The 121,896-nt window shown below is 44.3% G+C and overlaps 1 protein-coding gene across 19 annotated transcripts; it reads right to left on the bottom strand.

The window, feature by feature from the left end:
- Window positions 1–1,070: 1,070 nt before the first annotated feature.
- Window positions 1,071–75,885, bottom strand: INF2 (inverted formin 2). Of its 19 annotated transcripts, none has more exons than XM_050954092.1 (26): window positions 75,665–75,880; window positions 37,333–37,741; window positions 35,611–35,726; window positions 34,806–34,965; window positions 32,659–32,692; window positions 30,158–30,299; window positions 29,880–30,021; window positions 28,511–29,041; window positions 28,394–28,432; window positions 28,238–28,354; window positions 28,034–28,198; window positions 25,713–25,858; window positions 25,563–25,624; window positions 24,094–24,196; window positions 23,919–24,004; window positions 22,643–22,743; window positions 20,098–20,168; window positions 19,833–19,940; window positions 17,371–17,441; window positions 15,963–16,083; window positions 15,418–15,582; window positions 14,140–14,242; window positions 13,166–13,327; window positions 11,240–12,049; window positions 9,844–9,900; window positions 1,071–5,404 (listed from the first exon to the last, which is right to left on the bottom strand). In XM_050954092.1, exons 2-25 carry the CDS (start codon window positions 37,727–37,729, stop codon window positions 9,845–9,847), a joined length of 4,008 nt encoding a protein of 1,335 aa, XP_050810049.1. In that variant the 5' UTR covers window positions 37,730–37,741; window positions 75,665–75,880; the 3' UTR covers window positions 1,071–5,404; window position 9,844. The 19 variants fall into 19 exon arrangements, with proteins under 19 accessions (XP_050810049.1, XP_050810052.1, XP_050810057.1 ...); XM_050954095.1 differs by having other exon boundaries at window positions 28,277–28,354; XM_050954100.1 differs by having other exon boundaries at window positions 28,316–28,354.
- Between the last annotated feature and the right edge of the window lie 46,011 nt (window positions 75,886–121,896).

The raw sequence follows: 121,896 nt of genomic DNA, 5'->3' as shown, positions 1-121,896 counted from the left end.
TTGGGGTTACCGCTTCCCCCCTCAGAGAGATGGTAATTTCTTGGCTCGCTGTGAAGTTTTTCTTTCTTGTGGTTTCAGAGTAGCAGCTGTGTTAGATTGTATCTGCAAAAGGAACAGGAGTACTTGTGGCATCTTCCCCTGAGCATGTTAGTCTCTAAGGTGCCACAAGTACTCCTGTTCTTCTCTCTTGTGGGTTCAGCAAGGCAGCACTAGCCAAACGTTCAGTAGAATCCTGACATGTGGTGCAAAGAAGTTTTATCACTATCACAGCATTATTACATATTTTCTACTGGTTTTAAGCCCTGAGTGTCGGAGGTCATCTCTTTGCAGGCTTTGGGCAGTAAGTTGTCTAGGCCAGTTGAATTTGAAAGACGATGAGCTTTTTGCCCGGTTTGGTCCTAAGGCAGTGGCATCGTTAGAGAGTTTTGCTCTATTCTGTCTGGCTCTGAATGATGCAGTTTTACCCAAGTTTTTACACAAGATTTTCATGGCAAATACTGTAAAGATTTAAGAGACTATTGTGAGTTAGTTTGTGTACTAGTACTGATCAAGGTGTGTGTGCGTGTCATATATATGTAGTGTGTATGTTTATATACACACCCACACACATATATTCACTCTCTATAGATAGCTGTAACATGCACTATTATATACATTGTGTGTGCATATAATTCTTTCATGTGCTGATCTGCTTGCAGAATGTTACAAGTGCTCTGTTTTGTTGGTATTTAAACTCTCGTACCTTGTCTACACCAGGAAAATTAGTACCCACTTTTCAGCAATAGGACAGCTGCACTGTTGCTACTGAAAGTGTAATAGCATACCATGGCAGGCTGTCACCACACACTAGTAAAAACACCAGAGCCCTACCTGTACTGCAGCTTCCATTTTTACAGCGCCTCATGGAAATTACAGGTCCCAGTGTTCCCCATTGTAGCCAAGACTCTAGACAGGACCAAACCATTTTTCACACCATTACACAAAAAGTGACTGAGAGCCGGTGGAACACAGAAGACTCCATGACTGAGTTTGGTTTTTGATGGATTATTACCCAATAAAGAAAGGCAGGATTTCATATAGTGCTGATTTATTATTGGTAAGCTCTATATTTTACTCCAAATAGAGTACCGTGTACAGAAAACCAATCCTTTACACACACAGAAAGCCAGAAACATTAAGCTGTAGAACTAAGCTTTACATTTAGAGGGGATGAAAATTGGTTAACTTTTACATTTATCTGTAAATTTCCTTGACAGACAGTTTGGTGCTTCTCTAATCTTCTCTCCCAAATAGCACATAACAACAAGTAATCAAATAATGAAGAGACCATGACAGACAGGGATTTGCATAACTTTTGTACACAAAAGCCATTCTAGCCCATTCTAAACACAACTCCCACTGACGTACTGAATGTGGAAATTGTTAGCACCATGTGAAGGTCAAAAACTATTGTAAATTCATAGACAAGGTCAGTATGAGAGAAAATAACTCTATGAGAATTATTACTAAGTGTATGCCACCAACAGCGTGCTTAATAGCCAAGTAGGAGACAAAGTCCAAGGAGCTTGCAGTGTAAGGCTCTCATCCTGCAAAGATTGCCACACGTGCTTAACTTGATGTGTGAGTACTCCTACTGACTTCTGTGGCGTCTACTTAAGTGCATAAAGTTAAGCATGTGCATAGCCTTTGCAGGATGAAGCTTTAGGCACTGTACAGATGTTGGAGGGGGTAGAAAAGAAAGGAATGTAACTGAAAAGTGAAATGTACTATTAGTTTCACAATTTGATTTATTTTCTGTTTCTTTTCACTGTGGGAAGGACTGAGATTCTTTGGGATAAGATTGTGTTAAATTAGTGATTCTAGTAGGAATATTTATTTAGGCTACAATGTAATATGTTAATGTTATACTTATAATCGCCATAACAATATCTGTAACCATACAAAATAGAGTGGAATCCTCCCCACCCCCCAACAAACAGGAAAGTTGTGAATTCATCTTCTCCATTTTTTTTTAATTCTAAATTTTTTAAAATTCCTTCAAAATGTTGAAACAAAGAAGAAAAAAACCCCTACCTCTAATGCAAGGAACTTGAAAAAAAGGTGTCTGAATTTATTTATACCATAGATTAATCATGCAGATGATGCTCAATGCTAAAACTCTTGAAGAAAAAGTGAGTTTCTTTCTGAGGGCCAAATTCACTGCTCTGCTGGCATAAATGGATGCAACTCCATTGAAACAAATTAGAAAGGCTTGTTTACACCTGCACTGAATTTGGCCCTGAGGTGACTAGTAAGAAATCATGAGGCATACTTAGTTCTTTTGGGAGAAAGCGAGTGGGTGCTTCTTGCAAAGATCACAGGTAAAATACAGCCCCAAATTAGACATCCCACTCAGACAGCCTTCCTCTTCTCACCCTGTCTCTGTCACTTGTACTCTTGCTAAATTATTCCTGTGACAAAATTGGAACTGCTCTGTCATGATTTATGAACAGTGAGTGTTGACCTGGCTTTTGGGACGTTTACTGTGTGAATATATTGGTTTAGTTTAGTAGGTGGCTATAAAGAAAACAAGCAGGAAGGGAAGAAGATTGGCTCAGGATAAGCCACATCTCAGCAAACACTTGAGTGTTGTTCAGTGAGCAATGCCCATACTCTTACAGCATCAATATTTTACCTCCTCCCAAGCCAACCTGCAAAACTAGTTTTGTCCAAAGGGACATAGGCCAAGAATGCAAGAACAAAGGAACTCTGACAGTTTAGGAAGGGGTGTTCTCTGCAGAGAGACAAATTATCGTTTGGGGGGAACCAGACTAAGATGCAGGCATTGGCTGGATTGTCTGAAGAAATTAGGCCTGACTAGGTGACCCTGAGGGGATGTCAAGTATCAGAGGGGTAGCCGTGTTAGTCTGGATCTGTAAAAGCAGCAAAGAATCCCGTGGCACCTTATAGACTAACAGACGTTTTGGAGCATGAGCTTTTGTGGGTGAATACCCACTTCGTCAGATGCATCTTCGTCACATCTGACGAAGTGGGTATTCACCCACGAAAGCTCATGCTCCAAAACCTCTGTTAGTCTATAAGGTGCCACAGGATTCTTTCCTGAGGGGATGGTAAGCCTTTGGGTAAGATGGACAAGTGTGGACTGTCTGTTGTCCTAAAATGCTTTTTCTCTACATGCTTTGTTACTATAAGTAAAACGATCAGTACTCTGGTTTCAGTAAGACAGTTTTGTCACTAAACACCACTGGCTGCAGGCTCCTGAAGGGAAGAATCATAAATGCGGAACCCAGTCAGACCTGCTGGGTAAGCATGGTTGAATCCCAGGGTACTGAAGCCCAGGTCCCAGTCTGAATGGGAGAACTGTAGAATTCCACCCTGGGATAGGTAAAGGTCTGACACTTGAGGGGGTGTATCCAGAGAGACCAAAAAGGGAACTGGGTGCAGCTAGCCCTCCAGCCATGACCATTACAACAGTGATTGACCCCTAAGCACTTTTGTGTGTGTGTGTGTTTTCTCATGATGAAGGGCCACATTCACTGCTGATAGCGTAGCTCCACTGAATGTAATGAACCTCTACATGTTTACACCAGTGGTGAACTTGATTTCAAATGCAGCTTTGCTACACTGCTACAGAGGATTTCCGCAGCTGAATCTGATAATGACAGCGCTCCATTCTAAACTGGTAATTGCTGTAGTTAACCAATTTTCACCACACTCCAAGCAAAGTTTTTAGTTAAAGGTAGACCCTGTTTTAATTCTGAACTTCATCCAGTACAGATGTTAGTAAATGACCCTTGATCAAGTCTTAATAAGCAATGCAAAATAGCTTAGCCTGAACACTATTATATATGCTCAGCAAGTTACTGTATATAGGCATGATTGCTAAAAGTAATGATTTTCTACACAGTTCCCACTGCAATCTAATATTGCAATACAGATTGAACAAACATACAGAATTTTAAATTGACAGCTATGTACAAAATTATATGGTACAAGGTTATTATAAAACATAATTCAGAAATAAAACTCTGATTTCTTAACATAAAATACTGCAGGTTCCTGGTTTTAAAGCACAAATTGCATAACTTTTTTTTTTAAACTGAAACAGCCTCTAAACATTCTGCAGTTTGATTCCAAGTGCCTTTGAGTGCATGCAGCAGGCAATAAATATTCAGAACCAGAGATTTGCCAAATAATATTAGTTTTAAATATTATGAATGGATCACCCTAGAAAAATCTCTTCCTGTTTCTTTAACAAAATAGATACTCTAGGCACCAAACCTGCAAAGACTTATGCATGTGTCTAACTTTATGCATGTCAGAAGTTCCACTGAACTCCAGAGGACTATTCACATGCTTAAAGCTAATGTGTGTTTAAGTCTTTACAGGATCCAGGCCTTAGGACTTGTGTATATGGAGAGTTAGCGTATAGAAAGCTGGAGTGCAATGCCTCAGCCTGTCACGCACACTAACAGGCAGTGTGGACCCTCCGAATGCCCACTAGAAGTTCTGTAGTGCACTTTGATCTATTCCCATTTGAAATAAGTAGAATACGGCCCCAAACTGAAACTAGAGTAGATCAAAGTGCACTGTAAAACTTCTAGTGTGTGGTACCAGGGTCCACATAACCAGTTAGTGTGCAGAAGGCCAGCGCACAGTACATTTGAACTCCAACTTGACACAAACTAACTCTCCATATAGACAAGTCCTTAGTGTTCAAACAGCCAGCTGTTCACTACAACACATTTTCCTTTAATAGATATCCCCTGTCTAAAACGATAGCAAGGGAAAGTATATTCATCTGAATTGGGTCTTTTATTTGGTCCAACATCAGTTCCAATTGTTGGTAGGACACTAGAATGGGAAGTAACAGATTTCCAATCAGATGCTGATGACAGTGCTTAATTCAGTTTTGGAGGCACTGCTGTCTTTAAAATGATTCATGGGATAAAATGCTGCAGTCATTTCCCGGGCCATGGCCTCATTGTCTTCAGTAAGAGTTTGGCCTAGGAAGGGACTGCAGGATTTGACCCCAAATGAAGTTTATCAGAGGCCTATTCCTATCAGCCCTCGACACGTGGAACTCCCATCAGCTTCCACAGAAGTTCTGGGCATGAAGCGTTTTCAGCATCAGACCCTGGCAGCATTCACATAAGGCACATTCTGAAGGTGCTTAAGTCTCTTGCATCTGGCGGTTATTTGCTGGCTACATAGAATCCCCAAGGAAGGATTAGTGAAAGACCATTTTAGAAGAAACTTTACATCCCAAGATATTACTACAAACATGATCAGTAATGGAATTTCAACACTGTGGAACGTGCTTCCTAGAGATCGGCAGCATTATATGGATTTGTCAGCATTTCACTGACTCCTTGTTATTTATTCTTCTGCTTTGTTGTAACACCTGCGGGAGAAAATATAAAACAATTACAACAACAAAAAAGTTGTGGTCAGGGGTGTGTGTGTATCCCGTACATGATGTACTAGTTGGGAAAACTGGTTTTAAATCCATCAAATAACCAGGTGCCCCAATGCACTTAAAAAGAAAAAAAAGGAGTGAGAAGAAGAAACAACAACAAAAAAAGTAAAACTATTAATGTATGTACTCTATGAAAACTCTATTTCATTCATGCACTGAGATTCTAACTTTGTTTGAAGAGTTTAACCAACCATCTTCTTCATTTTGGAGCTGGTCACTGCTAATAATTCAGTACAGTACTTTAAACAATAAATGTCATGTTCTCCATGCTGAATGTTGGAATATACTAGGTTTTCAGCTGTTTGCTAGTTAGAAACACCAAGCTTAGGGACTAATATTGCTTCCTCTGCAGGAATTGACAGTTTTGCCATTGACTTGGACACTGATCCCACAAGTAAATCTGAGGAGACAGACGTCCTGCTGCCTTTACACAGAGCTGCATGCAGGCATGGGGTTCTTCTAGCACAGAATAACTTGCATAAATGGGATTGTGAATGGAGCACAGTGGGGCCTTTAGTTTTAGCATAGTGGTGGTGAAAGACATTTAGCATGGACTTAACTAAATCGTCCCAGTGGGTCATTTTCCAGAAAGAAAACACCAAAATGCCAGTGTCGAGGAATTTTACTTTTGCACAGTCTTATTCAGGTGACTAGTACCATTGAAGACAATGAAGTTACTCAGGTGAGTTAGGCACTTCAGGAAGTGTTTGCAGGATTGGAGCCTTAATCTGTAAATGTTAAGGTGCTGTCTAGCTCATTGACCAAACAAAACCTCCTCCAGATCTCATGCATATTTTACAAATATGGACACCATGACTAAAGATGTACACATCCACGAGAGTGAATAATTAGATTCTAGTGGCAGATGAGAACATTTAAGATCATAAGAAGCACTGAATCTGTTGTAGAAGACAAGATGGGTTGTTAGCCCCCTAAAAATAGAAAACAAAATGACTCAACATAAGTTATCCTAAAGTGTTTTTTTTTAAACTGAAGAAATACAGTTCTTATGGAAAAAAGAGCAGGTCGAGGTGTATATGAAGCAGATAATATATAGTGTATAAAACTTCTTTTTTTACTTGTAACCCTTGATAAATTGAAATCTACTTCCTCCCTGATTTATTTTCTTTTTCCCTCCTCCCTTTTGTGACCACACTGCTTTGTTCAAACAGAAACAAGTGCCAAGCACAGGCACTCACTTTCTACTCTTTGAAGAACAAAACTGTACTTTTGGGGGTGAGAGAAAAACAAAAGAAGCATCAGTTTGCCTTTACAAACAGCTATTTCAATAAAATTGGGGTTAATGCAGGAATCAGGTTCTGTGGCTGGTAATATGCAGGTGGACAACCTAGATAATCATAATAGTCCCTTTTGGCCTTAAAATCTATGGTTCTCTGAAACAACGTAAATTTGAACACATCAAAGCCTGTCTTTATTCTACTGCTGTTGAAGATGCACAGCGTGCTAAAAACTGGGAGCGGTTCAGCTCTGATTTTCCAGCTGGATTTTGGCAGGGGGGAGCTTGTGCCCACACTGAGCTGCTTCTAAAAAATGACCATGTCTCAAATCAAAATCAGTTCCCCTGATTCCACGCAAATTGTGCTTCCTTGCCTTACAAAATCAAAGGCTGTATTTCGGTAGAACGGAAGGGGGGATGGAAATCCAACTACTTTTTCTCGAGAAGGTGACGATGACTAATAGCACAACTCATCTCCTAGTTTTACTGGGTTTCTTCCCACTCTCTTTTACAGGGAACGTTCATTGCCTAGTGAAGTAACAGTGCTGCTGCTTGTTCTGAAAGGTGGGAAGCATGAATCGGATTTACAGACAGACTGGTGAGGAAAAAGCTGCGGCTCTAGGCTGTAGGGCAACAGAAGTAAAGGGCTTTTCTCATCTACTCCTCTTTAATTCACACAAGCAAATAACCGTTAAGACACCAGATAAAGAAGGAAAGGAAAAAGAACAGGAGTACTTGTGGCACCTTAGAAACTAACAAATGTATTTGAGCAAGAATTTCGGAGTAGGGGTTCACTGTAGCATATTCTTCCAATACGTGACCACCAGAGAGCACTAACAGACAGACATGAAGGTGGGACCCTATCATAGGTAGAATTTTGGAACACCCTCAGCTGTGAATTGTCTTTACTTTTACTGCTTTCAGGACCTTTACAGCTCTTACAGGGCTTGATCCAAAGACCACTAAAGTCAGTGGAAAGACCCACTGATTTTCAACCAATTTTGGATCCGACCCTTAATGTAAATTCTTGTGTGTGGCTTTCTTGTGTATTCCAAGGCCAGTCCCCAAAACTTGGATGTGCCTCAGGTCTTATCTGAGAAGATATGTCATAAACACACGTACGGTCATCTCCCTCTAAACATCGCTAATGTTCTTGACGCTACTCTTCTGACGTAAGGGGGCTCAGTCCCTGGTACTCTGACCTGTGTCTCAAATGTGAATTATTGCTGCTCTTTGCTGCTGCTCCTGTCAACCTTTGGCGACTGGATTCTTAAAGGCAGCACAGCAGCTTCCCACCTCTTTCAGGTGTGAAGCTGTAGAGAAAGGGTGTGATTGGTGCAGGAGGAGCCAGGAGTCAGAATACTAGGATGGTCACTTGCACATGCCTAGAATACTGGACATTCCAGCACTTCCAGGAACATCGCATGACCTTGTCCCATCGGCATGGCTTTGTGTGCACTGCATGGGAGGGATCATTCTGAAGAGCACGTTGCCCAGCTCTCACTGGTGTGACCTTTCACTCATGCTGGTGGTGGAGGCAGAGAAGCACACTCTTCACTATGGCATCCTCAGTGTGATACTGGAGACAATCACATCTGGTTTTGTCTCAGTACTACACGGGGGACAAACAAACCCAAAAGAGGATGAAATGACCTTCTTACAGAAGACATAGTGCTCTGGCTAATCCTTGGCTACCAAAATGGCTGAGAGAAATTGGTTCCTGTCATGATAAATTAGAGCAGCCTTCAGGCTACTGATGCAGAAAGTACAAAAAAAAAAAGTTTTAGCAGAGGTTCCCATGGCTTCTATTTCACCACCAATAGATGACTGGCTAAGAGGAATATTAGTTCCCGGGGATCACTAGGGAGGGATACTCAATATTCTTACATAGCAAGAAACTGCAGACTCTGTAGAATAAATACATTTTGTTCATGAAATCAGACATTCAGAGAGTTCAGATCATTGGTTCATTTCATTATGGCTGCTTATGATTAGAATGCAAAGGAAAACATGTAATTATGCAATTTCAGTACATGTAAGTATGCAATTTCCCTCCTGTCCCCTTAATATAAATAAAGGCAAACCTTGGAAAATGGTTTTGGGGGACTTGACAGAGAGTTTCAGAAAAACTGGGTTTACCCATAGCTGCTTTGGTGTCTCAAACAAAGCAAAATTAGGCCCCAATCTCAGGCTATGTTTACACTAGTACTTTTGTTGGTAAAACTTATGTTACTTGGGGTGTGAAAAAATACCTGCCCCCTCCCGAATGACATAACTTACACTGACAGAAGCGCCAGTGTGCACAGTGTTATGTCAGCGAGAAATGCTCTCCTGCAGACATAGCTACCACCGGGTGGCTTAATTATATAGACAGGAGAGCTCTCTCTGGTACAGTGGCACAGCTGTATCGGTACAGCTGTGTCGCTGTAAGCTCTCTAGTGAAGACATGGTCCTGGAAAGATGTATACATGTGCTTAACTGTAAGGAGCTGCATGCTCCATTCACTTCCATGGATTACTCATGAGTCTAATTTTAAGTACATGCACATGTTTTGCAACGCCAAGACCTTAGTGCTGACTAGCACATAAAATTTGGATTTCATTTGGGCTGGTAGTCCTGTATGAGCAGAATTTCTCCCCTCGTCCACTATTCTGCTTTAATAATTCCAATTAAGCGGTTAAAACAACTCCGTAATGGATAAGCCCCATCCACAACTGTGAGCCTAGGAGAGGAGCAGTCGCCTCTTTCACAGGATGAATGTACTGAAGTTACATTTTTACAAAAAATAATAATCAGACAAAAGCAAGGCCTCCAGTTATTCTAGCAAACTGGGTTTGCTCGGTTTAAGTAATCAACACCAGACTTTATGGTCTCTGCTGGGAAAGGTAGATTGGCTGTTGCTGACGTAAAAGACAGACATGTGGGACCCGATCCTGCAGTACTGGAAGTACTGCCACTGACTCCAGAGGGGCAGGATCAGGCCCTAGGACAGCAAAAATCACAAACACATAATCAGATATTAAGGCAAAAAGCTTAGTTGCTGTAATGATTACTGATGGCATCATAAAGTGTAAAGTCCCAGTGCTGGGGTTAGTTCACATAAAAGCAACGTTGCGTGTTTACATACCTCACTGTATCACACAACGACTTTTGGTTTTATTATCTCCAGTATCAATGTCAACCTCTGCTTTTAAATAAAAGAGAGACACTAAATATATCTGCCCGCTGTGACATAAAGGTAACAACATGGAATGTCATAGGACAGAGACTATCCTCTAGGAAACATGATTAGTTTATATTTCTTGGGACTAAAAGCTATTAGTTTAGTCAATAGCTAAAAACAGTCTGAAAACTTAAAACGTTTAAATTGTGCTTGGGGCCGATGGTGGCCACCCAAGGAGTAAAGTGGAGTAAAAGCTCTCGCCCCATCCCGCTGCATGGGAAACACACCATTGGATCATGTCTCCAGCCATGGAGGTGAGAAGAGCAGGAATTGCATGCCCAATATTCTCTCCCCTTTACTCATGAGGCAGGAGAAGGGGTGGAGAGTTGGGAGAGGCATAGGCCTACCACTGTCCTTCCTGTCTGCTGATGTGGCACATGTGGGGTTTGGGGCAGCAATGGGAATACACTGTGTCAGTTCTCTAGAAGATACAGCAGATTTCCCCATGAATCCCAAGTGAGAAGGAGGGCTCTGGAGCAACAGTGCCAGAGAGACCCCCAGTCCTTCCTGGGGCGGCACAGTTACACATACTCAGGGCTATATCTAAAAGCTGTCTCTAGATGTGATCTTTTGCACAAGCAACAGTGTGATTCCCTCCCCCCCCAAGCTGTGTGCTTGCATATTTAAGACTAAGGAAAGGTCACACTGAAATACACCTGAACTTTACACTTCGGTGACACTAATTCTCATGCAGAATACTCTTGTAACTGATGTCTTGGGGAAAACCTCATAAAAATTGGGTGATGGAAGTGCGGGGAATAGTTTTAATCACACTTATATTAAAGATACATTTATAAATAGTTTATATGGGGTTAACAAATGATTAATAGCTGTTATAATGAATGGTTAGGCTCTATTATAGTAAATGGTTAATCACTGCTTATAGAGTCCAATGGATCAGTTAGTTGTATCTAACTAACTTACAACTATCTGTAGCACCTTTGACAGATGTGCTTATCACCATCTGCCCTGCACTCCATTCATGTATGCAACATGCTTTTCATTGATCCGTTAATCATTAACCCTTCATAAACTATTTATACATGCCCCTAATGGCTAGTGAGACCAATGTTTTTGCATTGTTTAACCAGTCTCCGATGTTAAAGGACATCTGCATTAAACAGTGTTTTTCCTGAGGATGGTAAAACTCCTATTGACTTCACTGGTGCAGGACTGGGCCCTAAAAGAGGAAGGAATACTTGTAATTAAAAAATCCCAGAGAGCTGAAGATGAGAACTCCAGTCTCCTGTATTTAGATAAAGGGTTGTTAATCTCCATATGCTGCACTGAAATGTGTTACCTGACTGGCTTTTGCTGTGTCGTCTCTTCTTTCTCCGTTTCTCAGACCCTCTTTGCCTTTCCTTGTCAGTAAGTGCTTTCGCCGGAGGGACTGTTGCTGAGCAAGAAGAATCAGTCACTGGCTCTTCTGAGAAGGATTTCTCCTGAGAGGTGTCCAGCAATGAGTCCACAGCAGGGTCATTTTCTTTCTCTGTCTCCCTTACCTCTGTATGCTGAGAACTCGACTCTTTGGTTGGAGTCATTTCAGCACCGTCAGCTTCTACTTCAACTCTGGTTTTAGCTTCATTCCCAACTGCATCACTTGGTTGTGACGTTTGTTCATTAGACACAGGGCCTCTTTCTAACTGATGGGGTCCGAACGCACTGTTTTTGTCTCCTGAGATGGAGCCATTCAGTTCCTCTCCTAAACCAATGCAGTTGCCTGAAGAGCTGCTTGCAAACTTTATAGTTGTTTCTGGGTTCAATGGTGCAAACACAATGGGGTTGTATTCCACGTTCTCTGGAAAGCTACATGAGCCATTGATCTGCTGAATACTCACTCCATTGTTGGGCTGATGGGTTCCCTCAACTTCAGCTGAAGGCTGGAAGCTCCTGTCAGTACAGGGCTGCTGTAGCGAATTTCCTCCAGCTCCGTCTTTAGAAAGCACTTCATTGGAAGCTGGTGCCTCTTTGACAACTTTACCGGTAGCCCTTGCAATGGCAGCAGCTTCTGAGGCAGGAGCGTTTTCTGTGTGCTGACTGCTATCCTTTTGCTTGGTCTCATAGGCACTTTCTTTCGCTGCTGCTGCTTCTGAAGCATCAACGCTCTTTCCTTTAAACGGACAACACAAGGTCAGGCACAGTTGTTCAGTCTAGCGTGTGGCCATCAACCAACAACAATGGGTTGTCTGAGTGTAATCTGACCACCTGCAATGTGCCCAGGGCTAACGGCTCAGGGCAAAGGGGCCAATGAATTTATAATGGCCACATGCGGTCAGGAGCTTTTTATGTCTTATCCAAAAAACTACCCACTCCCAAAGCTTAGTGACCCCTAACATCACATGGGGGCATTTGGTTCGGAACCCAGACTCCCACACAGCAAAGCACTTCAGCACGTACTTAATTTCGAGTATTTGCTTAGCTCCCAGTGACGTTAATCAGTTTCATTCCTACTGAAGTCAATGGAACTTAAACATGCTACACAGAAGCCAAGCTGAGGGGACCTAAGGGTCAAAGAATTCCCAGCCAGCATCATGTGCCTGATCCTGCTGTCCAAGCCTCATTGCAGTAAATAGCTCTGCCTGAGACAGGCCTTCAGAACTGCCCCCCTTCTGGGTTTCTCCCGTCCAAGTACCAACCCAGCCTGACCCTGCTTTTTAAAGGGATTGCAGGAAGGCTGCAATTTGCAAGTTATCTCCTGTGGCAGGCCAGGCGATGCCCTGCAACAAGATCGTTGGCTGGTTTGCATCTGGGAATGGAGGCTACCGCCTCAAAAGCTGAAAGGAAGCTCACGCTGCAAATTTAGAAAATAAGCATCTCTGGGTAACATTTCCAGAAGTGCCCAAGTCCCTTGGAAAATGGGACTTAGTCACTCGCACGCTTTTTTGAAAATGATCCCCCTTGTCTATTGATCAAATGCAACAATTCAAAGAAGAGAAGTTCCTGTATGTGTAACGCCGACAGACCCCGATTGTCGGCAGATGGGACTGAACCTGGGGCATCTGGAGCTAAGTGCATGAGCCTCTACTGCATGAGCTAAAAGCCGGCTGACTGTTAGCTAAGGAGCAGAGCAGACTCATTTTATCTCTCTAAGTGGTCTTGGTGCCACTAGACGGGACATAACACTATACCCAGAAGGTGTGTGGGTTACTTATGTATTTGTTTTGCTACAATATTTGCAGCAGGCTGGAGGTTAATGGTTGCAGGTATGGTTGGTCTTTAGTCTTACCAGGCTCTCTCTCCTTCAGCGTTTCGGCAGGTGAGGCTTTAGGAGCAGTGTTCGGCTCATTCTTGTTCTTAGCCGTTTTCCGCAACTGGAAACCTTTCCTTATGTCGGCCAGCAGGGCATCAATAACACACACCTCCTCCTGCTTCACGGCCCCTTTCTTAACTAGTGGTTAAACAAAAATGGGGAAATGGCTAACGCTGCACTCCTGGGGCATGGACAGTGATAGTTGAAAGTGGTGGGATTACCACCCAGGGTATGGACTGGGGAGAGAGGGCCTAATTTTCCATTGCCCTGCCCCTTGTGTAATCACCTGTTCCAGTGCAAAGTGGGTGTCAAACTCTGTCACTCTGATCTGGTACCATTGTACACCCACTGAACCAGTGTAAATGACTATGGATGGTGAAGGGCAGCGAAGAACCTGGCCCAGAGCCCTGGCCAACCAGGGTCGGCACCTCTAGTATTCTCTCCCCTTTGCCCTATGCCAAAGTACACCTGTGGCACCCTGCAGGCCAAGGCCTTTACATGGCTCCTATTCTGTATCCTGAATTTTATTGAAGGTGAGGGAGGGATAATCTTGTTTCTCCCCTTTGCTGCTGTCTGCTGCATGGTGGTAAGGGGCCTCTTTATGGCACCCAAAAGCCTTCAGCCATAGAACACTCAGAAATCTACGCTGAATGATTATTATTGGAACATTAAGGCAGGAAGAGTTGGGAGCTTCTATCAGTCCTCACATAGCTGACTATGGATTGTATGCAGTGTTGTTGTAGCCATGGATATTAACTGACTATGGATTGTATGCAGTGTTAAGCCAGGATATTAGCGAGACAGACCTCAAGAAGAGGTCTGTGTAAGCTCAAAAGCTCATCTCTCTCCCCAACAGAAGTTGGTCCAATAAAAGATATTACAATCCACAGAGAGACAAGGTGGGTGAGGTATGTACATCTCCTTGTAAAGAAACCCTTTCGAATACTCACTGATCTTCCCATTGTCTCCCTTTTGTCTCTTAGCCTCTTCCACTTCCAACTGTTTCTTCCTTTTTTCTGCCTTTGCAGCTTGTTCCTTCCGGTCCTTGTTCTCCTGGAGCCAGAGAAGAGTCACAGGGGATGTTTGGTTAAATATCTGGTAGCAAAGCCACCTAAAGGGAAGATGGTTCAGTCTATTCACAGCTTGTTGCAAAACAAGGGGGAAATCCTGGCTCCTCCCTCCCAGAGAGATCCAACAGGCAGCTGGGAGCCGTGTGCTCCCCCACTGAGGGGTGAAAAGAAGTGAGTGTGCTTGGCTGGGGCTCCATCCCCATCCCACAGTGTGGCATGGGAATGGGCAGCAACTGGGTCCATTGTCCAGACTCCCCATATACTGGGGATGGACAGCAGGATGAGGAATCTCCCCGCACTGGCTGCAATGGACCCTGAAACCCTTCCCCAGCTGCTACAAAACCCTCTTTGAGCCAAACCTGGTTGCTTGGGCTGGACTCAGCCATCGGTTTCTGACCCACTATAAATCCACAACTTTTCTACAAACTTATCCTGGAAGAGAAAGTGTCCTGGGTCTATCACTCAAACTCTGGGTTAATGTCAGCTTCTGGCCTAGCAGCTCCCAGTTGCTAGTGCAAAGCTCACTGAGCTCCATCCTCACTTGGCAAAGGGGTTCCTTCATTAGTGCACATTGCAATCTGAAAGCTCCTGCAGATCTCAGTCAAATCCCCAAGCTAGCTGTTTCAGTATCACACTCAGAACCCAGTAATGTCAGTGGCAAAAATCCCATGGACTTTAGCAGAGGAAGGCCCTAGCTCAGGAATCTGACCCTCAGGTTCATATCCTTCAGTGTGATCAGATGGTGCAAAGTGGATAGATTCCAGCTAGAGATGGCCAGTGATGAACACTTCTTGCAGTCCTGCCCACCTGGCTTGGGGACATGCTAAGAGATGGATGGAATACGGCAAGGGGCATGGTGGGGTTGGATGAGGGTATGGCGGAGCAGAGCTTTGTTACGCCAATTCTCCATTGGCATATGGTCCATCATGGACCTTATGCCTTTGGAGAAGTTAGAGCAGCCACTTGGTTGCTCTAATTAAAGTCAGGGCTGGGCCAATGCTGAATCAGAGGGTCATAATGAGCTCCTTGATGGCCCTGCCCTCACCCTCTGCACCAAATGGAGCTCAGAAAAGGGAAAACCAGGTCCTATATACTGTCTGAACTGATGCATGTGTTCTATCACCTGGATCCTACTACATAATATTCACAAATGCAAACCTTTAGTGCCCTAATGAAGAGATCCCTGAAGATTTTCATGGTGCTAAATATATCTTCTAATGATAACTTGTTTGCATCTTCACAGAGGTAATTTGCAAGTTCCCCCTTCTTCCTTTCAATGATTTCAAACTCCTCCTCCAACTTCTTTGATGCATTTATGCTGTCCTGAAATGCATTTAGGCCAAGTTACAAAGCACTGTGCAAGACATTGCAAGGAAAGATTAATGGAAAAATAGTTAGAATGACAATGTAACAAGAGTTCCAAGGCCCAGATCCTTGGGGTGGCCCAGGAACTCCTGGAGCAGTTAGGAGAAGAAGTGCAAAGATGGCTTGGGTTCTCCCTTATCCCTGCTCTCTGCCTTTTTGGTCAGTACCTGCTGGTCATGGCAAATGAACACAAAAAGTTGTGTGGCATCCACATTCATTTTCAAATAGGAGAGGCGATGACGGGACAAATGTTTCCACTCTTCACTCCCCCCTGAACATGCTGCCTTTGCAGAGTCTTGGCTCTCCTCTCCTCAAGTGAGGGCACTCCTTTCACTGACCTGGATGGGCGTCTCATACTGGGATTTCACGTCATCTTTCGAGGACAAAACCTTTCGTTCAAGTTCCAGCAGCTTCTTTAAATTGGAACTGGATTCCGCGCGTATGATGTCAAGATTAATTCTGAAAATGAACACAAAGCCGCAGGAGATTAAAAACAGTTCTCTTCTTGGAGGGCTGGGCTAGCTAGAAGAGAGGAAAAACTGCAATGATTTCCCACTCCACTCCCCCTTTTCTGTTTCCCAGTGACTCTATGGTATTAAGCACAGAACTATGCCTGTGTAATCTGAGGTAGCACCGCAAGGCAACACGGCCTAGTGGCTAGGGCACTGGACTGCATTGGGAGATATGAGTTCCATTCCTAGCTCTGCCACTGATCTGCTGTGCCTGGGACAAATCACTTCACTTATCTCATTGCCTCTGTCTGACTGGCCCATCAATCACCTAGCATGATGGGGCCCTGCTCTTAGTTGAGGCCCTTAGGTACTACTGTAATGCAAATAATTCATGAATTTAGAATGGGCTTTTCAAAGTGCCTCAGTGACTTAGGAGCACAACTCCATTCACTTTCAATGGTGTTTGTGTTTCAATGGGGCTGTGCTCCTAAGTCACTTAAACACTTTAGGGTGGGCTTTTCAAATTCCCCGATAGTACAGAGCATCACCAGCTAGAATGGATCATGCTCATATTTGCTCAAAATTATCTGGATGTGCAAATTCTCAGGAGACATTTGTCCACATGTATCTTGTTGTGCTTAATGTTTTGTTCTCAAGAAAAAAATGGTCACTAGTGTAAGAGAGATGAAAAATCCAAACAGTCCTCCCAAAACCTTCAAGCAACACAAACACCTGTGTTAACAAGCCAGCTCTTTGCCAGCCCCATGAGGAGAACATCCCCCAGCAGCACTTATGAAGAGAAGGCCAGGTCTAACTGGAATCTTGTGTATTATATATTTGGAAATGGATATATACCGACTTTAATTGTTTGGCTTCACTAACACATTAGAGAGACTAATCTACAGATTCAGGGCTCTTCTGAAGCTGCTAGGCTATTGTCCCTGAATACAGCAGTGACAGGTACTTCAGCACTGCTTATAGGTAGCTAGGATTAAAAAGATAGAGCCTCCTTGAACTCCATACCATTTCTGTGAATGCCTGCAAAGCAGAATTAATTGAATGCAGCACAATTTCCGACCCTACTTACTGGCTTACTTATTGCTGAACCATGCATATAGCCAATTTGCATTTTAAAACAGCTCCAGAATTTGCAAAAGGAAATCCTTTGGTTAAAACTAGTTGAGTCTCTATCCGGTTAATGAATGGATTATGAGAACAGCCACTTATGTCTTAATTTCTTGAATCTGGGTGGTTCTCCTTTTTTGAATTTAAAGTAACAGGTTCTCAATCCTACCCGGCTGCCTTTGAGACACATTCAAGGTCCTTGGGAAGCTGTAGGAGGTCTGTGTGACTTTTCTCTACTTCCTGAAACAGAAACGTTTGTTATTTTTGTATTTATTTTTCGCACGCAGTGGGTGCATAGTGGGGGGAGGGGAGGCGGAGGGGAAGGGTTACAAACAGAGGGAATGACTGGCGTACGCAATGTTTAATTCCCACCCCTCTCCCCACTGTTTGTTTAGCAGGATTCAGAAGGGGACTGGCTTTCTCTATGGTTGCAAAGACTATCCAGAATTATAAGAGTACGGATTAAGAAAAAATATACAAGCGTATTGAAAGGGCTATGAACCTTCATGCCTCAGGGTGGAGAGCGATCTCTAACTGATGGGTGGTTATAAAGGAACTTTCCCAGTAGATAGATTATCCCAGAATCTCCTGCTGTGCGGTTTCTTTGACCTTCCTCTGAAGTGCAGGATCCAGGCTGCTGCTGGAGGCAGGATATTGGACTAAAAGGACCGTTAGTCTGATCCAGTCTGGCAATTCTTATGGGCCTGTGTATGCATTAAGAACATCTGTGTCCTAGTTTATCTGCCTGCTTGCCTATCTATCTACTTACTTATACAATGTGATGGGGCAAGGCCAGATGGCTACAATAAAGTAGTAAGGAACAAGTATGTTAGCCCCAGGCTAACCGAATCCCTAGTACCGTGGTAACCAAATGGCAGTTGCTCCAGGTTAATCAAGACACTTGGGGCCAATTAAGATCTTTCTAGAAGGCAGTGGAGATAGCTACATTGATTGGGCCACCTGAAGCCAACCAAGGGCTGGCTGGAACTAGTTAAAAGCCTCCAAGTTAGTCAGTGAGATTCGGGTGTGAGGAGCTGGGAGCAAGAGGTGCAAGGAGCTGAGAGTGAGTGAGAGCGTACTGCTGGAAGATTGAGGAATACAAGCGATATCAGACACCAGGAGGAAGGTCCTGTGGTGAGGATAAAGAAGGTGTTTGGAGGAGGCCATGGGGAAGTGGCCCAGGGAGTTGTAGCTGTCATGCAGCTGTTACAGGAGGCACTATAGACAGCTGCGATCCACAGGGCCCTGGGCTGGAACCCGGAGTAGAGGGTGGGCCTGGGTTCCCCCCAAACCTCCCAACTGCTGATCAGACACAGGAGGAGTTGACCCAGACTGTGGGTTCCACAAGAGGGGAAGATCACTGAGGTGAGCAAATCCGCCAATAAGCACAGGACCCACCAAGGTAGAGGAGGAACTTTGTCACAACAACCATCTTTGCCACAGTGTCTGAGCACCTCAGCTTAGCAATCTGGAGTCGGCTAATTTTTTTTAAGGTGTCACGGTAAAAGTGAGACCCCCCAAAAAGGTTTGAATGCACAGGATTGGCGAGGGAAGAGCTAATGAACAGGACAATAAGACTGGCATCACTGGCAGAGGAGAGGGAGAAATGGTAAGCTCTGGGTGGCAGGGACTGTTTTTTTGGTTCTTTGTTTGTACAGCACCTAGCACGATGGATCCATGACTAGGCATCCTAGCCACTTTGGTAATACAAAAAATAAATATAAGGGTAGCTAAGCAGAAGTGAGAAAGCTATGAAAGATCTTGAAGCTTGGGCAAGAAGCTTGAATGTGATCTGGTAGAGAAGAGAGAGCCAGTGGAGCACGCTAACATTGGAGGTGACTTCAGTGGAGCTACAGGCCAGGAATATGTTTCTGGCAGCTGCATTTTGTATGAGTTGGAGTGGGGTAAGATGCGCGTCAAAGAAGCAAGAGAGGAGGAACTTACAGAAATCCAGGTGGAAGATGACTAGGACTTGGATGAGATTCTTTGCTTTCTCAACTCGTTGTTTAGATTTCTTTTAAAGCTAGGTAGCACCTGCAGCCCAAGTACTATGAGCCCAAGCAAATCAAGCTATCTCTCCAGTACTATGCAAATATAACACCGACAGACCTCGGATGTCAGTGGGCGGGATCAAAACTGGGATCTCTGGAGGTAAACGCATGAGCCTCTACTGCATGAGCTAAAAGCCATATGGCTCTTAGCTAAGGCTGTAGAACAGCCTTATTAACCTCTCTCTAAGTCAGGGGTTCTCAAACTGGGGGTCGGGTCCCCTCAGGGAGTCACGAGGTTATTACATGGGGGCTAGTAAGCTGTCAACCTCCACCCCAAGCCCTGCTTTGCCTCCAGCATTTATAATTGTGTTACATATATAAAAAAGTGTTTTTAATTTATAAGGGGAGTCGCACTCAGAGGCTTGCTGTGTGAAAGGGGTCACCAATACAAAAGTTTGAGAACCACTACTCTAAGTGGTCTCGGTGCCAATAGATGGGACAGAGCACCACACCAGGGGGTGTGTGGGTTACACAAACAAGTGAGGAGCATATGAACATAAGCACATAACATCAACCAATGGTATGGCTGGAAAAATAGTTCATGTCCAACCAAAATTCCCAAAGGAAATTGCAGTAGTACCTCCAGAATATGGTGGAGCAGAGTAATACGGGTTTGGTTTGCTTTGGTTTCAGTTAGTTTGAGTAAAGTGCTAATTTTAAAGCCATCGGCATCTCCAGTGTGACTTCCCTGAAAGACAGAAAGAAGAGGCAAGAATAACTCATGTCAAACTCAAATACTTATTCTGTATTTATAACCTATACATGCAAAAGAGAGGAAAAAAAGTTCTTTCGATCCATAAAATGTAATTATCTCTTAAAAACAATAACAAAAAAAGATTTCTTACATAGTTAAGAAAGTTTCCAACTTTGAGAATCAGTTGACAAAAAACTGGCAGGCGATGGGTCGTTAGAAGATCTGAAAAATAAAGGTATCCTTTACATAAGGGTCAGCTTCAAAACTGAATGTTTCCCAAACTGGATCAGAATTTCCATTGTACCAAGGCAGGATTTCCATACACTAGAACCTCAAAGAACCTCAAACACCAGAGTTACGGACTACAAGCAAGATACCACGTGAAACTAGAAGTAACCAATCAGGCAGCAGCAGAGACACTTCTCCTCCCTCCCCAAAAAGCAATACAGGCACAGTATAGCATTTGCATCTTAAAGGCAGGCACATCTCGGCAGCCTGTCCCCATCCCCACATGCGGGGCAGCCACTTCCAGCTAAGAGGTGAAGAGGCTGAGGCTGCCAGCCCAAGGCAGCAAGAGACAGCAGAGTAGGAGGGAGCTCAGCTGCTGCCAGAGCCTGGCCTGGAGTGTCAGCTGCTGGATCTGGAGCTCGAACTGCACTTTGTTCAGAGTTACCACCATCTTAGAGTTACAGACCTCCGTTCCCGAGGTGTCCATAACTCTCAGGTTCTACTGTATTTGTAACCCAAACGCTGCTGCATGCTGTCTCATGTGGAAGAAGACTAACAGGAAACAGACTTTAATCAGACCCGTCTAGCTTCATTGGTTGGGCTGAGTAAAAGGTTTGGTTGATTTGCTGGACATTTTAAAGTTCTTTCGTCTTTATTAGGAAAATATATAGCGACTGTTTCTCTCCATTTACACTAGTGTCACACTGCTGTAACTCCATTGACTTGAATAGAATTACTCCAGATTTACATTGGTGTAAGTCAGAGAATCAGGCTCCAGCATTTTTGTCTTAAAAAAGCACTGAGGCCTGGATCCTGAAAGGTGTTTAGGTTCCTCACTTTCATTGAAATCAGCGGATGTTAGGAGCCTAAACAGCTTTGAGGATCTTGGCCTTAGAGCCTGCCCCAGTGCACAGTGAAAACAGTTTTGAGCAATCCTTGCAATTATATCCTAGCCAGTGTATCTCTACCTGCTAGTCCTATTGTTCTCTAGTGGCTGGAGAGACCAGGAGGCTGCTTATCAGGATGTGAAGGATACAACGTGTGTCCTCGCTTATCTCCCAACAGTAAGCTCTGTAGCACCAACAGAAGGGGCGCTGGAGGCAGCATCAGGAACATCCAGAGGCAGGCTGCATGGTCGAAGCCTTTCTGAGCATTTCACACAAATCCCAGCACCCCCTTATAATTCCAGCTGGTCAAAACTATGGCACAGCATGATGGAGTCAGACTTTCTGGGTACGTTACTCTCAATAGCGGAGATGGAACATGATTCCAAGTCCATTGAAGGCAATGGGAGTTTTTCTCCTGACTTCAGTGGGCTTTGGATCAGGATAACAGAAAATTAATTTATACTCTGTATTTTTTCCTGTTGCCAAAAAATAAAATCTGCAAGTACAAATTCAAACCCTGGAAAGTGCCCTAGAAGTGGCGCTAGTGACTTTATTTACACTAGGAGGAGATTTTGAATAAGAATCGCTCAGAACATTTTATTCCTTCCCTTCTCCCCTGCTGCCTTTTTTCCAGAAGCATTTCCCATTCTGTTCTTTTCATATCAGCCCTGCGCTCCTTAAACAACTTCACGCACTCCAAAACAGGAAGCATAACTTATGGTGAGGGTACCACATGATCTACCAAGGTATATCCATAGTGGCCTACATCGCTGCTGTATCTGAGTACTTCCTATTTAGAAAAGCAAACATAACAAACTTTCTCATCCTACTCAGTCTGTAGGACAAAGAGTTTTGATTAGTTTATAGGGGGCTTTGGGAGTGTGATTTTTTGTGGGGTGAGGCGGGATTGTGTGTGAGGAATTTATTGAGGGAAAGCTCAGTTGAAGAATTTGTTTAGCATTAACTTCTAAACGTGGTCATTCTTTACTCCTGCAAGAGTGAGTTCTGTAACCTAAAACCTGCTTCTCTGAAACCTGTGTCACTTGCACCAACAAACCTCTGACTGGTTGACAAAGTCGTCGTTCAAATGGACTGTATCCTGGGGGTCACAGAGGGTGAAGTGTCCTCTCTCTGGTACCCAGTGCCAGCTCCATGGCAGGGCTCTGAACATCAGGAAAGACAGCTTGAACTACACTCCGTGCTCATTGGTGAGCCAGGGCAGAGAGTGGAGAAGTAGGGTGGTGCGTTTATAGTAGCCAATGGTGTTAAGCAGACAGGCTGCTGAGCTTTGTACCTGTTGGAGGTTTTTCAAGGCTTGTGGCTCTATTCCTAGTTATGAGTTGCAATAATTTAAACTTGGTGGCCATGAATGCATGGGCCATCCTGGCCAGGTCTGTGTCTGGTAGGATGGGGGTGCAATATTCTGGCTAGTTGCAGATTTGCATATGTATGAGATGGAGACAACAAAAGGCCACTTCTTCTTTAAATTCCCGGGTAAGACAGATATATGCCCACAAGCTGAAATGAGGCCTCACATGGCTCTGAACATAACACGCTGAGGGGTGACGCTGTCCCATTTACCTTCACAGGCTTTCCTGATCGCTTCTGCTTTTGGCTGTAGCATATCTAGCATGACGGTGGTCTCTTCACATGACAGCATACACTCAATCCGCAGCTGGTAGCTAAGAGAGGGAGCAGGCACAAACATACAGTTATGCTTAACAGATTCCTGATCCTCCCAGCAGAGTCCCCCCCTTCCCATTCCCCAAACCATCACACTCTAACCTCTGCCAAAAACCATATCCAGGCTTGTGACCAGCTACCATGTCTGCGTCACATTGATACTGCACAGCTCTGTCTGTGGCTTGGGGATGTTCTTTCTCAATGGCAGGCCATAAGTGGCAGAACGGAGATAGTGGCTCCTGCTGTAGAGGACACGCTGATCTCAGTGGAGAGGGAGGACGGCTACGTGGCTATTGGGAGAACTGGATTCTATTCCCAACACTCCAAAAGCCTTCCTATGTGACTTTGGGCAAGTTACTTAACCAGCGGGCCCAGGGCCTATGCCAGCTTCTCCCATCTCAGTAGGAGAGATTGTGCTGGAGCAGTCACATTCTACAGGGCCACAGACAGCCCCCTCAGCCTGAAAAAGAGGTGGTGCTAACTGTGGAAGGGTATGTCCATCACTTTCTGTCATCACAGTGTGCTGGCAGGGATTCCGATTGCCTTACGATTCTTTCCTCTGGCAGCAAACCCAGAAGGGCATTGGTGCTATCCCTTCCTTCAGTACAGCAGTCTTACTAAGCTTCAGTAAATGGCCAGGTTGGCCCAGCGATGCATAACTTACATTTAACTGTACCAGTGTGTCTGCTCCTCTCTGACACAGAGACTACTCCCCTACCTTACAAGGGTGAGGATGATTAATATTTGTAAAGCACTTTGAGAGTCTCTGATGGAAGAGGCATGTGAAATGCAAATAAATACATAAGTGCAACGTTATAATATGACTACAAATAAACAAACAAACAAAACAACTATGGAGTATACTAAAAGCATTTTAAGAAAGGCTTAGTTTTAACGCAACAAATCCATTAAAAGGAATTTTTTTTTGAGAAGGCCTTTCTCTAGTGTTATAACAATAAAAGAGAGAGACTCTTTAAAGCTGATTTTCCCTAATTGCAGCAAACGTCTTGGTATTCAGAATGTTCTGCAGAGTCATGCTCTAATTTAGAGTACTTTCAGTATCCTTTGAAACGACTACAGAGCGCTACAATCGGATCAAAAAGAGAAGCTTGCTGTTATGGAAAATAATATGCAAGCAAAAGATCGGCATGAAGTTGCTAATGATCTGCCTTACCTGGGAACCCTGAGGAGGAGAAGATAAAATTGATCTGCACTTGCTAACTTGGCTTTTTCTTCCTTGAAGGCTTTCAGGTTTTCTATCTAACAAGAAAACACAAGAGTCAAGACCCCAGAATTGCATCATATCTACAGCCTTCGTGAACTGAATTAAAAGAATCTTTCCATCTAACCTCATGCTTTTCAGGTAGCAGCTTCAGTAACTGCTTCAGAACCTCTACATCAAACTTGGTCCTGTCCCCTTTTTCAATCATGTCAACTACCTCTTCATTTGAGCTGCAGAGAACAGGCACATAATTAGAAGCAGCAACAGAACAACAACACTGGCCAGCTCCCTTTGACCATATGCTATTGATTATGCCTTACAAACGCTAGTGAGTGGTGCATAATTAGGCCTTACTGACAGCAAGGCTGTTCCATGGATTAGCGCAGTAACCTGGTACTCAGAATTATAAAAAGGGCAGCATGCTGGTTTTAGATGAGGCGCACTCATCCATTCTCGAGGTACCATTAGAGAAAAGGATATGGCCATTCTTCCCATCCGGTACTGATCACCCCGGGAGGAATCATTCCACCTTAGACTGTGAGTATTAGTGCAGTGCGTGGTTATACTGCAAGACTTGTTTGCTTTAACCAACCAGTTTATTTTAACAAGTTTTAAATGTTATCACTCAGGTCATTCACAGGCCTCCACTGAATTACACTATCTACAATTGCCCTGAGGCGCAAACCTTACAGAATTCAGTTTGGTTTTATTTATTATCTTTACACTACTAATTGGGAACACAAAAACCAAAGGTTACACATCAGGTACCTGTTTATGTCTTTAGGCACCTAAAAATCTGGCCCGTTTCTCGCTGTGCCTCAGTTTCCCTCTGTAAAATGGGGTATAAATAGCACTGTACTTCCCTGCTGGAGTGTTGTGAAGATAAATACATTTTAAAAAATTTAAAAATTTCTCTTCAGTAGATAGCTATAATAAACTGAACACAAGAGGGACTGATAACATAGGAGTAAGTGGCCACTGTCTCAAATAAAATTACTATATTCCCTTCTTGTGTTTACCTTCCATTACTTTTACCACCATGGAACATAAGCGAGATGCTTTAAAATCAGTAACTGTGGACATGAATAGAGATATGTAATGTTGTATCCTAGAAAAATTATAAATAGATGAGATTGAACTAGCTGTCTTCCTTGTTTGTATTTAGGCATGTCATTTTATAGTCACTCCTTCGATGGTCATTCACTCGCTCTATGTCTTAGCATTCAGAATGTGTTTGAATTGTGGGAAGTATACTGTCCTGTGTCATCCTTTCATTTTAAATCTCAAATACAATCTTTATTGTACTGTCTCTCACTAGAAACATTTAGGCTGTGATCCTGCAAATAATTTAAACAGTGAATAGTCCCACTGACTCTGGTGCTGTGAATAAAATTACTCGTTTGTAATTATTTGTATGGCCAGGCCCTGGATGTCCTAGGAAGAAGGATGGTCATTTGGCTAAGGGATTAACCGTGGTCTTGGGAGTCATATGGATTTTTCAGCCCCTTACAGAACTGTCTGCTACAAATGCCATGCTCATTTCACTTGCCAAACTGCTGCTTTATTCAACAATTGTGAAAACAGTTCATAGCTTACCATTTAAATTGCTTCAAAAATATGTTCAGATTGAGACTCTTCTTGGAGTCTAAGAATGTGATCTGTTTAAGAAATAATAATTTTTGTTAGATAAGCCATGTGCAGTGGCCTTTCACTGTAATCTTCAGATGATGAGAAATAGCCCATTACCTCCTTTGGTTCCACTTTCACTGGGGTAGCCGCTTTCTCTTTGGGCTTTGTTTGCGGAAAACAAAAAAGCTGCTCAATACTCATGTAATCAGGCTCTATAGTTTCATCGCTGCCGCTGCTCACTGATGCCCACATGGAGCGACTTTCTGAAAGAGATGAGGTATTAAGAGCTTTTTAGAGGTATCTGAAAACTCACATCAAGAGAATGTCCCTCACTACTTATGTTGCCAACCCTCCAGGACTGTCCTGGAGTGTCCATGAATTAAAGATTAACCGTTAATTAAAGATTAAGTCATGGGATGAAACCCCCAGGAATATGTCCAACTGAAATTGGCAACCCTATTTACTAAAAGGGATACCTTGAGAAAGATGAATGCAATAAATAAGAAAGGAGGCAGATTAGCCCTGGACCTCTGTTAATTATTTAAAAGTGGCAGCTCCCGCAGGATCCCAAAGGTTTGAAGCTGGATTAAACAAGGGAATCTACAGCCGCCAGTGATTTAGCCGAGCTGAAGGCAGCAGCCGAGCTAAATGGGATTGACTAACTTCTGTTTGCTCTAGCTGATCGGCTACATATTGCAAGGTCACAGATGTGGCATGGGACGCCGAGCGCCGGTTATGTTATCATCTCTGCCTAGAATACGTAAAGGCTCCTGAAAGTCAGTAATGCCACCATTAGGAACCCTCTAAATACCTCTTGGGGCCCCCGGTAGGTGAAGCTATCCACAGTGTTAGTTATACTAGAGAGAATTCTGCTACATGCTGGAAGGGGAAGCTTCATTTGTTTGGGAGCTAAATTGTGACTTTACACCAAAGCACTGTGATGAGGGGAAGATGCCTTCAGGAGCTACAGGCTTGGAGGGGTAGCACAGCCGCAGCTGTGTTCCTTAAAGGATACAGATGGTGTTCTGCTGCGCAGTTAACTGGGTTAGCGTGACTGTGGGTGGGCAGAGGAGGAAGGCATGGCTCTGTGGCTAGCACCCAGCCCATCTCCTCGCACGCAGGCACAGACACCGGCCACAGTCTGGCCACTTTTTCTCTAGTCTCATTTTCTGGCTATGATCGCAATGAATTACTAAATGTGCAGCAATAGACACTGTGAGGTAACTAGTTCTGAAGCCTGGACCATAGATGCTGGAACTAGGGGTGCTGCAGCACCCCCTGACTTGAAGTGGCTTCCATCATATACAGGGTTTACAGTTTGGTTCAATGGCTCTCAGCACCTCTGGACTGGAGCCAAAAGCCAATGAAGCCAACGGGAACACTCAGTGCTAGGGCACCTCAGGCTGTTTGGGAGAGGGGAGGGGAAGGGAGATACAAGGAAAACACTATTCGCCCAGCTGCTAACCCAATAAAATCCAGTGGAAATGTCACAGTAAAACCTGACCCCCTCCAAAGGGTCCCCTGGGTAAGCACCAGTGCTGTATATTCCTAACACTTATATATGCATGGGAAAGGATTCTGGGAAGGGTTGAAGGTGTGAGTATGGAATGAAAGATTCCTTTGCAGGTTGCAAGAGGCTGAAGGGGGAGGAAGGGGGAAAGGAACAGGTAACTCGATGATTCAGCTAGTCTCGAAGATAAGGAACGAAACTGCCGCTCAAGCCCAATGCACCCAAACAAGTTCCCTGCTATTAAACAGCCAAAAGCTTGTGAGAAAGTAGAGCTGAACCAGACAAACCTGAATGGGGTTGCAAAACGAGAAAAATTGTGAAGGCCAGTGAGTGGAAGAACAACAGTCTCATGACCCTGAAGCTGGTTTGTTTTGGGGAACCTAAGGGAGCTGCAGAAGGCCGTTTTGGACTGGTACAGAGAGCATGGGAGATGAGGATCCCTGGACAAAAACGCCCCTAGAAGAACCCAGGGATTAAAACCCTCCCGAGAGCTGAAGCAAGTCGGAGATCAACAGTGGACCCTAGATGGCCTGCGCACAGGACAGAACTCTCATGTACCCTTCCCCCTTTTCTTATGTTACATCCAGGCTTGGCCAGCCTTGTGTTGTGTGTGAGAGTATCAAAGTGGGTTAGGGCTTGGGCACTAACTCTTTCATTCTTCTGCTGAGTGACGTGGGGTGTATCCAGCACTCACAGCTGTTATTTGATTAATAAAGCTTTAAAACTAGTCACTTGGTGTGCTCCTTCATCTCCTCCCCTAAAGATCCTGCGGTCTCAGCCTGATCGCCTGAAGTCCCAGGCAGATTGGTAACATAAATCTGTCACAGAAACAGATGGCATAGGACACACTGGAGGCAGCTATGTGTATGTGCATCTCTCTACAGGAGCTACAAAAACAATGACTGAGTGCAGCATTAGATACACCTACCTCGCACCACATTGGAGGGCAGTTTCTGCCAGTTGAGTTTCTTCATTCTCAGGGTTGGAGTCTTCACCTTCCTGGGGAAAGGCCTGGCATAGCCCAAAGCATAGTCAACGTGGGCAACCACTACTTCCTCCACATTGCCTTCTGGAAGGGGAGGGGGTGGCACACCTACCAGGCCGGGCAATGGGGGAGGAGGCGGAGGCACACCTCCCAGGCCGGGCAGTGGGGGAGGAGGCGGAGGCACACCTCCCAGGCCGGGCAGTGGGGGAGGAGGCGGAGGCACACCTCCCAGGCCGGGCAGTGGGGGAGGAGGCGGAGGCACACCTCCCAGGCCGGGCAATGGGGGAGGAGGAGGAGGCACACCTCCCAGGCCGGGCAGTGGGGGAGGAGGCGGAGGCACACCTCCCATACCGGGCAGTGGGGGAGGCGGCGGAGGCACACCTCCCATACGGGGCAGTGGGGGAGGAGGCGGAGGCACACCTCCCAGGCCGGGCAGTGGGGGAGGAGGCGGAGGCACACCTCCCAGGCCGGGCAGTGGGGGAGGAGGCGGAGGCACACCTCCCAGGCCGGGCAGTGGGGGAGGAGGCGGAGTCATGCCAGGCAGTGGTGGTGGGGGACGAGGAGCTGGCACAGTGGCCATGCCAGGCAGTGGTGGTGGGGGACGAGGAGCTGACACAGCTGCCATGCCGGGCAGTGGTGGTGGGGGAGGAGGAGGAGCAGCACTAGGCAGGGATATGCACTGCCCTGGTGAAGTGGAGCAGACTGCTAGCTGGGAGGGTGAGACATTCTCTGTGGCTCCTGGTGGCCCCGGTGAAGGTGCTGCTGTCGCTGGAGGGAAGGCTGTTGTAGTAGAGCTCTGAGCTGCATTCAGGGACTCCCCGAAATCTGTGTCAGTCTGAGTGCTTTGGCTCATTCTCTCAGCTGATCGTTTTTGCTCTAAGTTTCGTTGGTTTGGGCACTTCTTTATGGATAACAGTCTCTCCAGGACTTCTTCAATGCTGTTCCCTTGGACTGTAAACCAAGGTGAGGGGAAAACAAATGTAAACTAAACGTTATCAAAGACTATCCAGATCTCCTTTTGAGCAATTGATCTGCAGCAATATGAGCATCCCACAGGTTTCATCAATTATGTTAGAGAGACCCCTGGAACTGATCTCTGCTGCAGCAAGCTTTTCCCACTGAGCTCACCGCAGGAGTTGGGCCTCGCATGTTAACAACACCTTTGTGTATGTATAGTGCTGCCCTGTCCAGCAATGAAGGCTCCTGCAATCAACAGAAAGACTCCCATTGACTTCAACAGATTTTGGATCAGAATAAACCCTGGGATTCCTTTGTAGAGACAAGGACTTAGTCTACACTACAACGTTTTGCCAGTGGAGCTATATCAGCTGGGAGTGTGAAAAACGTCACGCCCTCTAGCCAACATAGCTATGCCAGCCAAAAACCCTGGGGTAGATGCAACTGAGTCAATAGAAGAGAGCTTGTGTCAGCTAAGCTAAGGTAATAGCAGCTAAGGTAATGTCTCTCAGGGAGGTGGTGTGCCTACGTTGGCAGAACTCCTTCTGTTGACTTATGCCATATTTCCAGTAGGGGGCTCTGCTGCTGTAGCTATATTGATAAAGGCTCTGTAGTGTAGACAAGGCCAAGGAATGAAATCCTGATCCCGGTGACTTCAATAGGGCCAATATTTCACCCAAGGATTTCAGCACAGACTACATATTGACTTTTTTCCTTGGGTTCTGTTTAATTCTGAGTGGATGCAATAATGGAAGTTATGTACATTTGATTTTGGGAAGTTGGGAAGAGTGTGGGGGGGCAAAGCCTGAAATAGCAGGCAAGTTGTTCTTACTGTCATTGGCAAGCAAAATGGCTCTGTTCGCTAAGATTTCCAAAGATTCCCACAACAACAGGTTGGAGCGATGAGAAGGTTCCAAATGCAAAAGGGTCTGGAGAATGGACAGCAGTTGGATGGCGACCGGAGAGCTGCTCACCTGAAATACAAGACAGTTTCCTATTAATTGCATTCTCTCTCTTTCAAATATCACTGCAGCACCCACTTCTGGTCTCCAGGGCTGGCTGCTGTCATTCCCAATTCAGAACGGTATCCCCAAAGTAGGTCCTACTCACTTTATTGAAAAGACACGAAAAGACCTCTTGGTGATTGTTCATGTCAATCCCATCGCATATCTTTAACAATTCCTCGTCATCTTCGGCCTTGGACTCCTCAAATGTCTCACACTGGATAAACAGGTCCTCGTCCTCTATGTCTCTACAATATCACAACATCCACTTTAATTGGAGAGCGTATAGCACCAGTTCCAGTTGAAACTTCGGTGTTGGTGTCGCTTGTACTACTTCACCCACCAGCCTGACTATTCACGGCTGAAATGACCTTTCTCTTAGTATCCCACCATCCTCTCCCTCGCTGCAGAGTACCTTCCTCTGCAAGTAACTCCCTGAAATTAACGGGACAGCTTTCAGAGCAAGGTGTTATTCAAGGGAGAGATGTGTGGCTGAATCCGACCTCGGATGTGTTTTGAAAGCAGGTAAAAGAAACATCTGCTCAGAGTTTTGACAGGATCATCGCATTTCCCTTTTTTAATTCTTCTCTCTTCACTTGACACTAGTTATTTATCCAGACAAAGGAGGATCATTCATATGATTTATTTGCTGTTTCAACTGACGTTCCTTCCCTGATCAAAAAAGGGTTTTTTTTATAATTGGAAATCATAATCTGCAGGACTCATAGAACAGGCCCCCAACCTTTGTTAGCTGATGGCAATGGAAACACCGCTTAGCTCTTAATTTTTAAAGGACTAGAGCAGACATCCCAACCGTGTGAATAACTGACATTTGTTATGCATATATCTTAAAACTTGACATGGTTTCCTCATGGACTGTCCTTGCAAATGAACAATTTGTTCAGACAGGTACGTCTAGCCACGTGCCTTAGCTGGATGTTTCTGGGACAAGAACCAGCAATCAAATGGTAAAATGCCCTCAAACTGTTCAGTGACCAGAAGCTGTTGATACTGTAAGCTGAGCTGACCTACACACTCAACAAGACAACAGCACATTGATCCACAGTGATCTGTTTGGATTGAGTCTGCAAGTGCTTTGCAAAAACAATCTTGAAAACTGTCCCAGTTAAAGTTATGGTCAGTGTGGATGAGGCAAAACTTGTTTTGTTTAACGTCTCCCCTGACCCAAAATAAAAACCAAAAAAGCCAGGTAAGTGAGGCTTTAAGCCAGGGGTCTCAAACACAAAGTAAAACTATTAACCCATGCTTATTTCCCTCCCTCCCCTGTGCCCCATAGTTCCTTACATCTCCTTGTCAATTGCTGGAAATGGGCCATTTTCATTACCACTACAAACAGTTCTTTTTCTCTCCTGCTGATAATAGCTCACCTTAACTGATCACTCTCCTTATAGTGTATATGGTAACACCCATTTTTTCATGTTCTCTGTGTGTATATATATAATCTTCCTACTGTATTTTCCACGGCATGCATCCGATGAAGTGGGCTGTAGCCCACAAAAGCTTATGCTCTAATAAATGTGTTAGTCTCTAAGGTGCCACAAGTACTCCTGTTCTTTTTGCAGCTAAAGACTACTACAGCTGCTCCTCTGAAACCTGTAGTATTTATGGAAATCTTAGACATAGTCTCCAGACCCCAAGGGTCCCCGGACCACAGGTTGAAAACCACTGTTTTAAAGCACAACTGTGTTGATAAATTAGAAACAAGCCATAAAAGGGGAGTTGGAATGTGTGTGTGGGAGGGGGAAATCTTTTAAAGGAAATCAGATTTTGGACCTGATCTTTTAATCCATCCTTTTGATTAACTATGCAGCAACACAAATATATATCAAAGTCTGCCCACAGCAAGAATCCAATTGTCACATGGAAAACATTGATGCATCTGCCTCCCATCACTTAGGGCTTACCCTGAAAGGTGCTGATCACTTTAACTCCAGTCCAATAACACACATCAGGCCTGATCCAAAGCCTGTTGAAGTCAATGGAAAGATTCACTTTGACATCAATGTGCTATGTGGATCAGGCCCTTAACTCTAAGCCTGGAGTAGTTCACTTGATTTCAACAGGACTACAATCACATGCTGAAAGTTATGCATGTGCACAAATACTTCCAGGATCAGAACCCTACAACATGGAGATGGGCTCAAGCATCAGAATTTGGATCTGGATCTAGATTTCAAACACTCCAAAATCTGGGGTGCTTGGATCTTAGGTTTTGGTTTAGAAAAAGGAGCTATTTACAAAATTTAGATCTCAATTCAGATTCGGAACACTGCAAAAGTTTGGGGAGGGGATGTGATTCTTGGGTTTTGGTTCTGGCCCATGGTTAACATAAAGGGAGAAAAAATGAGATATCACAGGAAAATGTGCAGTGAAATGCAGTGGTTTTTATATTTCTAACCAGGAGAGAACTCAGAAAGGAAGCAGTGAAAAATATAGATAAGCCAAACATTTTTTAAAAAAGGAAATAAAATAAAAATAGGCGTTTGTATAAAGTGAAAGAATTGCTAAAATAAGCTCTACGTATTTTTATAGTTGTATCGAAATGAATCGCATTATAAAATAAAGTTTAAAAGAAGAAAACCTTACCTTAGCTTGTTTAAAATATCCAACAACTGAAGACCTGACAGAGGAAAATAAAAAGTGCTATTATTCTAATCTACTAGATGTTAAGCACTTCTGTGAGGAATTTGTATATGCATAAAACCTAACATTTCCCAGGTGCAAAGGATTAAATTGCTATTTAAAGTTGCATTTTTTTATGATTACCAAGGTGCCTAAATTCTCCTCTTGGAACCTCTAATCATTGTATATTGCAAGGCTGTACAAAAAATTAATTAAAAAAAAATTAAGGCCCCCCAGTTCTGCAAAGACTTATGCACATGCTTAGTACTACTTACTACTGCAAGAAGTTTCATTGCCCTCAACAGAACTACTCAGAATGAGTAAAGTTAAGCGTATGCATAAATGTTTGCAAGATTGGGACAAGGAAAGGAAAATGTTCATCAAAAAGAGCCTGGATCCCAGTCTTGCAAATATTTGTGTAAGAGTATAATACCCTGGAGCTAAATATCTGCAGGATCAGGACTTTATTTTACAATGTTGTGAAAAACAGGTGTATTATCCTCAACTGCACATGAAGTTTCTTAAAATGGAGTATTTGAATGTCTGTCTCATTGTACCCAACATTCCTTATGTTCAAGCAATTACAGACTACTACTGTATGTTCTTAAATCATGTGCTACATTGTATGGGCTAAACTGAGTCCTGGCAAAAGAAAGCACAACTCCCATTAACTGTGAGAGAAATTGCATCAGATCTCAGTTTGGCCCTGAATTACAGAGGCCATGTCTATACTACAAAATTCTGTTGACTTAGCTTACATCAGCATACAGCCCCCACAGTTATTAAATCGCTTGGGTGTGTGCACACCTGGCTCTTTGTGTTGGTGGTGCGCGTCCACACCAGGAGCATTTGTATCAATTGTATGGTCAGTATGGGGCATTTTGGGACAGCTCCTGAAAGCCACAGTCAATGTAAGCAACACACTATCTACACTGACACTGCATTAACCTAATTACATCAACCATGACTCTACGCTGCTTCGGTAGTGTTACTAAATCGGTGCGAGCCAAATTTAAGTGGAGACACTTCCACAACTAGGTCAATGTAAGGCAGTTTATGTTTAGATAAATGTGTAGTGTAGATCAGGACTGAATAAAGACTGGGCTGCTACAGACATGAGTTGATTAAACTAGCTCATGGAATAGAGGTTGCAGTGTATATATAGGGTACATTAAGCTGGAATTCTGTTAGCCTACAAGAAGAAAAGATCAAGTTTATGTGAAAAAGAACAAAGCTTGAAATAATGGGATTAAAGAAAGTGTATCAAATATAAAACGAGAGTCAAAGGCTACTGCACTGGCTGTAAATTAGGCTCATTATTGGTGTCTCAGGTATGACACAATGCAATTTGCACAACTTTTTTTTTCCATTTAACTATCTTACTGGTATTTTGAAAACCTACCACAGAACTGGCTTGAGTTCAAGAGTTTCATTACTTTGATAAAGTTAGATCCAACCAACTTTCTTATTGTAGCGGGGCAGTTACCCCGCTCCGGTTGAGAAAGCTAAGCTGACTGAGGAAGCAGCCACAGCTGGGACCATGCCTAATCAGGCCACAGCTGGCCCTATAAAAGGGCTGTGAGCCAGGAGCTGAGTGACAGTCTCTCTCCAGCCTTGGAGGGAGAAGGACCTAGCTGCCTGGGGATCGGATACATGAAGCAGAATAGTGTTGGGGAAGGGCAAGAAGAGCTGGGGAGCTCCAACCTGGCAACTCCCCAGGCTGAGGCCCTGATAAAGGCTTATGCAGGTACTGGGGCTGGGAGGTGCAGCCCGGGAATAGGCAGAGGTAGCTGGTACAACCCTCTTGCCAATGATGAGTGGCCAATACAGCCTGCAGTTTGCCCTAGTGAGAGGGGGCTAGATGATGACTGGCAGCAGCCACTGAGGCAAGGTGGGTATAGGGGATTGGGGTCTCCCCTGGGAGGGGGACCCAGCGTGTGGGGGTACTACGGTGGGCAGAACCCCAAGGGCAGCGGGATGCGGGATAGACATGGGGCCTGCGACAGGCAAGACAGCAGCCACCAGGAGGCGCTCCAAGTGCTGGATGAGCTAATTCCCAAATGACCAGCAGGAGGCGCCGCATCCCTGAGTCTTCGCTTTGCTGCACTTACCTATAAACTCATTTCTGAGTTGCGTCCTGATTCTTAGTTCTTCAGTCCCCAGGATCACGGCATTAATAACACTTAGCAGCGTTATCATGTAAGGCACGTTATCCGTAGCGAAGAGCTCATTCATTATGACACTGAATCGATACTGCTGGTTCTTCACAGTCTGTTAACACACAAGTGATATTGCAGATGTTCCAGTTTAGAACCTTTTTTTTTCCTTTTAAAAACAGATTCTAAAACAAGGTCAGTATCTTAACTCCTCATCAGCATATCTCACTAAACATGAGAAAGAAAAATGTGTGCTAGAGACAGCTCCTTCCATCACTGAGCAGACATCTAGTCAGCAGAGAAAGTAAATGGAAACTGATCACTTGCATTGGAAAAGTTCCCTCTTTGACCTGAGACTTCTTCCTGCTCCTTGGTACAGCCATCCAGGGCTGTGAAACCCACAGGCATGGTACCTTTGATTTTTGTGAGTTTTCCACTGATGCTGGTAGGGCTGCCACAAAGATTATATGGCTGCCAGCCAGCTGCCTCTAGCTGAGTCATTGTGCAGCCACTCAGATTTCTGCTGACAAGGAAGGCATCTATTTTATTTTTTTTTTGTACTTACCACAAAGCTCAGTCCCTGACTCTTACCAGAATGACGCAACTTGATCCCTATGCCTGTGCTGTGCCCCCAGCTGGAGGGATGCACCCATGTGCATCCAGCTGCAGGATCAGAACTGAAATAATACTGCGCACTGGTCTACCTATCCCACAGGGAGCTAGATCAAAACACTCTATAGTGCTCTGACTATGCACTTGCCTTATAATGGTCCAGAGCATCCAAAGCCAGGGCATGTCCGTCCACTGAGTAAATGCAGAGTGCAGCTAGCAGGTCAAACACCTGTTTTTTGACCATGACATTAGATGTGTCCAGTGCTGCCAAAAAGAGAAAAATGTATATTAGTGTATACTTCTCTGAAACTCCATCAACATCCGTAGTCTGTGGTGCACACAAGCAACGTACTTGTGGCTTGCATGTTATTTGCAATGAGATTCAAATACCTGGACTCTCAAGAATTACACATTTTATTGCAAATTCACAAAAACGGTTCAGTTTCTTGAAAAGCAGGAGAAACGTTGCAGGTTTTTGTTTGAACAGTCTTATTCTTTGAGTTTAAATGGGTGTACTATGAATTGCTCTAATCAGCCATCCTATATTTCTGCTTCCCCTTTCCCTGTGTGTTCCACAGAGCAGGGGCCAGGATATACTTTATTAATCTTTTACACTGAAGCAAAGAGATTGCATTACTGAATAACCCTACAAATGCTCCTACTTCCACAATGAAAAATGCCCATTCCTATATTTTATTGCTGTTAGGAAAGACAAGACTTTTCCTTTTGGGAGGAGAAAAAGGAAAATCCGATGAAGTGGGTATTCACCCACGAAAGCTCATGCTCCAATACATCTGTTAGTCTATAAGGTGCCACAGGACTCTTTGCTGCTTTTACAGATCCAGACTAACACGGCTACCCCTCTGATACTTTAAAATATAGAAGCTTATCAAACAGTGGAGAGTTTAAATAGCTATAAATAATAGGTTTGTAGATATGGTGATTCTTCTTAGCATATGCACAACATGCCTCAAGTGGTATGTGACTAGAATTCATCACTGAATTTGGTCCACTGGTTGGATCATTAGCTTCCCTGACCCAGGCCAAGTGCTGACTGGGCATATGACATGAATGCTGATCCATGTGGCATTAGTAGTATAGAGTAACGTTAGAAACCTCCGCTAAGACCAGGGCCTCATTCTGGTTACCACTATACAAATAGTAAGAGATGTCTTGAAGAACTTAAATCTAAACAGCCAAGACACACAAAGGATGGAAGAAAGAAGGCAGCATTAGCCTCACTTTACAGATGGAAACTAAGGCCTAGAGAAATTAAATTACTTGATTAAGGTCAAGGGAAATCTGTGGCAGCACCAAGTATAGACCTGGGATGTTCTGAGTCTTAACCACAGAGACACCCTTCTTCTTTGTCAATTGTAGCTGCTGATGTCCACTTCATTAACTGTCCACACTCTGCTTTTTGACTTGACAAACAATAAGTGACAGATATCTGTCTATCAGGTAAAGTTAGGGAGGTAAGGAACCTGTAGTTTCTACGTTATCCTAAGACAGAGTATGTCTTACCTTTGTTGGCAAAACATGAAAGACTTCTATGTGGAAACGGGGCCAATATTTCTTCTCTGCCATATGCTAACAATTGGGGGAAGTGGCATTTACAAGCAGTAGGTTTTTTTTAGAGGAAAAAATCCCTGTTTTATTAAATGAGTAGGCATAAGAATAGCCTCTAATGACCTTGTGAGAAAGCTGCTAAAGCCCTATGATATTTAAAAGGCAACAGCATGGTAAAAATACCTCTTTATTATTTCACAGATATATATTATGTTCAGAGTGGAGCAGGTGACTAAGCAACAAGATGCCTTATTGCAAAGCTGACTTGTGTGTGTTTAAAAGGAACAATAAGTGTTCTTACCTTGAGAGAGTTTCCTGACATAGCCTTCATTGCTGACAATGTATTCGATCCCCTTGTGGGAGTTCATGAGAGCTCGCACACAGTTAATGCAGGTGAGCTGAAGCAGGGCATCAGAAATCCTGGATACTCCTCTTCCAGACAGCCTGTCTAGGGCCTCTAAGAGCAGATCTAGGCCACTCAGCTCCAGGAACTGGATCATCCAGGCGTCATCGCTGCTCTCCAGTCGCTTCTTGAGACCAGAGTAGTTCACTACTGAGGGCATTTGGAGGAGGCGAATGCATAGTTCTGGCTCTGCATTTTCTAGGTTGGCCTCTGACTGGTCAGTCTCCTGGGGCCCAAGTTTCTCCTTTACGGCAGCCCATTTCTTCTGGGCACCTTCCTTCTTGACAGACATCATGAATAATCTCTCCTTTAAAGGGAATGAAAAGGCAAAGTGAGAAATATTTGGATTTGGTAACATCTCCTCAAATGAAGGGGCATTTCCCATAGTGATCAGAAACTTAAATCACAGATATTGAAGGTCTGTCTTTATTCTCAAGCGCCAAGCAGGTACAATGATCAACTGGAAGAGTAGCTCTCCAGCTATTGCAGTGGTTCTCAAACTTTTGTACTAGTGTCCCCTTTCACACAGCAAGCCTCTGAGTGTGACCCCCCTTATAAATTAAAAACACATTTTTATATATTTAACACCATTATAAATGCTGGAGGTGAAGCGGGGTTTGGGGGTGGAGGCTGACAGTTGGCGACCCCCCATGTAATAATCTTGCAACCCCCTGAGGGGTCCTGACCCCCAGTTTGAGAACCCCTGAGCTACTGAAAGAAGATACCATTGCATTTAATCCACTCACATCACAACCAATCACTGCAATCTGTCCAGACTGGCTTAACCATTAGAACATCAAAGACAGTAATCCATAGTTTTTAAAGTAATTAATTTACATCACTCAATAATTACTTGCCAGTTTTCACACAATGGAAAGGATGGTGGTGTAAGTACTGTATTATCAGGTGTTGGCTTGGTATTTTTCTTCAGCTGCGAGTGCTTGAAGAGAAACCAACCGATCTCCTAGGTTTTGTTGAACAGAACTGGTTGAAGAATGTTTGGGTCCTCCTACCCCTCCACCCAGAAAATGTTTCATCTAAATTTTCCACAGATATTTCCTTTTCTCTTTGGCAAAAATTCAAATATTGAAAATATTTGGCAGAAAAGCAAAACATTGGGGGAGTTGGATGACTTTTGTTTTGACAAAAAATCAAACATTTCCACAAAAAATGAACACTTGTTTTTGCAAAAAACAAAAACAAAACCACCCCTCCCCCCTACTTTGGTTAAACCCCAATTTTCCGTCATTAAATAACTTGGATGGAAAAAATTTGACCAGCCCTCCTGTTGATTTGTCTATACTGTTTAAAAAAGAAAAGAAAAGAAAAATTAAAAAGCTAATAGCTTCTATGATTTTTTTTCTTAATTCGATGTTTAGTGTGTGGATTTAAACATCCCCTGTGGTGTTTCCAGCCCCAACATTGCAGCATGGTGCAAGAGAATGAGAGATGAAGCCAAGTCGCTACTGGAGAGGGGTGCAGCTATTGTATCTCATATGGAGCATCATACGTTTTAGACATTAGGGGGTTCATGTTCTCCTTAGACGAGACAGTGGAAAGAGGAGCAGAGAGGGAGTGATGGAAACATTCTAATGAAAAATTAAATACACTTCTTCTAAAGGACATGTGCTGAGGAAGCAGTTCTCCTCCTAGACAGGCCGGACTTCCAATTTGGCACAGCAGGCACATGCCTACGGGCACCAGAGTTCTAAGGGTGCCTAAAAATTCAAAGTTTGCTGCTCCCAGGTCCTGGCAGGGTGCAGGGCTGGCTGATGGGGAGAGGGCCTCACGCAGCCCTGCTGGAGCACTCCTGACAGCAGGGAAGGCAAAGCAGCATGGGAAGAGCTCAGCAGTCCAATGCAGCTGGGGGCCCTGCTGGGTAAGTGGGTCCTGAGGGAGCCCAGCCTAGGTAGGCCCCACTCCTGCTCCAGCATGACTGATCACGCTCCTCCTGAGAGCCCAGAGCAATCAGCTCGGCGGACACAGTCTCCTCCCAGCGGGGCTGGTGAATGCGGCTGGGGGGCAGGGCACAGGAGAGTGGGTCTCTAGGAGGGTTTGTGGGAGGATGCTGGGCAGTGGGAGATGGGGAAGGTCTGTGTTCGTTGGGGTGTTGGGCAGTTGGGGGGTTTGTGGGGGGCACTGGACAGTTGTGGTGGTGGAGCTGTGGGGGGGTGCTGGGCAGTGAAGGAGGTTTTGGGGGGGTGCTGGGCAGTTGTGGTGGTGGGGCTGTATATGGGGGTGCTGGGCAGTGAAGGAGGTTTTGGGGGGTGCTGGGCAGTGGAGGGAGTCTGTGTGGGACACTGGACAGTTGTGGTGGTGGGACTGCGTTTAGGGGTGCCGGGCAGTGGGGGGGTTTGTAGGGAGTGCTGGGCAGTGGGAGGGCTTGGGGGATGCTGGGCAGTGGGGGATGGGGAAGGTCTGTGTGCGTTGGGGCACTGGACAGTTTTGGCTGTGGGGCTGTGTGTGGGGAATGCTGGGCAGTGGGAGGGGTCTGAGGGTGAAGGAGCATGGGGTGGGGGTGGTGGTGTAGAGGGTGCTGTGCAGTTGTGGTGGGGAATTTGTGGAGGGGTAGGAGGGTGCTGAAGATGCTGTGCCTAGGAGCCCGTAAGGTGTAAATCCAGCCCTGCCTCCTGATACATAGCACAGGCTTTCCTTCAGCTACAGCAACATTCTTTTGCCCTTTTTTTCAATTGAACCACTCTTGGGAAACACAGGGACTCAATCCTGAGACCCACAACAGCTCCATTGTGCTGAAACTGCCAGCTGGGAATTCTCCTGATGTAGGAAGAAAATCTGCATGGTACAAAGTGAATCTCTTGGGGATGTGCTAGGCACAGTGGTTCTCAAACTTTTGTACTGGTGACCCCTTTCACATAGCAAGCCTTTGAGTAAAAACAGTATACAGTAAAAATAGTTTTTATATATTTAACACTATTATAAATGCTGGAGGCAAAGCCGGGTTTGAGGTGGAGGCTGACAGCTCACGACCCCCCATGTAAGAACCTCACGACCCCTTGAGGGGTCCCGACCCCTAGTTTGAGAACCCGCATGCTAGGGCAAGGGGGAGTGTCACTGGCTGTGCTGTGCTCTGGCAGACCGTGGCTGATGGTCACTGTATTTTTGAGATAGTTTAGGGCAACTCAATGGATGTTCTAATCTATGGTGAGGGTAGCCCTTTACGGCTTCTCTACCTCTGCGGCATGCAGCAGAGATTGGACATAGCAGAGGACGGAGCCCCATGGTTTAAATTACAGGAGGGGAAAAGGTTTGTGAACGTCAACTAAAGATTTTAAAAATCTTTAACCCTGCAAGGTTCACGCTTCCTTGTCAGAAAGAACAGTGAGCCTGATAAGCCTGTCTTCATTGTTCAAGCTAAACCAAGTACACGAGGTAAACAATCGACAAAGACCTATTCTCTGTCTGTCTGTTTATGCATTTATAAACAATGGAGAGTAAATTAGTTTTCTGAAAATTCTTTTCGTTTCAATAATCTCTGGCTATATTTCCAGACATGTATAACTAATAATATGTTTAAAATATGTGATTATGGCATCGGAGAGTGTCCCTTTAATTGTTTTTTTTAGATCTCACCATAGCTGAGCCGTTTTACAATTTCTAAGTGTTCAGAACATGCTCTTGAACTCAGTTTGATCAGATGTTATTCCTAAGCACATCCTATCACAAATGTTTTCTCTTCTTTTGTTTCCTTTTGATTGATGTGGAGGTTAAGTTGGTAACAACCTCTTAATGTCCTCCTCTTCTGTTCTAATAGGACCTCACTTGCAAAATGTGCCATTCGCATATCATGTGTGAAAGTGTGATGGGTTGTGTGCTGAAGAACTGAGGTGTGAGGCTATTACAACAGCAGTACATCTTATGTGGTACCTCATTTTAAGGCCCTTCTACCATGAGGGCCTAGTCTGCAGCAGATATTCTATTTGCAGCAAGGAGGCACAGAGATTGAGAGCAATGTCAAACTAGAGTCGAGTCACTTTTGACAGCCTATCAAGCGGGTTTATGTCATTATGCTGCATTTTAACAGGACAGTTCAAATCAAAATAATAAGGGAATTATCCATCTAGGTCACTACAAGTTCCAAAATTTGCCTTATGGAGTTTCTCTGGCACTGCTCCTAGAGGTCATGAGGGATTGAACCAGCAGAGGCCAGGGTTCAGTCCCTAAACTCAGCGGACCTCAGAGACTAGAGTCCTCCACACAGAGGCCCTGAGTCTCAATGCTCTGCTGACTTCTGGTTCCTCGCCTGGCCACCTGGAGTATCTCCCCTCCCGCCAGCTCCCTTAACAAGACCGCTGTGCTGCCAGGGAATCTCTACTGCTCCTAGAATCCCACCTCCCTTGGGTAAGGAATTCCATACAGAGAAAGGAAACCAAGGTAAATTAGTGGAGTCAGGCCCACAAAATCGGAGAAGGGAGGGATGATGTTGTGAAGAGTGTTCCTCTATTCTAATCCCTGATAGCTCCCCTTCAGCCACAGAGCCATCAACTCAATGCAACATCCAAAGATAGGCTTCCATACGGATGGGTGAGAGAAAGACGGCACAAAGGTAGCACCCCATGTCTATGCTGCTCCTGTTTCAAACCACTGGGAGCTCATCCCCTCCGCTGACAAAGGCAGAACAACAGAGGCCTAGCGGTTCTATAATAATGGATGAAACAGTCGATTGGGTTACAGTAATTAGCATTCTGTATCCTCACTCTCTAACGTTCTGCAGCACAGGCCACACATAAACTGCAGGGCAGCTAGAAGCAGCACAGTCCCATAAGCATATGGCTGAACTATAACAGTAACCCAGGACTGCCAATTCCTGTGATTTTGATCATGTCTTGCCATATTTGAGGTTTTTCTTAAAGTCCCAGCTCCCGAAGTCAAGTGATTATAGAAGAATCTCAGCTTCCATTCAAATAACCCCACCGAAGCAGTAAGTTTCTAGCCCTTCTGGTTGCAGAGAAAAGTTTGAAAGCATGAACTGAGTGTATCAAAAGGTTCAGAAGGCAAATGAAAAGAAACCCACATTTATAATTGCTCCAAAATAGTGGTGTGATTTTAAAGCCAGTTTCCTGATTTTTCTGATGCCTGACGTGATTTTTGAACGTTTGGGATGGACAATAGTGATGATTACCCCCGTGTCCATTATGCTGTTGTACATACAGCCAGGTTTTCCAATTCAGAGGGAGCTTTATTTTCTCTCCCCTTCTCCCCCCACCCATCACCATTCAGTTTAGGGTTACCTTGCCTTTGGAAACCTATGTGTCTATTCACCAGCCACAGGCATTTAAGGTGTGGAGCTGTTGCTTTAAAGTGTGTCTCCTTGCAGTACGGATGTGTCATCAGAATGGAATGTACTAGACTTGTAACTGCTTTAGCTTTTCAGAACTTTTGCCTTTGGATTGCCTGCTATTTCCAGTAGAATAGCTGAGATTATGCAGGTTTGCCAGCCACGCTAAAGGCAATGGGTACCGATTAAAAACTGGGTGAGGGGTCAAAAAGGGTGGTGTCATGGGGGGGAGTTTTACAGAAAAGTTCCTGAGATCAAATGTTTATTGAAGCTACAGAGAAAATTTCAGCACTGCTTAGTCAGTGGCCCCTTCTCTCTCAGTACTGTTTGACTGAAAAAATGACAGTAACAATGGAAAATGAGAAGCAGTGAATGAGCCATTTAGGCACATACTGGACAGTAAAAAAATACACAAACCAAAAATCCATTCCCAGTGCAGCCAGACTTTTATGATCTGTCACTAACAACTGAATTCTGCAGTAGTCCTAACTTGGGCGAAAATCCTCATTAAATTCACTGGGGTGAAGCTTCTCTACTGCCACCCCTCTGTACTAAGTACAAGAAGCTGGGCTTGGCACAAGGCAGTGATCTGTGGGGGAGGGGAAGAAAAAATCCTCCCCCACCCCAAAAGCGGTGGAGCTCTGTGCAGTCTGCTAGAGCCCTGGGGCAGAGGTAGCCCTCTTATCGGTTAAGTTGCTGCGCAGTGGATTTACTGTCACAGCCTGTTCTTTTCCTGCAAAGGAAGTCCCCAGGATGCTGGGTTCTGATGCAGGCAGGGATGCAGCAGACCCATTTCCCATGTGCCTCGAATCCTGCCCTATGCTGTGCATCAAAACCACACACCTTCCAGGGTCCGAGGCCAAGCCCAGATCCATCTGGCTGACTTCAATGGGTCCTAGACTGGGTGCCCACTGCAGGCAGGGCCTTCTAGCTTTACAGGAGGAGACGGCGGCTAAAAGAGGTAAATAAATAAAAGCACCTCTCTATATTGCCAGATGATGTCAGTGTTTTAGACCAAAGCAGATAAAAGCAAGACTGCCTTGTCTGCCTGCAGAGCAATGCTAATAGGCTGTTGTTTTCTTCAAGCACATTTCCTGCTGCAGTGTCTCTTTGGGTGGGGAAGGGCATGAGGAATAGTTTTGGAGCCAAGGTGTGTGAAACCAGTGGAAGAATTCAAACTGTTATGTGTGCAACTTTGTCTTGGCACCAGTAATTGCTACCCACACCTTAATGTTTGTCTACGTCTCGTTCTGCACATAGCATTTCTCCTGGGAGGAAAGAATGGGTCTAATGACCAAGGCAGAGGCTAGCAATAAGGAGATCTGGGTCCTGTTCCTGGCTCTGTGTGACAGTGGCTGAGCCAGTGATCTTTCGGAGCATCAGTTTCTCTTCCTGTAAAATGGCCGTAATAATACGTTCCTAACTCATTGGGGTGTTTTGAGATTTAATTCCTAAGCAGCTGTATAGTGCTTTGAGACTCTCAGCTGAAAGTGCAAACTCTTATTGTATTTCTCATTCCTATATTTCAGTAAAATGCAGCATGTGAACAAAATGTGATTGATAATTTCCCTTTTTAGGCCAAACATACATGTGTAGGGCAGGTCCAAACTGTACAGCCCTTCCTCTGTCCTAATTCACAGGGTCTGACTCTCCTCTTCCTTATGCCAGTGTAAATGAAAATGTATTCCTTCACTGACGTCAGTGAAATTACACAGGGGTAAAACTGCTGTCAAAGGAGAGAAGACTCTGTGCCATTAACTTTAATGGGAGTTGTGCTTGAATCAGGACTGCAAGTTTTAACCCTGTACGTACAGTGCAGAGCCAAAGCTCCTACCCTGTGCAAAGCCTGGAACATCAGCTTTGCACTGGAGATCTCCACAGGGCGGAGAGAATGAAATCCTTTCCCTGACTTCACAGAGGGGAGCTGTACTGCAGTTCTGTGCCATTCAGCCTCCAGGCAGCAGAAGCAACCGCTGATTCTGTACACCCTCCTTTTTCTCTGTTAATATTACTTTTTTAGATTTGGGGTAAATAGCTTTTCTGCTCTTCGCACAGCACTAAACCCTTTGATAGCAAGCCTGGAAATTAATGCCATTTTTTAAATATATATTTTTACTTTTAGCTATCAAAATTAGGGCTGTCAAGTGATTAAAAAATTTATTGCAATTAATTGCACTGTTAAACAATAACAGAATACCATTTATTTAAATATTTTGGATGCTTTCTGCATTTTCAAATATGTTAATTTCAATTGCAACACAGAATACAAAGTGTATAGTGCTCACTTCATTTTTGATTACAAGTATTTGCACTGTGAAAAAACAAAAGAAATAGTATTTTTCAATTCACCAAATACAAGTACTGTAGTGCGATCTCTCTATCATGAAAGTTGAACTTACAAATGTAGAATTATATACAAAATAAATCTTGCATTCAAAAATAAAAGAATGTAAAATTTTAGAGCCTGCAAGTCCACTCAGTCCTACTTCTTGTTCAGCCAATTGCTCAGACAAACAATTTTATTTAAATTTGCAGGAGATAATTCTGCCCACTTCTTGTTTACAATGTCACCTGAAAGTGAGAACAGGTGTTCACTGTTGTAGCTGGCATCGCAAGATATTTATGTGCCAGATGCACTAAAGATTCATATGTCCCTTCATGCTTCAACCACCATTCCAGGGGACATGCATCCATGCTGATGATGGGTTCTGTTCGATAACAATCCAAAGCAGTGCAGACCGATGCATGTTCATTTTCATTTTCTGAGTGCTGTAGCTACCTTCATAAACCTCACATTGGTACCTTCTTTGCGTTTTGTGAAATCTGCAGTGAAAGTGTTCTTAAAATGAACGACATGTGCTGGGCCATCATCCAAGACTGCTATAACATAAAAGACATGGCAGAATGCAGGTAAAACAGAGCAGGGGACATACAGTTCTCCCCCAAGGAGTTCAGTCAGAAATTTAATTAACACATTATTTTTTAAATGAGCATCATCAGCATGGAAGCATGTCCTCTGGAATGGTGGCCAAAGCATGAAAGGGCATATGAATGTTTAGCATATCTAGCATGTAAATACCTTGCAATGCAGTTATACAAGTGCCGTGCAAATATCTGTTCTCACATTGTAAATAAGAAGAGGGAAGCATTATCTCCTGTAAATGCAAACAAACTTGTTTGTCTTAGTGATTGGCTAATCTTTTCATGGATTGAGAACTGGTTAAAAGACAGGGAACAAAGGTAGGAATAAATGGTAAATTTTCAGAATGGAGAGGGGCAAGTAGAGGTGTTCCCCAAGGGTCAGTCCTAGGACCAATCCTATTCAACTTATTCAGAAATGATCTGGAAAAAGGGATAAACAGTGAGGTGGCAAAGTTTGAAGATGATACTAAACTGCTCAAGATAGTTAAGACCAAAGCAGACTGTGAAGAACTCAAAAAAAATCTCACAAAACTAAGAGTTTGGGTAACAAAATGGCAAATGAAATTTAGTGTGGATAAATGTAAAGTAATGCACGTTGGGAAGAATAACCCCAACTATACATACAATACGATGGGGGCTAATTTAGCTACAACTAATCAGGAAAGAGATCTTGGAGTCATCGTGGATAGTTCTCTGAAGACGTCTACACAGGCAGTGTGCAGCGGCAGGCAAAAAAGCAATCAGGATGTTAGGAATCATTAAAAAAGGGATAGAGAATAAGATGGAGAATATCTTATTGCCCTTATATAAATCATGGTACGCCCACATCTTGAACACTGCGTACATGTGTGGTCTCCTCATCTCAAAAAAGATATACTGGCATTAGAAAAGGTTCAGCAAAGGGCAACTAAAATGATTAGGGGTTTGGAATGGGTCCCATCTGAGGAGAGATTAAAGAGGCTAGGACTTTTCAGCTTGGAAAAGAGGAGACATATGATAGAGGTATATAAAATCATGAGTGGTGTGGAGAAAGTGAATAAAATTATTTATTTGTTCCCATAATATAAGAACTAGGGGGAACCAAATGAAATTAATGGACAGCAGGTTTAAAATAAGTAAAAGGCAGTTCTTCACACAGCACACAGTCAACCTGCGAAACTCCTTGCCTGAGGAGGTTGTGAAGGCTAGGACTATAACAGTGTTTAAAAGAGAACTGTATAAATTCATGGTGGTTAAGTCCATAAATGGCTATTAGCCAGGATGGGTAAGGAATGGTGTCCCTAGCCTCTGTTTGTCAGAGGGTGGTGATGGATGGCAAGAGAGAGATCACTTGATCATTATCTGTTAGGTTCACTCCCTCTGAGGCACCTGGCATTGGCCACTGTCAGCAGACAGGCTACTGGGCTGGATGGACCTTTGGTCTGACCCAGTATGGCCATTCTTATGTTCTTATGGCTGAACAAGAAGTAGGATTGAGCGGATTTATAGACTGTGAAGTTTTACATTGTTTTGTTTTTGAGTGCAGTTATGTAACAACAAAAATCTACATTTGTTAGTTGCACTTTCATGACGAGATAGCACTACAGTACCTTTATGAGGTGAATTGAAAAATAGTGTTTCTTCTGTTTATCATTTTTACAGTGAAAATATTTATAATAATACCCACTTTGATTTCAATTACAATACAGAATACAATATATATGAAAATGTAGAAAAACATCCAAAGCAATTAATAAATTTCAATTGGTATTCTATCTTTTAACAGTGTAATTAAAATTGCGATTAATAGTGATTAATATTTTTAACTACGATTAATTTTTTGAGTTAATCGCAATTAACTCATGCAATTAATCATCAGCCCTAATCAAAACACATTGTTGTTATAAAATCAATTAAAAATCATCTATAAAAGTCTGAATAGAACAGAATTGTGCTGCCTTTCTGGTATATTTCAAGTTAATATCTGAAGCTAAACTAGCTCCAAGAGCAGAGAGGAAATCCTGATGACAGCTTCCTGTTTATCAGCACTTTGCCTTCCTTACCACCTGCACTAAGCAGATCTGCAGAGAAGACGCGCTTAGCACAACTCCAGATAGGTGCATCTGAAAAGAATAAAGGCTTGTGGTTGTGCATTAAGTTGAAAAGGCTGGATTGATTAAACTAAACTCTCATCTTTAACTGCAATATATTACCGGGAGAATACACTCTCTCCATAAGCAAGAAAGTGCCTATTATTGTGGAAACATCTTTAGTCATAAAAAGAAGGGAATAAATATCCAAAGATGAGCTATATAAACGAGAAGAGAAGAAACAGAGAGGAAAACATGGTACCATTATACTGATGATATGATAAGTGTGTTACACAGATAGCATTGGCAAGATGTTATAAACGGACTGTCTTTCCATATTTTCTCTGAAGCACCAGCAGTTCTTTAAATTCATTTAGCTTCATCTTTAAAAAGCTCTTTGTTTTCCTTGTATCGCCTGACCACAAGGATAGATTAGCAGGTAAATGATCTAATCCAGTGGTTCTCAAACTGTGGGTTGGGATCCCAAAGTGGGTCATGAACCCATTTTAAGGGGATTGCCAGGGCTGGTGTTAGACATCCCAAGTCCCACCACCCATGGCAGTGGGGCTCAGGCTTTGGCTTTGGCCCCTCCACCTGGGGCACTCGGGCTTTGGTGGGCTCAAGCTTTGGTCCCCCATCCTGGGGTCATGTAGTAATTTTTATCGTCAGATGGGGATCATGGTGCAAAGAAGTTTGAGAACCCCTTATCTAATCAGTGAATTATGCATGATGGATGAACAGGCAGTACATGTTTTTCATGTCCTAGGGAGAAGAAATTGAGCTCTGTGTTGCCTGGATCAAGGAGAATTCTTGTTCTGCATAGAGGGGATGGAGAAGAGAGGAGGCTGATTTCTTCCTTCCGGCCCCTCACAGTGTGGACCCAGGCAGGATGAGGACCGTAGTGCTTCCTGGGTGCCTGGCAGGGCAGGGTTAGTGCACCGAAGGCCCACACTCCATGCTGCTAGGCCCTGGCAGCAGGCACCTGGGGATGTGAGGAACGCTCTGTACAGTGGGCTGTCTCTTGAGTTCCAGGAAACATTCTGCTAGGGTCTCTGCCCTTCTGGGGCACCTCTAGGCAGCCCCAGAATATTCCCATTCTGATCAATGCAGTTGTCATGATCTCACATCTCGCTCTGTAAGGCTGGTTAGGCACATGTGTAAGAGGGAGCTCGCAGGGGAAGTGTCAGTGCAGAAATACTAGGATATAAAGAGCCTCCCTTGGGAAAGGCCAGGCTATCACAATGCTCCTCCTCGGCGGCCGTCTACGATGGTGAAGTGGTTCATGGTGCCAGATGGTCTCTCTGAGCAGTGGGCTCTGCAAAGGCATTAGGCCGTGCTAAGTGTGCTCTGAATCCATCCAGCCCAGCTTGTTGAACCATCTACTCCCTGGTTCTTCCTCTCTGACTAATACTTAGGAATCCTCTGTGTACCGTGCTAATACACATTCTCTCTAATATGAACCAATGACTCACAGGAAGTTTATTGATCACTATCTATGGGAGGTAACTGGGGCGAGGGAGTAAACACTTCCTTCTGGTTGTGAACTTGGGGAGACAGAAGCTACATAGCAGAGGATCCGCTTTGAATAATTACCTGTCTCGCTGATGGGGGGAGGGTGTCACAGCTGAGTAAAGTCATGTAGAAGGGCAGCTGGGACACCTCCTATATAAACTGACGGGGATGGGAAGTTATAGGCGGAACTTGCTCTACTTGTTTCTTGGTCCTGATTCATTCCCTGAAAGCAGGGTCTGAACCCCCCAGAAAGTCTAATAGGAGTGTGGATGCAACGCCACAAGCCACCCACAGTCCCCACGGCCTGGAGTTTGCCAGCATAACACAGCACAGCCTGGAGCGGGCCCTTGGGTGTAACGTGCTGCACTATGCCACTGTAACCATCAGAGCCTCCTCTGGCACATCGCTGGCCCAAAGCACTGTGGCTACAGACAGCTGTAATTACCAGCCATGGTGACTGTCATTCTGGGGATCTGTGACCCCCATGGGAGGAGGGGTCATGTGCTCTGCTAAGAAAGCTGGGGGCAGCACAGAAAGCAACACTGCCAGCCACGCTGCAGCCTGTGCTGGAGGACTGGGAGCCGAGCAGGGAAGAAGCAGCTCTGCTCTGAGATCCACAAGGTCTGACTTGTCTTGATCAATGGATTTTAACCCTAAGTGCTACTTTTTTGGCTCTGTTCCCTGCTCACTCCAAAGCACTCCTGCTCCCTTTTGTTCTGAACTGAGAACTATGGCAGCTCCTTTTAAAGGCACAGATCTTTCCTGCTAAGTCCTCCCATGCATATTTACAGCATTCAGAATACCACTCCGTTTAAGTGAATTTTAATTATATGGTTTTCTTCTATACAAACCCCATGCTCATCCAGCCACAGAAAACAGGCCAATCCCTTCTCTTTTTCAGCATGACAGACTACTTAGTCACTTAAGGGAAAATAAATTATGGCTCTAACCTTTCTGAAAACAACATCCACAGGCCTGATGGTGTTGGTCCTGCTTTGAGCAAGGGATTGGACTAGATGACCTTTAGAGGTCTTTTCCAACCCTAATGGTCTATGATTCTATGATGGACCTGAATCTCCTCCCTCTCAATTTGGAGGAGTCTGCCTGCAACTTGGCTGGCTAACAGGGCTTCAAACGTGTTATCTTCAAGGGGCTTGTGTTAAACTAGCTCCCTTGAATGAACAGAGTTGCAAAGGGTTAGTAGATTTCCAGCTAGCTGATCTTGGTGGAGGCTCAAACACTGGCAGGGTCAAACCCATGATACCTTAAGTGGGAGTGGGGTACCAACCAACCAGTCCACAACCTCCTTGTAGTGCAACCCAGGTACCCTTAATGGGGAGCCAATAGGAGGGGACTGCACACCCTTGCGGTGACTGGCAGTCTAGGTACTTACTCAAGCCAAGAAACCAAAAAAATGAACAAGCTTGGCCCTACTTAACCGTGGTGTCCGAAGAAGGAGAAGATGATGATGACTGAAGTAACACAAATGAAACGCCCTTTGTCCCATTAACACCCACCCACCTTAACTCCTTAAGACACTCCTTCCTTCCTTCCTTCCTTCCTTTCTTCTATCCCTAGAGGCTGTGTATAATCTGATTCCTTCCTTATTCCTCCCTCCCTTTCCTTCCTAGCACACTCCTTCTGTCTCTCCTCCCCACCCCCAGCAGAATTTTAATTTACACGTAACAAAGTTTAAGCCATCTGGCATTTCAAGATGCAACTTGTTAACAGTTAAATTTTTGATCACGTGAAGAACAGAAATTGTTTGTTACCCAGCAACATGGAAAATGCTTTTGTAACTTTCTAAGACAATTATATTAACGTCTCAGCAGGAAGCTGTTGCAGGACCTGCTATGAAAACTACTTCCACAGAGCATTTTTCTTGCAAAACAGGATTGTAAAATTGGCAGAGAGGAGGGAATTCATGTGTCTAATAACGGAAGCCAAAGCATTCTGCAGTCTTTTTCTTACACTGAAGCAAATCAGCTTCCTTTAAAAAAGCTGTGTAAACTTTCACTTCCAAAGCTCCATCATTCTTACTCTGTGCCAAGCAATCTTTTGCTAACAGAGGCTTAATCCCTGAATATGTCTGAAAGTTGCGCTATCAGAAAGCTTGACAGGATGTCGGTGTTTATGAAAATATCAGTCTTATAAAGCTTCTGATGAGAGAAAGCAAGTGCCTTTCATGTAAGCTACAGAAAGGGCTCAGTTTTGCTCTCTAATCCACATCAGAATGTCATTTAAATTCCTTTCTGCCTCATCTCTATCTGAAAAATAATACCTTCCATACAGATGTGTTCTTGTCTACACTACAAGCAATACAACAGCACAGCTTCAGAACTGTAACTGTAGAGTAGACACTTGCTACAGCAACAGAAGGGGTTTTTGTGTCACTGTAGTAAATCCACTCCCTTCAGACATAGCAGCTGGGGGTACGTCCAGATTACCCGCCATATCGGCGAGTAGCAATCGATTTTTTGGGGATTGATATATCGCGTCTCATCTAGATGCGATATATTGATCCCCGAACGTGCTCCCGTTGACTCCAGAACTCCACTGGAGCGAGAGGCGGTAGCAGAGTCTACATGGGGAGCTGCAGACGTTGATCCGGCGCGGTGAGGTCGGGAGGTAAGTCGGAATAAGATACTTCGACTTCAGCTACGGTATTCCCATAGCTGAAGTTGCGTATCTTACATCGACACCCCCTCCCCTCCAGTGTAGACCAGGCCTAGGTGGCTGGGGCTTAGGTCGGCTTAACTACATCTCTCAGGGATTTGGGGTTGATCCAAATTTTAGGTGGAGTCTAGGCCTTAGAATGTTTTTAGATCTTTAGATGAATGGCTCTTTTTACGTGAAGAATATTATAGTGATGATGATGGATGTCTCTGACACCTTCTCTCGAGTCTGCAGCTAGAAACATCATGTAAAAATATCCAGCATTTAGACAATGAGCATATTAGCCAGGTACATGAATATTGGAATCCTACAGTTATTTCTGTACACATGGTAGTCAGACTGATCTGGAATGCATTGAACGTTTATGCCAGTATCTCTTTCGTAGTCCAATCAGCTTCTGCAGAAATTAATGTCTAATTTTGAAAGAAAAGTTTCTAGCCTGTTGTGGCTGTGAACAAAACCCTCCCAAATGTGAGCAGCTGTCGTTGGAGATAGTCTGGAACAATAGCTCTTAAAGGTATGGAATGCACCCATTCATTTCACAGTGATGTGTTAACTGAAGCCTAATGATTATTTAAATGTCAACACTAACTATCAGAAGGGTAGCCCTGTTAGTCTGTATCCACAAAAACAACGAGGAGTCTTAAAGACTAATAATTATTTGGGCGTAAGCTTTCGTGGGTAAAAAACCATTTCTTCAAGAAGTGGTTTTTTTACCCACGAAAGTTTATGCTCAAATAAAGACTAACAGAAAGAAGAAGTGTTTTTTTACCTATGAAAACTTATGCTCAAATCATTTTAGCAGAAGCCTCCAGCTACTCTGGGGCTATGGACTGTGACTGTAGTTTGACAGCTATTCCCCCCTGTTCTCCTATATGACCCATACCGCTGATAAATGATAAAATGATAAAAGTCAGAAATTGGAGCATAGTATAAATTCTGCCAAACTCATACTGCAAACATCTGTCTCACATTCCATGAAGGACCAGATCTTCAGCTGGTATAAAATGACTTAAGGTCTTAAGAGAAATACACCAATTTACACCAGCTGAGGAGTTGGCCCTTAAGACTAAATTGAGGGCTTGTCTACATCAGAAAGTTGCAGCGCTGGTGAGGGAGTTACAGCGCTGCAACTTAGGAGGTGTACACATCTGCAGGGCACCACCAGCGCTGCAACTCCCTGTTTGCAGCGCTGGCCGTACTCCCGTTTTGTCTCGGGTGTAGAGGATCCAGCGCTGGTGATCCAGCGCTGGTAATCAAGTGTAGACACTTACCAGCGCTTTTCTTGACCTTCGTGGAATAAGCAGGTATCCCAGCATACCTGAGGAAGCCTCTGGTAATCAAGCTGGTCTCCTTTCCCGGTTTGCTCTCGCGTTCCCCGAACCCCGAACAAGCAGGTCTCCTTCCCTGAGGTTTGCTGGGTGGTTCCGGGAACGAGAGAGCAAACCGCGGCGAAGCTGGTCTCCTTTCCCGGTTTGCTCTCTCGTTCCTCGAACCCCCGAGCAAGCAGGTCTCCTTCCCTGCGGTTTGCAGGGTGGTTCGGGGAACGCGAGAGCAAACCGCGGCGAAGCTGGTCTCCTTTCCCGGTTTGCTCTCTCGTTCCTCGAACCCCCGAGCAAGCAGGTCTCCTTCCCTGCGGTTTGCAGGGTGGTTCGGGGAACGCGAGAGCAAACCGGGAAAGGAGACCAGCTTCGCCGCGGTTTGCTCTCGCGTTCCCCGAACAAGCAGGTCTCCTTCCCTGCGGTTTGCAGGGTGGTTCGGTGAACGCGAGAGCAAACCGCGGCGAAGCTGGTCTCCTTTCCAGGTTTGCTCTCGCGTTCCCCGAACCCCCCTTGAAGCCGCCCAACAGCGCTGCAGTGTGGCCACATCTAACACCACTTGCAGCGCTGGTTGCTGTAAGTGTGGCCACTCTGCAGCGCTGGCCCTATACAGCTGTACTAATACAGCTGTAACAACCAGCGCTGCAAAATTTTAGATGTAGACATGGCCTCTTTCTAAGCAGTGCAGTTTCACCCTTACAGTTCATTGTGCAGGAAAGTAACTTTGCAAAGGATTTCATCCTGCTGTAGGAAACCGTTTGAGGCTTTATTTACATTACAGAGGAGAAATGTTAATCCTTGACGGATTTCACCTCAGTAACTGCATTTTCGTTTTATGTTAGGCTCATTCCAGAGGTGTAATCCACAAATCCTGACAATGTTGGCTGCTGAGCCGATTCTTAAAGCAAAATTAGTTTCACAGTAGATTATGCTGACAAAAAAATATACACAGAAAGGAATATTGATGTTGCAAATTCCATCCCTCACTGCTGCAAGAAGAAATTTAAAGGGATCTCAACTGCCAGGAGACCTCAGTTTAATCCTGAATTGATGTCATTGTGCCAAAACTATTTGTGTTCATACACGGAGGGGAACAAATAAATCCAAAAGCTCTTTGGCTGCTGACATACTGCTACTGGATGGATTGCAATTTCTATCTCCCTGCACCAGGAACACATTGCCAACAAAGGGGCAGGAATTAAAAAATTGATCCCAAGCCTGTGGCTCGTCAGTCAGAAATGTTCCTTCCAGGTGACTCCAACACTGCCAGTATGGCTGCTGGCTGGGAGTACACTGACCATGCTTTGTCTTCTGTGATGAGTCTATGATGGCAGTTTCAAGCAACTTCCATTTTTAACATGATTTTAATCTGTGATGGAAAAGTAGCAAAATCCTCTCATCTGCAGACTTTACACCCCAGTCTCTTTTTCACTTGTATTGTGTATTGCCTGTTTGAAAGAAACAGGGGAATTCCCACTCTGGTCTACACTTAAAAATTTGTTTGACCTAGCTCACACTCCTGACATAGTTAGGTCAACCTAACCTCTGATATAGACAAGGCTAGCTTGATGGAGGAATTCTTCCGTCGATCCAGGTACTGTTATTCAGAGAGATGGATTAACTACAGTGATAGAAAAACCACTTCTGTCAATGTTGGAAGCATCTACACTACAGTGGCTCAGCTGTAGTACTGTATTTCTTCCACTGTAGCAGCTGTAGTGTAGACATGGCCTTAGTTAGCTTGGAGTTAAGGTTGCCCAAGTGAACTTCCTGTCAGCACAGTCACTAAGGCCATGTCTACATCTAAAATTTTGCAGCGCTGGTTGTTACAGCTGTATTAGTACAGCTGTATAGGGCCAGCGCTGCAGAGTGGCCACACTTACAGCAACCAGCGCTGCAAGTGGTGTTAGATGTGGCCACACTGCAGCGCTGTTGGGCGGCTTCAAGGGAGGTTCGGGGAACGCGAGAGCAAACCGCGGCGAAGCTGGTCTCCTTTCCCGGTTTGCTCTCTCGTTCCCCGAACCCCGAGCAAGCAGGTCTCCTTCCCTGCGGTTTGCAGGGTGGTTCGGGGAACGCGAGAGCAAACCGCGGCGAAGCTGGTCTCCTTTCCCGGTTTGCTCTCGCGTTCCGGAACCACCCTGCAAACCGCAGGGAAGAAGACCTGCTTGTTCGGGGAACGCGAGAGCAAACCGCGGCGAAGCTGGTCTCCTTTCCCGGTTTGCTCTCGCGTTCCCGAACCACCCTGCAAACCGCAGGGAAGGAGACCTGCTTGCTCGGGGTTCGGGGAACGCGAGAGCAAACCGAGAAAGGAGACCAGCTTCGCCGCGGTTTGCTCTCGCGTTCCCGGAACCACCCAGCAAACCGCGGGGAAGGAGACCTGCTTGCTCGGGGTTCGGGGAACGCGAGAGCAAACCGGGGAAGGAGACCAGCTTGATTACCAGAGGCTTCCTCAGGTATGCTGGGATACCTGCTTATTCCTCGGAGGTCAAGAAAAGCGCTGGTAAGTGTCTATATTTGATTACCAGCGCTGGATCACCAGCGCTGGATCCTCTACACCCGAGACAAAACGGGAGTACGGCCAGCGCTGCAAACAGGGAGTTGCAGTGCTGGTGGTGCCCTGCAGATGTGTACACCTCCTAAGTTGCAGTGCTGTAACTCCCTCACCAGCGCTGCAACTTTCTGATGTAGACAAGCCCTAAGGCCTCGTCGACACTTCAAAGCTTTGCTGCATAGCTTTGTCAATTAAGGGACTGGAAAAATCACACCTCAACTGATATAGCTGTGGCAGCAAAAGCCAAGCTGTAGATGCAGTTATACGTGTATAAAAAAAGTCCTATTGTTCAGAGAACAGGTATAAGCTATATTGGTAAAAGAACCCTTCTGACAGTATAAGCTATGTCTCCACTAGGAGGGTTTGCCGATATAGCAAAACTGGCACAGCTATACCAGCAACCGCTTTCTAGTGTAGACAAGGCCTAACCGTCAAAGCCACCTACTGTCCTCTATTAAATCTCCCCCTAAAACTTGCCTTTGCTCAGATGCCTACAAAAATCTCAACAAGGGTGAAGCAACTGGTGTGCTGTGATCACTGCTTATTGAACTGATCATAGTCATCTCATTGCTACACCATCTACCTGTTGTTTCCACCTCTCATTCTCGTTTTATACTTGGTTTCCAAGTTCTCTGGGGCAGGAACTGTTTTTCTGTGTTTACAGCCTAGCACAGTGGGGCCATGATTCTTCACTGGGTCCCTGAGGCACTAGTGCAATACAAAAAAATACTAATAACGGTAGTCAAAGAGCTCACCAGTTAAGACAACATTAAAATCCAGGCCGAATTCAACTTACAGGCCTTGCATCATAATAGCTACCTGAATTTATGCCTCAGCTCCACAACATAATAATAATAATAATAATTAATAATAATAATTTTATTATTTATTAGTATTCTTTTAGTGCCTAGGATCACTAGTCATGGACCAGGACCCAACTGCACTAAGAGCTCCACAAATACAACAAAAAGACAGTCCTTCCCTAAGGGGCTTCCAATTCAAGTACAAGACAAGAGACAACAGATAGATATAGACAGATAAGTGCATACAAGGCAACCATGAGACAATACTGGTCAGAATGATAGGCAATAGTCTCCCCCAACGCACTGATCCCATTGCTCAAAATCACACTGAAGCCATGACTTCATCAAGATTAACATTTCTTACAAAGGGGCCCACTCCTACTGGCAAATTCTATGACATGTTCTCAGCTCAACATTAAATTGCTGCTGCCTTGGTTCCCCAACTCCACCGGTTGCATAGAACTCCATCCATTCCCTGACCCTGTGAATGAGGTAGCTGGGCTGGGAACAGATGCAGTTAGGTCAACCTAACCTCCACTGTAGATGCAGCTAGGTCGATGGAGGAATTCTTCCATCCCCCTAGTTACCACCTCTGCAGCGGGTGGATTTACTACAGTGATGGAATAGCCCTGCTGTTGCAGTAGTATGCGTCTACACTGCATCACTACAGCAGTCTAGCTGCAATGCTGTAGCTGTGCCACTGTACGGCTTGTAGTATAGACATACCCCTAGAGCCTTCAGTTCTCCTATAGTCAGTCTATAGCACTGTAATGCAGACACTTCCTACGTCAATGGAAAGGAGATTTTCTGTTGATGTCATTAATCCATCTCTTCAAGAGGCAGTAGCTGGATTGACAGAAGAATCCTGCCTACTCCAGGTGTTAGGTCAACCTAAGTACGTGCTCAGACATGAACTTTTCACAGCCTTAAGTTACATAAATAAGTTGATCTAAGTTTCAGGTATAGACCAGGTCTGATTGCAAGCTGCTCAAACTGTTTGTCAGGCAAATTTGCCTGCTACAGATGTCTCTTCCACTGACATGATGATGAGGATGGACCTGTGTCTGTGTGTGAAGTTTTTGAGCTTGAGGTTGTGTAGCCAAAAATGCGAGACGATCAAGATTAAATTTCAAGAGTGACTCATTTCTAATTGTTGTCTTGGGAATAGTTAGCAAATATTTTTTCCAAAAGCCCTTGCAGAAAATGTATTTGCTCTCTGAGCAGTAATTACGGTAAGCTTTGGTAATTTAATTCAATCACTGCTGTGTGAAATGGAGAGATTTTAATCTTGCTTTAAGCAAAAAGCCCGGTGCATCCTTAACTATGGGATCTTCACTGTTGCCTCCATAATTTACCGTGTTACCTGGTTACACAATGGATACATGAAATGAGGTAAACTAAATATAAATAAGCCAATTTTGCCTTTAAAAATTGAATTATTCTGAATTCTAGCCATCAGTGTCTTCTTGCCACTGTAGATTGACATGACTGATCGGCACCATCCAAGTGGTTCACATTGCTCTTGTAGATTGAGTGTTAAGAATTTTAGAAACTAGATGCACAACACATTTCCAGCTAGCACAGGCCCAATAACTCAGCAAATGCAACAGCAGTGTTCTGTTTGGGTGATCTAGGCAGAAGACTGACCTGCTGTCAAATACTGGGACAGACTAGTGCCAGAGAATTACAGAAGTAATATATATCTCCATAACCACAGAGGTGGGAGCGATAGCTCAGTGGTTTGAGCATTGGCCTGTTAAACCCAAGATTATGAGCTCAATCCTTGATGGGGCCATCTAGGGCAAAAATCTGTCAGGGGATTGCTCCTGCTTTGAGCAGGGGGTTGAACTAGAAAACCTCCTGAAGTCCCTTCCAACCCTAATATTCTGTGTTTCTATACCCAGTCCTTAGTAATGGCACAGGAATGTTAGTTGTGTCTCTGAAACGTTAAGCCAGGTCAGACTGAGTCAGTACTTGTTTAAGAGAGTTCCAGGGAAAAGCTATAGGGTGTTGCAGAAAGTAATCTTGATGTTTCAGTAGATGGTAAGGTCTTCCCTCTGAGTGAACCAATGCCTCTGCAATCAAGGCCAGCCATGGTTCAAAAGGGGCTATTTAAATTAAGTGCCCTCTCTCCAAATGTTCATGGAGAGGAAACTGAGGGGGTACAACTCCTGCTACCTGCAAAGAAGGGAAGGAATGTGGTTTCTTTGGCACAACACCTCCTGCACTTCTCCTCTAGCACTCCCTCTGAAAGAGGAAAGAGGCAGGAAACTCCTTAGCATATTTGGTTGGGTAACAGATGAGGAATGGCCTATGAGGCAATAGTGAAGATGGGGTATTTTCTAGGTTTGCTATCTGGCTATCTAAAATCAGTCTGGTTTGTTTCTTCATTTATAAACAATGCATAAGGCTATGGTTTTGTCATGGATATTTTTTAGTAAAAGTCAGGGGTAGGTCATGGGCAATAAACAAAAATTTATGGACGTCATGATCCGTCTCAGACTTTTACTAGAAACATCCCTGACAAAATGAGGTCCAGCAGCAGCTGGGAGCTACAGCCCCCTCTCCCCCAGTGGTTGGGAGCTGAGGCGATCACCCCACTGTCCGCAGGGGTGGGGGAACTGCGGGGGGGAACCTCCTGCCCACAACGGCTGGGGAGCTCCAGGTTCCCCCCTGTGGCAGCTGGGATATGCGGGGGGTGGGAGAGGAGAAGGCCTGGCGCCTGTGGCAACTGGAAAGCTCTTGGATCCTCTGGGGAGCTAGGGGAGGATCTGGTGGCTAGGCTGCTGCGGGGCCCAATGTCATGGAGGTCTCTAGAAGTCACGAATTCTGTGACTTCTGCAACCTTCATGACATAACCGCAGCCTTAACAATGTACTCTGAACACATGAGGAATAGGAAGCCTCAAGGAGGAACACATAGGGCTGTAAAGCCAATTCTTCTCTGCGCCACCTCCTGAATCCCTCTACCTACTTTCACTTCCCTAGTTCCCTTGGAGATGAAAACCATAGAAAGGAGATTCTGACCTCTGTATGTGTTGGTACCTTGGTAAAACTACAGCCCTCTCCTCCTCACAACTATTTCTCGTACCACCTTTGGGTAAAATATACTCTGTATGTATGGAAAGTTATAGGAACAAATTGGGAAAATTCTTTATGTGATGGATAATTAGGATTAACTGCAGTGACTTTACTGCTGCCAGAATGTGCATGCTTCTTGGCAGTGGTTTTCCATTTAATGTCTGCTTTAAATGTGATACTTGGTTAAAAATATCAGCATTTTTTTCAACTAGGAAAACGTGAGATAACACATCCTGTTTTCGGGAGGGTACATGCAGCTGTACAGAAGGATCTTCTGCTTCAGTGTGACACTTTGGGCTTTGCTCAGCTTTGAATGGAGATTACAAAAATATCCAGAAAAAACAGAATCAGTGGTTACATATTGAGTGATGGACACAGTCATATTAATATAGATGGGAAACATTTACAAATTATTTTTAAAAAGATGTGCTCATGCCGACTACTAATGCCTACACAGAGGACCAGTGGGGTAGTGCTGATATTTATTCAGTTATTTATTTATTCTGAATACATATATATTACATCCAAATTTTTGGGTGCCCAATTTGAGAAGCCTTGGTCCTGATTTTTCGAAGTACTTAGCATTATATGGCACTTTAAATGTTCAAAAAACAGCTCTCATTGACTTCAGTTGCAGTTGTGAGGACTCAGCACGTCTGTACATCAAACCCCTGGAGTCTCAGGTTAGGTACTCAGGAAATGAAGAATTCACCATTAGTGGCTAACCTATGAAAAGTTTGGTTCAAGTGAGCTGCCCAGCATTACACAGGAATGGCTGAGTAAGTGATAGAATCTAATTCTGCAGGGCAGCATTCAACTGCTTAAATAAACCATGAGACCATCCTCTTTTCTGTTCTTTCAGTCCCCTTTCTCACTCACTACACACTTTCCAACTACTGAAAGAAATGAGGCAGGGGTCCACAGCCTCCGTCATTGCACAATCCTGATTCATCCCCAGGCATGTCCATCCTGTGCACTGAATGAGGCAGGGGGTCCTCTGGAAAAAATGGTATGTGATCATGTAATTAAATACATGTATCACAATGCACAGGCAGCCTTAATTCTGGCATTTCATAGGCATGTGCTGACAGCAGAGGAACTGTTGAGCTCAGCAGTCTTGGGTTCTATTCCAGGTAGGGTGACCAGATAGCAAGTGTGAAAAATTGGGATGGGAGTGGGAGGTAATAGCAGCCCATAATAAAAAAAGCACCAAATATCCCTATAAAATTGGGACATCTGGTCACCCTAGGTTCTGGAAGAGATTATTCACTAGTGGTCACAGATCCTTGTGCCCCTGCCACCTCTGGCCTATCCCTGTTCTACTCCTGTCCTTCCCCACTCCCTGGGGTCCTTGTCCCAGTCTCCTTGCCTAGCCAGTCTGTCTCCCACTCTGGGCTGCCCATTTGAGTCCCAGTCTTCCTCCCACCCAGTGCCCTGTCCTACTTTCCATCTCTGGGCAACTCATCCCAGTCTGTCCTCTAACTCCTTGTCCCAGTCTCCTGGCCCACTAGTCAGTTCAAGTCCCTTCCTCCAGGTTCCCTCTAAGATCTCAGTCCCCTCCACTCTCAACTCCCAGGTCCAGTATCTATGTGCAGCCAGTTCCAGTCTTTCCCTATCTCAGTTCTTTATCTGATCTGAGCTTCTCATCAATCCCCATGGTCCAGGTCTTTTCCCTCTACATCATGCTATTCTTCCTCCACCCATAGTCTGGGCCCAGCATAAGAGTTATTGTGAGCACAGGAAAAGCAGTCTCCTTGCTTATAGTTCCGGTGCCCAACACCACAGCAGCTGGGAGGAGCAAATTGCAAGGGAAGTCCTGCTTGGCTCCTGCAGCCCTAGGTTGGCGGATGCTCAGTGCAGACTGAATCTGCAGAGATCTTAGCTTCGAAGCTCTAACTAGTCCCTAATGAGTGTGTGAGATCTGAGATTTGCAAAGGCTTATAGCTCGACCAAATCTGGCCCCTTTTCCCCGGGATCTACAAGAGGCACATGCTTGGCACTAAGCAATAGTCCTGCCAAATTCCAAGCCTCTACTCAAAACCATGAAGGGGCTAAAGCTAAAGCTAAAGAAACAGCTGTACAATTATTTTAACATGGACAAAACAATGGATTTCCCCCTAATCTTCGAAGCAATTGAATCACTTTTACTGAACCTTAAAAAAAACACAGCCTGAGGCAGACACCCAGCATGGAAAATCTTGGCCTGAATAGTTGGAGTTTTGCAAAATTATAAACAACTGAAAACTGGGTCTTATAACTGAAAGTGTCAGGCAAGCTTAACTTTAAATGGAGCTATTGGCTCCTCCTATAAGGAGAGAAAGAGAGAGCTGGTCAAAACAGGGTAAAATGTTTGTGAACACTTCTACAATGATTTTTCCTATTTCGTAAAAATTTGAAATGTCAGTAAAAAAAATCATAAACAGATTGAGAAAGTTCAACCAGCTTCTATTATACATAAATAATGAAATTTTTGAGCCATCAAGCTGTACATATTACTTGCCTAATTAACCCTTTGATCATATTTTTGTTACACTCATCCTCCTACCCACCTTTCTGCCTAATGTTTGTTACATACTTTTGTTGTGACCTAAAATTAGGCCATGATCTTGCACAGACTTTTTATGTGCTTTAACTCTAAGAACATGTGTACATCTTTCCAAGACCAAAGTCACAGATTGTAAGCTCTTCAGGGATCTTAGAATCATAGAAACATAGAAGATTAGGATTGAAAAAGACCTCAGGAGGTCAACTAGTCAAACCCCCTGCTCATAGCAGGACCAACCCCAACTAAATCATCCCAGCCAGGGCTTTGTCAAGCCTGACCTTAAAAACCTCTAAGGATGGAGATTTCACCACCTCCCTAGGTAACCCATTCCTCCTAATGACATAGTTTTTCCTAAATCCAACCTAGATCTCCTGCACTGCAACTTGAGACCATTACTCCTTGTTCTGTCATGTGCCACCACAGCTGAGCTCCATCCTCTTTGGAACCCCCCCTTCAGGTAGTTGAAGGCTGCTCAAATCCCCCCTCACTCTTCTCTTCTGCAGACTAAATAAGTCCAGTTCCCTAACCCTCTCCTCATAAATCATGTGCCCCAGCCCCCTCATCATTTTTGTTACCCTCCGCTGGACTCTCTCCAATGTGTCCACATCCTTTTTGTAGTGGGGGGCCCAAAATTGGATGCAATACTCCAGATGCAGCTTCACCAGTGCCGAATAGAGGGGAATAATCACTTCCCTCGATCTGCTGGCAACACTCCTACTAATGCAGCCCAATATGCCATTGGCCTTCTTGGCAGCAAGGGCATACTGTTGATTTATATCCAGCTTCTCATCCACTGTAATCCCCATGTCCTTGTCTGCAGAACGGCCACTTAGCCAGTCTGTCCCCAGCCTGTAGCGGTGCATGGGATTCTTCCGTCCTAAGTGCAGGACTCGGCACTTGTCCTTGTTGAACCTCATCAGATTTCTTCCAATTTGTCTACGTCACTCTGGACCCTGTCCCTACCCTCCAATGTATCTACCTCTCCCCCCAGCTTAGTGTCATCCACAAACTTGCTGAGGGTGCAATCCATCCCATCATCCAGATTATTAATGAAGATGTTGAACAAAATCAGTCCCAGGACCAACCCCTGGGGCACGCCGCTTATAACCGGCTGTCAACTAGACATCGAGACGTTGATCACTACCCGTTGAGTCCGACAATCTAGCCAGCTTTCTATTCACCACAGTCCATTCATCCAATCCATACTTCTTTAACTTGCTGGCAAGAATACTGTGGGAGACCATATAAAAAGCTTTGCAAAAGCCAAGGTATATCACATCCACTGCTTTCCCCACATCCACAGAGACAGTTATCTCATCATAGAAGGCAATCAGGTTGGTCAGGCATGACTTGCCCTTGATGAATCCATGTTGACTGTTCCTGATCACTTTCCTTGTCTGCAGGTGCTTCAAAATGGATTCCTTGAGGACCTGCTCCATGATTTTTCCAGGGACTGAGGTGAGGCTGATTGGTCTGTAGTTCCCCAGGTTCACCTTTCCTTTTTTAAAAAGATGGGCACTATATTTGCCTTTTTCCAATCGTCCGTGACCTCCCTCAATCGCCACAAGTTTTCAAAGATAACGGCCAATGGCTCTGCAATCACATCAGCCGATTCCCTCGGATGCATTAGATCTGGACCCATGGACTTGTGTATGTCCAGGTTTTCTAAATAGTCCTTAACCTGTTCTTTCACCACTGGGGGCTGCTCACTTCCTCCTCATGCTGTGCTGCTTAGTGCAGCAATCTGGGAGTTGACCTTGTCTGTGAAGACTGAGGCAAAAAAAGCATTGAGTACTTCAGCTTTTTCCACGTCATCTGTCACTAGGTTGCCTCTCCCATTCAATAAGGGTCCCACACTTGCACCTTCTTGTCTTACTACGTGTTTATATAGCACCTAACAAAATGGGGGCCTGATCCTGCTAGAGTATTCTGATTGCTGCTGCAACATGAACAATGAATAATTATGTCACTTTGGCTTAACAAAATGGGCTCTTCTGTTAGGGCTGGCCAAATTATTTACTGTGAATAAATTATCCAAGGTATCCTTTCATTGTGTTTACAACTTGTTTGCAAGCCAATCCAGCTTTCTTGCTAACATGTTCATGAGTATTCACCAAAGAGTCTGGTGGAAGAATTTTCACACTATGGGTTGTTTATGGACTGTTCACTTTGTTTTTCATACTACTTTTGGTGTGTGATTTGAAACCTAAATCAGATGGTATTATTTCTGCCCCCTGACTGGAAGACTGAAATTTCTCAAACAAAGCGAATGGCAGGTGGAGGAGAAAGAATATAAAGCTGATGTAAAATGAAATTTCTGTCTTGCAGAAAATTGTGATATTTTGATATTTGTTTTCATCCTTAATCTGGATGACAGGTTTAAATATCAAAACACTGTTCAGAAAAAAATTGAGTCACAAATATTGAAATGTTTCATTTTGAGTTAGGTTGACACTCATTTCTCTGTGTGCCTCAGCCACCGTGGTGCCTTTTGGGAGATGTAGTTCTAGGTCCTTCTTGTATCTCTTCTTCTCTATGGGCCCTACTCTTGTCTGGACTACACCTCCCATGATGCACCTAAGTTTCTCCCTGTGCCTGAGCTGCAACTATGCCTCATGGAAGACGGAGTTTCATTTTGATTCTCCCAACAGAAAATTCCACCAAAATTGATCCTTTCATGCAGAGTTTTGATGTTAATGAAACTGAATTTTTCAGTGGAAAAAGTTTAATTCAAAACATTTGGAGTCCTACTCAAATACAAGATAGATATTCACACAAGAAGATGGAAATTCATATAGAGAATAGCCAGTCCCCAAACATCCGTGTGAACAATAAAAAATTGTGTATGGATGTTCACAAATGAATGGGGCAAAAACAGGGGTCAACCAAACATCCACTCACAATTTGAATGAATATTTGTGGACATTATATTGAACCAGGTCTGTCAGTTATCCTACACAGCAAGTGGCCTAATTGCACACACCCTCTATATACACACACCCTGTTCAAACAAGACTAACCTTAGCTGGGATTTCCATTACACACCCACTCTTTGAAGTTACTGGATCCATTCTCTCTTCCACACACTTTATTATTTGCAGCAGGGTTGTAGCTGTGTTGGTCCCAGGATAATAGGGAGACAAGGTGGATGAGGTAATATCTGTTATTGGACCACCTTCTCCTGGTGAAAGAGAGAAGCTTTTGAGCTTACAGACCTGAAGAAGAGCTCTGTGGAAGCTCAAAAGTTTGTTTCTTTCACTAGCAGAAGTTGGTCCAATAAAAATCACTACCTCCCTCACCTTACAATCTGTGGCTCTGCCTCTCAAATGCACTTTATTGGAAGCTTTGTTTGCATATGAACATTATGAGGAGTTGCTACTGAGCATGCTCAGTCACTAATTTTAAAAGTTAGGCATCTGAGCTGTTTAAAATGATTTCTTGCATAAAGCAGAAAAGGGTCTTAGTGTGCTTTAGAAACTAATCCCCTCCAGAAATGCTTTTCAATTAATCCAATTACTTTCTCTAGAACCATATAGAAAAGTTTGAAGTCAGTTAAAAAAAATTTTTTATGTTGCAGTTCTGTAATTCTAAAACATCTTGGCCAATTTTAACCCACGGGCTGCAGTTTGCCCACCTCTGCCTAAGACAGTGGTTCTCAGCCAGGGGTCCGGAACTCCCGAGGGGCCGTGAGCAGGTTTCAGGGGAGCTTCCAAGCAGGGCCAGCATTAGACTGGCTGAAGCCCAGAGCAGAAAGCCAAAGCCCCATCGCATGGGGCTGAAGCCCAGGTCCCTTAGCCCTGTCAGACGGGGCTGAAGCTGAAGCCTGACCAATGTAGCTTCATGGAGGCCCCTGTGGCATGGGGCCCCAGGCACTTGCCCTGCTCCAGAATTTGTACCAATGGGGTATCAGTTATTTCAGACATCAGTTCTGTGGGCCTAGAACTGTGTTTCTCAAACCTTTCTTTTTGAAATCTGTTCCAATGTGTAGTAATTGAAGTGGATTGAAAGCAAAGTGGTTTATGTGTAATTTTTATGTTCATGCTGGTAGCAAAATGCCTTTGCTATAAATATTGTTTAAAGTTATATACGGTGTGTTTCTATTAGTAGTAATAGTGTCTTTCTCTTCCATAGTGCTTTCTATGCAAGGATCTCAAGAACTTCATAAACAGTTTGTTGGCACTCTGTCTTTCCAAATAAATAGAAATGTGGGTTAAGTTACCTTGGCCAGATCTTCAGCTGGTGTAAACAAGCAAAGCTCCATTGAAGTTTAAGAAACTGCACCACTTCACACCAGCTTAGGAGCTGTCTCTCTCTGCCTGGCCTAATATGCAGAAGCCACTAGACTTGTCCAATATCTTTAAATGAATAAATAAAATGACATTTTTTATTAAAGCAGTCCAGCTCTACATGTATGAATTGCTCCAATGCTTTCTTATGAATGTACCCAGGACAACAGTTTGGGGCTTGCAGACTTCTTAATCAATCTGAGAAAGTTTAAGCAATGTGGCCATGTGATAGAGCTCCTCTCCCTCTCCTAGGGCAGGGGTTCTCAATGTTTTTCTTCTGAACCCCCCCGCCCAACATGCTATAAAAACTCCACGCCTCACCTGGGCCACAACAGCTGGGTTTCTGCATATAAAAGCCAGGGCCAGCATTAAGGGTAGCAAGCAAAGCAATTGCCTGGGGCCCCATGCCACAGGGGCCCCCATGAAGCTTTAGGTGACAGGTGACAGCTTTCAGGTGACAGGGCTCAGGGAACTGGGCTTCAGCCCAATGCGGTGGGGCTTTGGCTTTCTGCTCCGGGCCTCAGCAAGTCTAATGCTGGCCCTGCTTGGAGGCTCCCCTGAAACCTGCTCGTGGCCCGTAGGAGGTCCCGGACCCCTGGCTGAGAACCACTGTCTTAGGCAGAGGTGGGAAAACTGCAGCCTGCGGGCCACATTCAGTCCACGGGACCATCCTGCCTGTCTCTTGAGCTCCCGGCCAGGGAGGCTCGCCCCGGCCCCTCCCCTGCTGTCCCCCAACCCCCGCAGCCTCAGCTCGCTGTGCCGCCAGCGCTCTGGGTGGCGGGACTGTGAGCTCCTGCCGGGCAGCACGGCTGTGAGAGCCGCCGGCCTGCCCCAGTTCTCTAGACTGCGTGGCAGTGTGGCTGGCTGCGGCCGGGCGGTGCGGCTGCCAGTCCTGGTGCTCTGAGTGGCATGGAAAGGGGGAGGGGGAGCGGGGGTGGGTTGGATAAGGGGCAGGGAGTCCCGGGGCAGTCAGGGGACAGGGGGTGGTTGGATAGGTGTAGGAGTCTCAGGGTGCCTGTTAGGGGGTGGGGGTGTGGATAGGGGTCAGGGCAGTCAGAGGATAGGGAGCGGGGGGGCAGGTTGGATAAGGGGCAGGGAGTCCCGGGGCAGTCAGGGGACAGGGGGTGGTTGGATAGGCATCGGAGTCCCGGGGGGCCTGTTAGGGGGTAGGGGTGTGGATAGGGGTCACGGCAGTCAGAGGATAGGGAGCAGAGGGGGGTTGGATAGGGGTTGGGGTTCTGGGGGGGCGGTTAGGGTGGAGGGTCCTGGGAGGGGGTGATCAGGGGACAAGGAGCAGGAAGGGTTGGATGGGTTGAGGGTTTTGAGGGGGGCAGTCAGGAGGCGGAAAATGAGAGGGGGTGGATAGGGGGCAGGGGCCAGGCTGTTTGGGGAGGCACAGCCTTCCCTACTCGGCCTTCCATACAGTTTCGGAAACCCACTGTGGTCCATGAGCCAAAAAGTTTGCTCACTCCTGGTCTTAGGGTAAGTCTGCACTGCAATTAGACACCCACAGCTGGCCATGCCAGCTGACTCAGGCTAGTGGAGCTTGGGTTAAGTGATTGTTTAACTGCTGGTGCCCAGGATCTAGGACCCTGCAAGGTGGGAGGATCCCAGAACCTAGACTGCAGCCCAAGCCCGACTGTCTACACCACAGTTAAGTAGCCTTGCGGCCCGAGTCGGCTAGCACTGGCCAGCCATGGGTTTCTAACTGCAGTTTAAACATACCATTATAGACCTCGTGGGGCACATTTAGCACTCAGTTACAGTAGTGTAAATCCAATGTGACTCCAATATCTAGATAGGAATAATAGTAACATTTGAGAAGAGTAGAATTTGTCCCCAGGCTTTCAGAAGCAGTAAGTGCTCCTCAGAGGTGGATAAACACTAAACAGCTAACAAATACTGGACAATTTGTTCTGCAGTTTAGAGTCTGTGGTCCATTCTTGTATAAGCTTATGCTGAGAGCTAACTCCTGCTGTTCAGTGGGACCAGGTTTTGGCCCTTAGGAAATCAACGTAATAGAGAGAAATTGAATAATTCAGCCACGCTACTTATAGAAACTGCAACTGAATGGGCTAAAAGCCACATTTACCTGATTAAAATGGAGAGAAATGATTTAGCTATTTCTAGTCTATAACATTAGCTGTATTTATTCCTGCAGTTCAGCCAAGGGGAAGGTTTGATTCAGTGCCCAGCAGCGCATTAACTCACATGAATAAGGCAAGTCAATCTTTACTTCACAATATCTTAGTGTGAATCACTAATATCCTGTATAAATATTGCAATCTACTTTTCTTTCTCCCAACAGGCTTTTTATTCCCATTATGTCTACATTCTAGATATGGCTGACACTTAAACTGAAGATTTCCAAAGTTTTTAATGGCAGAAGTAATTAATCTAATTGATGGAGTAACTAATTTTTGTCAACAGTCAGCCATTTTTTATCTAAGAATACACAAAAGGCACAGATTGTAGAGCATTTGCAATGGCGAGCAATTACACACACAAATGGCCCTCTAGAAATCAATAGCGCTACTTATGGATATGCTCAGCAATATGAGCAAAATCTCCACAATCAGGCCCAGAAAGCTGGAATCTCTGGATATTTTACATAGCAGATATAATTTATGAACAGCGGGACGGACTTCAGTGCAGTTTTGGGTTGCAGAATGGGGGGAGGGATAGCTCAGTGGTTTGAGCATTGGCCTCCTAAACCCAGGGCTGTGAGTTCAATCCTTCAGGGGACCATTTGGAGATTGTCCTCCTTTGAGCAGGAGGTTAGATGATCTCTTGAGGTCCTTTCCAACCCTAATGATCTATGACTCTATCTTGGCTGAAAAACACAATCTGCATCTTCTAGGTTGTAAACACTTTGAGGCAGAGACTGTCTTTTTGTTATCTTTATTCTGTCCCTAGCATGATAGGCTCCTGGCCATGACTAATCACTAAACTGTGTTAAATTAGATTGGTGGAGTTGTATTAGATGTGTGGAAGTCTTATGGAGTTAGGTACCACCACAAAAACCTGCACTTTACAATAGAAACCGTGACAGACAATGGAAGGCACCTCTCTAGAAGACTCTATTAATTCAGGGAAGTCTTATGGCTTGTGTTATACAGGAGCTCAGATTAGATTATTACAGTGGTTGCTTATGGCTTTATAATCTATGAATGACTGTCACATAACTGAAGAAACATCAGAAAAGTACAGTTCCATGGACTGGCTCTTTCACTGAGTTTTTGAATGAGAAAGTAAGGTGGGGGTGGGAGTTGTTGGGTATGATTAAATAAACATGGTGGATACAGCCACTGGAGAACGGGACAGCCATGCTTACAGGAGAGAAAGCTACTGGCAACTGAAAGCAAAATAGCTTCTCATAATTTACAGTAGGGGGGAAAAAATCAAGTAGATAACAGTTCACATAGATTAAGTAGTGATCTGGGAAGCAGATGCAAGGCAAAGTATCTGGGTGTATCCTGGCCTTCTGGAAAATAACATTTTGGTCTGGATCAGGTAGGGAATGAAGCCTGATTTTCCAATGTCCTGCACCTTCTGTAGTCATTTACACGTGTGAAAAATGAGTGTAAAATATGACCCAATCAGGGCTTGTCTATACACAGTGGCGCACTGGTTCAACTTAAGGTATGATTTTAAATTAATTAAACCAATGCAAAAGCTGTGTGGACACTGATTTTGCTGTAATCCAGATTTTTTTGGTTTACCTTAAACTGATTATGAAGATGTTTAAACTGAACTGAAATAAGACTCTCTTAATCTGAAATAAGAGTGTCCCCACAGGGGCTTGCACCAGTTTAACTAATCCAGTTGAATTAAACAGGGTCAAGTTGGTGTGTACACAAGGCCTCAGAATGGTAGCTTTTTACTGCTGCTGTGCACTGCTGTGCCTGATCACACAAAGACAATGGAAAATTAGGCCCTTGGGTGTTGAACTATAGAAGAAAATCTATTTACAAAAGTAAACTACCTTGTATTAGATATGCCTGTGCTTCCATCTGGAGGCTCTAAGAATGGATGATGCAAACATCTTCTTCGAAAGAAAATACAACACATCCCTTTTTGGGCCGGATGTGCATGACTTAACAGAAGAGAATGCCATCCAAACAGATAAGCAGAAGACAGCTTGCAGATAGATAAAACCAATGTGGAATAAGAAGCACAGAGAGAGCTGCCTTGTTAAAAATAATTTAATTTAATTGCCAGTGAATGGAGTGTAATGAAGTTACTTCCCAGCTATATCAAGACAAACAGACCCGGCTCAGCAAAGTTAAAAACGATGTCATCTTCATTCATTTTGCTGGACAGCTGTGAGGGTTGGGGCATCCATGCGCATCCTTGTGTTGGAAATGGTACAGAGACACGAGGCTGCAGGTAGACGCAGACGCTCAGGGAAGGAACGTGCTTCAAGCAGGCACGGGCTTGCCTTGGTGAACATCCTTTAGGAAGATGCCACTTGTTCTGCTAGAGTGCTGGGAAGGCTAGCACAAAGACAGGGGTATGATGGCCCCACCTCCTCCCTTGCCCCTTGGTAGTGGTGTATATTCCTGGGAGAACAGGAAGCGATTAGTTCCTATGCTGCTCTGGCCATAGGTTCTACCAGGAAGGGAAGTCTACTTCCATCCCTTCTTACCGATTGTAACCTGTGCAAGGGCCGGGGAGAGTCTTGCTCAGTATATCAAGCATCCTGCATTGCATGGTATGAAGCTGGACTGCATTCTGCCCAACTCTCCTCTCGTGACTCCAATCCTTGGACTTTGATGTCCTGGCTCACTAAAACGTGGTTCAACTTTTCAAGCCAGAGACACTAATGCGAGCAAAACCACTGTGGTGCTCGGATGCTTGAGATACTTATTACTGCCCCTTCTCCTGACCCCAGTCTCTGATAACAGCATTGCCCCTCTAGCAAGCAGTAGCAGGTTGACTTCCCAGTGGAGGAGAAAATCAATGAAGTAATATCTTCTAAGTGTAACTGTAACTGCTTTACTTACACATATATCAGACTTTCCCTTCTTATATTCCTCTCTTTCAGGAATCTCATCCTAACACCAATGCCAAGCTCTCAGGGAGTAATTCTACCTGAAGAATTAGCTTGGGTCTAATCCAGGTTATTGGGCTCAGTACAAGGGTGAATGAGTGGGCATTAAGTGACCTGTGATGTGCAGGAGGTCAGAGTAGGTGGTCTTGTGGTCCTTTCTGGTCTTAAACTCCATGGCCATGTCTACACCATGGGCGCTACAGCCGCACAGCTACAATGCTACAGCTATACCGCTGTAGCACCTTAGTGTAGATTCTTTCTACAGTGATAGAAGGAGTTTTTCAGTCGATGCAGGAACTCCACCTCCCTGAGTGGAAGCAGCTAGGTTGACAGAAGAATTCTTCCATAGACCTAACTGTGTCTCCACCAGGGAGTAGGTTGGCTTAATGACAGCACTCAGAGGTGTTAATTTATCACACTCGAAACCACCATACCTATCTCAATCTAACTTTTAAGTGTAGACGAGGCTATGACTCTAACTGGACACCAAGGCAGAGAACAAACACTCCATCTCCTGGCTCATAACCTTATATATAAAACCCCCAAACTAATACCACCATGAGCATGTCTTCCAAGTCTAAAAATGTGCTCCAGTACTAAGACAAAGAACTTGGGAGATGATGTTTAACAGCGCCACCTGGTGACACCTGCCATAACTATAACCATAGTGAGCAGAACCATACTTGGGACCCTTTCAACTCCCAAATCTGACAGATCTACAGGTGCTTGTTGTTAAATTAGATTATTCCTAGTCTAATGTCTCTTTTGAAGGCAGATCTCACTTTTAAGGCGGTTTTAACATTTTGGGTGAAATTCTGATCCCACTGAAGTCAATGACAAAACTCCAGTTGACTTCAGTGGAGCCAAATTTTATCATTTGAGTCCAATTCCTGCCCAGTATAATTCCATTGACTTTGTTGTCAGGCCCTTTATTCATTCACAGCTTTCCTAAGGTCATTTTAAATATATCATGAAATCTTCTATTTTCATTTATTTCTGACTTCACTATTTTGAAGCATTTTGAAATGTCAGGTAAGGTGCCAGGCTGTTGGAAATAGCTGAACTTGGAAACAATATTGATCATTATGTCAAATGGAAAAGTTATCGTACTGCTAATCGACAAAGACCCCTCTGACTTTAAACTTTCTGTGGGAATAAAAGACTATGCTGACAAATCACAACCAATATTCAGCTGCCACATTATACAACTAGTTACTTTCAGCTGCAATAACTCTTTATATGCATACGCTATGACTCAACAGCAGATGAATACATACACCCTCTTTGTACTTATTTCCACATTCAGTTCCATAAAATTGGCTACCCGTCCACGCTGTCGACATCTGGAAGCAATTATGAAATTTGTCTGTTATACAGCAGTCACTTTCCCAGGGAAAACAGACAGTGTCCAGCCTCTGTTTACTTGGCTAAGTCACAGAACTATTTGGTCCACTTCTTTTGCAAGATTCTTTTAATTGTTCCTTCCTTAGTATTCTTCCAGCACAGCGCCTAAACTGGAACAACTAGAACATTGTGTCAGAGCCCACGCCCAAATCTACAGCAGAACTAACAGAAACAAAGCCAGCTGAATTAACTATAATCAAGGGTGATAGGCTAAATCTCAACCTTATTGGTCTAATTGTTTATGTAAGTATTTGCATGGCCCTTTACACGGTAGTATATGACGGCCTTCCAAGTATCTTAAAAAAATTAATGTTTGCAAAATCCATGTTGTACTTTGTGGTTTCAGTGCTCATTTGTTCACCTTATAAGACAAAGTCAATATTGGCAGCACAGCACGTATAAGCATCCCTATAATAATCTGTTGTATGTATGTGATTCCGTAAAACAGGTAAATAATCCTGAGTTCTAGTTCTAGCTGGGAATTAGAGACTCATGATAAAGTGTGCTGTGAAAATGACTAGGAATATACTTTCATAATATTATGAGTTAAGTGGTGAGCCCCATGCCATGGCAAAGTCAGAATAGTGTTAAATCACATTGTAAGACTACGGCTAGGATTTACAATATATTTAACATTTGTACTCGATCAGGTAAAAAGTAACAAGATCATAAATGTAAAAAAGCACGGATAATTCCTAGGGCTCTGTGGTACGTCAACACTGCAATAAATCACCTGTGGCTGGCCCCTGTCAGCTAACTTGGGCTGGTGGGAGTGGGGGTTGGGCTGCAGGGCTATAAAATTGCAGTTTAGACATTTGGGCTCAGGCTGGAGGTTGGGCTCTGGGACTCTTCCCCCTAGCATGGTCCCAGAGGCCAGGGTTCAGTACCTGGCAGCCTGTTCTGAAACCGTACTGATAAGATCCCCGTAACGACCTTTTAGAAGAACAGAGGCATTAACTCTGGCATATTCTGTCTCCTAAAACATCAGGCCAACTTTAACTGGATACATTGTTCATTCCTGATCTGAGCCATTGTGTAGTTATCAACAGCTCCCATCTTCTACAGCAGAGAGGGCTCCATTACATAGCGGTGGGAGAAATCCTTCATCTATTATCCTATACACAATGGTCATGTGAGACTTTAAAATTAATGTTTGTAAAGTGAGATCCTTTGATGAGAGTCTGATAGAACTATTCATTTATTACAAGACAGAAATAACTTTTCCGATATCTTGATAAATTTCTACATACCATATGTTTCTAGGCCTTATTTGACAACACCTACATTCCCTCTGCATAATGGAAAATCAAGTCAACAAGGATCAAATAGGGTTGAGTCTGACTATTCAGAAACAGAAGTTAAAGTCCAGGCAAATGCAGTAGACTAAATTCATCCTTAGTGTAACTTCACTCACTTCAGTTCAGTTCCTTTACATCAAGCTTAAATCTGGCCAACAGTCTGACACCTGAGTACGGTGCAAGCTACGAAATATTTTGTTTGTTCTGCTTCCCAAATTGGGGTTTGTCCTCCCAGAGGAGTTGCCATGTCAGGCCTTTTGGCATGTATGTATGCCGAGTACAAGGAACCCGTAGCAAGAGCCATGTGTCTCATAAAATGGGTACAGTGCTGGGAATTAGAACCTCGGGCGGGATCTGGAGAGTTTCTCCTGCCTGAGACTATGGGTAGGATGTCAGGAGAGCTCCTAGATTTTCCTCATGGCTCTGGAACACATCTTAGGTTCCTGATGCACTGATGAGGTTATCCCGTCACCGCATTGATCGGATGTCAGCGAAAATGCTCTTTGGGAAATGACAGTAGGTGTGTTTCACCCGTGTGCCTGCAGGAATGGGTAGGGCAAGATATGGGGAAGCCTGGCTGAAAAATGCCAAACAGGATACTTTCCTGCAAAAGCAGTTTTCAAAACCATGTAGCTGATGTGGTATGTCTCTAGATCTAGCATAGCAAGCAGAAGTAGAAACTTCCCCATACTCCACTACCAATGTGCCTCACCCTCATCCAGAAGGAATACATCTTTCAGAGAGAGCATATCGGTCAGTTTATATGTCAATTTAGCCGTTCATCTAAGTAAATTATGATCAGATTTTAAAGCATGTAATTACACTGTAGCCCATCACAGCTAATGAGAGTATTTCTAAGGGGCAGATGCTGACATCTTAACCTGAAATCAGTGGGATCCCAGCCCAGCAGAGTAATGCACACTGCGTAGGGTGTCAGAATTTGGCCTTTGACATAGTAGCATTTTACAAAATACCTACAAGAACACCCCTGGCCATGCACATTCAAGTCTAAAAATACTGGGGTTTCTTACCATATTTCTGCTAAAAAGCAGCCTAGGACGGAAGATACAGACTAGCCCTCAACCTGATTTTTTTTGGCGCACCACGTAAGGTGGATGTGCCAGCCCAGATTTTGTTACTCTCCACTCTGAAATTCTTTGCATAGCGGAGTCGGAGACAATCAGATCTTTCACAATTCTTTCAAAGGAAAAACAAATTCCTCCAGCTGAATGCAGCGGGGTTTACTGCGGGGAGCCCTGCCCTATCCCGAACGCATGCGGAGCTCCCCTGCCTCTGCCCAGAAATGATTCTGCAGCCCCGAGCTCGTGAGAAATCAAGTCACCGGTGACTCGTTCTTGCCGCCCCCTGTCTCCCGCAGCAGCCCCCCGGGGGCAATGGGAAAGAGGATGGTCTTACCCAGCTCTCCCTGCGCTTGTTTTTCTCTCCTTCACGGGCTGCTGCTGCTGCTGGCAGGGGCGGCAAAGATCATCGTCTCCCTGCTTCCCGTGCGTGCCCGGGGCAGCTCCGGACAGGCGGCCACAGCCCAGCTGGTCCCAGGCGCGGAGCAGGCGGCGATCGGCTCCTGTCACTGCCCAGCGTCCCACGTGGAAGGAGCCGCACCCCGCCCCGCTCTCCCGCTGCCGATCGGCCCCCGGGCCCCACGCAGGGCGGGTCCTGCCAGCGGCAGCTCCGGAGCAGTGTGTGCAGGGACCCAGGCACCGCCCAGCCAGAGCCGCGGCTCCCCAGCAGTCCCGGGCAGCCAGTCCCTGTCCTGCGGCCAAACGGCCGGGGCCCCGCGGCAGCAGGCGGAGGAGAGACCTCACCCCCCCACCCCGGCCCCGAGCCTGGGAAAAGAGGGGGTGGGGGGGAGGTGGTGGAAGGGGAGGGAAGCGTGGGTGGGAGGGAAGGGAGATGGTGGAAGAGGAGGGGGGAAGGGAAGGGGAGGGTGACAGTGAAGGGAGAGGGTGAAAGAGGATGGGAGAGGGGGTCAGGAGGATGGTGGATGAGGAGGGGAGAGGGGGATGGGAGGATGGTGGAAGGGGAGGGGAGGGTGACAGTGAAGGGAGAGGGTGAAAGAGGATGGGAGAGGGGGTCAGGAGGATGGTGGATGAGGAGGGGAGAGGGGGATGGGAGGATGGTGGAAGAGGCGGGGAGGGTGGGTGATGGGTAAGGGAGATGAGGGGAGGGTGGGTGAGGGGGAAGGGAGATGGTGGGTGAGGAGGGGAGAGGGGGATGGGAGGATGGTGGAAGGGGAGGGGAGGGTGACAGTGAAGGGAGAGGGTGAAAGAGGATGGGAGAGTGGGTGAGGGGGAAGGGAGATGGTGGATGAGGAGGGGAGAGGGGGATGGGAGGATGGTGGAAGAGGTGGGGAGGGTGGGTGATGGGTAAGGGAGATGAGGGGAGGGTGGGTGAGGGGGAAGGGAGATGGTGGGTGAGGAGGGGAGGGTGGGAGAGGGGGAAGGGAGAGAGTGGAAGGGGAGGGGAGGGTGACAGTGAAGGGAGAGGGTGAAAGAGGATGGGGGAGTGGGTGAGGGGGAAGGGAGATGGTGGATGAGGAGGGGAGAGGGGGATGGGAGGATGGTGGAAGAGGCGGGGAGGGTGGGTGATGGGTAAGGGAGATGGTGGAAAAGGAGGGGAGGATGGGTGATGGGGAAGAGAGAGGAGGGGAGGGTGGATGAGGGTGAAGGGAAATAGTGGAAGGGGAGGGTGGATGAGGGTGAAGGGAAATAGTGGAAGGGGAGTGGAGGGTGGGTGAGGGGGAAGGGAAGCTGGTGGAAGAGGAGAGGGTGGGTGATGGGGAAGGGAGATGGTGGAAAATGAGTGGAGGGTTGGAGAGGGTGAAGAGGAGGGAAGGGTGGGTGATGGGAAGGGGAGATGAGGGGAGGGTGGGGAGGGAAAGGTGGATGAGGGTGAAGGGAGGACGGGGAAAGGATCTATAAAACCTGATCCACAGATGGCAGAAAATTATGGGGAACCTGTAGCATGCACAAGGCGCGAGCTGGGGAGCCAGTGTCTCTGCTTACCTGGCCATAGTCAGGATAATTCTGGCTGTTTGCTTCTCTCTAGAGATGTCACCTCACTCACAACCCAACACGCCCAACGTTATATTAGCCAAACACAACGTAAGAGCCAAAGCCGTGTGGACGGATTTCTTCTAGTCCTCCCTGCATGTCCCATGGACTTGTCTAATGCACCTATGGCAGTGGTGTCTAGGATAAAGTCTATCCTTTTCCCTGGTGCAGTTTTGTTACTGATCAGTGTACTGCCTCTGTTGGGAGAAAGGGTCGTTTTTTTGCTTCTGAGCGGAAGGAGGGGAGACAACATGAGCACAGCTTGATGCGCAGCAGAGAATTCCATTGAAGAGTTAACTTGTCCCCTGCTCAGGAAGTTCAGGGGGGAGGGATAGTTCAGTGTTTGAGCATTGTCCTGCTAAACCCAGGGTTATGAGTCCAATCCCTGAGGGGACCTCTGAGGAATCTGGGGCAAAAATGACTACTTGGTCCAGCTGGTGAAGGTAGGGGGCTGAACTCAATGACCTTTCAAGGTTTCTTCCAGTTCTAGGAGATAGGTATATCTCCAATTATTATTATTATTTTTAAATCTCTGTGCCATCGACATCTCTGTGCCATTGACACCTAGAGCAGAGGGAGACATGATTCCCAGAAGTTGCTCCTGAGCTCATTGAGAGCCTTGAAGGCGAAGGACCTAAACCTGGGTCTAGTACTCAATGGGAGCCCAGTGACAGGGTGTCACCACTGCAGCGGTCTGTTCTTCTCTGTCTGCTCAGTTCATCTTCTTCCCAAGTGAAATTGCCCACACCAGGGAGGAACGGGCTTGCACCTGTGTGCTTACCCACTACCTTGGCACTGACTCTTTCTTCTATTGGGCTCCCTTGACTGTGGGGTCTGGAGCGCAAGACCTTTATTCTGTTGCTGGCGGAGGGTTATGGAGAAGAGGAAAAAGGAGGTGAGGGGAAGTTGTTGAAGATTGGAATAAGCTAAACAGATGGTGTGAGGCCCAATGAGTAGGGCAGGGGATTAGGATTCTGGCAATGTGGGTTCTGTGCCCACTTCATACAACAGGCCAGTAGCAGGGATGATTTAGTTGGAGATTGGTCCTGCTTTGAGCAGGGGGTTGGACTCAGTGACCTCCTGAGGTCCCTTCCACCCCCGATATTCTATGACCTTTGGCAAGTTACTTCAGTGTCAGTTTTTCCATCTGTAAAACAGGAATAAGGATTAATTTTTCTTCTAAACATTATCATCAAAGGGGGAGGATGGTGGAAAGAGAAGGAAAGGGGATGCATGACTCTTTTCTGCTTGACACAGAGGATCAGCACTTTTGTCTCCTTTCAATGGTGGAGATATGGAGAGGCTGACTCACTCAGTGAGTAGCATTGCTAGCTACAGACTAGAGGTGATGAGCATTTCATTCTACTCAGCAAACCCATCAGTGACATCACCCGACAAACAAACTTTGGAGAGGGAGAAAAGTTGAACTGAAAGTTGGGATGAAGCTGTTTTGCAATGCCTGAACAGTAATACCATTGCTGTGGGCTGGGGATAGCCAAGCCTTTTGACACTTGATTTAGATCACGTGATGATTACAGGATAAATACGCAACTGGGAAATCTGTAAAATGACTCGCAAAAGTGGACCTGTGAGATGTTGATGTTACTGTTTGCTTGTAAAAAACAAGGGTTTTTTGGGGGTGGTGGTGGAAGGGAGGACTTTAGTTCTTGTAGGGGAGAAGGAAACTGCAGCTCTTAGGAATGGCTCTTAACCTTCACAGGTCTATTGTTATTTTTGAAAAATTAATCCTTCTAATTGCTGTGGTTCTTCCCCAGCTAATACCCTGACGCAATAAACATAGTCACCCCATCAAAACAAATTGATAGGCCCCCAAGAATGGTTTTCTGAAACAAATCGGTTTTAAACTTGATTTTTAAAGGGCTGATTGTTCCCCAGGAAATAAAAGTGATTTATATCCTCAGGTACTGGCTGAAGAAAGACAAATCCCAGGTATTTTATCCTTCAGTATGCTTATTCTCCTTTGTTTGATCTCTTCTCTTCCTGGGGATTCTCCTGGGGTTTGGGAATCAGTGGGGTAGGGTGCTAAGGGAGGGCTGGCTCTTTCGGAGCCATTGAAGAGGGAGGTGTATCTGGAGCTTCTCTGAGCTATAACGGGCTCACGTGGCTTCCTGCTCAGCTGATCTTAGTTCACCCATCCTACTCTAAAGTTCATACTGGCAATGCTGCTTCCCGTCTGGGATTGGAGGTGCACATTGCACACCAGCTCAATGCATCAGTTAGGAATGAGAGGAAAAGTGACACCATGCAGAAGAATTTCTGTGCTATGAGGGGACCTCTGTCATCTGATGTAGAAATGAGGGGCAAGGCTTGCCAATAGCAGGGAATGGAAAAAGAGTTCAGGACTATGACAATTACGAAGCTGAGCTGTGTCTCTTTGCAACAGACTTGGCCATTACCCTACAAAAATCTGTCCCACTGAAGTGAAATAGGAGGAGAAACTTTAAAGAACACAGGTTTCCATGTTAATTGATTGGACTAAAGTACTATCTGTGTGTGCATAAGAAAGAGAGAGAGAGTGTGAGTGAATAGGATGGGGAAAAGTTGTTTCCTTTTTACCCACACATGTACCATCTGACTTCGGCTCCACTGTAATTTTATTTAGCCTTTGCCTTTCTTATTATCCTACATACAAAAAAAGTACAGGGTCATATTTTCCTCCTCATCTATGCCTCTGATTAGTCTGCACGAGATTCTGTAGAAGGGCGTAGATCCTGTGTGCATTTTTTTTATTTTTCAGCTCTGCATTTCATTGGCAAACTTAATTCACTAGGTTTATGAAGCACACTTGATCAGTTTACTCCCCTATACCTTTGTCATTGTTTTCTCAGTGTTGATCAAATTAGAATGATTGTGCAATTGACTTCTATCCTGCATTGTTCATTCAATAATAGCATAGAATCATAGAAACATAGGGTTAGAAGGGATCTCAAGAGGTCAAGTTCAGCCCCCTGTGTGGAGGCAGGACCAAGTAAACCTAAACCACCCCCAACAGGTGGTTTTCTAAGCTGTTCTTAGAAACTGGCAATGATGGGGATTCCACAGCTTCCCTTGGAAGCCAATTACAGAATTTAACTAACCTAGTTAGAAAGTTTTTCCTAATGTATAATTGAAATTTTTGTTGCTGCAGATTAACCCCTTATTTCTTGTCCTTCCTTCAGTGGAGCTGGAGAACAGTTGATCACCATCTTTATAACAGTCTTAACATATCTGAAGACTTTTATCAGGTCCCTACCTGAGTCTTCTTTTCTCAAGACTAAATATGTCCAATTTTTTTAACTTTCCCCCCTAGGTCAAGTTTTCTAAACCTTTTATAATTATTGTTTTCTCTTCTGGACTCTCACTAATTTATCCACATCTTCCCTATATGTGGCACCCAGAACTGGACACAGTACTCCAGCTAAGGCCTCACTACTGCTAAGTAGAGTGGGACAATTACCTTCTGTGTTTTACATAGGATAATCCTGTTAATACACCCCAGATTGATATTAGTCTTTTTTTGCAAGTGCTTCACATTATTGATTCATATTCAGTTTATGAACCACTATTACCCCAAGAGCCTTTTCATCAGCACTACCACCTAGCCCGGTAGTCCCCATTTTGTAGTTGTGCATTTGATTTCTCCTGCCTAAGTGTGGTACTTTGCACTCGTCATTATTGAATTTCATCTTGTTGATTTCAGAGCAGTTCTCTGATTTGTCGAGGTGTTTTGAATTCAAATCCTGTCTTCCAAAGTGATTGCAACCCCTCCCAATCTGGTGTCATCCGCAAATTTTATAAGCCCATGCTCCACTCCATTATCCAATCATAATGAAAATAGTGAATAATGCTGGTCCCAGGTTGCTAGCAAACCATAAATAATAACTCTTTGAGTATGGTCTTTCAACCAGTTGTGCACCCACTGTACACTAATTTCATCTAGACAATATTTCTCTGGTTTGCTAGCACAAAACACATCACTGCTGATTGCATCATATGTTTGCAAATGGTTTGAAATGACATGGGCCGAATTCTCCCACACTTACACCTGGGCAATCCCACTGAAGACCCAACATGGCACCTGAAATGTCTGAAATCTTGTTCTCCTAATATCAATAGCCCAATTTTACAAACTAACAAGGTTTGAATAAGCACCAAGGCTCTGCTCCTGCTACAATAGAATCAATGGCAAAACTCCCCAACGAGTTCAACGGGCAAAACTGGACTCTCCAAACTCTTGGCTGTTTATCTGAACGAAACCTGAACTCTGATCCTTTTGAAGTTCACCCATCACTACTCATACGTTGGTTCTCATGCTTTGCTGCCCACCAGGGTTCACTGTTTTCTTTTTCACTATTCGCAGTTTGAGCTTTATTATTCAGTGAATCTTTGGCTTCAGACTATTAGTTTATCTGTACTTAAATGACCCACCAAGAAACCAGATCCTGTGTTTGAAACTAGGGGTGAAATCCTGGCCTCATTGAAGTCGAATTGGAGTTTGCCCCATTATCTCGGGCCGGGATTTCACCCCAGAGGTTTATGAAAGCATAAGCCTAGTAATGAAAGACCTAGCCTACGCTGGGGAAATCCATTGGTTAAGAGAACCCATTAACTAGCACAATGTAAACATGATTGAGCACTTGGTATAGACCAGGACTGTTGTGTTTAAAATCATGTCTGTGGGTTACTCAGCTATTAATTTTAATGGGAATTAAGCATCCACATCTCCTAGGCAGCAATGAAAATTTCAGCCTGTGTGTTTTTATCATGTGTTATTTAACAACGTATGATAATTGAACATGTTTTCTAACATGATGTTCTTTCCCAGTATAGACAATGCCCACCTGCCTTTATCTCCATTCAGTCCCACTCCTTCTGGTATGAAAAGAGCACAGGGCAAGAATTACGAACGCTATTTGCACTCAGTTTTGAAGCAATACTTAAAGCACCTTGTGGTAGTGTTGGTGATACGCTCTGTGAAATCTGCCTAGTGGAAAGTGATGTGTGCTGTATTTAAGCAAAGCTGACAAAAAGCTAATATTTACCTGGTTTGCCAGTTGTGATAGTCATCAGTCCTTAGGCTATATTGATTGCCGCTGGCACAAGGAGATGAAACTGTGATATTTTGTATTAGAAAAGGCCACTCCAGAGGGCAGGCAGCATTTCCGGTGTTGCTCTTCCTGGGACAAGCATCTTTAGTTCCTGCATAAGAGCCCTGCTCAGTGCTTAATTTGTGGCAGTTTGTAGCACCGGCACCTCTGGGTGCATCAGTTATGAATGTAAAAACCTTGCTTGAGCCCAGCACTTAATTGCTTGTGCCCTGGCACCATTACAAATTAAGCACTGGCCTTACTAATGAATGCTGCTGAGGAGATGCATCTCTGCCAGTCACCCTTTTTGGCCAGCACTGCCCATTATTCTGGCTGCCAGTTCTTTTTCTGTGAGGCAACTTCACCCCTATGGACATTTATTCCACAAACTGGCATAAAGCAAGGCTGAATTTAGCCACTCAAGTTGACTTTTCTTCTGGACTGGACCCTTGCTAAACATGCCAGTAAAACTTCCTCGAAATAAATAATTACTGGTTCTGGGTCACATAATGCTCCCATTGAACAGGGGAATGTTGCTGCTAACAGGAGCTTTTCCATCAATGTGACTAGACACTGGATTGGACTGGGGGAACTTTCTCAGAGGAGCACACTGGGAAAAGAGAGGCTGTTGTTCCCAGATGTTACCTAGCCAGTGTTCCCTTTTTAGTATTTATCAGTACACATATTTTGTTTGAATTGGAGTTTTTTCCCTTCCCACCCAGCTCATCCCTTTTTTTCTCCAGCAGTGAAATCTTGATTCTAACACATTTTTTTTTTCAGAATTTCATTTTGCAGGAAATTTTGATTGTTTTGTGGTTGTTGTTTTTGTTTGGTTTTGAGTGGATTTTTTCAAAATCGCTGAATTTCCAGTTCCTGCAGAGCTCTGCTGTTGTCATCAGAGGAGTAACAGCAGTGCAAGTAAGGTCTGATGTAGGCCCAGACTATTTTACTTATAACTGAATTCTCTTAGCTTTATGACTTCAGGGCAGGATCAAAGGAGTCAAAGCATGTCTGTGAGAGAGCTATCCCTTGTTTGAAACGCCTTGGTAATTAGCTTGTTTAGAAAGGGATCTGACAAGTACAGCATTTCATTACTGCACAGCTTTATGAATTGTAGTCCCAAGGTCTCCTGGCATGAATCATATTTTATATTCTTCCCTATGGATTACTGAAAGTTTTTTTTTTTTTTCAAACAGAAGAAGTCTCTAGCACTGTTTCAGGTTAAAAGTCATTTATTGTACAGAAACATTTCTAAAATGTTCTGTCTTTGCTTAATCCATATGGAAATGATACTCAAAGTGAAGGTCAGGACATAAAAGACTTCTCTAGTTTTCAGCTGCAAATTAATAAAAAAATATTTAATTTCCTGAAGCAGGAAACACTGTAAGGGATATAGGCAAAGATAATGTCCACTGGTATTCCATAGAGCAAGCTATGCTTTTTTTGTGTTCCCTAACCCACAGGAGATAAAATAAGAATAGCTTTGCTAATAAAGATTGCAGAGACATATCTGAATATCTGGATTTGGTACATATCTGAAGATCTGGATTTGGTGATCTCTCTCTCTCTCTCTCTCTCTCTCTCACACACACACAGATTTAGATACAAGTTTACAAGGTTAAAGCAGATGTTGAAATGGGTGAAAGATAAGAATTTAAACCATTTATAAAACATGGATTTAAAGAATGGGTCAAATGCCTAAAAATTCAGATAAACCCTTTTAAAACCCACTCATGTCTCTATTGTATAACATATCTCGATTAGAGGTGATAATTAAAGATTTTTTTTTAGTCATTCTCACCTCCCCATGTTTTATTTTGATAGATCCTGACTTGCATGGCAAGAGAGTCTTCTGTTTCTTCAGTCTTCATCTGCCCCTACTGCTTAGCCCTCAGTTTTTGTGCACACCCAAAATATTACATCTCAAACATGATTTCAAATGGGGTAGAAGTAGTAAGAGCCAGGTCTAGTTGATTTCAGTGCAGTTACACTGCAGATTAATTTCACATATTGTATTTCAGAGATTTTCACATTATTTACACCATTGCAACGGAGACCAGAATTCAGCCTGGTGGATCTCTAAAGAACTGCAGTTATTGCAGTGCCAGGCTCTGCGTTCTGTTGGACACATCCAGCCTATTCTGAAGCATAGATTAAGTGAAGGTAAAATCTTATAGATTCAGTTCTCTCACCTCCTTAAAATCCTGTCATAATCAGTAGTGCTTCTCCTGCTGCTCTCAAATGTTAGTTTTCCCGGCACACTACAAAGCACATCTTTCTTTCTTTGTCCCCAGGCTGCTGGGGAAGGAGTGAGCTAATGCTTGGGCTGGTCATATTCATGGGCAGTCCCATTGATATTATTTTGTGTGTTTTAACCTACGGGAGAGGCATCTACAATTCAAATTCACAGATGCAAGCCACATTTACCTTTGAGATAACTGTTTATTTTAGCACATGCAGGATAGCCTCATGCTTTTCCATACAAAGTCCTGCATTCAGTCCCTATTGCCGACCACCCAGCTAGTAGCATTGTGTTACACAAAAGTGTCTGTTCTATAAAGTCCCAAAGAAAAGGTATTGCAGACCTTGTCCGATATGTGTTACCTCTGGCTGATGACTTACATCTCATATCTCAAGCTATCTGAGTGTGCCTCACTTCCAGCTCAGCTTCTCGGCTTGTATCCTCTGTCCAGGGCCTTTTCATGCATTTTGAAAATGACAGTGAATTTTCACAGCATACTTGGGTTTCATAGCCCTCTACTGCAATAGCACCTATCTTGCAAGCACCAGTGCTTGCGTGTTCTTTGCTTTCTTTTCCTGCACCATGTAACTCTTTTTTAAACTACTCAGATGCCCTAGTTTCCACTTTTTGTAGGACTCTTTTTTGAGTTTCAGATCATTGAAGATCTCCGGGTTAAGCCAGCGTGGTCTCTTGCCACATTTTCCTACACAGTGAGATAGTTTGTTCTTTTGCCTTTAATAATGTCTCTTTGAAAAATTGCCAACTCTCTTGAACTGTGTAGACTTGTTTCCCATGGGATCTTACCTACCAACTCCCTGAGTTTGCTAAAGTCTGACTTGGTGAAATCCATTATCTTTATTGTGCTGTTTTCCCTCCTACCATTCCTTAGAATCATGAACTCTGCCATTTCACAATCATTTTCATGTAAGCTGCCTTCCATTTTCAAATTTCAAATACATTTGAAACTGGATCTGTTTTTACAAAACGTTCACACTAAAGCCCCAGTCATACCCATGTAGCAGACCCTTGATGTCACTAGGGCCATGTCTATATTACCACCTTTGTTGGAATAATTTATGTCGCTCAGGGGTGTGAAAAACCAGGATTACAGTCAAAATACCATGTTTGTGACACAACCTTCCCTAAATGTCACGGGATACAGAAATGGACAAATGTAAACTGCATTATATTTCATGGAAAGTGTTTTGCAAGGGCTCAATCCTGCAAGTTTCTGAGCACTCCAGCCCTGATCCAGCAAAGCACCTTTTTACTTATAATATAATTAGACTGTATACTATATATAGTATAATTAGACTGTATATTTGCATCCACACCAAGGACTGTACCTCTTTAACTACACCAGAGTAGTTAAAGCAATTGGTTTATGGACAAGGCTTTGGATACAAAGCTAGTGTTTTCAGTGAAAAATCTGTGCCAGACTATGGTCGGCTTTAACCAGCTTAACCAAGATGATAGAAGAAGTAAGTATCATCCGAAATAAAGGAACAGCCTTCCTTTTTTCAGATTGCTATCTGTTCCCATCATCTCAGTTTGCTGAGATGAAGCAGAAGCAGCATGTTCTGCACTTTGAGCCATCAACATGTCACTGTATTTCTTGCCCAGTTTTGCTAAATTGAGTCAGTGTTTTAAATGAAGGCAACTGAACAGGACCCCTTTGTGTGTGCGGTACTTAGGCCTAGTGTATGATTAGGGGAAAAATGTAACCCTCCCTCCCCCCTTCATTTTTGGGAGGGAACTGATACAAACAGCAATCCTTTTTCACATACAAGGCTGCCCTTTCAAAGCTAATGCATTCAGCAGAACAAAGGCTGACCTTGCTGCTCATCTGGAGTGGCTAATAGCCTGGAATATTTATGAATTTGGCTCTTCTTTACATACATACATCATGTTTGATTGTAAATGAACAGGCCTACAACTGGGTCAGATTTCCTAATCGCACTTAGACTTCTGCAAACAAATATTCAGAAAAGGTGGCTGCTCTTGTGTCTTTGCATTCCTCTCCCCCAGCTGATGCCCAGTCTTGCTAGCGTTGCAGAGGAGCCTGGATTCCAAGTCCCCTAAATGAGTAGCTGTGGATTCTCCCAGTTAAAGGAGGTACAAAGCCTGCTTTTACACCTCCTGCTTCATCCCTCATCACAGGGGAGATGGCGGGGATATGTGGGAGGGACATAGCTGGAAAGCTCACAGTACTCTGGCCAGTTCTCAGACAGCAGAACAGTTCCTGTTCTTGTAAATTTAGAGCAGTCCTGAGGCTGCTCTAAGTTTACACTGGAGGCTACATTGGCCCTGTGACAACCCAAGGGATCAGAAAAGGATGTAATAACACCTCTGCCGCTCCTCTCTATTTCTCAGGTATGCCATACTAAAGTCAGGTACCCTGATGAGTGATTCCATTATAGCTAATCTATAGTATATACATTGATGTTAATAGGTTATAAGTGAACACTCAGGAAAGGAAAGATGGTCCAGTTGTTAGTGTACTGGCCCAGTACTCTGCCACAAATGTCCTGTGTGACCATGGGCAAGTTGCTTAGTCTCTGTGCGCCTCAGTTCTCCATCTGTAAAATGGGATTACAGAGCTTCCCTATCTCACAGGGATGTTGCAAGGATAAATACATTTTAGATTGTGGGGTGCTCAGATGCTATGATGATGGCATCTGTACAAATCCCTAATATATATTTACATATGCAGCATATACATCTGAATTATTGTTCATGTCAATGGTTATCTGGATAGGTGAACAAGGTCAAATGATGCTGGTGTTTTTAAATTATCTGGTATTTTATTGGGTAAAACCATTTTTTACGTGGAGATTGTGATCAGACAGTAAATTGATTGGGGCTAAGTGAGAATCAGGCTTCTTTCTGTGGACATCAGCATATGACCTGAGTCAAATAATTACATGACTCATGTATTGCACGGAAGGTCCCATGGGGGAACAATTGTCTCATGCTGAGGAGCTGTCAGGAAAGAAAAGAAGGGTGATTCCTATTGCAACAGAATCTTTGTGCATATTTTCTCATTTAAGCAAGAGGAACAAAGAGGACATTCATACAAAATGGCTGCCTAGGACAGAGTACTGTGGAAAGGGATCTGGGGGTCATAGTGGAGCACAAGCTAAGTATGAGTCAACAGTGTAACACTGTTGCAAAAAAAGTGAACATCATTCTGGGATGTATTAGCAGAAGTGTTGTAAGCAAGACACGAGACGTCAATGGGCTTAAATTGCATCAAGGGAGGTTTAGGTTGGACATTAGGAAAAACTTCCTGTCAGGGTAGTTAGCACTGGAATAAATTGCCTAGGAAGGTTGTGGAATCTCCATCATTCAGGATTTTTAAGAGCAGGTTAGATAAACACCTGTCAGGGATGGTCTAGATAATGCTTAGTCCTGCCCTGAGTGCAGGGGACTGGACTAGATGACCTCTTGAGCTCCCTTCCAGTTCTAGGATTCTATGACTCCAGCAGCAGGGCCCATCACTTACATTGCAGAGTATGGAATATCCTCTGAGTAGCTCAAGAATTCATCAGCACCTGCCTTACGGCTTTCTGTAGTTCCCATCACTCAACTTATGATTAATTATTATCACTGATTTGTATTTCACTGGCGCCCAAAAGGCACAAGTGCGGTCAGTGCCCCCCTGGGCTATGCACCGTACAAAAGAAGAGACAGTCCCTGCCCTGAAGAGCTAGCTTAAGAGTCTACATAGAAAACACAGATAAAGGGCAGGAGAAAGATATTATCTCAAAAGTACTGATGGGAAACTGAGGCACGGAACGATTTGAAGGCTAGGTTTCAAAAGAACTCAGCACCTGCAATTGAGGGCAGGTTTTCAACAGAGCTCTGCTCCCCCATTAAACATCTAAATGAAATGTCTAGATTTTCAACAGAGTTCAGTGTATTGGGTGCCAAGCGCCTTTGAAAAAACTAGCTTCAGATTTGGTGCTGAGCCCTCAGAAATCTGCCCCCTGGGGTCTTGTCCAAGATGACACAGGAAGTCTGTGGCAGAGTCAGGAACTGAGCCCAGATCTCTTGAGTCCCTGTCCACTGCCTTACCCACAAGACCATGAGTGGTTATTACTAGGGTGTTACGTGCTGCTCCTGTACCATATGCAGGGCTGGCCTTAGGGAAAATGGTGCAAACTTTCTTTGGCACCATTAAGTACTACTCCCCGAGCAGCAGGTGATGGCTCAGCAGGCAGAGCAGTAGCAGCGGCGGTGCTGCAAGTGTCATGCTGCTGGCAGTATAGAGAGGGGACGTGTGAGTGCCTGGCTCCTGCCCTGCAGTTCCCTTTATCCCCTTCCTCCCTGCTTCCTGAGTGGGCATGGCCCTTCTGAAGCCTATTGACCTGAGCATCCTTCCAACCATGGCACCCTCGGTGGTCACCCATGTGTAAGGCCGGTCCTCGTCATATGCTCCTGTTACTGTCTAAGTGCTTTCTTACATTGTCAAAACATTTATCCTACTGCTGCCGCTGGCCTCTGAGCTAACTGTAGTGTAGCTGTGATGCTTGTCATGGGCTCTGTCCATGCAGAAAGCTGCAATCACAGCAGCTGATGCGCTTTGGGAATTTCCATGTGTGAGGTAGAAACTCGCTTTGGCTAGACACTGCTGGGTTTCTTCTGACTCAGTTACCGGTGTGAGTGACTCTTGGGACTTCACGGCTCCAAAAGGAAAGAAAAAAAAATTCTTGACTACTGTAATAATCTCAGATAAAAACTTGCTGGGCCCAGTCTGAGAGTGTATCAGGGCTGGGTGAGGGGATCTCTGTTAAACTGGAATGGCAGGGTGTTTACTCCAAGCTAGAGTGTGACTCAGACCACATGCCTGTTTAAGGGAGTTGGCATTCAGGAATGCCTGCTTACTCTCTGTCCAGAGCAGGTGGGCATAGAGTGAGTGGGATGAGCATTGGCTTCCTTCACTGGCCAACTCAGCTTGTGTGGGGATGTTAGGGTGATCAGATGTCCTGATTTTATAGGGACAATCCCGATTTTTGGGTCTTTTTCTTCTATAGAATCCTATTTCCCCCCCCCCCCCCCCCCCGCAATTTTTCACACTTGTCTGGTCACCCTAGGGGGTATTGTAATTTATTGTTGGTATAGGCCAGCAGTACATGATTGCTCCCTTCCCATCTCCCGTAACAAGGAGGAAGCATTGAAGGGAATTGTGACTCAGGGCTGAAGCTCTGAGTCACCAGGCCTCTCAGGGCTACTCCTGTAGTGGGGCAGTTTACGTGTTGCCCCTTTCTCAACCAAGTGCCTAAAGTCACAAGCTAGCTCTATATTTACTGCTATTTGCATACTGTACTGCCCTGGGTCTGGCTATGGTGACTTGCAGTTAAAATAACATTTGTGGTCATGGTACTATGCAGTAAAGTGCAGTAGTGGCTGGCCTAGCCATTCTCAAAGGGCCAGGTTCAACATTAGCACACTGCAGAAGCAGAAGTGATTAGTCTCTCCTGAGGAGGTTCATATCTGCAGCTACAGGACGGGCACTTGACATGCAGATGAACTCAGCACAGAGGAGTTGCAGGTCAGAACTGCCCACCCTCTGCTCTGTGTATCCTAGCATGGCAATGTTTTGCTTGGGCACACTCTGCATAGAAAAGACCAGGATTGAGTCCAGTGGGAGAGACGTAGAGGTGGGCTGGAGAGAAACACAGGCAGACGCCAAATGTTACATGCTTTCTTCCTGATCACTAGAAGGACTGGGGCCCATCTCCTCAAATGGATTTAGGCATTTAATTCCCCTTGATTTTCTGTTGAAATCAACGGGAATTAGGCACCGAAATCCCTCTGAGGATCTGGGCCTAAGGGGCTAATTCTGACTTTTGTGATTGATTTCACTGGGAGAAGGCTCAGGACCTGACAAAGAAAGGAAACAAGATAATGCCATGGAGGCTGAAGCCCACAATTCCACGCCTCATGTTTCTGCATTCCAAACACCCCTGGATACACATGGGCATTGCACATGCCTGATGCCTACAAGTCCACAGCTTTTAGCACCTGAGGCAGAGAACCCTGCTGATTGTCACATTTCCATTATATACCTACAGAAGATCGGGGCCCTGTTACGCTGGGTGCTATATAGACACATCATGGCACAGCAAGGGGAAGTGATTTACCAAGGTGTCACAGCAGGTCAATGCCAGAACCAAGTCTTCTGACTCCCAGTCCAAGATCCTATCCATAGGATAACCCGGCCTCCCACAGGCTTGGGGTTGTGACGTGCTCAGGTTGTTTTGGAAAGGAGCTTGCTCATCAGACGCTCAGATTTATTGTACCAGCTCTTTGGTGGCAGACACAGTCTTTTTGCTCTGTGTTTGCACAGTCCCTAGCACAACGGGGCCTGGTCAATGGCTGGAGCTTCCAGGCACTACAGTAATATCATTAATAAAGATGGCATCACAGTTCAGGGAGACTGCAACTGTATTTCCCCTCGGTGGCCCAGTAAGAATGAAGACTGGGAACTCCTACCACAGGCATGGAAGGAGTTCCGGGCATGCGTGTAGTAAAGATCCACGCTTCAGCTAAGAGATCCACAGTGTGGATTGGGGAGAAGAACTTTGTTCTTAGTGTTACGGTAAAGCATCAGGACCAGTAATTTAAATTTAGCAAAAAGGGTTCTTGCCGTGTCTTCGTGCTGGCGAGCCACCAAAGTGCTGGCCTCTAACATGCAGGGTCATAACTATTTAAGCGACAGCAGCCTTGTGCAGGGACATAAGAAGGAACTTAATTCTCCTTATGCCCTTGCATGAGACATCCAGCTCCTGAGTCTGGGTGCATAGGGGTCAGCTAGGTCACCATGCCTGTTACTCATTCCTCCTCTAGCAGGTGCGGGGGAATGGGAGGAGCTTTAGTCTTGCCCCAGTGCACTAGCCAGTTGAGATGACTAGGGTAAGGAGGGTGGGTAATAGCTTACTGCTGGTGCTTGTACACAGCAAATTGCTACCTCTGGGTTGGTGGAACTGTGACTCCCTGAACTATGGGTCCTTCTCTGGGGATGGTGTAGTTATGAGCTCCTTTTGTACTGGCAAAACAAACAATTGGGGGGCCTTGTGATCTAGCCCTCAAATGTATCATAACTATTATTTCCATTTTATTCCTATGGATTGAAACAATTATGCCAAAGAAGTAAAAACAGAGGCTATGAGCTGTATGATGCCCTGGTTTTTCACTTCAGGTCTGAGAATCTTCAGTGACTTCATAGTGAGCACAACCTAGAGCAGACAAAAAACAGCCTTGGTGACACTAGCTCAGAGCCTATAAAACTAGGGAGAGTTCAGCGCTTAATTTGTGCCAGGGTTTGCCAGGGCTGGGCCCCTGCATCTCTAGGCTTGGCAGTTCATAGCCCTGGCACCTCTGGGCCTGACAGTTCGTAGCCCCGGCACCTCTGGGCTTGGCAGTTCGTAGCCCTGGCACTTCTGGGCTTGGCAGTACATAGCTCCGGCACCTCTGGGCCTGGCAGTTCGTAGCCCAGGTACCCCTGGGCCTGGCAGTTCGTAGCCCCAGCACCTCTGGGCCTGGCAGTTTGTAGCCCCGGCACTTCCGGGCTTGCTGCATCAGTTATAAATGTAAAAAAAATTGCTTGAGCCTGAGCACCTCTTTCATTACAAATTAATCCCTGGGGGAGTTGTAGGTGCTGAGACATTTTTCAGGTTCATGAAGGAGCAATATTGCATTGGAACCGGCTAGATGCTCACCTGAGCATGAGTAATTCAGTTAAACCAAGGGCCTGATTCTCTGCTGTATTGTGGCTTGTGTAGCCACTAGTACCTGTGCAAGATGCTGCCAAATCAGAATAGAAGCATGGCTTTACACCCACTTTGCATAAGTGCAAATGATGACAGAAGGCTCTAGCTAGTGGAGACTATAGCCCAAACTGTTTCTTATAGAAATACCATGGAACTTGGAGTTTTTTATCACTTCCTGAAGCAAGATGATAACTGCAGACATTTCAGCATGGTTTCCCATAGGAAATGAGCATGTCATTTTCATTTAGTTTCACTTCCAAGTAACCCTGAAGCTAAGAATAACTTGAGTCAAGAGACTCAGTTCCGCTGAGATATTTATTTTGTAAATTTCAAGTGATCTATTTCAGTGCAACCTCATATACCCTCATAAATACAATTTACTCCCCCACCCCAAATCTATGCCATGTATTCAACTGTACTTCCTTCAGCAGCAAAGGAATGAAAGAAAGAAATCGGTTTCTTATGTCTGATCAAAAGATAAAGATCAGAGTGAAATGTAAATACTCAGCTTTCTCTGCAAACATGGAACGGGCTAAACACACAACACAGTGAACCACATAGTTACCTCTGGGGTGAAAATATCAGCACGCAGGACTGGTCCAGCTGCAGCTGGCAAACACCCAGTTCTCCTCCTTGACTCTTAGCTCAGCTGGGATAAAACTATTAAACAAATGTAGTAAATTGGGGACTGAGTTTTGAACAGATACATGTGAATGTGTCCAACACACACACTCTGTGATTTGACCAACATGTAACGCTGGCACCTTGGTGAAACTGGTATGCTTGTAATTAGTTGGCACAGGAAATGTAGGACCTGAGTCAATGACTGTTCAAATCAATTGGCGTCTTTCCACTGACTACAAATGGGTGTTGGAGCAGGCCCTTGGAAAGCTTTGTTTGCTTTTGAGGTTTGGTTGGGGCTTCTGATGTTTAATGTGCAGAGCAGGGAGATGTTGGCAAACATTTTAAAACAATGGGCAAGGCTGACAACACTTCCCGTGTGCTGTGGTTGGTCTGAATACTTGGTGCTGCGACAGTGTGTCATTCAACTGCAATTAATTACAACTAATCAGGAAAGAGATCTGGGAATCATGTGGATAGTTCTCTGAAGATATCCACGCAGGCAGTGTGCAGCGGCAGTCAAAAAAGCAAACAGGATGTTAGGAATAATTTTAAAAAGGATAGAGAATAAAATGGAGAATATCTTATTGCCCTTATATAAATCCATGGTACACCCACAACTGCATACAGATGTGGTCTCCTCATCTCAAAAAAGATATACTGGCATTAGAAAAGGTTCAGAGAAGGGCAATGAAATGATTAGAGGTTTGGAACGGGTTCCATATAAGAAGAGATTAAAGATGCTAGGACTTGTCAGCTTGGAAAAGAGGAGACTAAGGGGAAATATGATAGAGGTATATAAAATCATGAGTGATGTGGAGAAAGTGAATAAGGAAAAGTTATTTACTTGTTCCCATAATATGAAAACTAGGGGCCACCAAATGAAATTAATGGGCAGCAGGTTTAAAACAAATCAAAGGAAGTTCTTCTTCACACAGCACACAGACAAGGAGTTCCACAGGTTGACTGAGGAGTTGTGAAGGCTAGGACTATAACAGGATTTAAAAGAGAACTAGATAAATTCATGGTGATTAAGTCCATTAATGGCTATTAGCCAGGATGGGTAAGGAATGGTGTCCTTAGCCTCTGTTTGTCAGAGGGTAGAGCTGGATGGCAGGAGAGAGATCATGTGATCATTACCAGGGCTGGCTCCAGGCCCCAGTGTGCCAAGCGCGTGCTTGGGGCGGCATGCCACGGGGGGCGCTCTACTGGTTGCCAGGAGGGCGGCAGGTGGCTCCAGTGGACCTCCCGCAGGCATCCCTGCGGAGGGTCCGCTGGTCCCGCGGCTCTGGTGGAGCATCCGCAGGCACGCCTGCGGGAGGTCCACCAGAGCCGAGGGACCAGCGAGCGGCAGAGCGCCCCCCTCAGCGTGCCGCCATGCTTGGGGCGGAGAAATGGCTAGAGCCGGCCCTGATCATTACCTGTTAGGTTCACTCCCTCTGGAGCACCTGGTATTGGCCACTGTCGGCAGACAGGCTACTGGGCTGGATGGACCTTTGGTCTGACCTAGTATGGCCATTCTTAGGTTCTTAATGTACAAGGACTATAGAAAATATGTATTTACTAGATTCCTGCACATTTGGGGACCCAAAATGGTTGATGATAAACACATGAATGTATAAGCAATAAAGAGAATCCACTGGAGAACATGCTGCTTTTTTGAGCTCTGAACCCTTACATTCTGTCTTAAAGGAAAAATACAAGATAATAGAAAAGAGGGGCTCTAATCTGTATCAAATTACAGATAAGAGTCAGTCACTCAAATTTATTATTTAAGTGTCTGAAACATAACACAGAAAGTTAAGGGCCAGATTCTGATGTAAGTTACACCTGTGGAAATCTATAGGGGTCCCACTGATCTTAATGAGGTTACTCTAAATTTATAGAGCTGTAGATGAGATTAGAATCTGGCCCCAAAAATCAAAGAGCAAGGTGTGATTTTGACCACTTCCTGAAGCAAAAAACATATTAGGAAGGAGAAAACTCAGGCCCTGTTTAAAAACAAACAAACATATTTCTCTGTGGAAAGGGGGACCAAATGGTCAGAAGCAAGAGAGTCAGACGTGATGGTCATGGGACATCGCTGGTATTGGAATATTGTCAACTGTATGCCTCTGTGGTGGTGTCTCAGGATACACAGTTCTCCTAGAAAGATGCATCAGCTGGACCAAGTTGGACTGCTTGGCTTTCATCTCAGACAGATGCTATCGGAGCATCTCTCTGCAAGACAGACATGTGATCCAGTAAATAGGGGCCCTGGCTCTGGAGTTAGAAGGTCTGAGTTCTAGTCCTACCTCTGGCTTACTGTGTGGCCTTGAGAAAATCACTTAAACTCTCAGGCTTAGACCCCCAAAGATATATTAGCTTCCTAAAGTGGTTTACACTAGCTAAGGACCTGAATTTCAAGGCATGGAATAACCTAGCCACACAGTTCACTAGTGCAGGATTCTCTTGCTCTAGGAAACCATAGCAAAAAGCATCCTGCAGAGAGCTGTCCTATTAGAATTCTGCACTATCAGCCAATAATGGAATCACTAGTGTATTTCACAGTTGTAACTTTACTTGAGTTCAGGGGCTGCTCTAGCTTTTTTGCCTCCCCAAGCACGGCAGGCAGGCTGCCTTTGGTGGCTTGCGTGCAGGAGGTCCCCGGTCCTCGGCTTTTGAGCACCCGCCACCGAATTGCCACCGAATCCGCAGGACCGGCGGACCTCCCGCAGGTGCGCCACTGAAGGCTGCCTGACTGCCACCCCCACAGGGACCAGCAGGCCGCCCCCCCATGGCTTGCTGCCCCAGGCGTGCACTTGGAGCGCTGGTGCCTGGAGCCACCGCTGCTTGAGTTCACACCAACTTAAAAAAGGAAATATCCAGGCTGTCTTGGATCAATGGGCTGAAGACGCCCTGCCAAGTGCCTGCTGTTTGTTCCTTTGTAAGTACCAGCCAGCACCACTCTCTGATATTTTTTGCTTTCTTTGTGATAGTGTTTTCGGTGATGCCAGCCCTAGGTACAGAAGCCCATCAGCAGAGTTAGGGTTATGGTACACAAAATATCACTGCAAAAGCAAGAGCAGTGGGCTGGAAACCTGTGTGCATGGAGGGGGAGAAGAAAGTAGCAGGGGAAATGAATAGCTGTTGAAAAGGACATTGGAAGCTGTGTCTGATGTAGCCAACTGTAGTACAATCAGCTTCTCATTTGGCCTGATTCTCTTACCACTCCCAATAGTGTAAATTAGGAGTAACTTCACTGAAGCTCATGGGTCTTTTACCAAGGCAAGAATTGCTGGGAGAAGAAATGGGCCCACTGTCCTTAAAACAGACCTGCACTTGTTTGGCAACACAATAGAGCATAAGCTAATAGCTAAAGGAAGGATGGTTCTGTGGTTAAAGCATCAAACAAGGAGTCAGGTGATGTGGGCTCTATTCCTGTCTCTGCCGCTGACTTCCTGTGTGACTAATATCCTGATTTCAAAGCTGCTGAACACCTGCCACTCCCATTGTGGTCAGTGGGAGCTCTGGTTGCAGGCCTTCTGAAATCGTCCCATTAACCCCCTCATTTACTCCATCTTTTGAATGGGCATACAAGTACTCACCTCCCTCACAGAGGAGCTGTGAAGGGATGGCTCCTGCCCTTCTCACACCAGCTGAAAGTCCTATGGAGACTAAGGAGAGTTCAAATGAGCAAGGATTGTAGGGTTGGGCCTATTGTTGGCAGTAGCAGCATGGTGGTCAATTGCTATAACTCTGAAAACAGGAGCCATCCCTTGGGGAAAGAGAGCTGCCAAAAGTAGGTTTTTCCATTTGGTTGGATATTCATAGCAGAAATGTGAGCATAATTGGGTCCTATTTCTGTTCAGGGACCTTTGAACAAAGCACATAGCACAAAGAGTAAACTTGGATGGGTGGGGTTCTGTGGCCTGCCTTGTGCAGGAGGTCAGACTAGATGATCAGATTGGTCCCTTCTGACCTATGAGTCTATGAGTCTATAAACACATTGATATAATGTTTGTTGCTGGTAGACTTCCCAGCTGCTGATGAACAACAGTGAAACGAGCATTCCATTTGCAGTATTGCCAGTTCCAAGGGTTCAATAATCAGGAATTAGGTCCTCCCCAAAAAACACAAGTTTTTTTTAAATAACACATTTTAGGTTATTTGCAGTAGCCTTTGGGTTAATGAGCCTATAGGCTACACTTGGTTCATGTTTTCAAGCTTTTCTCTACAACCAGGAGGATTAGAAATGTGACTAATGTGAAAACTGAGATTCTCAAGTGCTTTCTTGTGAATTGCAAATCCTCACTGGTGTGACCACTGCTGAAGTACTGTGTCCAGTTCTGGTGTCCACAAAGCAAGAAGGATGTTAATAAATTGGAGAGAGTTCAGAGAAGAGCCATGAGAATGATTAAAACTTTGAAAAACATACATTAGAGGGGAAGATCTTAGGGTGCCCAATCTTTAGCTTATCAGAGAGAAGGTTAAGTAGTGACTTGATCACAGTCTATCAGTACCTAAGTGGGGAACAGAACTCTGATAATAGAGGGCTCTTCACTCTAGCAGACAAATGTATAATGAGTACCACTATTTGGAAACTGAAGCTAGACAAATTCAGACTAGAAATACATTTTTACCAGCAAGAGTAAGGAACAACATTGGACCACTGGAAATGTTTAAATTAGGATTAGATATATACAGCTATTGGACCTGAAGCAGAAATTAATTCATGGAAGTCCTATGGCCTCTGTTATGCAGGAGGTCAGACTCAGTGATCAGAATGGTATCTTCTGACTTTAAACTCTATGAATCTATAAATATTCCACCAGCTGGGGCTTTAAGAAGAAAACCACCAACTATTGCAAGACTCATAGTAAAATCACAAGGGGTGGCAACACTGCAACACTGGGCAGGTGAAGGATGATTTTGCACATGGTACAACCAGCTGTAGGAGGAGAGGCCCAACATTAGGCTAAAACATGAGCTGGACATAGCAGTGTTGTCACAAGGGGCAGGGAGAACAGTCTCATGTAGAAAGCAGAAGATTAGAAATCAGGATCCTTGGTTCTGTTCCTTCTGGTAGAGACTGACTTTGTAAGGCTCCACTCCAGAAGGTCACTTCATGCTAAACTTTAAGGATGTGAGTAGGTGCACTGAAGTCAATGGAATTTTCCATGTGCTTTAAGCTAATCACATGTATAAGCACTTTACTGCAACAGACCACAGTCATCTATTCTAATCTCTTTGTGCTACATTTCACTCGCTGACTGGCTAAGTGGCAGTTCTCAGAAAAGGACTTGGGGATTACAGTGGACGAGAAGCTGGATATGAGTCAACAGTGTGCCCTTGTTGCCAAGAAGGCTAATGGTATATTGGGCTGTGTTAGTAGGAGCATTGCCAGCAAATCGAGGGAAGTGATTATTCCCCTTTATTCGGCACAGGTGAGGCCACATCTGGAATACTGTGTCCAGTTTTGGGCCTCCCAGTACAGAAAGGATGTGGACAAATTGAAGACAGTCCAGTGGAGGGCAATGAAAATGATTAGGGGGCTGGGGAACATGACTTATGAGGAGAGGCTGAGGGACCTGAGCATATTTAGTCTGCAGAAGAGAAGAGTGAGGGGGGATTTGATAGCAGCCTTCAACTATCAGAAGGGGGTTCCAAAGAGGATGAAGCTAGGCTGTCCTCAGTGGTGCAGATGACAGATCAAGGAACAATTGTCTCAAGTTGCAGTGTGAGAGGTCTAGGTTGGATATTAGGAAAAAACTATTTCACTAGGAGGGTGGTGAAGCACTGGAATGGGTTTCTTAGGGAGGTGGTGGAATCTCCATCCTTAGAGGTTTTTAAGGCCTGTCTTGACAAAGCCCTGGCTGGGATGATTTAATTGAGGTTGGTCTGCTTTGGGCAGGGAGTTGGACTAGATGACCTCCTAAGGTCTCTTCCAACCCTGATCTTCCATGATTCTATGATCTCTGGACCCAGATCCTCTCTAGTAGAATGGGGGTTTCAGGGAGTTTATGCTTCTATGCCCTAGATCCAAGCAAACTTACTAGCATGGGGGCCAGCAGGCTGTGGTGTGAGTTTGGCCACATGTTTATAATCCTGGAAGTAAAGCACTATGTACATACAGACTCTCATTCCATTATGCCATGTCTACATGCACTCTAGTAACCACAGCCTGCTTGACTTTATCCTGTTCAATTTCCCCTTTTGGCTACTGCTGCTTGATTTTCATGCAGCTATGAACTCACTGTGGGCTGCAGCCCTTCTTCTCACTCACTCTGACCATCATTTAGAAAGTGCTCTGTGTCTCTTGGGACTAGACACTTGGCTGCAGGGTGCAACTCAGAAAATGTCAGGCTTCCAAAATGAAATATGAATGAAAATGTTTGCCCAGGGTAGTTCAATAAAGCATTTCAGTGCATGCTGAAGTCCATCTGCTGAAATATTTTATAGAATGTGAGTGGCCAAAAGTTAAGTCCGCTCCAAGGATACAGCAGCTCAGCAGTGCACTACTGTGACACAGTGGGACTGGGGACTTTTGTAAGGGGTTCAGTGCCTTGGGGTCTGGACTCCATAGCATGGAGCGGCCTAGCAAGGAAGATGGGAGGATGCCATTCATACTAAGTTTATGCACTACCATGTACTAACACCTTTACCTTGAGCACCCAGTTCCATTGATATTCTGTCAGTGTCACACTGATCTGGTTGTGACTCTGTATCAGTGTAATGCATTAAAGGGTATTTTAACACTTCCCCTTGGCAAAGTGCTATTTATTATCTGCCAGGATTACAAGAGGGCGAAGTGGCTCAGGCTAACCGTGCAATGATGTTTACAGATCATTTGTTTCCACAGATGAGAAAACAGCAATTATGCTATTTATGCCATAGTTGTTTTGTTTTACATTCTAATGTGTTTATTTACCTGTGACAAACTAGTGAGGAAAAAGCCCAGTTTCATCAGTGTCACTCAGCTGTATAATTAAACACAAAGTGTCTGATTTACCAGGCAGCTACATGGGACTCGTTCAGGTTTCCATGCAATTTAGCTAGTGGAAGGGAGAATCCTATCAAAACTGGAAGGATTGCACTAGATTGAGATCCATTAAACCCATGATGAATGCCTAATTAGTTATCCAGGGTCCGAGTGGTCAGAGAGCAGGGAACAACATAGTTGAATGGGGGCAGTAGGTTCCAGGAGGCAGTCAGGAAGGATTAGGGGGTTGGATGGGGGGGGGAGTCAGGGGCAGGGGTTCCGGGGGCAGTCAGAGACAGGGGGAAGGGGTGGTTGGATGGGGCAGGGGTCCTGGGGGGGCAGTCAGGAATGAGGGAGGGGGTTGCATGGGCCAGCGGGGGGCAGTCAGGGGACAGGGATTCTCGGGGAAGTCAGAGGACAGGGCAAAGGGGTGGTTGGATGGGGCAGGGGTCCCAGAGGGGGCCATCAGGAAAGAAAGGAGGGATAGGATGGGGTCACAGGGCGCAGTCAGAGGACAAGGAGTGGGGGGGATGTGGATGGGGCAGGGGGCAAGGGGGGATCGGGGACGGATAGGGGTGGTGGGTGGAGCACGACCCCTTCCCCTAACCAGCCCTCCATACAATTTTGGAAACCCGATGTGGTCCTCAGGCCAAAAAGTTTGCCCGCTCCTGACCTAGATCCAAAGTGCAAGGTGCAAACAGTCAAGTTGTGCTTCAGAAAATCCTCCTGGGTTTCATTTCAGCATTGTTGCTCTACCACCATTTATCAGAATGGAATAATAGACTGTTCTGACACACTACTTTTTAAAACACAAAACACACAAAGATAGTCCACAGAGGCAACTTTGGGCTACTAAAGTAGCCCTAACACCAGTGAGTGATTGTCATAAACAGATAGCTAAGGGTTAATGTCTCTTTCACCTGAAGCACCTGACCAGAGGACCAATCAGGAAACCGGATTTTTTCAACTTTGGGTGGAGGGAATTGTGTCTCTGTGTCTTTGTTTTCCGTCTGCCTGCCTTCTCTGAGCTTTGGAGAAGTAGCTCTACTTTCTAGTCTTCTGTTTCTAAGTGTAAGGACAAAGAGATCAGATAGTAAGTTCTATGGTTTTCTTTTCTTTCGTATTTGCATGAATATAAGTGCTGGAGTGCGTTGATTTGTATTCTTTTTGAATAAGGCTGTTTATTCAATATTCTTTTAAGCAATTGACCCTGTGTTGTATCATCTAATACAGAGAGAACATTTGTACTTATTTTTCTTTCTTTTTATATAAAGCTTTCTTTTAAGACCTGTTGGAGTTTTTCTTTACTTCAGGGAAATTGAGTCTGTACTCACCAGGGAATTGGTGGGAGGAAGGAATCGGGGAGATCTGTGTGTTGGATTGCTAGCCTGATGTTGCATTCCCTCTGGGGGAATAGGAAAGTACTTTTTGTTTCCAGGATTGGGAACAGAGAGGGAGATTCACTCTGTTTGAATTCACAGAGCTTGTGTCTGTGTATCTCTCCAGGAGCACCTGGAGGGGGGAAGGGAAAAAGGATTATTTCCCTTTGTTGTGAGACTCAAGGGATTTGGGTCTTGGGGTCCCCAGGGAAGGTTTTTCAGAGGGACCAGAGTGCCCCAAAACACTCTAATTTTTTGGGTGGTGGCAGCAGGTACCAGGTCCAAGCTGGTAACTAAGCTTGGAGGTTTTCATGCTAACCCCCATATTTTGGACGCTAAGGTCCAAATCTGGGACTAAGGTTATTACAGTGATAATATGGGTTCAGATAAACAAAGCTTAAAAGGTTTGAGCTCTTTAAGCCAGTTCAAATTCAGACCTCAGCAGGGGTTGGGTTTTTATTTAAAAGTGTGCCTGTCTTACTTTAATCTCGTTTAATGGCAAATTTGATTATTTGTGATACCAACGCAGCACCCTCTGGTGGTGAGTGATAGGGATTGTTACAGGTCCCTATCACTCACCACTCATCATCTCTGCTTGCAGCTTCTGAATTAAATGGGTGGTGTTAGAATTTAAAATTAAAACAATCCTGACCTCAAAACTATTACAAATTATTTCAGAATTAAAAATCTAACCTTTACCATTAATATTGTTTGTTTGTTTTGCTTCTGATTCAGTGTGGACAGCGTACCTAGGCTGGAATGATACTTCTTGCCCTTTGTAAAGTGCTTGAAGATGAAAAGCGCAGTATTAGAGGTAGGTATTATAAATTGGTTATAGTCAATGTCATTTTCTGATTTATAATCATTTTCACTTTCTGATTCTTAAAACAAATCTGTTTGTTTTAATTAATAATACTTCTAAACAATGCTAGATGTACTATATTTTGTAAAAACCCTGTTTTTTAAACAACACTCAATTTTGAGACTCTTGTCTTTTACTCTTTCCACAACAATATACTAAAAATACATGGGTACAGTTGGATCCCAAATAACTGTGTTTGCTAAATATACTAAAAGATGTAAGATCCAGCTACATACATACTGTGACTCTGACTAGTTTTTTGTGGCTTCCAAACCACAGGACAAAGTGAGCACCTCTAGAAGGCTCACAAACTATTTAAAGGGATACTACCTTATTTTTATATAAGTTAGAGACCTGAACTGTTAGGTTCACACTACACTTAGATAGATTAGTCCCTTTGAGAATCTACAAAAACAACAAGGAGTACTTGTGGCACCTGAGAGACTAACACATTTGTTTGGGCATAAGCTTTCGTGGGCTAAAACCCACTTCATCAGATGCATGAAGTGGAAAATACAGTAGGAAGTTATATATGGGTATATAGGGAACATGAAAAGATAGGGGTTGCCATACCAGTTCTAATGAGACAGATCAATTAAGGAGGACTATTATCAGCAGGATTAAAAAACTTTTGTAGTGATAATCAGGGTGGCCCATTTCAAACAGTTGACAAGAAGGTGTGAGTAACAGTAGGGGGAAAAATTAGCATGGGGAAATAGTTTTTAGTTTGTGTAATGACCATCCACTCCCAGTCTTTATTCAAACCTAATTTAATGGTGCCCAGTTTGCAAATTAATTCCAGTTCTGCAGTTTTTAGTTGTAGTCTGTTTTTGAAGTTTTTTTGTTGAAGAATTGTGACTTTTAGGTCCGTAATCGAGTGTGCAGGGAGGTTGAAGTGTTCTCCAACTGGTTATTGAATGTTATGATTCTTGACATCTGATTTGAGCCTCAGCCAGCATCCCACAGTGATTGCGTAGCCTATGACTGACTTGGAGTGACAGGAAAAAGATTCCATTGACCCAATGTGGGCCTTTCCTACAGGTACCCTGTTCACTTGGGCTGAGTGCAAGGGCCCTGATTTCTCCCTTAAGCCCCACTCCTATAAGATATTCCATGTGGGAGACTCCTGTACCCCAGGTGGATCAGCTTGTAAGACCAAGACCTCACATAGGGAAGCTTGTAACTCTTATCCTGGCTCCTTACAACCCCTTGTTAACTTTTTCCCTTTGGACGATCTGTAATTGAGCTGGTTGAAAATTTTCCATCAGAACATGTTGATTGGATGAGCTTGAAATGTTTCCTGGGAGTGCATTGATTGGGATTTTGTTGACATTCTCAAAAAGTTTCATTTAGATAAGGTCCAAATTCTTTGCTTCAATTTAGTTCGATGGTAATTTATAATATAATGTATAGAATAAGGCAAAAACAAAATATTTTCGAATATTTCATTTCATGAACAATTCAGTGATTTTTTGATTTTTGAGATAAAGCCAAATTTCAAAATCTCAGAATTTCCCATGAGAAGAAAAGTCCATTTTGCAGGCAGCCCTTTTTGCTGCTCTATGCTGAAAACTTACATCGGCATAGCTATGACTTGGAGGGGTGTGAAAAATCCACGCCCTTGAGTAACAGCTATGTCGAGCTAACCACTGGTGTACACAGTGCTAGATTGATGGAAGAATTCTTCCTCATGGGGAAGTGGATTAACTACAGCCAAGGAGAGAACCCCTCCTGGCCCTGTAGTGAGTGTTTACACTGAAGTGCTACAGCGGCATAGCTGTTTTAAGTGTAGACATAGTTAGCCCTAGGCTTTAATCAGAAGATTTCTCTCGGTTGTGGATTTGGTTCAGCCTCTGAGTCCTCCTATGCCACAGTGACTGAGGTTGCACAAATGGAAATGAAAGCTGACTTCGGCCGTGTCTAGCTAAGCATGCTGTTTGGAATCTTATTTTAGTAATCAGCTCTATGCTCATTTCTCTCTTCAGTTTAGCGGAGTAAGGTATAACAAGATCCAATAGCTGGAAGCTGAAGCTAGACGAATTCAGGCTAGAAATAAGTCGTACATTTTTAACAGTGAGAGTAATTAACCACTGGAACACTTTACTAAATGTCGTGATGGATTTTCCATCACTGACCATTTTAAAATCCAGATTGTTTTTTTTTCCTAAAAGATCTGCTCTAGGAATTATTTTGGGCAAGTTCTCTGGTTTGTGCTATGCAGGAGGACAGCTAGATGATCACAATAGTCCCTTCTGCCCTTGGGATCTATGACCTACTCTGTCCATTCACAGCTGCATATGCCTAGGAATCGATTTTTGTAGATTTTTTTTCTGTCACCATAATTAAAGAACCAATTATTCTGCTGGTGTGAATGAGTGCAAATCCATCATCTCCAGTAGAATTTCACCTTTATTCCAGCAGAGGATTTGATAATCTTTGTGTTGCAGATCTGCCCTTTGCATGTATGAGATCAAAGAAGGGAAGGACATTTCTAATAGAAGCAAGATACGACTTTATCCTTCTCGTTCCAAGTTCTGCTGAACAGGAATTGTGAATAACTATATTTAATCTTGCAAGTGCACATGTGCATAAATAATAAACAGGCACATATGAAAAAAATTATTGGCAATGAGCAAATCCAGGTTTCTCTACTAGAATATGGTTACATGCCTTAAAGAAGCTACAGTATCACCAAATCTTTCTAAACATTTCTTACTCTTTGACATGCAAACCTCTGTCCTTTTGCTTATCTAGGCATGTTTCTTCAGCATTTACCTTTAAAATACCTTTTAAATATTTCAAGGATGGTCCTGGTTTTTTTATGCCAAGTTCTGCCATAGATTTTCGGTGTGACCTTGGGCTAGTTGCCTACCCTTTCTGCAACTCAATTTCCTCATCACTAAAATGGATAAAAAACTACTTTTCTAATCCACAGTGGGCTTTTTTGAGAACTGAAATCCTCAGCCACAAAGGTCTTCTTGTATGTGTGAACCTAATCCAAAAAGGTAATTGAAGTCAATGGAAAGACTCCCCTTGACTTGAATGGACTTTGGATCAGTCCCTAGGCACAGCATTATTACCACCTTTACATTAGGGATTAAATTGGTTTCAGAAGATTAGCTGCCAACCTAGGTGTTGCCACATTACAACCAATCTATCATTCTAGATTACTATAGCATGTGTAACATGCCATGGAAAACATTAGCGCATACCACATAGATAGTAGATATGCATGCCCACATAAACTTATGTATTCTTGATAGTATTTAAGGGTCTACTTTACGTCTTTATGTCTAAATCCCTGATTTGACACATCCACATGGGTACACTGATGCTGCTCTAGTTATTTCAGAGACTTCAAAGGTAAACATGGAAACAAAGAAATGTGCTAGGATAAGGAAAGCAGCCCAGTGATTTGCCTGTAGAAGAGTGAGAAGTGTTCTGAGAGAGACAGAGATAGACTTTGTCAGACTTCCAATGAGTACTCTTTTACTCTACAAGTATCCCTTTCAAAATAATGGGACTGCTCAATGAATAATGTACTACTTGACATGAGTAATGATGGCAGACTTGGATCCCATAGTGACTGTGGATTCTTCTATGCATGTTTTATACATATCACACACACAAAAACGAAGTACATTAAAAGAATGTTACTAAGGTTGCAATGTCAAGCACTCAAAAGTTAGGAAATGCCAGAATTAATGTTGCCTGTGCACTATGACACAGTCTTTAATTACATGATCACATGCTATTTTTAGTGCAGGATCTTTGCCTGAGCCTCTCCTAGAATATCTCAGTCCAGAAATCGGTGTTTGTTCAATGCCAGTATATTTTTCTTTAAGGTGTGCTTATTGTTAAAGCTCAGGTACATTTATGTGATTAAATATACTTATCCACAAATCTAATTAAATACTCCTTGAGTGGGTGTGGTATTTTAAGAAAGAAAGTATTAGTTCACTTCTGTTTGAAATCCTCCACCCTTCTTTCTTAGCCTTTTTTTTAAAGGACAACAGAAAAATAAATCACAAAAGCTGTGAAAGCTAGAGCATAATTATCACTTAATTTACTGTGGCATCACAGCAAAAAAAAAAAAAAAGAAGAAGAAGAAAAGACGTGGCATATCATTGGGTACTTTTCTTCTTATTTAAGAGAAGGGTCCACATCTGAGTTAGGATTTTTTCACTACATCTCCCAGCTGATCTATTAAAAAAAAAATCAAATATTATATGTGACTGAGAAACTTTAAGGAAGTTGTTTTGTGAGGAACGAGGGTTGGTGAGAAAATATATTTTGGTACCAGAAATCAAATATAACAACATAATGATCAAATGCAACCGTGCATGTGATTATGAATTGAGGCCTTGGGCCAGCTCCCAATTAAATCCCCATAAAGATTCCCACTGAGCTGAGCAGGAGTTGATTGTGGCCCTGAAATGGAAATCAAGTGAAATAGTCCAAAAGTCAATGTTTATATCAGATACGCAGTGCTCAAAAGACACCTGAGAGCACACAAGCCAATTAAGTAACCCCATTGCCAGATCTGCATTGGAAAGAAACAAACCAGTACGACATTGATTCATGCGTCTTAGAAACCCAGGAAACTAATGTATATATTTGCTACATAGCAAAAGCAAAACTTAGTAGAGGACCATCTTCCATTAGCACTCAGGCTGAGCAAACTAAATTTACCTTGGGACAACATGGTGAATTCTCCATCACTTGCCAGCTTTAAAACCAGACTGGATCTCTTTCTGAAAGATGTCTGATAGCTCAGATAGGAGTTGGCGGTTAGGGGCAGAAATTACTGGGTGAGGTTCTTTGTCCTGTGTTATACAGGAAGTCAGACCTGATGACCACATTGGTTCTGTTTGGCCTTAAAACCTATGAATATGTAGCAAGCAATATATTTATTAAAATAATTAAGTCCCCTTTTCTGTTCATAAATTATCTATGAACAGACTTTAATTTTTACATAATTGGTTTTTATTTGGAATTATCAACAAATGGTTTATGCAAATATGTATTTAGCTTATGGATGCTCAGGACCTAAGTTGTTGTTATTTATAATATAACAGTGCCCAGATGTCTCAACTGAGATCAGGCCTTCATTGTGCTAGGTGCTGTACAAACACATACAAAGGGACCAGCTCTGCCCCCAAAGAGTTTATAATTTTATGTGAGAAGAGAGACAAAAGTTGGGAGGGAAAACAGATGAAAATGACTTGCCCAAGGTCACATAGTAGTGGAGCTGGGACTAGAATCCCACTCTCATGAGTCTTAATCCAGTGCCCTCTCGACTGTGTTATCTTAGCACAGTACCCAGCCTGTCTGACTCACAAAGGACACCCTACCCCCCCAGCCTCTGCTTGAACCAAAACTGACCAGAAGAAAGACTTACAAAAGGCAATGAAAAGGCAGTGGGAGACACACTTAAATCACTAGGACAAGGGTGACAGGATTAAGGAAACTCCCCTAGCCTCATTTGCATCAAAGATGGGACAGGGAGGCATCTCTATTAGCATACAGAATGGAGAACAAAGATTCCAAGGCAAGAACTGCACAGAACTCTGGGACCAGAAAAGCAGGGAAGCACTGCATGATGGGGGATCTCTGCTGCAGATGTTAATGAACCCATGCTGCACACACCCAGCTCAGTAGCTATCAGACCAAATCTAGTAATAAATCTTTTCTTGATATCCAAAACACTGAAGCTGCCTAATTGTATTGTGAGGTCCCTTGAAGGAACACGACCCAGATCCCGGAATGGTCAGCTTCTATTGTCTAGCCCAGGGGTCAGCAACCTTTCAGAAGTGGTGTGCCAAGTCTTCATTTATTCACTCTAAGTTAAGGTTTCGCGTGTCAGTCATGCATTTTAACATTTTTAGAAGGTCTCTTTCTATAAGTCTATAATATATAACTAAACTAGTGTTGCATGTAAAGTAAATAAGGTTTTAAAGATGTTTAAGAAGCCTCATTTAAAATTAAAATTAAATTAAAATGCAGGGCCCCCAGACCGGTGGCCAGGATCCGGGCAGTGTGAGTGCCACTGAAAATCAGCTCTCGTGCCGCCTTTGGCACCCATGCCATAGGTTGCCTACCCCTGGTCTAGCCTGAACAAAACAACTTTGGTATGCTCCCTTGAGCTGTCAGTTTACCCATAAACAAATCTAGTGTTCTCCCTTGAACCATTCTTGTTTCCTTACAAAAAAACTCTACCCATGCTTAAGTAAGTGTTCTGAAGCCTGGATCCAAAATCTGCATCAGTTTCTCTCTGTTTTATTTTCTACTCTAGGTATAGCTTTCTAACCCTTACTTTTGTAATCAAATTTAAGCTAGATTTAATATTGTAACTGTTTTGTCTGTTTGGCTCTCCTTGTATGACTATTATCTGGCAATGAATAGCTTTTATGGTTAAGCTGGTTGCTTCCCCCCACCACCACTCTCTTTTGTGTTTTTGTCTTCCCCATTTGCTCTGCAGCAACTCTCCTCTTACCTAAAAATCCTTATGGCACCCAAAAATCCTATGGGATTTGCTCATCAAGTAGGTTACTACTGGAACAATTGTAATGTAAAAGTGGGGATAGGGACGTGCTGAACCTGTGGCATTGGAGGATGGCAGCTTGAAAGCGCTGCTTGACCCAGCCTGCTGAGTCCAGGGACATATAAAGGGTCAGCTTGGGAGTGCTGATGGACCCAGTCTGCTCAGACGTGCTTTGTTAATGTGTGTGTGTGTTCATCTGATTCTGGGGATGGAGGAACCCAGGCCTGGGGACCCAGGTCCTGCAGGATAGCTCCATTGGGAAGGAACTTGCAGAAGAGAGACTCCGTATCAGAACACAAGTGACACAAGCAGTACATTGATAGAATTACAGACCCCTCCCGCCCTCCAAAAGAGTAACCTGAATAAATAAGCATATCCCAAAGTAACGGGCAAATCTGGTAACAACTGGACCTTGCAACCTGTTAACATTGGTCATCCTATTACTTTGGGAATGTGTTATTTTAATTCATTATTCATGATTGATCACTAAGTACTGTTTCTACTTCTTGCTTGGATGACTCCTAAACCTCTAGTATGCATTCATTGAGAACATTCCCAGTATTACAAATTCTCACTAGGGTTTGCAACACTTTCTCATATGCAAACGTTCTGTGAAAGTGAATAATCAAGGTTGTAAATATTAGGAGTACTTGTGGCACCTTAGAGACTAACATATTTATTTGGGCATAAGCTTTCATGGGCCCAAGAAAGCGTATACCCAAATAAATGTGTTAGTCTCTAAGGTGCCACAAGTACTCCTCATTCTTTTTGCTGATACAGACTAACACGGCTACCACTCTGAAACCTGTTGTAAATACTATCCACCTGAGGTTTTTTGAATGAAAGTTTGTGCTGAATTTTTTGCAGCAGTGCTCAATAACATGAGTGTAACTGTTTAGATTGCTGAGAAAAAGAGAAATTCTAACTAGCAAATATCAAGTCTCTGACCTGAATTAGCTTGTCCATAGATATGCTGTAATGACATGGTGATTTTAAGATCCTGTATCTTGTAACCTTCCATGACTAGAGGTAACTATTTTATGATCTTATCTTTATACATGTGATGGGAATTTCACTTTTAGTTATAAGCCTAGAGACCTAATGAAAGAAATTGTTTAAATTGACAGTGGGGTTAATCTGATTGTTTTAATACAGATGAGTGCATAACCACAGCTTGTAACTCAATCTCTCTCTAGTCCTATAATAGATGATTTAGCAGCCTGAATACTACTTAGGGTCATAGAATATCAGCATTGGAAGGGACATAAGAAGGTCATCTAGTCTAACCCCCTGCTCAAAGCATGGCCAATCCCAGACAGATTTTTACCCCAGTTCCCTAAATGGTCCTCTCCAGGACTGAACTCACAATACTGGGTTTAGTAGGCCAATGCTCAAACAACTGAGCTATCCCTCTCCCTTGAGTTTTAGTTTCCGAAGGATGACCTGTTCCTCTGAGCTAATATAATATACGGCTTGCCATTACAGTCCAGCCATAGTCTAACAACACTTCTGCTTAGGGGATGCAGAAGCAGGCCAGGGTCTGATGTTTGGCTTTTCTCTTATAATTGAATTATCCCCAGCTTGGAATAACATTTTCTGCCCCCTAGATAACATAATGCTGCATGGGGCGGAGGGAGTTAAAGCAGTTCCAGATGTTTACCCAACATGCCCTGCAATATGTATTCTAGATCAGGTGAGAACTGAGAGGAAATGTTCCAAAAGTCAAATTAACTTTACTGCGGGGCCTAATCCTGAGATGTACTGAGCCTTCAAACCATTGGGAACTGAGGACATGCAGCACCTTGCAGGGTTAGTCCTTATCTTTGCTGTCAGCAGAGAAGAGGGAGAACATTTAAAAGTAGATAGGCAAAGCTAAAAATGGAGGCCTAGATTTTTAGACGTGAGTGCAACTGGGGTAGCAGGTATTAACTGCCCTGAGAAGCTTCCGTTGTCAGATGGACTGTAATCCATCAGTGCTTTTGAGCACTTCACTACAGTTATTTTATTTCTACTATTTTAGTGATTTCTCTTCTTTGACTTGTGGGTCTTTGTTAAAAATTTCCACTGTATATCTGGCCTCAGATTCTTGCATCACCATTTTGGAGACTGTACAGCAGTGGGGTAGCTCAATGTAGCTGATTTCTAGGATTTCTAGTAGAGCTGAAGATATCAAAGACAGCACTGCTTTGCTATTTAATCTAAGCCCCTGGCAGGATGGTTTGTTTTCAGACGGGTATAGTATACAGTTTCCATCTAGAGGAAATCAGTTTTTAACACTGACACATAGAATAATAATGTAAGAACAAATGGAATATGGGGCGGAATAGCAGAGCAAGATCTAATTCTAACCCCACTTTCACACCAGTGTAACACACTGAGTGTGGTGGAGTTTCCCCACATTTATATTGGTGTGAAGAAGAATTTTATTTAAACGACAGAGACAATTCTGATCTCCATTGTAATGGATATACCCTGATGTATCCAAAGTCAGACTCTGGCCCAGTCTCTGAATGTTCTAAAATCTGAATAATTAGCTGTTTCCAAGATGTTCTTAATATGGTTCTATAAATCTCGCGTATAGCATCATCATACTATAGATAGGATCTTAGTAGTTTGAAACTATTTTCTTAGTTCTGAGGGGAAAATAGGCTGATATATTACTGTACATTGCTAGTTTACCATATTCTCATCCCCTTGCTTGCAGAGAAATCAAAGAGACTTTCTTGGTTTATGCTGCCAATCAGCATGGTGTAATCTGACTCTTAAGTATCAGATACAAGATACAGTTTCCTCACTGAATGTTTACAAGGGAGTTGGCCTGCCCAGACATGTGCCTAGTATAAGTTTCACACTGGCAGGGAGGAGCAGGTGAGAGGGATTTAGACATGAGAACACTGTGGTTATGTATGCAAGTTAGTGGGAATCACCCTTTTGCCCTGAAGCTTGATTACATGTAAACATCAGGGATTTGTGCATCTCCATGTGTAATTATGTAGCAGGAGCAACGAATGAGAGCAGCTGCACAGCAGCTGGAGATAAGGAATTGGTGTTAGATACACATGGCCAAATCCTGTCCTTGCACATAACGTTCAATTCCAGTGGGGGTGCCCAAGTGTAAGTGAGGGTAGAAACTAGATCACTCCAGTCTCTCTCTCTATTCCACACTCCTTTCCTCCTCTCAAGTGATTTTTTTTATCAATCATTATTGTTATTTGTATCATGGTAGCATCACGTAGATCTAGCTTGGATTGAGGCCCTCTGGGTGCTATGTGTATATGGTAGAGACAGTCCCCGTGTAGAGACAGGACAGACAAAAGGAGCAGCATTATTCCCACTTTACAGGTGAGGAACTGAGGAAGACTGTGGCATTCCAAATCTGGAACCTTTGTAACACTGACAGACCCTGGTCGTTGGCAGGCAGGATCGAGCCAGGCACTTCTAGAGCTTAGTGCATGAGCCTCTATCACATGAGCTAAAAGCCAACTGGCTCTTAGCTAAGGCTTTAGAGCAGACTCATTTAACTGTCTTTAAGTGGTCTCGGTGCCACTAGATGGGACAGAACACCACACCCAGCAGGTGTGTGCGTTACACCTTCACCACTAAATCATCCTTCCTCTGAAAAGAAAAAAGAAAAAGAAGGAAACTTGAATGATTCACATGAACATAAGAACGTCCATAATGGCTCGGACCAAAGGTCCATCTAGCCCGGTATCTTGTCTTCTGACAGTGGCCAGTGCCTGGTGCCCCTGAGGGAATGAACAGAACAGGTAATCATCCAGTGATCCATCATATGGAACAATTATTTCCTTCAGACCCATTGCTGGCCACTTCCCAGAGAGAAGACTAGGCCTGCTTGAAAATTTTCCATCAAACCTTTTATTTTCAAAGGGAAATTGGATTTTCCACAGAATGAAAGATTTTGCAGAGGGTGACTGCTTTTGTCAAAAATGTTCACATTTTCACCTGAAAACCAAAAGCCAGAAATGTTGCAGTTTTCTGTGATTTTGGGAAGAAATTTTTCAGTTTTCTGGCACCAAAACAGAAATTTTTGGCTTTTCTACAACATTTCTACAGAAAAAAAACAAACTCATTTTCCAACCAACTGAGCAGGACAAATCATTGATCTAATCAGTTTGGTCAATTCCTATCCTCCTAAAGAAACAAAGCAATTTATTATAACTATAAGTACCAGCCAGACTGACTGACGTTTGAAGATTGTTGCTATCTTCACTGTGAGGTGTGAGTCTCAATCCAATGCCTAGTGCACTGGTGTCTACCACACAACCCTGCCCGCCCCCCACCCAAACCTCTGCAGTTGGCATTGATGGCACCTGAAGATTCAGTAGTGGGGCCAGAGATTCAGTGGATAAGGAAGCAGAATTTCTTCCTTCCCACTGGAGATGAAAAGTCTGGAGGAGGATTTAAGGAAATGTTGATGAACTTGTATGTTCCTGCTTTGTACAGAGAGAGGATTTCAGCTTTCAGGGCTGGTGGGTTTGCCTCTTTTGTGAGCACTAAATTCAGTTACAAACAATAGAGTGCCATTTCAATGTGTATGTCTCTGTGGCTACCTGGGATTTCAGCTCTGCCCTGGCATCCCAAGAAAGCTGAGATTCTGGGCTTTCCAATCCTATTAAAGCACCAGCACAGAGCGCAGATGGCTGCTGAGATGGGGGGGCCAAATGTTGATCTCAGTTCCATCTGTGTGAAACAGGAGTAGCTCTGCTGAGCTCCGGCGAGTTACACTGTCATAGCTAAGCTCAGAATCTGGCCCACTGACATTAAACAGCTTCCTGTAATTTTTTTTTAAAAAAACACAATTTATTTTAGAAAAATGAGGTCACTCCTTGAAATAAAATTAATGGGGAAACATTGCTAAGGCAGGTTTCAGAGGGGTAGCCGTGTTAGTCTGTATCAGTAAAAACAACGATGAGTCCTTGTGGCACCTTAGAGACTAACACATTTATTTGGGCATAGCCCATGGAAGCTTATGCCCAAATAAATGTATTAGTCTCTAAGGTGCCACAAGCATTCCTCGTTATTGCTAAGGCAGTGTCTCTTGCTGGCAGATTCACAGGGACACCATTCAGGAGCAGGGATTCTTTTGGCTCCAGCCAGAACCTGTTGGCAAATTTAATTGCAACCTGGACCCATGTTACAAAGCAGCCATCTTAGACTGACATCCCAGACCACTTCGTTCTGTGTTCCTTCCCTCTTGGTGAGCTGCAAATCCTGTGCACATGCCGACGTCATGGAGGAGACTGCCTGAGAATAGCCAGTGCTGTGCCACTGTGGAAAAAGAGGGGTAGTCTTCAGGGACCTCAGAGAAGGGCCTTGCATCCCTGATGTGTTCTGCAAGGGTGCACCTCAGCATACTGGAGGAGGTACAAAGGTTGGTCCATTTTATCTGTCATTACATGAGTCCACCGCCTACCTCCCCACCCCACTGATGGAGTGGGGTACCACTCCCACGCTGTGGCCTGCAGACTCCTTCTGCTTGCCTCCAGTGGAATTTCCCAGAAGTGCAGCTGTTTCATGGAATGCTGCAGCGTGCAGGGAGATGCAGGTTCTCTCCCTGCTGCCTGGGCAGCAGCAACACAGGGTTCCCATTGCTTTGGGCCCTTTGTGTTGCATTGACATCAATGGGACTAAGCCTGTGAGTTGGGACTATGTGTGTGAATAAAGGTTGCAACATTTGATTCTTAACTGAAAGTTCTCTTTGGGGAGCTAGTGTGTGTCAGTAGCGCTAGCAAAGGATTATCATTAATAGCAGTTATAGGTGTACAATGAGGGAGAAGTCGATCCTATTATGTCAGGGCTGATCCCTCAAACAGCATGAATGCCTCTTGCAAAGAGATGATCTCCAGGAACTGAGAGTGGACCATACTTTGCTGGAGACACTCACTGCTTGCAGGATCAGGCCCTTTGTGTGTAAAATGATAACAGAATGAAGTCATCTGATTAGTCAATGAGGATTCTGAACTGTATGTACATCACACCAGCATGGTCTGGAACGTCTTTGTCTTATCACTGGAATATCCCTCCTCCGCTGAACAGTTCAGCATAAGCAGTTAGCTAAAGAACTCTCAAACACAGGAGCTGGAAGCCCTGTTTTAGGCCACATCCACACTATAGAGTAAAATTGAAATTAATAAAATCGATTTTACGCGTCCACACTAGGGCACATTACTTCGGTGGTGTGCATCCATGGTCCCAGGCTACCATCGATTTCCGGAGCAGTGCACTCTGGGTAGCTCAGTAAAAGAATGGGACCAATAACTTCGATTTCCGTACACACTAACCCTAAATCGATATAGTAATATTGATTTTAGGGTTATTCCTCTCGTTGAGCAGGAGTACAGAAATCGATTTTAAGACCCCTTAAAATCGATTTTAAGTGCCTTGTAGTGTGGACGGATACAGCGTTAAATCAATTTAACGCTGTTTAAATCGATTTAACGCTGTAGTGTGGACCAGGCCCTAGTAAGAGAATGCACTGGGATGAAGGAGGAAATTAGCATAGGCCAATCACTGAGTCTCCATATTCTGGCTCTCCATAGTTTGACGGTGAGCCGTTTAAAATGAAGAACTGGGCTTTTTAGAGCCAAGCAATTTTTCTGAAGAATTGTCTGTTCAGGTGCAAAACCTGCCCAGTTCTGTTGGTTCATTCAGTGAAATACAGTTAATGAGGAATAAATTCCTAAGAGAGGAGGGATATTGCTTCTCTGTTTTTCTCCAAATTACTATGTTTGCAGCAGCCTGTTAAACACCAACAATGACAGCCTGTAGTTTTGTGCTGCTGCTCTATACATGCTTCTCATTATGTAAAATGATGATATGTTGTGTTTTAAAGGAGTGCTCTGTGAAAGCAAGATGTCTGTATGTACGTAGACAATAAGCCAGTGGATGGTGCTCAAGAAGAAATTGTTTATGAGGTTGTTGTTCATTGAGGATGACTTTCTGAGTGTAGCTCTTTACATGGAACTCTTAAAATACATACAGTGTAGCTTGAGGTGGGAAGCAAGGATATGTGGTTAAGGCCCTAGGTTACGTCTCGGAAGCTGGGGATTCAAGTCTTGATTCTGTCTGATGGTCTGTGTCACCTTGGCAAGTCAATTAATTGCTCTGTATTTCAGGTCCCTCTCCATTCAATGTTCAAGCATGCAAAGAGAGACCAGATAGCGCAACATGCAGGTTTGAGTCCTTTTTGCACATATGCTGTCTGCACTCATCAAGCACTTCCTGAAAGCAGAGTTTTTTAAATTCCTAGACATTACTTGACACATAAGCATACTTACCACATTGGGAAGCTGTCAATCATAGCATCATCCCTTTTGCCACATTTACCTGAGAAAGCAAAATTAAACATGAATACCATGACCTGTTTACATATTTAACATTATACTCCATTAACATACATATATATATATCTATATATATCTATAAATAACTTCATATCAACTTTTTTTATTTCTGTTTTTCTTTCCCTCCGTCCCCCACAAACTCTTAACTTGCTTGGGAACCAGGTATTTTCCTCTGGGTTTTGCAGGGCTGTTCTTCCAGGCCTTAGTATTGTCCACAATTTTATATGTATCTTGCATGCAACTTGATATTGGTTCTTCTGGTGGCATGGTGTTTGAAGAGTCTGTTCTAATATCTATCAGTTACTAATTGGCCTATGTTCCTTCAGTGTCCTGCTGATCAAGTCTCAGCAGAGTGAGTATTTCACCATCCTCCTGTCCATGCTTATGTCTTGTGTTTGTAGTAGGTGAATGTGTTTGTGGTTTTGGAGATGCCTTTCTGCTGCTATATTATATGAATGAAGATTTAGTTGTTCAACACATATAGGTTGCTTCCAAGTGCATAACTTGTCCTAGGGAAATAATTTGATCCTGATAAGATCTTCCATTTGTAGTTCTGGGAGGACTTTCACTTGTTGGTCCTAATAGGTTTTGACCTTTGTGTGTCTCTCTTCCTTTTTTGTCTGTTATTCCTTCCACTACTCCTTGGGCTATAGGTGCATCTTGACATCAAACATTGTACCGGGCTTTTATTATGGACTTCTGTGGAATCATTTCTTCATTCAGGAATGCCTTGCCATATATTTTCTTTGCTTGTGGCTTTCTTTATTAGAACTTTAGCAGATTTAACTGTGATTCAGCTTTGCTACTTGACTGGTAATGATGTGAGTGTGACTGAATTCCCATGCCCGGGTAAATTGCACAAATGTACTGTAAGTAAACTGGGGTCCTGTTGTCTCTACAACATGCCTGGTGGTATAACATGCTTTCGTTGCTTTGTCTAGGATGGTCCCTGCAGTAGTGTCTAATAGTGTGCCTAATCTACAATAACAATGTAGTTTGTGGTGAAAAGATCCATTCTTGCTTTGCACCAAGGTCTGCTGGGAATTCTGTGTATTTTCATTGCCTCTTTTTGCTGCTTGGCCTGCATTTCTCCACATGTATCAAAGCTGCTCATCAGGACTTGGATATCTTTGTTCCTGTTTGGCCAGTGTACAGCATCGCTGGTTTTCTAGATGCAGGCTTCTATTTCAGAATGGTTCCAAAGTATTCCTGAGAGAGTTTCTAGTCTCAGTTATCTGGGTATTTTGCTTTGACTGCCTTCATATAACCTGGTACCTTGTACACTCATCTCACCTTGATAGTTCCAGTATTCTTGAGAGGCCAGAGGGCTTCTCTCTGGGTTCTGGCCATCCTGACAGAATGACAGATATTAGCACTTGTCAATCTTTTGTCTTGCAAGGTCTCCGTGTACATCTCAGCTCCTTTCTTGTGGTGTACATCTAAGCTGCAGCTTTGCAATGTCAGTAGCGTTCACTGAAGGTGTTTTGGGGCTGCTTGCAGTAGATTTTAAAAAATGCAATAGTGATTTTTGGTCACTTTCTACACAAAGGTTTCCTGTCCTTAAACATACTGGTTGGACTTTTCACATGAGAACGCTACTGCAAGACATTCCTTTTCAATTTGGCCACTCTCAGCCATCTGGTGTCCAACCTGCTGGTGTCCAAACTGTGGTAAAGTAGCTGCTTTCCTTATCCAGTAGCTCTTGCCAATATCTATCTTTGGCACTGAGTACTGAGAATATTTTTGCTTTTGCCAAGTCAGGTAATATTTCTTCAATTGTAGGCATTTGGTACTGAGCTCTTTTTAGCGCTTTATTTAAATTGCTTGGGTCCATGTAAATATATAGCATGGGTGGCTTGCAAGCTCTGAGACTTTAGCATTAAAGTCTTCTTTTCTACTTGCTTTATTGCTCCCATTATTTTTTCTCTTCGTGAAATGGATACTCTGAGAGGCAGGTGCTGTAATGGCATAATTGTATTTATTTCCAGACACAACGTGCCTGGGAAGATACCATGGTCCTTCAGAAACATCTTGGTAATCTTTCAGCAGCTTTGCTGCAGGAACACCAGAGTGCATTGTCCGCTCTGACTCTGTTTTTTATTTTGCTTGTGTGTCTATTGCAGAGGTCCCCAAAGTATGTGGTGCACCCCCCTAGGGTGGCATGGGGGACTGTCCAAGAAAGTGTGGTGGAGCCCGGGCCAGCTCCCATGGGGGCAGGGAGGGAGCACCACTCAGCCCCTACCCACCCCCCAGCTCTGCTCTGGTCTGGCGCCTAACCGTGTCCCCAGCTCCCGGCCCTGCACGCACCTGGCCTCATCCCTAGCTTCGGCCGCTGGCTGAGGCTCTGTTCCCAGCCTGGGGTTGAGGATGGGTCAAGGCCGGGAGTGGAGCTGCACCTGGCTATGGACCTGGCTGCAGGAACCCACTGCAGCCCATCTGTAGCTCCACTCCTGCCCTTGCCCCCAGCTGCGGCCTCTGGCCATGGCCCCGACAGCAGCCCCAGAGCCACCCCCAGCTGCGGCTCCAGCCTTGGCCCCTTTACCCCGTCCACGTTCCCTCACATGGACCAGGGCCCTGCTCCCAGCCCTGGCTCAGGGGGGATGAAGGGGCACAGATGGGGTAAGGAGGGGTGCGACCCTCAAAAGTTTGGGGACCGCTGATCTATTGTATAAATTGTTTGTTCCAGGTCTAGTGTCACCATGTTCATGAATTCACACGTTTGAGCTGACAGCACTGACTTCTGTGTCGTCTGTAATACTGAAATTTCAGCCTGTGTGCTTTTCCTTGGTGTTCCAATGGTACATTGCCCCAGTGATCTTATGACCATGCTGTCATATCATTTTAATTTGGCTTTGCTTGGTTTCAACTTCACTTTCTTCTTGCATATGCTGAGGAAGTAATTGTAACCTTATGTGCTGCTCCCTTGTTGTTGCATCGGGTGCTAGTTTGAGCCTTTCAACTATTTATGTTTTGCTGTTTTTGCTCTACCTTTACATCAGATACATGCAAAGGTGTCATCTTCTGAGTCCCTGCTTGCTGCCTCGGTTTGGCAGCTATGTACATCCCAGTTCCTTTCTTGCAGTGAATATTTAAGCTATAGCATTCCCTGGTATGGTGCTTTTATTTCTTTGCTTTTCTTGTCGGCAAGCTTTGACACAATGATTTCTCTGGCCACAATTATTGCATATGACCCTGTATGCTGGTAACCGCCCTCACCAGTGCCACACCCAAGTCTCTTTCAGGCCCTTTCTTCATAAATTCAAACACAGACTCCCAAAGTAACACAAACCAAAGCTCTCCCCCCATGAACACTGGCTGCAAGGTCCCAGAGGCCTGTCCCTTTGCACTTCTGCACCTAGAATAAGGACATACCCCTTCTTTTAAATCCCTGCTGACTCAAATGTCAAGCAGGCATGCTTAAAGTGTCTTCGTTATTTACATATCTGAGCCTAGCTCCAACTCAGGCTTCAGCCCTGTAAATACCCCTGGGCATAATAGCTGTTGGGCTGCAGTGCAGCCTAGTGGGTAGAGCAGTGCACAGGGATTCAGAAGACCTCTTTTCTATTTCCAGATTCGTTGCTTGCCTGTTTGATGACTTTGGTCAAGTCACAGCACCGCTCTCTGCCTCAGTTTCCCCATCTGTAAAAAATGGAGATAAAAGTACTTTACAAAGGAGGCAAGTAGCATTCTGATGTACTGATGAAAAGTGCTATATAACAGCTAGGCATTATTACTATCACTGCTTGTACTTCAGTGGGGCTACTCATGACAGTAAGAACGACACCCACTAAAAACTGTGTGCAAGATTGCCCTTTTAGAATCAAACTCCGTTGAAGTCTGTGGAAGTCCTTCATGAGCTTTGTATCAGGCCCTTACTGGCTTGGTTTCCTATCTAATTCATAGGATTTATGATAAAAATTGCTTTGCCACCTCTTTTTTAATGAAATTTTTAAGGAACAAATGGAGTATCTTGCTATGAATAATGTCTGGGTTAACAGAACACTATGGCAGTGTGTGAAATAAAGACAAAACCCAGCCTCCTTTATATCCACCTCTAAGACTGGGAGGTATTAATTTAGAATCGCATATTAGTAACCGTGACGTTGATGTCTTATTACTACATCAACAGTATGTGGAAAGGAAAATTGCAGGTTTCCTACGTTGACATGGTTATGGTGATAAATTAGGTATACAGAGGAGCTAATGATGAAACTAAATGGAGATATGGTTATGTATTAGGTATCTTTCTCAAGGTCAGCTTTGGATGACACAGCAAAGAGAGAGTCAATAACAGGAAGTCTTCAGTCAATGACCTTCAGCTGTAACTCAGGCATCAGTATTCATTAAGAAAATTAAAACACAGGCAAGGAGAGGAAAGGGAATAGGAGCTCTGTGTTGGAATTCAGCAGAAAGACTAAGGAAGAGCAATTCCTAGATACATTATGAGCCTGATCTTTTAGAAAAACATCCAAACTTGATTTAAAAATTGCCAGTGACAAAGAATCCGCCATGACCCTTGGCATGGTTAATTACCCTCACTGTTAAAAATGTGTCTTATTTCCAGTCTGAATTTGTCTAGCTTCCAGTTGCAGCTGTCGGATTGTGTTATACCTTTCTCTGCTAGATGGAAGAGCCCGTTATCAAATATCCGTTCCCCGTGAAGGTACTTATAAATTGTGTCAAGATGCACATGCAGCTGCATTGAGGTCAGTGCACCAAAGAAGGCTGTGCCTGGATAGATAGGTTGTTTAAAGCTGTGACTGAAGGCTCTGTGTGATGATGGTCACTTGTACTGTGCCTGACTCCAGTCCCTGCTTCACGAGTGCCAAATGCAAGACTGTACAGAAATGGAGGTTTACACTATTGGCTCTGACAGATTGTAGCAAAGAGGTGTGGCCTTGCTCAGAGATTGACAATGCCTTCATAGCCCTGTATACAGAAGTGTAGACTTAACCCCTACTGACGTCAATGGCATTTCAGCCTTGTCAGTTTGAGCAGAATTGATCACCATGGCGTTGCACCACATCTGAGTTGGATCTGGGGGAAGCTCCTTGTGGCCTTCATAGGCATCACACTCACAGTGAGGGCTGAGCTGGGGCCCATGGGATTGTAAAGGGCATGTGCTGGCTCAGAATTGGTCTCCATCTCCAAACATGAATTAATTAGAAAACAACTAGTGGATGTAATTAATGAAAGGCCAGAGTCTGCAACCCTTAGCACTTCCACAAGTTGTTCTACTGGCTTTGATCTTGGCCTGTGCTTACGGGAGGTCGACTAGCTGATCACATTGATCCCTTCTGGCTTTGTAATCTATGAATTTATAGAGTCCACTGATTTCTGTCTAACTCTTTGGAGATAGGCTGATGCAAGTATCCTTAATGCACATAAAACCTCAGAGCAGAATTGGTCCTGACAGCTGTTGAGCATGAATAAATACGTTTTTAACTGGGGCAAATTCTGCTCCTGTTTCCAGCTGTGTATCCTCATTGACTTTATTACCATTAAAGTTAGTGCAGAGTTGTACTAGTAAAATGAAGAGTAGGATTTGGCCCAGACGCTTCAATGTATTAATACAATTACATGATAGATACAGTGCATATGGGTTTAAAACTCTTCGGAAATTTATCTGCTTTGTACTCAGATATGCTTGTTATTAAGGTAGGCAGCATGGTCTAGTGGGTGGAGCACTGGGATTCAGGAAACTTGGATTCTATCCTCTAGAAAAGTCATGTTGCCTCACCC

The sequence above is a fragment of the Gopherus flavomarginatus genome, chromosome 5 (genome assembly GCF_025201925.1).
Source record: "Gopherus flavomarginatus isolate rGopFla2 chromosome 5, rGopFla2.mat.asm, whole genome shotgun sequence".
Classification (NCBI taxonomy): domain Eukaryota; kingdom Metazoa; phylum Chordata; order Testudines; family Testudinidae; genus Gopherus; species Gopherus flavomarginatus.
This window is presented reverse-complemented; position numbering and strand designations above follow the sequence as displayed.

What these genes read in the sequence shown, in the direction of transcription:
- INF2 (XM_050954091.1), bottom strand. Translation starts at nt 37,729, where the DNA reads ATGATGTCTGTCAAGAAGGAAGGTGCCCAGAAGAAATGGGCTGCCGTA. An exon ending in GATATTTTAAACAAGCTAAG is followed by an intron (nt 30,300 to 32,658) that starts GTAAGGTTTTCT and finishes GTGATATTGTAG; the next exon opens with AGACATAGAGGACGAGGACC. An exon ending in GCTGAAGGAGAGAGAGCCTG is followed by an intron (nt 12,050 to 13,165) that starts GTAAGACTAAAG and finishes GTCCGTTTAAAG; the next exon opens with GAAAGAGCGTTGATGCTTCA.